We start from the raw sequence: 142,122 nt of genomic DNA, 5'->3' as shown, positions 1-142,122 counted from the left end.
GCAAAGCACGAAGGGGCGGGGAGAAGAGGGGAACCTGCCTGTTTCTGGAGAGCAGCTGTAACCAAGTTATTTACGTGAGCAGACAGATGCTGTCTGTTGCCAACGGCCCTAGGAGGAACGTAAATCGACAGGCGTTCTATCAGATGTGACAGAATGTGTCTGCGAATAATCTGGGGCAGAATTCTCTGCCTGCTATCAGCAAGTATGTTGGTGTATCTATCTCGACATCTCTGGAGATCTGTGGGAGATGCCCGAGAATATCCCACCCACCCGCACCCACCCCTTGTCTCCTTTCATTGACCCACCAGAACATCCCCATTCTCAAACGGGCCAAATGTTGAGCTGAGTGGCCAAGGGACAAGAAGAGGTCATCTTGACATGCAGGAATACCATGAGTGACACAGAGAGGCCAGAAAAGGAGTCTCGCATGATGTATGACTCCCTTGGGGATGGGCAAAGTAAATTCAAGGTGGCCCAGGGGGAAGGGGATCACTCAGATTTGACCATCTCATCTGAAAGAAGCTCTGTGAGGAAAGGCTGAGGGACTTGGGAATGTTCAGCCTGGAGAAGAAGAGGTTGAGAGGGGAGGTGATTCCTGTCTTTAAGTATGTGAAAGGTTGTCACTTTGAGGCAGTTGTGCCATTGGATCGCCAAGAGTCGTACTTGACTGAATGGCTGACATCATCATCATCCCTTGGATGAGGGACGGAAATGGTTTAAACCAGGGGTAGTCAACCTGTGGTCCTCCAGATGTTCATGGACTACAATTCCCATGAACCCCTGCTAGCAAATGCTGGCAGGGGCTCATGGGAATTGTAGTCCACGAACCTCTGGAGGACCACAGGTTGACTACCCCTGGTTTAAACTATGTGTATTGGCTGGGCATCAGGAAACTATTTGTTTGCGTGTATCACAGCTTGGAGACAAAGACAAAGATATCTAATTAAGGCTTTTGTGAATTACCTGTTTCTACCTGTGCTAAGGAAGCATATTGCAAATGCTGTATCAGAATGTGCAAAAGTATCCTTTTTACATTTGTTTCCTTTCATGCTTTCATGTGCTTTGCCCAAATCCAGTATTTTCCGAGTTTATTTGCTGCTTTGCCACCCATCATCAGATTTTGGAAGCTAAACCAAGTCAGCTGTGGTCCCAAAGCTATTCCCCAGTCAATAAGAAAAACAATTTCTCTGAACACAGAACTTGTGTTCTCCCCTGAATCTCCTCCCACTCCTTCCATCCTCACCTCTGAGTGCCAGTGTGGTGTCATGGTTAAGAGCGGCGGCCTTTGATCTGGAGAGCTGGGTTCGATTTCCCACTTGTCCTCCACATGCAGCCAGCTGGGTGACCTTAGGCTGGTTGCAATTCTCTTAGAGCTGTCCTCTCAGATCAGTTCTCTCAGAGCTCTCTCAGCCCCGCCTACCTCACAGGGCGTCTGTTTTGGGGAGAGGAGCGGGAAAGTGTTCATAAGTCATTTTGGAGCTCCGGGGAGTGAAAAGAGGGATATTAAAAAACAACAGCTCCGTTCTTCTCTAGGGCCATTTCAGCTGGTGGTTGGGAGGGAGATGCTTAAGTTCCATCTCCTTATATGCTCATGATCTGAATCAGATTCTGCACTTCTGGGAATTACATTTCAGCCACAGAACTCCCAGCTTACATCTGTTCAAAAGTTCTTGTAGTGGTAGGGGGTTGGATTAGATGGCCTGTATGGACCCTTCCAACCCAATTATTCTGTGATTCTATTGTATGGCCACATGGCAGGGGGTGGGGGAGACACAAGGAGTTGTGTGGCATCAGATGCCTGAGTTCTGATGAGAGAGGATCTGATAACCATCTTCAAGCATTTAAAAGGCTGCCATATGGAGAATGGAGCAGAATTGTTCTCTCTTGCCCCAGAGGGACAGACCAGAACCAATGGGATGAAATTAATTCAAAAGAAATTCCATCTAAACATCCGGAAGAAGTTCCTGACACAGCGGTTTCTCAGTGGAACAGGCTTCCTCGGGAGGTGGTGGGTTCTCCATCTTTGGAAATTTTTAAGCAGAGGCTGGATAGCCCTCTGACAGAGAGGCTGATTCTGTGAAGGCAAAGGGGTGGCAGGTTATAGTAGATGAGCGATTGGGATGTGAGTGCCCTGCATAGTGCAGGAGGTTGGGCTAGATGACCCATGAGGTCCCTTCCAACTCTATGATTCTAAAATTGTGTTCTTCACCTTTTAACTATTATAAAGAATTCTCTGGAGAGTACCGCTGGCATATGCCAGGAACGTCTTTGGAAGGGGAGAAGAAATGCATCAACTATTGTGGTTCAGAGTTCCAACACAATCTGGATTATACTTTCCCCAGAATTACTACAGTCACTTTATGCATCAGCTAACATTTTGCCTGACTTGAATTTTCAAATGGCACAGATGTTCTTTTGAAGCTGCACATTTCCCGGTCGAGTTGCGTATCCCTCAAAAGCCCTGCGCATACGAGTTACTCATACATTTTCTGGTCTAGTTGCTGCTTTTTTCCCTTTTTTTTTTTAAAGCCCTCCCTTTGCAGATGGGTTACTCGAGGCATGGCCTGGAGTGTGACCACTTGCTCTATCAATTGGCTGATTGCTGGAAGATTAAAGGCACAAGCTGGTCTGACGTTGCAGGCAGCTTGATGGATGCGACCCCTGGAGATCTGAGGAGGGTTAATTCCACTGTCAGCGCTGAATCTCAGGGGCAAAGGTTGAACTACTAGCAATTTCTCAGCCTTCCCTAACTCCCGAACGGCACGCTGCTCTGAGCTTCTTGGAGGGAAGACAGGATAAAATTGTGATAATAAATCAACAGGAAAGCTAATATTTCACTGAACTATCCTCCCCATTCCTGTCCCAAGGGCCTTGGGTTCTTCCTTGTCTAGTGTATTGCTGTCAGATCGCTTTGGCATGGGCATCAATCTGCCCCATTGCTCTGCAGAGCTCCCTCAACCATCCCCTCATTTAAAAGGGAAATGAGAAGCCCGCCTAAAGGGACACGTTACAGAGTTCCCAAGTTGGAAGGGGCCTTCGAAATCCAACCCAACCCCCCTGTTCAGTGCAGGAAACCCAGAGCAGCAGGATTCCCTCCGGACAGGACCTCGCTCTGCTTGAAGAATGGCAGCAAAGGGGTGCCCACCGCCCTCCCAAATGGTTGCTCCCATTTTCAGACTTCTCTCACCGTCAGGAACTTTCTCCAAATGTTTTAGTGACATCTACCCTCAAATTAAGGACGCCAGCCTCCAGGTGGGAACCTGGGGCCTAGTCTGCATACAATAGATAATGCACTTTCAATGCACTTTAGAAGTAGATTTTCCTGTTCTGCACAGGAAAATTCAGCTGCCAACGCACATTGAAAGTGCATTATCCTGTGTGTGCGGACTAGGCCAAGGGCTCTCCAGCTGAAAGAGATCAGTTCCCCTGAAGGAAATGGCAGCTTTGGAGGGTGGGCTCCATAGCATCAGACTCCACTGAGGTCCCTCCCAGCCCCAAATCCTACCCACTCTCAGCTCCACCCCAAAGTCCCCAGGCATTTCCCAACCCAGAGCTGGCCATCCTAGTTCCCCTGGAGAAAATGGCTGCTTTGGAGGGGGGACCCCATAGCTATATACTCCAATGAGGTCCCTCCCTGGCCCCAGTCCCACCCACTCCAGGCTCCACCCCCGTAATCTCCAGGTATTTCCCAACCCAAAGGGGACAACCCTACCTCAGACACATGAACACATGAATCTGCTTTCACGTATACTTCAGACCATTGGTCTATCAAGTTCTGTATACTCTGACAGGCAACAGTTCTCCATGGTCTCGAGTGTAGTGACAGCATAGTTAAGAGGTTAAGAGCAGGGGTCTCTAACCTGGAGAAGTGGGTTTGATTCCTCACTCCTCCTCCACATACAGCCAGCTGAGAGTTCTCTCAGAACTCTCTCAGTCCTATAACTCTCTACCACAGAAGCTGTCTGTTGTGGAGAGAAGAAGGGAAGGATGATTATAAGCCATTTTGAGACACATGAGGCCTGCTGGGTGACCTTGGGCCAATCACAGTTCTCTGAGAGCTCTGTCAGTCCTATCTACCTCACAAGGGGAATGTCATGGGGAAAGAAGAAGAAGAGCTGGTTGTATACCCTATTTTTCACTACTCAAAGGAGTCTCAAAACAGCTTACAATCACCTTCTCTTCCTCTCCCCACAACACACATCCTGTGAGGTAGGTGGGGCTGAGAAAGTTCTGAGAGAACTGCTCCATGAGAACAGGTCTACCCAACATCACCCAGCTGGCTTCATGTGGAGGAACGGGGAGTCAGCCAGTTTTCCGGATTAGAAGCTGCCATTCTTAACTGCTACACCATGCTGGATCTCCTTAATGTGGAGAAAAGCAGGGTATAAAAACCTACTCTTCTCCTTCAGACAGAGTGTCTTTTACCCCACACGATACTGGGGGGGGGGGGGTTAACCTGGAACCTTCTGGATACAAAATATGTGCTCTGCCACTGAGACATGACCACACCTTCCCAGTAACTTGATCCCATAAAATCAAATATCTGCCCTCATCCATCTGAAATCCCTTCAGGTAGCTGAGAAACTGCATTTATGTGTCATTGCTAAGGTGACCAGATTGTCCCACTTTTGGAGGGACATCTGGGGGTTACCTGGCAAATTGTACTTACGTTGCAATTAAAAATATATATTACAATACTATTTCTGCATTCTTTCCGTTCTATGGAACTTTTTGTTGCTCCATATAGACCAGATTTTTAATCAAGAACCCCCCACCCCACCCCTGTCAATGGTGTCCTGCTTTACCAATGTTAAAATCTGGTCACCTTAGTCATTGCACATGTATTTATTTATTCTGCTTAGTTATAACCCTCTTTTCCTGCACACATTGGAATAATGCATTTTCTTTTCTTCTGTTTTTTAAGTGCTGGCATTTCCAGCTTATATTAATTTTTATAGAATATCAGATAGAATAAAGAAGAAGAAGAAAAGTTAGAGTACTGAATACAAAAATACAAAGACATTGAACCCCCATATGTTCACAATTGACCCTTATTTAACTAGCATGCCGATTTACTGTCTGTCTTGACTTACTATCTGTGTAACAGTGCCATTGTTCTTTAAATTCTTCTGATGGTCTGCCATTGATCAGGCTGGTTAGCTTGGCCATCTTAGATAGTTCTCCAAATTTATCCAACCAGTTTGTTATCTTTGGTAGCTCCTGTTGTTTCCAGTGCTCAGCTATGAGTACTCTTGCTGCCATAGTTGCATGGAAGAAAAGATCTTCAGTCTTTCGAGGAATACCATCTGGCATCACACTTAACAACACATAATCAGGATACATAGGAAATTTAATATTCAACATTGTTTCTAAAATACTATGGATTTTTATCCAGAATTTCATATCTTTTTTACAACTCCACCACATATGATAAAAGGAACCAACTTTTTCCTTGCATCACCAACACTTCTCATCATATTCTTTGGGTAATGCATTTTCAATGCACTTTAGATGCAGGTTTTCCTGTTTTGCCCAGGAAAATCCAGCTCCAAAGCCATATTGAATGTGTATTATCCAACGTGTGTGGAACCAGACTTTCCTGTTTTAAACATTCAGTTTCCTCAACCTTTCCTCATAGGGCTTGCTTCCTGGAATCCCCCCCCCCCCAATCATCTTTTCAGTGTTCTTCTGAACTTCAGCCTACACTGCTGAGCCTTTGTGTTGCTGGAATCTAGGTCGCCTGAATCCACTTCACTGTTGGCCCTAAGATGGTAGGTAGACCCTCCAAAACAACAAGTCAACACCTGCAACATCAGGTAACCACTTCCTGCCCTGACAAGCTAGTTTGAGAACAGGCTCTGAAAACCCAGGCGTAGGAGGGACACGTACGGGCCCTGCTGTTTCCAATAATAGCAGGAAAAGGTGACGGGTTTGCCTCTATTCTGTATCATAACGAAACATGTGCTGTGGTAAAGGCTGCTCAAGAGAACGGGTTTCTCGAGCCAACGTGAAAGCCACATCCTGTTGTGATGTGAAGCGCACCCCCTCTCCCCTCACCCAACACGTTCTCTTAAAGGGCGAGTAACAAAGTGGGCGAAAGTCATGCATTGGCTTCTGTAGATGTTTGTCAAATGTCCTTTCCCCTCATCTCACAGCTCTCCTGATGCCTCCGAGCCCTGTCCATTTGCATTCCGAATTTGATATGCTGTTCTTCTCACGCAACTCAGAACTGTAACCAGTTGGATATTGGGTTATTCTTCTATTACAGTGATCATTTACAACTCGGGTTTCCCCCCCACCCCTGTGAGGCCAAGGCAATCCAGTTTTGAAGGATCCCCATAGCTCTTGAGTGCGATAGACAACTACAGGTGGCTGTGCCCTCTGAATGTTTTTCATCTCTCCTCAGATTTTGAGTCTGCCACTCTGGAGTCAACAGTCTTCCTCAGCACTTGAAATGCCATTGCTCTGGACTCCTGCGCTTTGGCAGGCCTGAACTGTGACATCTTATACAGAGATGGATGTCAGAAGCCATGAAAATTCTACACAACACAGCATGCCAGTGATCAAATACAGCCTGTTACTCTACTGTTCAGCCATGACAGCCATATTATGCAGCTTTTCTGTATAAAATATTCCCTGCAGACATGAGAAGACACATACTGGCTTCCTATGTGAAATCTGGGGAGGTATGATTCAACCGCATGAGCCCTCAGGCCCACCAGGCACAGGCTTAGCACTACAGTAGAATGAAGGCCTCAGGCCTATTCTATGCCTCCTTCTCAGACTGCAGAGAAGGCATGCATCATCGATGGATTGATTAGCTTATTAGTATAAATATTTATACCCTGTCTTTCCCATGTGACTCAATGTGGTTTATAGTTACACAGATTAAAGGGACTGTCTCACTTCAAATTATGGAGGGCAAATTAGGGATTTGGGGATTCCCTGGTTTTACAGCTCATTTCCAAGACCGTTTATGCACTGGGAACTTCACTGCCCATGCAGGAGCACAGATCGGGGGCAGATGAGGTGCACTGGGCCAAATGCTCCCCCATGTGAGAACACTGAGCCAAATGCTCCCCCATGTGGGTGCAGGAAGAGGTGACTAAAACTCCAGCCTGCAGCCTGGCATGAAACCTCCAGTGCATAAACAGTCCAACTGACAGACAACAGTTCCCCTGGAGAAAATGGCTGCTTTGTGGGGTAGACTCCATAGCATTATACTCCCTTGAGGTCCCTCCCTGCCTCAAATCCTACCCACCACAGAGCTGGCAACCCTAGTTCCCCTGCAGAAAATGGCTGCTTTGGAGGGTGGACAACATAGAAGAGTTGGAAGGGGCCTCAAAAGTCATCCAATCCAACCCCCTGCAGAATGCAGGAAATTCACAACTACCTGCCACCCACAGTGATCAGATGATGCCCTCCTAAACAAACCTCCAGAATCCTTGACAGATCCCACCTGGAAGCTAGCAACCCTGAATGATATTAACTTCGCTGGTCCTTGTATGAAGATCGATTCTGTTGCCATAGCTCTTACCCGTGGAGCATTTTCTTTCTATCTCTGACTCATTTTGGCAGGACTTGGCTGTGTGACTAGGGATGCCAGTGCCCAGGTGGGACCTGGGGATCCTCTGGAATTATGGCTCATCTCCATACTAAAGAATCAGATTTCTGGGAGAAAACGACTGCTTTGAAGGGTGGACTCCACAACATTAGACTCCACTAAGGTCCCTCCCTGCCCCAAATCCCACCCACTCCCACCTCCACCCCCAAAATCTCCAGGTATTTCCCAACCCAGTGGAAAAGGATTTTTTTTTAAGGTGGTAGGTTCTCCATCTTTGGACATTTTTAAATGGAGACTGGATAGCCATCTGACGGAGAGGCGGATTCTGTGAGGGCTCAAGGGGGTGGCAGGTTACAGTGGGTGAGCAATACGGTTGTGAGTGTCCTGCATTGTGCAGGGGGTTGGAGTAGATGACCCAGGAGTTCTCTTCCAACTCTATGATTCTATCATTCTATGATTGATTCTAAAAAGAAGAGTTGGATTTTATATCCTGTTCTCCACTGCCCAAGGAGTCTCAAAGCGGCTTATAATTGCCTTGCCTTCCTCTCACTACAACAGGCACCCTGGGAGGTAGGTGGGTCTGAGACAGCTCTGACAGGATTGCTTGGTCAGAACAGCACCATCAGGACTGTGACGAGCCCAAGGTCACCCAGCTAGCTCAAGTCCTGCATGGCATTTGCTACCTGAAACCCATTGACTGGAGATGCCAGAGACTGGCACCTAGCAACTTCTGCACATAAAGGATGATGGATAATGGAATAAACGTACAGGAACACCATAGTTTGCTTTTTAAAGTGAGCAAGAACAGAGTTTATTCAGAAAAAAAATGTACAACTCAATTAAGAAACACACAATCAAATGAGACAAGGCCTCCCCTCCCCACATCAAAGTGAATTTGTTGCCTTACATTATCTCAGGCCCATGGAGAAGATTTGAATTCTTGTGTGAGAATAATTTATAACAGGAGAAATTCTAGAAACTAAACAGCCTGTGACTTAATTTAAAAGAGAGCTTGGGGAGGGGGTTTTAACCTGCTTTTCTCTACCCGAAGGAGTCTCAAAGCAGCTTACAGTCACCTTCCTTTTCTCTCCCCACAACAGACACCCTGTGAGGTAGGTGGGGCTGAGAGAGCTCTGAGAGAAATGTGTCTGGCACAAGGTCACCCAGCTGATTGTATATGGAGGAGGAGTGTGGAATCAAACCCAGTTGTTTCAACTTTTCATTTCAGCCCCTTCGGTGTCTTCTTTTTAATACAGTCACAGACTCTTTTTAGTCAGTTTGACCTGTTTCCTTTTTTAACACTTTTTAAAATAGTACAGTCACTTTTAGCTTTTTTTTTTTTTTTTAGATTACTGGGCCCAATCCAGTCAAAGTGAAACACTTTAAAATTCTATTGACTTCAGTGCCATAAACTTAATAGCTCTTCCTCTGAAATCAATGGGATTCTAAGGGTGTTGATTTAAGCACACTTACTTTCAGTCAAAAATGGCGAAAAATGTACAAACAAAAGTGGTCAACTGGTGGTTGTGGGTTTTCCAAGCTGACATTTCGCCCAGTAACTGTAGCTGGCAGCTTCAGAGGTAGGTCACGGCAAGATGGAAATCCCTCTGAGCCAAAGTGCAAGACAGGAATATATATCTACCAGAGGGCGAGAGATTCCCATTTTGCTGTGATCTACCTCTGAAGATGCCGGTCGTAGTTACTAGCACAACAACCAGTCGACTCTGGCTGTGAAAGCCTTAGGCCAGGGATAGTCAAACTGCAGCCCTCCAGATGTCCATGGACTCCAATTCCCAGGAGCCCCTGCCAGCATTCGCTGGCAGGGGCTCCTGGGAATTGGAGTCCATGGACATCTGGAGGGCCGCAGTTTGACTACCCCTGTCTTAGGCCAAAATGGTCAGCATCTTTTTTACTCATACAGATCTGAAAAGCTTTAGACAGTGTCAAAACAAATATATTTTGAGAAAATTCAGAAATGCTGCACTGGATGTTAGGGCCAGAGCATTTACACCCCTTTCCCTGCAGTTCCAAGCAATTTACTCCCCCCTGCTTTATTTATTTCATTGATTTAGATGTATGTAACTATCTCTCCCAGATGACGTCTTGGGGCAGTTTACAACATAATAAATACGTTAAAAGTTTAATCATAAAACAAAGAGCTGTTAAATGTTTAAAACAATTGTTTAAAAAAAGCTGAGGATCCCAGTTCTCAGTATCATCAGCTTGGCAATGCTGTAGTTCTTCAGATGTTACTGATTCCAGCTTAGGGCTCTTCCGGGATCTTAAGGGAGGAGGCCAACAGATGTGATGCCTGTTTCCAGATAAAGGCCTTCTACTGAACTCTCTGTCATAGAAAAGAACCAGTTGTTGTTAGAAGTGGGCTAAAGGCATGGGTAAGAAAAGCTGAGCTTGCTGATATTCTCTCCTGTGCCCTATTATTGAAAGCACCAGAGAATCCCTTCCTTGCTTTACAGCCGGTCTTCCTTAGCGCTCCTCTGGAGGAAATAGTTTCTACATTGACCATTCAAACTAGTGCTTTTGCTTCGAACAGGTAACTCAGGTATGCAAGGGTGAATTTTTCTCGGGCGTAAACAGCTGCCCATAAAGTTGGGGATCAAGATGAAGAACCAGGGGGGAGGGAAACGGCCACTAGTAGACTCCCCCCCCCCCCTTTTGCAAGAGCTGGTTCACACCTTCCACTGCAAGTGATCAAACCCTGTGGAAGTAGGCCATGTATGTGTAGATCTGATTATAAGTAGGCTGTGCGAATTGGGTGAGCGCAAAGACAGCTGGAGAACGTATTAGCTCAGGGATGTCTCTGGCATATAACCATACTCTGAATGTGATTCTGAAAACATCCCCGGAGGATGGGGGAACCTGTGAACATCATGAGGGAAGGAAGGAAGGAAGGGAGGGAGGGAGGGAGGGAGGGAGAAGGAAGGAAGGAAGGAAGGAAGGAAGGAAGGCAGGAAGGAAGGAAGGAAGGAAGGAAGGAAGGAAGGAAGGAAGGAAGGAAGGAAGGAAGGAAGGAAGGAAGGAAGGAAGGAAGGCAGACTTCTCGGGAATTGTGACATGTAGGCAACCCAATCTATCCCAGTCCTTCCACTGCGTGTTTTCTACCTACAAGTTTTCAGCATGGAGTAGCATTCAGAATTGGTATTCGCTCCACACACACGCTCTGAAGTGAGATAACTCCCTGTATTTTCCTTGTTTTATTTTGTCAGGACCAAATGGGAAAACTGGCCACAGGGGAAAGAGTTCTGTGGTGGCTTTATTGGGTCACCACCACGTGCCCCCCCCACAGTGTCAAAATAATATTTTATTGATTGCTATTGTGTCCTTATTTTATTTTATTTATTTATTTATTTGATTTGTATGACCGCCGCTCTCGGAAACCGGCTCGCGGCGGTTCACAATGTTTTAATACAAATACAATATATTAACCATTAAAATTCCCCATTAAAACCCCATTAAAATAATGACTGAGTCACAATGATGGCGATTAAAAAACTATTCCCGTACAGGCCCACTGGATGAGCAGAAGTGAACGGATGGATAATTGGGCATAGGGTGGAACAATCTGGGGAACCAGGTCAGTCTAGTACTGGCCTCCCCCCTCTGGGGAGAGGGGTCCGATCTTAGCCCCGGGCCATCACCCGGCCTTAGACAAACGCCTGGCGGAAGAGCTCCGTTTTGCAGGCTCTGCGGAACTCAGAGAGCTCCGACAGGGCCCGCAGCTCTTCAGGGAGCTCGTTCCACCAGGTAGGGGCCAGGACCGAGAAGGCCCTGGCCCTTGTCGAGGCCAGGCGTGCCTCCCGGGGTCCTGGGATCATCAGCAAATTCTTACCCGCAGAGCGAAGTACCCTGCGGGGGGCATAAGGAGATAGGCGGTCCCTCAAGTATGCAGGACTCCCCCCCCCTCCTTTTGCAAGAGCTGGTTGCAAATAAAATTATTAATTAATAAAATTCCTACAAAATAGAAAGTTATCACAGCATTTGGGTTCTTCCGGTGGACACAGATCAGAACAGAACACTGGAACATGACGGAATCTCACACACACACAGGGGATTCCTTTTAGTGATCGGGGCAGGGGACGGGGTGGGAAGATTACTGCAAAGGGTATTTTAAAAAATTGGAATGGCACTTTACCTTTTTCCTCAGGAACAAGCCCATCACAAACGCCCCATACACGATGCTCTTCATAATGAGAAGAATGTATACAAAGCTTCCGATATAGCCATTGCTTTGATACGACACTACAAAAAAGAAACAAGATGGGAAAATACAATATCCAATTGCTGGATCCCCCTGGCCACCAGCAGGACCAAAAGATCACCAAGGAATGATTTAGGATGCTTAGGGCTGATCCTCCGTAGAGCAGGGGGTTGGACTAGATGGCCTGTATGGCCCCTTCCAACTCTATCATTCTATGAAGACACTTCTGTGTATTTATTTATTCATTTATGCCCCACCTTTCTACTTCAAAGGGGACCCAAAGTGGTTGATGTAATTCTGTCCTCCATTTTATCTTTACAACACCTCTGTCAGCTAGCTCAGGCTGAGATGCAGGAATGAAGCCGAGGGAGGGTCAGGATGGGTCCAAGGCAGGGTAGGAGTAGGGTTGCCATGGTGACTTGGGGGTGACTCTCCATCTAGGCCTTGGTTGGAATTCAGATCCATCTGTCCCCAGGTGCACTTCTCAGAGGCCGGAGATTGCCAAAAGGTTGGCACTAGAAGAGTGGAGCACTCTTTGGGGGCTCTTGGGCCTGGTTGGGGCAAGGCAGGTGAGGCAGTGCCAGGCACTTCTTACCTGTTCTCGGCTGAACAGCCTTTGTGTAATATCAGCACCTCCGAGGCCTGGCTCAGTTTTTAATTCAGTACCGGCAGACCTCCATGAAAGTGGCTCATCAATCATTTCCCCAATTAGTTAACAAGAGCTGGCTCTTGTTGTGTTGCCAAACTGGACTGTTGGTCAACCCAACTAGGGCTTATTTCTAACACAGGGCATTTGAGGGCCAAATGCCACCGGTCATACAAACAGGAGTCTTGATAGGGGTTGCAAGCTCACAAGTTGGGAAATGCCTGGATATTTGGGAGGTAGGGCCTGCAGAGGGCAGGGTTTGAGGAGAAGCTTCAATGTCACAGAGTTTACTTTCCGAGGTGACCATTTCCCCCCCCAGGTGAACTAATCTCTGACTCCTGGAAATCAGTTGTCATCCCAGAATATCTCCAGCCACCCCCTTAAGGTTGGCAATCCTATGCCCTGATGGTTCTTTTTGCAAAGAAGAAGAAGAGCTGGGATTTTGTACCCAACTTGTGACTACTCTAGGACAGTGGTCCCCAGCCTTTTTATCACTGGGGACCGCTCAATGCTTGACAATTTTACTGTGGCCCGGGGGGGGGGTAGTCTTTTGCCGAGGGATGTTGCCGCCACCTGAGCCCCTGCTCCACTTGCTTTCCTGCCAGACCCCCTGACTTTCCGCCGCCCACTGTGGGGCACTGCCAGCAGCAGCTGCACAGTGCCACACCGAGGGGGAGCCGCAGCCATGGCAGCCACTGGAGAGCACCAAAGGTGAGCCGGCAGCAGAGTGGCAGGGCAGCCCCCGAGGCAGCAGCCGGGGAGGAGGAGCCACAGCCCGGTACCGATTGATCTACGGACCAGTCTCGGTCCCCGGAATCAAACCTGGCTCGCCAGATTAGAAGTCCGCACTCCTAACCACTACACGAAACTGGCTCTCAGGCTATGGCATGAGGTGAGATGAAATGAAACACCTTATGTTGTTGTTTTTTAAGTATCTTTTCCATGAAGGGAGAGAAAAGGGCTTTCCAAGATGATGATCCCTCCCTGTTCAGTTTAAGCACTCTTGAACAAACCCACCCTGCTTTGAACTATCATGACTGAATGGTAGAAGGAACTTTGACACCCCTTTGTTGAGAGAGAAGGATGATTTGGACTTACCTTTTGCTGTGTCACAACCTGAAAGCAGAAGGGGAAAAATCCAAATTAGCTATTGCTGGGACTGATGGTACCAGGATGGGTTAGAGGTAAGGGGCATTGAGCCAGGGGTAGTCAGACTGCGGCCCTCCAGATGTCCATGGACTACAATTCCCATGAGCCCCTGCCAGCAAACATGGGAATTGTAGCCCATGGACATCTGGAGGGCCGCAGTTTGACTACCCCTGCATTGAGCAAATAATACCAGCCCAGCTTCAAAAGAGAGTGTTGCTTGGAACAGCAAGAATCCTGCAAAGATAATTCTGCAGTTCTCAAGGACTTGGCAAGATCATGAACTACAGACCAAAATAAGAATAATAATAATGGAAAAGTCAGAACATGACTTTGCTTGCACGCTGGTTTCAGAAAATTGAAGCGTTTAAAATTTTGTTCTTTAGATAAAACTGTTTAAAGAGATCCACAGGCAAGACTGTGTCCATTAATGATTCTACAGCGAGGTGTGAGCAGAAATCAGCTTCTTCTGTTTCACAGCTCTCGTTTTCGCTTCTTTAAAGCCAAGTTTCTAGCCCTCATGGGTGAAAATAGGGCTAAAGTGTAATGGGTAAAAGCTGGTGGAATCTCAGCAGCTATAAGCAGGGCTGTCCCTGGTTATGATTTTGATGGGAGACCTCCGTGGAATGTTAGGTCATGATGCAAATCCCTGCTTCCACATGACGGTGACGCCAGGCTGGCCCTCTCCCAAGCATGCTGTGCTTCAGGGCACCGTTGCCCTGTATTAAGGGAATGCGGCTATTTTCCATGATCCCTTAGCTGCCCCAGGGGCCTCCCCATCCATGGCATTCCAGCAGGGCTAAAATATGCCCCAGTCATCTCTGCAGCGCTTCATGGTGCTGTGGAGCATTTTTAAAATTTGCAAATAAAACCCCCTCGCTATCCCCCTGCAAAGTGGAACCTTTCTGCCCAGGCTGTGTCCGTCAGGATGCACAGATCCAGGGCGGATTGGATCCACCACCGAAATGTGTCCCCCGTGGGGACACAGAAAGCAGTGTAGCATGCAGCTCCACCACAATGCATCGGCGGCAGCCCTGAGGGGTGCCACTCGTGCGGAATCGCTCTCTGTGAGCAGGATCAGAGCTTTGCTAACAGAACTTACCCACGTCCCACTCACCTTCTCTACTGATGGTGCTTTCATAGATTTCAGTGGTGTCGTTCACATAGAATTTGACCTTACATTGGAACTGGTTTTGGGAATTCTCCCAGACGAGCTTGGAGACCCTCAAGCGGCTGGTCAAGGAGTAGCTCTTTGTCTTATTGTGATATTTGGAGAACTCCTCTGTCTTTACCCCTTCCGTTATCTCTGTGTCATGCAGGTGCCAGGTGATGCTGATGTGGTCTGGAATGAAATCCTTGGCCAAACACACAAGGGTGACAGCTTGCTTTTCCTCAGTCTCCTTCTGGGAGGGGGCAAAGATGGTCACCTGCGGGGGTGTGGGCTCTTGTCCGTTTTCTGGAAAACAAATTAAGGCATAGCAGCACTGAAGAGATCCTTCTCATCCATGGCACAGTAACTGGTGGTTCACTGAGGGTCTCTTTGTACATATAGCTTGGTCAAATGACACTGGTGAGACTATTATTATTATTATTATTATTATTATTATTATTATTATTATTATTATTATTATTATTATAAGATGAGTTTGTTTTTATACCCCTACTTTTCACTACCCAAAGGAGTCTCAAAGTGGCTGAGAGAGCTCTGAGGGAACTCTGACTGGGCCAAGTTCACCCAGTAGACCTAATGTCTCTCAGAGGGGCTTACAATCACCTTCCCTTCCCTTCCCTTCCTCTCCTCACATCAGAGACCCTCTGAGGCAGGTGGGGCTGAGAGAACTCTAAGAGAACTGGGATAGCCCAAGCTCACCCAGTAGGCTTCATGTGTCCCAGGGGGGCTTACATTAGCCTTCCGTTCCTCTCCTCACAAGAGACCTGTGAGGCAGGGGAGGCTGAGAGAGCTCTAAGAGAATTGGGAATAGCCCAAGCTCACCCAGTAGGCTTCATGTGTCTCAGAGGGGTTTACATTCGCCTTCCCTTTCCTCTCCCCACAACAGACACCCTGTGAGGTGGGTGAGGCTGAGAGAGCCCTGATATTACTGAAGAAGAAGAGTTGGTTCTTCTATGCCACTTTTCTCTACCCGAAGGAGTTTCAAAGCCGGTAACAATCACCTTCCCTTCCTCTCCTCACAACAGACACACTGTGAGGGAGGTGGGGCTGAGATAGCTCTGTGAGATCAGCTCTAAGAGAACTGTGACTAGCCCAAAGTTACTCAGCTGGTTGCATGTGGAACCCAGTTTGCCAGATTACAAGCTGCTGCTCTTAACCATTACACCAATAATAATTATTATATTTGTTACCTGCCATCTACCTCTACAGACTCGGCGTGGCTTACATCAGCAACATGACACTATAACAAAATATTAGTCTACAATAAGTAATTAAAATCTTAGCTCAAATAATTCTGCCCTTCGATGCCTGTTTCTAATCTTTCAGTGGCAGGAGGGGAAGTGGACAGAGTCATTTTTTAACAGCCTCAGATGGATGAACAGGCCTTGGACAGGGAGACCAGTTTTATTCATTGGTATTTATTGGGCCTCAACCATAGGCCTGGTGGAGCAGCTCCGTTTTCAAACCCTGAAGAACCGTTCGAGGTCCCACAGGGCTCTGGTCTCATTTGGGAGCCCATTCCACCCAGCCAGGGCCAGGGTCAAAATGGCCCTGGCTCTGCTTGAGGCGCATTTAATTTTCCTGGAACCAGGGAACCTAATCAGATTCTTCTGGCTTGATCTTAACACCCTTTGGGGATTATATGGGAGGAGGCAGACCTGCAGTTATGGTGGTCCCAGATCACTTAGGGACATTTATAGTTCCAACATTGCTGACAGAACTTTCCTCTCACTTTGGTATCACCTCAGACACAAAACTTGACAGGGTCCAAATGGTCATCCATGAGTGGGAGACTGAGGGAAATCTAGGCATGTGGAGATCAGTTCTTAACACAGTATGGTAGATCCTGTCTAGGATTGTCAGATTTCTCCTGACCACCAGCAAGGGAAATGGCCAAATTCAGTTTGGGAAACTCCGGAAGATTTGGGGATGGAGCCTGAGAAAGGCAAGGACCTCAGAGGGGTACAATAGGGTCCACCCTCCAAAGCAGCCATTGTCTCTAGGGGAAATGATCTTTGTTGTCTGGAGATGAGTTGTAATTCATCCCTAGTCAAGACAGTCTCACAGGTGGAGACACAAGGGCCAAGAAGGAAGTCACCAAGAGGTGGAAGAGGAGGCAAATGAGGATTTTCCTCTGTAATGCAATGTATCGATTTATCATGAATGCTAAGTTCAAAAAACCAAAAGTGAAATACAAAAGAGTTTACTGATGTGAGCTTCCTGAATTTTTTATGTTGACAGAAGGAGGGGAAAGTAATATGAAGTTGTTTTGCAAATGGGTCCTCGTAAGCATAGAAAATTTGGAAGTGGGTCTTCTTCAGGGAATTTAAGAACCTCTGGGGTGGGTCCCACCATCCTCCGAGAAGCCCTTCTCCAGCCCAAGGAGCCTTCCTGCAACGTACGTGACCCTTCTTCCAAGAGTAAAGCCTCTGGAATACCTCTGATCGGAGGAAGGTTTCCAAACTGAGGAAAGATAGGGCATGGCCATTTTAACAAATGAATCAATATATCAGCTTTGTCCAGTGGAGCAGGAAGATGGTGATAGGATTAAGGGTGCCAACCTCCAGGTGGACCTCCCCAGGCAACCACATTCCCCATCCCCCACAGGTGGCCGGAGTGGACCTTTCAACCCTTGTCACGACCCATGCTGGGGTTCAGACCACCATTTTGAGAACCTCAGCTCCTCTCCAAAGCAGGGATTCCCATCCAGGGGGTTCTGCAGCCTTTCCCAGAGGTTCAGGTGGCCACTGACATCACTAGACCTCACTGAAGCCCCCTTCCCCTGTTGCTTAAGGTGACCAGATTGTCCCAGTTTTGGAGGCACATCTGGGGGCAACTGGCAAATTGTACTTATGTTGAAAGTAAAATATATATATATTACAATACTATTTTTGCGTTCTATGCATTCTATGAAAAATTTTGTTGCTCCATATAGACTAAATTTTAATCAAGAGCCCCCCCACCCCAGGTCAATGATGTCCCGCTTTACCTTACCGTTGCTGTATAGGCCTAGGTGTAAACTGCATGGATCTTTTATTCCAGCCCCAGATCGATTCAGTCCCTGCCCTCTACACAGAATGCGATTTCCGTTTGGATTTTGGGTGATTTTAATTTTCCTTCTGCAGCAAGAAGGATTGATTCGGAGTGACTCTACCTTTATTGTGCCATATGGATCGATTGATTGTTTGGCTCCCACACCTATTTCTCTGAAAGGGCATGCCACCATTTCTGGGATTCTTCGAAGCCTGAACAATATTTCAGGGTTTCCTCCACAGTCTGCTCCAAAGACTTGTCTATACAAATATGCTTGTCTATACAAATATGTTTACACCTGGAAACACACACTCCAAAGAATATTGTTCGTCTAGAAGTCAAAGCACACATCACATGATTTGACACCTAATAAGGTTTTCTAAGGCTTGTCTCACATGTGGTGTTTTAGCAGGCCCTGGAGTTCTTTTTCATGCACGCCTAAAAATGTCATGTGAATGCTCCAAAGAGAGGTTTGTAAGTACTGTATCATGCCTTTTCAAGGGAACTCAGGTTGGCTTCAGCTCCCCTTTAAGAGTCCCTATTCACTGGAAACTCATAACCTCAGTCAAGCTCTTAATTCATACGGTTTTCATTGCAAGGGATGGCTCCACATGCTTGACTCCTCATTGTCAAGATTGAAAACTGCTTAGGGGGATTTCGATTGGATTGTGCCCTCCTCTGGATTGTTATCAGAGCTATTCCCTACACACAGACGCGCACACACACACATTTGGAAGAAATGGGGGGTGTGCAGGGATAAGATGTCCATCAGAAACATGTAGCAGACAAGGATACCATTTCCCGGGTAGGACCTGGGCATGTTCTCTGGAATCATAGCTCATCTCCAGACTAGAGAGACCAGTTCTCACGAAGAAAACAGCAGCTTTGGAGGGTGGGCCCTGCAGCATTATGCTCCACCGAGGTCTCTCCTTGCCCCAAATACTGCCCACTCGTAGCTGCAGCCCCAAAATCTCCAGGCATTTCTCAACTCAGAGCTAGCGACCCTAGTAACTATCCTTCCAAAGATTACCCTCCCAAGCTTAGAAAAACTGCAACTCGCCTATCAGGAGAGAAGCAGCCAAACTGTATCCCCTCTGAATTTCTGGCAAGGATCTTACCTAAGACCGTGAGCCTGGTTCCAGTTCCGAAGTGCAGTTCATAGCCACCGCACAGAGGAATATTGCAGTTCAAAAATTATTTTCTCTCTTTCTCTAATGCCCAGGGCAACAAATCAGGGCGGCTTGGGACAAGGGAACAAGCCTAGAGCAATCTGAGCCTACCCCATATCATTTTCTACTTGCCTAGAGCCAAGCAGCCACAGTGGCACGGACAGAGTCGCAGAGACCCACTGAGGCCACCACGATGACTATGCCAGCGTTCTTGAGGCTATCTGAGCTGAATAAACCCTGCAGGGCTGCTAGCCTTGCATGGGCCACTTGGATCGGAGTAGCAGCCTACTGGGAACTTCCCCCATAAGCTAAAGGGTCTGTCCATTTCTAGCAGCAAACTGTAGGTTTGTGTACATTTACTAGGCAAACTAACCAGACTCAGGAGTAGGAGCAGAATCAGGCAATGGCAATCCGCCTCTGAATGTCTCTTGCCCCTGAAAATCATAGTGCAGGGGTGGCCAAATGGTGGCTTTCCAGATGTTCATGGACTACAACTCCCATGAGCCCCTGGCTCATGGAAGTTGTAGCCCATGGACATCTGGAGAGCTGCCGTTTGGCCATCCCTGCCCAATGAGGTTGCCATAAGTCAGTGGGGTCCTGTTGGCACTTTCCATGGCATTACACAACCTTTGTTTGGGAAATTTTTTTTGTTGAAACCTGACTGTGTGTTTGATATTTAGCAACAGCTGCTCACTATGCAGTCCAACACAGCTGAGGACCGCGGTCAGTTCCAGCACACCGTTTAGCCTTAAAACAACTTTCCATCACAGCTGCCCAGAAACCAGGCTGAAAACCGTTCCAGAATTTCATCCTCAGGATTCAAACATCGGTGTCCCTGGGAGATATTAAACGGCGTAATCGCATATGCAGCTGTTCAGTTTTGAGGTGCAACCTCTGCCTCTTGAAATGTTCCAGTGAGGGATGCCAGCCTCCAGGTGGAACCTGGGGATCACACGGAATTACAGATCACCTCCAGACAACAGAGATCAGCTCCCCTGGAGAAAAATGGATGCTTTGGAAGGTGGACTCTACAGCACTGTAGGCTCCACTTCCTAATCTCCAGGAGTTTCCAGACCTGGATCTGGCAACCTCACCCGTCACATCCCCTGCTGGTGGCCAGTGGGGACCTAGCTACCCCACTTCCAGTAATAAATCCTTCATGCAAAGGGAAGAACCTCTTCACATCCCTCTCCCATCCCTCACCCCAGTTCTTCTGTGGTCTTCGGGCAAGCTCCCCTGGTTGTTCCTCTGCCCAATATTGCATCAATAGCACAAATACACTCCCCCCCTTCAAAGCCTCCTCCCCAAAAGGGTTTTCTGTGCCCCCTGTTGTTGCAAATCCTTACCTAGTACTGTGAGCCGCGTTCCTGGTCCAAAATAAAGCCTATCGGCTGAGCACATCAGGACGCACTTATAGGCAAACCTACTCTCGGGAGAGCAGAGGGCAGCGCGTCCTCCAAGCACAGCCCAATGGGAATTGGGGCACTTATGGTTTAATGATGCAGATCTTGCACTTAAGCCCCTTCCCCTTATTGCACATGTCGTATGCATTTACTTTAGGCCCAGGGCTTGCCCTGCATGGTGACTTCTGGAGCAGGTGCCAAAGCTGAAATCAGAAGTCAAGAGTTGGAGAAGAGCTGTGGGGTTTCCCACCCCAAGTTAGCCTAGTACTGGGGTGGCTGAACGGTGGCTCTCCAGATGCCCATGGACTACAATTACCATGAGCCCCTTGCAGTATGCCCAGATCAAATCTCCTATGTGCCAAGAATCCATTAGACCAGGGGCGGCCAAACAGTAGCTCTCCAGATGTCCATGGACTACATTTATCAGTGCTGGCAGGGCTCCTGGTAATTGTAGTCCATGGACATCTGGAGGACCACCCTTTGGCCACTCCTGCATTAGATGGACTTCAAGCTCACCCCCCATTTTCTCTCAGCATCAGCTCCCAGTTGCCAATAATAATAACAATGATAAAGCTATGCCAGCTTGCATAGGATCTGTCACCTAAAGGCTACGTGCCCCTCTGTCCTACAGGCATCCCATGGGCATCGTTTCTCACCTAGCACGGTCAGTCGTGTCCCTTGTCCGAAGTACAGCTTCTCGTTGCTTCACGGCGGGTCACCCCTGTCAGCAAACCTGCTCCCTGGAGAACTTTGACATTGCTAAGGAATCTTTGTTCTGCACCTCCACTTTATTACTAAAAATGGCACTTTTTAGCCTACAGAAGACCATAGTTTGGATCTCCTTCCAGAAGTAAGGGCAACACAGCTTCTGGCTCAAATTATTCCTCTCTGTTGCCATATTCTCGACATCACAACAGGGAGGTACTGGCAAAGAAGCTGCCAGAACATTTTACTTACCCCCATACCAATTTCCCCTCCAAGGGTCTCTGGGGAATTTTTAAAAATTCCTCACCACTACCCCAGGTTACAATGGATGAGCGATAGGGTTGTGAGTGTCCTGCATAGTGCAGGGGGTTGGACTAGATGACCCAAGAGGTCCCTTCCAATTCTATGATTCTATGTAGGTAGAGATGCCAGCCTCCAGGTGGGAACTGGGGGTCCCCCCAGAATTACAGCTCCTCTCCAGACTAGAGAGATCAGTTCCCCTGGAGACAATGGATGCTTGGGAGCGTGGACTCTTTGGCATTGCCCCCCACCGAGGTCCCTGTCCTTCCCAGGCTCCATTCCGAGATCTTCAGGAGTTTCCCAGCCTGGACATGACAACTCGATTCCCCCATCCCCTGCCGGTCACCAGGGGAAACCTGGCCACCCTACACTGCCTTGCAGCTGAGCCCCAATTCCACCCAGTTCTCCACATTCCAAAACCCACACACTGGTCTGCGACTCACCAGCGACTCTCAGGCATTTCCTTCTAAAATCCAACTTGTTAAAGTCAAGCCTATTGGTAAAAATCCCGCCGGAACATCCAGAATAACCGTAATTCCATCCTACCCTGTGTCGCCTCCCACTTACCTAGAACAGTCAGCCGAGTCCCTTGGCCAAAATGCAGAGGGTAATTGCTGGCACAGCATGAAGGTGTGCTCTCAAAAAGGGATGTCTCTCGTCAAGGTACTCCTGCGGCACGGGGACGGTATTCTACGCTGCTGAGGGCTTTCTCTTTAATGTTCTATATCTAACCATTTTGGATGCAAGAATACCGGACGACTTGTGCCTCCAATCTTATTCGTGACAAATCAACCTTCCTTCCAGGGATCTCAAGGAGGGAGCCGTAATTTTCTTCCCTGTTATCCTCACCATAAACCACAGTTTGGCAGACCAGGGGAAGGGTAGAGGGACAGGTTTACTTTCCCCCAGGGATTTTAAGAAACAGATTTCAGCCACTGGGGCGGTGATTTAAAGCAGCAGCTCGGCTCAGTTTTCACAGCCCCTGATATCAAGCAGAACATCCTTGGAGTCTGGAAATTCTAGAACCCAGACTCTGTGGTCTTATGCAGGTCCCCTCACCCCGTTACCCTTTAAATGATGACAATTATTTCAAATGCATATTTGAAAAGATTTTGCCCCTTCCAGCCCTGGGCCCATTCCGTACACTCATAGAATCATAGAATCATAGAATCATAGAGTTGGAAGGGGCCATACAGGCCATCTAGTCCAACCCCCTGCTCAACGCAGGATTAGCCCTAAGCATCCTAAAGCATCCAAGAAAAGTGTGTATCCAACCTTTGCTTGAAGACTTCCAGTGAGGGGGCGCTCACCACCTCCTTAGGCAGCCTATTCCACTGCTGAACTACTCTGACTGTGAAAAACTTTTTCCTGATATCTAGCCTATATCCTTGTACTTGAAGTTTAAACCCATTACTGCGTGTCCTCTCCTCTGCAGCCAGCAGAAACAGCATCCTGCCCTCCTCCAAGTGACAACCTTTCAAATACTTAAAGAGGGCTATCATGTCCCCTCTCAACCTCCTTTTCTCCAGGCTGAACATTCCCAGGTCCCTCAACCTACCTTCATAGGGCTTGGTCCCTTGGCCCCAGATCATCTTCGTTGCTCTCCTCTGTACCCTTTCAATTTTATCGATGTCCTTCTTGATAATGCTCTTTCAGTGCACTTTAGAAGTAGATTATCCTGTTCTGCACTGGAAAATCCAGCTGCAAAAGCGCATTGAAAGTGCATTATCCAATGTATGTAGAATGGGCCCAATGGTTCCTCCAGAGGCCGACCCTGGCCCCACCATTGATCGCATATAAGCGCTTTCTCCACTGACCCTCTCCAGGGAATGGAAGAACCGTACAATCTACAGGACCCTGCTTGGATCAAATCTCCTCTGTGCCATGAATCCACAGGCTAGGCTTCAAGGCGGCCATGATTCTCTCTCAGCATCAGCTCCCACTTTCATCCCAATAATTATAAACGGCTTGCTGCTTTGCAGGGCTGGATTTACCCCCACGTTTCTCACCTAGCACGGTCAGCCGTGTCCCTCGTCCAAAGTGCAGCTTCTCGCTGGTTCACAGCTTGTCACCGCTGTAAGCAAACCTGCTCACTTTGGCATTGCCAAACTGGAGGCTCCGATCCACCCTTTGGTTACTGATACATGCTGGTTTTGAGCCTACAAAGGAACAGCTTTGGATCTCCTTCTTGAAGCCATGGCGACACAGCGCTGGCTTATTCACCGTGTTCCCAGCATCGCTTCAGGGGAGTGCCAGGCAAGTAGTTGGTGGAATATTTCACTTTCCCTTGAATGAGTCCCTGGGGGTTGGGGGGAAGTGGAATCTTGTTTTAGCCAGCTTGGTGTAGAGGTTAAGAGCGGCAACTTCTAATCTGGCGAGCTGGGTTTGATTTCCCGCTCCTCCTCAACAGGCAGCCAGCCGGGTGACCTTGGGCCAGTCACAGTCCTGTCAGAACTGTTCTCATGGAGCAGTTCTGTCGGAGCTCTCCCAGCCCAACCTACCTCATAAGGTGTCTACTGTGGGGAGAGGAAAGGCAAGGCAATTGTAGGCTGGTTTTAGATTCCTATGGGCTGTAAAAAAAAACAGCTTTTCTTCTTCATCATCCTCTCATTTACCCTGGTCACTCAGATCAGCAATTCCATCTGGATTTAGAATCAAAGAATCATAGAATCATAGAGTTGAACGGGACCTCCAGTCTAAACCCCACACTCTTGACTAGCAGGTCTCGGGCATTTCCCTACTAAAATTCAACTTTGAAAGCCTAGCACATGGTAAAAATCTCCCCTGAACATCCAGAAGAACAACCCTTCCAACCCATCCCATATCACCCGCTGTTTACCTAGAACAGTCAGTCGAGTTCCTTGACCAAAGCTCAGGGGAGAGGTATTCCACAGCATGAAGCCATGCTATCAAAACGGATGTCACTTATCAAGGACTGGGGCAACTCTACCACACGAGAGGTGTAGTGGTTAAGAGTGGCGGCTTCTAATCTGAAGAGCCAGGTTTGATTCCTCACTCCCACCTAGTTCAGCAGTGGAATAGGCTACCTAAGGAGGTGGTCAGCTCCCCCTCACTGGCAGTCTTCAAGCAAAGAACTAGATGACCTGTATAGCCCCTTCCAACTCTGTGATTCTATTATTCTACCTCACAGGGAACAGGGACTTGCAATCCCCTACACTTCTTCTCCCCCACAACACACACCCTGTGAGGTAGGGGGGGCTGAGGGAGCTTTGAGAGAACTGTGACTGGCCAAAAGTCACTCAGCCACCTGCATGCAGAAGAGCAGGGAATGAAACCCCATTATCCAGATTAGAGGCCACTGCTCCGAACCACTACCCCATGCTGGCTCTCCAATGGGGAAAATTGGTATCTATAAATATCCAAACCATTGCAAAGTGGCTTTGTCCACACAGGAGAATCCAACTGCAAATGGCTGTTACAACACAATATTCAGTGAAGCATGGATGCAGCCTAAGGCTTGACTCAAGACGAGCCCAAATTGTAGAGCGAGCTTTAGGACTGAATGGGCAGCTGAACCCAGGTCTCTCAGCCCAGATCCCAAAATCTACCTTTGACACTCCACTGGCTCTGGTCACATTAGCATATATACTCACATGGCTAAATTGAATGTGGTCTGTAGACCAGATGGCCACAGGACCCTTCTCTCCTTCCAAAAATAGAAATACCTTTTCATTTGCAGACCCTGATTGCAGAATCTACTATAACTGCTTCACTTGTCTGAAAAAGACCTTCTCTGTTCTCACCATAAGTTAGGCTGATCAAGCTGAGGGTGGATCTACATGTTTCTCATCCCCCCCCTCCCCCAATTTTTAAAATGCAGCCATCGGTGCTGTGATTTAAAGCACAAGTCCACAAACTGACCATATTCACCCCTTTAGTTTATGACCCTTTCATCTACCCAGGCTGACATATTGTCTGCTTCTCCCTTTCTGCCATCTTGTATTTCCTAGGGGCTGTTTAAGATGTTCCACTTTTGCTCATTGTTTCCCTGATCAGTCTTGGTCTTTGAATGGGCTCTGGATGTCAGGGGATGATTTCTGGTCTTCCTGGGCTGATGGTAACCATAAAAATAACCCTCTTCCCTGGGTGCTACAGTTTTAGAGCCAAGTGCTAACCATTGATTATTCCACTGAGAAAGACCTAGCACAAGCATTTTAACGGCTATCGCATGCAGCACAGTATACCTAGATGAATTCACATAAAACACTGGAGCCAAAGAATCTTGGCTTTTCAAGCTGGAGTTACTTGAGAACGTAGATTTTCTTACCTAAAACAGTCAGCTTGGTCCCTGCTCCAAAGTATACCCTCTCACCGCTTGCACAGCCAACTGGCTGATGAATGAAACCTATAATAGCACGGCCTGCTTAGGAAGCTTATGTTTTGCTATACTACAGTTAGAAAGTTGTTCCATCAGAGATCTCCACCCACAATCAGTCCAGGGCTGGTAAGGAAGGAAAAGGAAAAAGACAGGAACATGTGCTTCCTCCTGGTTGGTGATAAGAACGTGATTTGGTGATGGGACCATGTTGAAATTATGTTTCCTCTGGATAGCAGTGTGGTGTGTGTTAACAAGAACTTGGGGTATTTGGTAAGCTAAATATGAGCAGACAGTGTGATGTGGTGATAAAGAAGGTAATGCAGTCTTGGGCTGTATCAACAGAGGCATCACATCAAAATTGTAAGATGTCAGTCCTGCTGTATGCTGCATTGTTTAGAGTACTGGAGTACTGTGTATAATTCTGGAGGTCTTATTTCAAAAAGATGTGGACAAAATTGAGAGCCTAGCAGGACTGTGACTAGCTCAAGGTCTCCGAGCTGGCTGCATGTGGAGGAGCAGGCGATCAAACCCAGCTCTCCAGATTAGAGGCTGCTACTCTTAACTTCTATACCAAGCTGGTTCTGGAGAGTGTTGGTGATAGAAAACAAAGGCATGGGATGTTTCCTTGCTGGATTTTTACCAGCTTTCCCACTCAATCTTGCTTGACTTCTCTCCATACTGCAGCCCTTGTCCCCCATGGCTTTCGCCCACATGGAACCTAACATCCCCAGGCCCAATGGTGTGGGTCCAACTAGCCTCCTAGGAGCCTAGGGAACCTTCTTCCAAGTTAAGAGCTTCTTCTTCCAATGGAAGACCCACTTAAGTTGGACAAAGAGCTTCTTTTGGCTGGATGCAGGGATCAAACTTTGTTCAGCGAACTGGTAGGATAGAGGCAGGACCGTTGTTTTCAGTGGTCAAAAGTGGCCCATCCTCACTGTTTTTCAAGCTGATAGGATCCAGCCTCTCCCTTCCCCCAATCCACCCACCTATGTTGCATTTGAAATCTCCTGCCATCCTCTCTGCTTACAGTGGATCACTATGACACCAAGCCCTCAACCACGAGCCATCCAGTGTGCAGCGATCCAATGCAGAGAAATCAAGATGTACTTAATAGACATGCAAATCAGCCCTGAAAGAATAAAAGGACTTCCTCAAGACACCCCTATATACTTTCTACTAATATGTCCTGACCCTCAAATGGTTAATCTGAGACTTGCTGTTGACCTGAAGTAAACATTTAGTAGTTTCTCCTCAGGCAAAACATCTGTGAAGGTCTGAAGGAAGGTCAGTTTATTTGGGGAGGAGGGTAGTCCATACATCAAAAAGCACCCCCCAGATTTTGCCTAAAACCACAGGCAGACAGAATGTGGAGATTCCTCCTCAGGCAAAATATCTGAGGACATTCAAGAGAAGCCAGGCTCTGCTCAGACTTAACAGCATTCCTCAAACTGAAGGTGGTTATAGCACATACTCCTAGTTCTTCATAGCTAATTACAGACAATTAAAGATGTATGCTAGAAGGTCCCTTAAGCCATGCTGACCTATCCCCATTAATCCACTCTAATTTGGGCTGGAGAAAAAAAAAATACATGTTGGATTTCTCTTACCGAGAACTGTGAGTTGAGTTCCCTTGCCAAAATGGAGCTCAGAATAGCTGCACAACGGCAAAATCGCCACCTAAAATGGACCCTCCCTCACCCAGTCTCTGTCTTCTTCCTCTAACCATACATCCTAACCTTAAAGACCACCACCGTGGGACGGTGGGCCAAATAGACCACCTCTACCAGCCCCCCAGTAGCTAAATTAAAAGCCAAAGAAGGAACCGTTGTTTGTGGGAAAGAAGAATTTGATGGGGAAGCCAGTTTGATGGATGGAGCTTTGGGCCCATGATCATCTCTCCCTCAACTAGGAATAATGTGAATTTATTACTTGTTGATGTTAGCCCCTTCGTGATGAAATGGTGATTCTGTTCATTGATTCAGCTCGTAAATCAAGGTACCTTTAGATTCCAAATCAGTGCTGTTTCTGACACACCTTAATTAAATCCTGTTCAATGTAGGGTTAAGGTCAGGGAACATATTTTTTTCATTTCAAGTGAATATTAGCAGCCCCCGGGGGAATTCTCTTGGACAAGGCCCAGGGATAGTTACATAAATATTTATTATGTATGGCCAAAGGCCTTTAGAAAGCCAATTTTAGACTGTAAAATACAGACATAAAATTGTATTTCTCCGGTTAGTACAGGAGAACAGTAAAGGTAAAACAATGGATCACTAGGATATGTAAAATTAATAGATCAAGATGGGGGCTTGTAAACACTTGTAAAAGTGTTTTAGCTCAAATCTTCCTGGCAGCCAGAGCAAAAAGTGCCGTCCAGTACGAAACATAGGAATCAGTATTTGATAACAAGTGAGTTTGCCAGAATCAGAAGTAAAGTGTATATTGGGTATTATCTTGGCAAGGAATTTGTCCCTAGATTCTGGATTCAAGGGAGAGGCCAAGACATAGGGGAAGGTCTTCCAGAGCTAAATTCCAACTTGTACAATGAAATGAAATTCCACAGGAGCAGGCTCCTGTTCATTTTAATAGAGCATGCACAGCAGGGTTGGTTTATCCATGTAGCACATGTAGGACATGCTACAGGCCCTGCGTTTCCAGGGGTCCTGCGCACTGCCTCTCCCCCCATGGAGCAGGGCTGTAGCTTCTCCCCCTCCCCCAATCTCCCTCTTTAAGGTCAGTCGGACTGATCCCCTTTTCCACTGTGGAAGGGCCCTTCTGCCCCCAGTCCGACTGTTCCCGCTGCAGCTGTACTCTGCTAGGGCCCCTCAAATCCTTAAACGGGTTCTGGTGCTACAGGCCCTGCAAATCCCTAAACCACTCCTGGTGCACCGGAAGCTTTCCTCTGTGGATTGTGCCCTCGACTAATAATAAATCAACCCATCAAAGGAAAACTTACCAAGCACTGTCAGTTTGGTTCCCAGGCCGAAGTACAGCGGTGTGTTTGACACAGTGTTAAAGAGAGAGACAAGAATAATTTTTCCCTGATGAAATTATCAGGGTCAGGCAAGGTGATTTAGGAGCTCAGAGATGGTTGCTGTGACCCTGGGTGAGATAAGCACACCTCCCTCCTCAAAGTTTTCAGAGAACATCAGAATGTCTTATCTGTCGATGGTCTGAGGCTATCACCAGTAGCTCATCAATTCAGGGATCACCTTCCATCCCCACCTCTGCTTTTCACCTCTGGAACCTCATAATTTAAACTTTCGATTGTTGGCTGTTTCAGTTGGATCTCCTGCAGTTTGCCCAAGATTACGGTGGTCAACGTGAAGGAGAGGTCAAGCAAACCGATACAGACCAAATTCCAGAGCTGCAGTTGTGCAGCTCCATTGGAGCCTGAAAAATCGGTGGCATCTTAAAGACAAATGAATGGATTGTGGCACAGATTTTTTAAGACTGTAGGCAATCTCATGAGAGGCTTGACATTTGATCTTCAGCTAACAAACATACATGGGGATAGATTTTTTTAAAAAGCCTTTGCAAATGGTGGGGCCAGAAGGTCATGCCAGAGTTAGGGTACCCACAGAACAAATTAATAGACATCAACTGTTTGGATATTCTTTGTTCTTTGCTCTAAAGATAGGTGGGTTGATAAGGCCATCAAAAGTGGCAAATCACTTACAGGATCACCTGGGAAAACCTGACAAATGGGAAGAGCACTTCATGCACCTGGACAAAATGGTCTCTAAGGCACAGAAGTTGACATTCTACCTAGACCCTTGGTTGTTTTGAATATTCGTATTTACTTTATATGAAACAAAATTAGTCAGTTGCATCAATTAAGTTTGCGCTCCTCTCCTTTTCTATTACCATCACATGGATTTTTGAGTCAAGTTGGGGGGAAGGGAAGCTGGAAAGAATATATATTCCTTTGGATGCATTTACCAGATCCTAAGTTGGAAAATCATCTTTATTTAAGCTCAGGAGGGATTTTGACAAAATCAAGGAACCCAAGAACGAAAGGAAGGGAAATAATTTTGTATTCACGATGCAAAAATAGAGGATTTGTTCAGGCTGAAAAGATATAATTTGTCCTACAGACTTCTACTGATTTTATAGTAGCTTAGCTGTCAAGGCTTCTCCCACACAATCCTGGCAATTGCATTTTGATGAAAAGTTCTGGTCTTTAACTTTCTTCAATGACCTACAATTTCTAGCAGAGGCAATTTTTAATCACACCAAGGCAATCTTGAGTTACTTACCGAGGACGGTGAGTCGGGTCCCATCTCCAAAGTGTAGAACTTGGCCAGTACACGGTGTTATTAGGATTAATAAAATGAACCTCCGCCTTCTCTAGAGGCCATTTTGAGAGCTGAGTTTCTGGAATTCCATTCCCTCAAAGTGGGTTCCAAAAGGGGAAGCAGTGAGTAGACTTCTAAGGGGAGATTGAAATGACTATCAACCACACAGGGGCCCATTAAAAACTTATCCTGTGAGAGCTGTAGCTGCACAGAGAGATCATTGCCTGAATCTGTCCTAAGCAAGCAGCTTAAATCGACAAAGAGGTCCCCTGGCTCTCTTCGTTCTCCCATAAGCAAAACGGAAGCCATTCTCCCATAAGAAGTCATAACAGAAAAGCCATTGAGTTGTCCAAGGGAGTTTTCTCTCAGGGTGTTTAATGGGTGGATCAAGAAATGCAGCTCAAGGGCAGGCTGACCACCTCCATAGAGTCACATTAGCAGTTTTTAGAAACAAAGATGGGGAAAACGTTTTAATGGAAGGGAGAAGGAGAGTGCTGAAGAAAGAGAAAATGGAAGGAAGAAGGACAGTGAAGAAAGTAGGAAAAAGACATCTCCAGTTGCTTCCAAGATATAAACCTTAGAACTCAAATATATGAAAATATATATATATATATATATATATATGATGAAGTATTTGAGGCGGCTCTCACATTGCAGAAAAAAAGTGAGTCTCCGGTCCTAAAAAAAGCTAAATGAGGATGTGTTTCCACAGAGCTCAGATCTACCCCAAGACCTTGCTGAAGGAGGGTTTTTGTAAAGGCCTCCTGAAGAAATGTATCACCGTGGCCCCCTGTCCCCACAATGATTGAGGCTCATACAGAAACGACTCCTCCTGTGCAGGCAGAAGGAGAGGCAGGCCTTCCACTGAGTCAGGGAAGAACAGGAGCAGCTGCGGTGGGAGCCATCAAAGCAACGGAGGCAGATGCAGAGGTGCCGAACGGGGGTGGTTCTGTGCTCCAGGAAGCCACAGGGGTCTGCGTTTCCTCACTGCTGTGCTAAAATTGGGAACTTTACGTCTAGGGAGGACTTTGATGGGTGGGAAACGGCACAAAGATGCCCGCCCATTCTCCCCCGACCGAAAAAGAAACAGAGCACTTCAATATTCAAAGAGATCTTTTACAATGACAGCTATAGTTTTAAAAGCATAGCTAGGATTTGCCAATATCCAGTTGGTGCACGGAGATCTAGAATTCTCCATATCTCTGGACAACGCAGATAGGAATGCCAGCCTCCAGGTGGGACCTGGGGATCCCCTGGAATTATATCTCATCTCAGACTAGAGACATCAGTTCCCCTGGAGGAAATAGCTGCTTTGGAGGGTGGATTCCATAGCTTTATATTCCATGGAGGTTTCTCCCCTCCCCAGATCCCACAACTCCCAGCTCTACCCCCAAAATTTCCCAACCCAGAGCTGGCCATCCTACAGATCAATTTCCCAGGAGGAAATGGCTGCTCTTGAGTGGACTGTATGACATTATACTCTGCGGAGGCCCCTCCCCAAAAACCACCCTCCGCAGGCTCCACCCACCCAATCGCTGGAAATTTTTCAACCCGGAGGTGGCACCCTTATATAGCTCAGAGAGGCTGTGTCATGTAGCAGCCAAGAGTCCCCAGTTCAAACACCATATGAGCCAAGAAATCATAGGGCAAATTGCTGCTCCCTCAGTCACAGCTCTTCTACAGCTAGGAGACGGGACTCCCGGACCACCCTGCAAGGTTGATGTAACTGAGATAACACAAGTGGAGCCACTGTGAACACTCCCCATGCATTGCACAACTATTTATTATCGTTAAACGTTCAAAGATGCCTGGAAGGGGAAGGGGGAATACTTATAATTCCATAGACATCTGGCCTTGATGATTTCTGAAAGCTTTTGCAGATGGTTGGCCCTAAGAGACCACTTGGATTTGAGAGGATGTTGCTTACTCCTAGGAAGTGAAGAAACTTACAACATGTCTCTTCCTAGAGGAGCAGTGTCCCCTCCTCACACATGGCACTACTCCCATAAAGAGACCAACTGTATGAGCAGCTATTTCCATATATGCTAAAGTATAAATTCACTCTGAGCCACACGAATTCTAAGGCGGATAGTTGAAGAGGAAAAACACTTCTGCATTGAATGACAGCTGTGGGTGTCGGGATATGCACAATCTACTGGGCATAAATACAGAAAGATGGCCCGAACACCCTGCAGGGGGCAGTAAAGGCTAGCTAGCACAGCAAGGTCAGAGACCTCCCCCTATTTTGAATTGTTCCCTTCCTAGAATCATGGAATCATAGCATTGGAAGGGTCGTCTAATCCAGCCGCATGCAGAATGCCTTTTGATTGGCTTGTTGAGGTTGTTTTTCAAAGAACACTTGCCTCTTTTTCTGTCCTCAGCTAGATTTAGGGATGCCAACCTCCAGGTGAGACCTGGGGATCCCCAGGAATTACAGTGAATCTCCAGACTACAGAGATCAGTTTAGGGTTTCCAGGTCCACCGGTGGGGAATTGGGGGGGGGGGTGTAGGGTGGTCATATCCAGACTGGAAAACTCTTAGAGATCTGAGGATGGATTCTGAGGAAGATACACCAGTGGGGTACAATGCCACAGAGTCCACCTTACAAAACATCCAGTTCTTCATGGGGAACTGAATTCTGTAGTCTGGAGATGAGCTGTAATTCCAGGAGATCTTCAGGTTCCTCTGGAGAAAATGCTTTGGAAACTGGACTCTAAGGCATGGTACCCACAGGTACTCCTGTCTTCCGCAGGCTCCACTCCCTAACCTAGATCTGGTATTGCTGCCCCCAGCCCCTGCCAGGGGCCAGGGGGAATTGGTACCCATACCTAGATCAGACAGACAGGCTTCGGTGTCTCTTTGCCCTTTCCTATAAAATTCATTCACTTCTTTAATAAACCAATTTATTCTTAAGCTGCTTGTGCTCCACTTTACTGCATATTTAGATTCTGCCAACACTCAGGAGACCTCTTAGAGTAAGCCTTAGTTGCTGAGGTAGTGTGCTTTTTTCACTACTGGATAATCTCCCTCTCTCTGCAGAGCCAACTTTGAATCCAGTGGCACTTTGATGACCGACAGCGTTTTATTCAAGGCATAAGGCAGCCTTTCTCAACTTCAGGCATCAAGAACCCCTGGAAATGGTGTGATCATGCAGAATATGGTTGGGAAGCATAGCCGTGTACATACCCACCTAGGGCCACTCCCCTTCCCACCCCCATTTTGGAAGGGGTAGGTGGGTTGACATCACCACATATGGTCACGTCACCCAATAAACGTTTAACACATTTTAAAAATATATAAAAAATTAATTAATTCCCACCCATTCGGGAAACCCTTCCAGGGCCTTCAAGAAACCCCAGGGTTTCACGAAACCCCGGGTGAGAAAGCCTGATGTAAACCTTCGTGTGCAAACACACTTCTGCAAATATGAAGGCTTCTACCTCGAATAAAACTCCGTGGGTCCTCAAGGTGCCAGTGGACTCAGACTTGGTTCTGCTACTTCAGAACAACTTGGTTGCCCACCCACCTGAATCCCTCTCTCTGTGTTTGTCTCTCATCTCTCTCCCACTCGGAGGAAGGGAGACCCACCAAAGAAACACAGACCGAGGGAGTCTGGCCAAAGCGTCTTGCTCTGTCAAAATCGAAGAATGTACAAGATGATCTGCTGGCAAAACCTGTGAAAGAAACATGTCAGAGGAGTTGTACTTCCTGTGCCCTCCCTTCTCAAACAGGCTGAGCGTAGCTCTGGTCTGGTTGACGGTAGATCCAAGACAGGCAAAGGGAAGTACTGCTTCACACATATGCCTGACTCCTAAAAACTCCTAAAAACAAATCCCTCTCCTAAAAGCAAAAACAAAAAACCACCCAATGAGTAAAAGAATTGGACCAAGGGGTCCAATTCTAGGGACACCCATAAAAGGGTACGCCATTTGAGTTGCATTATTTCCTATGAGAAAAAAATAGATTCTCTGGTCTGTTCTCACCACAGGAAATAACGTCAGATGGGGTGCCCTCTTTGGGTGCCCGTAGAATTGGACCCCCTGGTCCAATCTTTTTACAACTTTGGCGTTCTTTTGAGGAGGGGCTCCTGCAGCTTCACTGCAAGTTTGGTGCCTCTATCTTAAACTCCCAACCCGAGAGCCTGAAAACGATGGAAAGGGGAAATCCCTGTTGGACTATGCAATGTCTGGTGTACAAAGTTAACCAGGGCAGAGTCTGCACTTACTTTTTTTATTCCATTGTCAATTCTGTTGAATTCAGATCGCTTTGAACTCAAGTCTTCCTCTTCCCCCCTCCCCATTGAAACAGGAAAGTCTTCTGCACGTGGTTAGGGAGGCTCAGAAGAGGGGGGGTCAAATGGAGACTCTTTCTTTGTTTTCTTGAAGGGGGGAGAGGATCCAAGAAGTCAGAGGAGGGAGGAAAAAAATCTTTTATTTTCTTGGGGGGGGGGGACGAAGAAAGCACACAAAAAAATCCAAGGCCGACAGAAGTTGAGAGAACTTAGGGGCTTCTCCTTTGAGACAGGCTTGTCACATGACCACCTGTAGCCAGTCACGGGTCCTCTACCACGGAGGAGAGCCCAGATTCAAAACAATGTGATTTTCTGAATATATTCAGGGCCATTTCGCACGGCTTCAAAATAGCACAATGGTTGCTAATTGGAAACGCTACTAATTTGCCATAACCCACGACGTCGTAGACAATCTGCAACAATCCTGAAACCGACCCGCAAAAAGCGCTTCGTTGTAGCGCTTTCAGGGGAATCCAGAAAAGTGGATTCACCCTCCGGATAGCGATACACTCCTGCAACCAATCTGCAACACTAGCGCTAAAGACCTGTGCGTTACCATTGTTGCGGGTTCTTCAAAGTCCCTCCTCCTGAGCCTGTCCTCCAAACTTCCGGCGAAGCGATCGCCATTTTTTTTTCTCCGAGCGAGCGGGGATAAACGCACCAGCGAGCCTCTTTCTGTTTAGAGGCTTCCCTGGCTTCAGTCCTTCACCTTTAGTCACTAAGCACAAACCACATAAAAGCCCGTTTGCTGAAATAAAGTCCCTTTATTTTTTACACATTAATTCAGCCGAAAATCGGGCCCGTGAGAGGGGGGGGGTTTATCACTCGAGGCAGCGTGCCAACGATCATACAATCAAACGACAGCTCACATTAGGTAGCTGGATGGGTCTCTCCGTTGCAACGAATCTACCTAGATTCGTTGCTATGGGTCTGTTTTTTTTTTAAAAAACCTTTCTTAAAGGGAAAGGGGCTGTTTGGGAGCATGCTAACGGCTGCCCATTGGCTGCTTGACGGCCAGGGGCGGGACGAGCTTGGCAATAGCGCTTCCTTTCTAGTGATTTCTGCCGAGACCGGAAGCCTGTGGGAAACGCTAAAAAACGCAACTGATTCCACTACAAAGGCAGGTATGCATAACAACGAATTCCACTATTTTAAATGGCGATTTTTCATTCCGCAAACAATTTGCAACAAAGATCCCCGTGCGAAAAGGCCCTCAGGATTAAAAGCACTCCAAGATAAAGCACAATAAAGGTAGGGTGACTCCGGATCAATCCTTCTTGCTGCAGAAGGAAAATTAAAATTAAAATCGCCCCAAATCCAAACGGAAATCGCATTCTGTGTAGAGGGCAGGGACTGAATCGATCTGGGGTTGGAATAAAAGCCCCATGCAGTTTACACCCAGGAAGAGGAAGACCCTGATGGGGGCAGCAAGAAGGCTGTTAGATAGATCAGAGAGTTTCTCTCTTTTAAGTGTGCCTTTTGTCTGTCCCTAGATTGCTACTCTTTGGGCAATTTTCTCTTTTTTCCCCCCCGGAAGCTTCTCAGTCCGCCTTCCCTCTTGAGCCAGCTAGATGTAGGAGCTCTATCCTCTGCCTGATCTTTCCTATCCGGTATGTCCTTCCGTAAATAACACTTCCTTTTCTAAGCTAAAACAGCATCTGCATATCAATGAAACCACTCTGCTATGCTAATAATCCCCACAGGCTTGAATGTGGCTATTGGTTTCAATGGTGCTGAATCAATCCAGCCGTTTCCGAATCGATTTGACCAAATCAAAACTATACTACAGCTGATTCAGATTAATCAATTTGGCCCAAAACAGTTCAGACCAAATTGAAAACGGTCCAGATTTTCTCCTTGTACATTTCTTGTACAATACAGCCAGGAGAGGAAAGGACGGACACTTTAAGACTCCTTTGGGAAGGAGAAAGCAGCATATAAGAACTAACTCTCTCAGCCCCACCTGCTTCACAGGGTGTCTGTTGTGAGGAGAAGAAAAGGGAGGCAACTGTAAGCTGCTTTGAGACTCCTTCAGGTAGAGAAAAGTGGCATATAAGAACCAACTCTTCTTCTTCTTCAGTAATATCAGGGCTCTCTCAGCCTCACCCAATCCAAAGGGTGTCTGTTGTGGGGAGAGGAAAGGAAAGGCGCTTTGAGACTCCTTCGAGTAGAGAAAAGCAGCATATAAGAACCAAGGCTGCTGTTTCTTGTTCTTTCCCCTCCGGCGAAACAAAAGGGACTTTTACTATTGTAAATGCTGCCCTCTGCTGTGCAGCTGAAACCCTTCACTGTTTAGATGCCACCAACTGTGAGACTGAATCCACATCCTAACAATTTTTCCGTTGCTGCTAGGAACACAGAACATTTCCCACACTTTCCTTGCCTCAGCTTCTCGTGGCCACAGTAACAACCACCGGAGGCCTTTTTGTTTACACGAGTCACCGTCACATTTCCGTAGGTTGAAATTGGTAACGGGGTTATCACTACGGCTACATGCCTATAAAAGGTAAAGGTATTCCCTGTGCAAGCACCGGGTCACGTCTGACTCTTGGGGTGACGCCCTCTAGCGATTTCATGGCAGACTCAATACGGGGTGGTTTGCCATTCCCTTCCCCAGTTATTACTGTTTTACCCCCCAGCAAGCTGGGTACTCATTTTACCAACCTCGGAAGGATGGAAGGATGAGTCAACCTTGAGCCAGCTGCTGGGATTGAACTCCCAGCCGCATGGGCAGAGCTTCAGACAGCATGTCTGCTGCCTTACCACTGTGCATCACAAGAGGCTTGTTACATGCCTATAGGGAGCATCAAATACTGTTTTTAGCAAAAAATAAACAAACAAACCCTCAGTCCCCTTCATAGCAGGAGTGGGAATGGCAGCTACAGGGAACTGACAAAGGGGGAATGATGCTGATTTGGGCACGCCTTTTCCTTTCCCCATCCACATTGCGCACAAAGGTGCTTTGAAGGCAATCATTCTCAATTAGGGTTGTCAGACTCCAGTTAGGACCTGGGGATCCCCCAGTTTGGTGCCTTCCCCCCCCTACTTCAAGGGTTTAAGAAAAAAGGAGAACCTGCCCCCCAAGCGGAAAGAAGCCAGGGGGAAAAAAAGACATTTCTATGTTACACAGAAGCAGGGAACCAAGTCTTTAACTTTTCATCGATGGGCCACCTGTTCATGGGTATTCGGTAGGTTGCTTCACTGTATTCACTGTATTCCTTCCTAACAGCAAGTATATTGCAATTGGCCTCTTGTGCCGCTAAGGCTGTCATTTTCTCTGCTACACTACCAGAGGGCATTACAAAAAAACAAACAGCATCTGCTATTGTGCACTAACATTCTAGAGATCTATTCTCACGATCTCTGAATCCCAGCTTCCTCTCTTTTTAAAATAAAGTAACGTTCTAGTCCTTTTCATTGCAGAACAGAGAAACCTGAGCCAGGAAGCATAAAGATACCACCCACAGGCATCAACTTGGAAATCTCTGTACGAGTGTTTCTTTGGGGGAAGGGTGTGAAGACTCATCTACGTAAATACATGGTGATATCCACTGTGAAAACACAATTGGCCACTACTCTCCAAAGTTTAAAGGTGAACAAGAAGGGATGGCCAGACAGCACAAGCAATTCAAACCTGAGCCACCAGGTACAGTGTGACTGGAACAGAAGGGGACAGTGTGCAGTGCTGATTGTCCAGGATGAGTGTCATCACCAACCTACTCACTCCATTCCTTCTGGAGAAGTTTTTCAACATCTTAAAAATTACTTTTTTTTAAAGGAGGGATACTGTACAATGAAAGTGCCCCTGGACGCTTTGCTTAGATGTCTATGGAAGATCTTGCTTTGCTTTTCAGGAAAAAAAATAATTGCCAGTAGGGGGCAACCTCCAACTGTCTGTAATAGATTGGCGGGGCAGAGGGGAAGGAGAGAGAGAATTTTTGCAAGAGGTAGTTTGGAGACTCCATCCAAATCAAAGAGAATCTTTCTGGATCAACCCCATATTTATGATTTATTGCCTATGTGATCTTTGAAGATTCTCCTTGAAAACGACATGCTAAAATTAGGCTAACACCTATCACTGAGGATGTAACCACTGAAGAAAATGTTGGTTGTGAAAGTGGGCAATATACCTAGGAACTTATTTTGGTTACTCCAGTGTATGAAATGTATTCAAGAACTTTGATTACGAATCTAAAATTCTTTATTGTTCGGTCTGTGGATTCTTTTCATTTGCCTGGTTTTGGAAAGACCTGGAGATTTGGAGAGTGGAATGTGAGAAGGGTAGGATGTGAGTAGAGAGGACCCTTCAGCATATAACACCATAGAGGCATCCCTCTGAATCAGCCATTTTCTCCAAGGGAACTGATCTTGGACATCTGAAGACCAATCGTGATAGCGAGAGATCTCCAGGTCCCCCCTGTAGGTTGGTAGCCCTATTGCAGGAGTATGCCATTGTCCCATAGGACATTGGTGCTTCTCTTCTTTTGATGTGATGAGGATCTTGCTAGCACGTGTCCCGTGGACAAGAGAGTATCGGTCCCCTTTGATGTAGTGGTTAGGAGTGTGGACTTCTAATCTGGCATGCCAGGTTCAATTCTGCACTCCCCCACATGCAGCCAGCTGGGTGACCTTGGGCTCGCCACGGCACTGATAAACCTGTTCTGACCGGGCAGTGATATCAGGGCTCTCTCAGCCTCACCCACCCTACAGGGTGTCTGTTGTAGGGAGAGGAAGGGAAGGCAACTGTAAGCCGCTTTGAGCCTCCTTTGGGTAGGGAAAAGCGGCATATAAGAACCAACCTTCTTCTTCTTCTTCTTCTTCTTCACAAAGGAGTTAGAAAAACCATGAAAGTGAACACGCAAGAAGCTGCCTCATTCTGAATCAGACCCTTGGTCCATATAAGTCAGTATTGTCCTCACAGACTGAAAGCAGCTCTCCAGGGTCACAGGTGGGGGGTCTTTCCCTGCACATGCTTCCTGGTTCTCCACAAATGGAGATGCCAGGGATTGAACCAGGCACCTTCTGCACACACCTCTGCCACTGAGCCACAGCCCATCTTTAATCCAGGGAGTGCAACCAAGGACTTAAGAGTTTTGAAATTTGAAAAAGAAAAAAAAACACACACAATGTGACTCATTTGGTAATTAGCAGATGTTTATTTCCAGTGTCTGCCTGTGCACATTTTTAGATGAACTGAGCAACAAGAGAAAGACAGAAACATATGACAAGCAGGTGGCTGCTTTAGTTAGCGGCAATTGTTTCTTGGATCCAGTCAAGGTAGTTGCAGACTTTGGTGTAGACTCCAGGGTAACCAGTCAGAGCACATCCAATTCCCCAGGAAACAATACCGTGGAGCTCTCCGTCGCAGAGCACTGGACCACCAGAGTCACCCTGCGGGACAAAGGGGTTGGTGGGGAAAGAGAGCCGGGTCATTTGAGAAAGTTGGCCTGCACTTTTCCTTTGAATCTGTCCTCTCTTTTGCTGCCTTACTCACTTGGTGACCAAGTTACATCACTTCTCTCTCTGAAAACCCCATCAGTTCTTCTCCAATCCGTAGACAAAACTTACTCATCTCTGAGTTTAGCCAAGGGGACAGAAGGAACATACTTTTCTTTTCACAACGTTGTCCAGAAAGAAGTGATGTAACTTAGTAACAATGGCAATACTTATTAAGATTGTCACCAAATTCCCTCATTCATTCATTCATTCATTCATTCATTCATTCATTCATTCATTCATTCATTCATTCATTCATTCATATAACGCCACTCATGGCAATTGCTGTCCTGTGGCGGTTTACAATATAAAAGTAATAAAAATCACAATAAAACCCCATAATCCCGCAATAAAAATTATAAAACAATAAACAGAACAATAAAGGGTGGCATAACTACAAAATGAGAGTCTCTCAATCCCAGCTCTAGTATTCCAGCCTGCGGATCTAGGCATAACTATAAGAGTTATAGGTTATGAGTTATAAGACCGGGGTTCGGTCTCAATGCACAACAAGGGGGGACGCACAGCTGACAACACCAGTAATCCACCCGGCCTCAGCCAAACGCCTGCTGGAAGAACTTGATCTTGCAGGCCTTGCAGAACCTAGATAGTTCCATCTGGGACCTCAGCTCTTCCGAGAGTTTATTCCACCAGGTTGGGGCCAGGGCCAAAAAAGCGTTTCCTCAGATATGTAGGACCCAGGCCACGTATAGCCTTAAAGGTCAAAACCAAAATCCAGAAGCAAACTGGTAACTAGGTTGCCCTGGCCCACTCCAACTCTCTCAGCCTAACCTACCTTGCAGGGCTATTGTGAGGATGAAATGGAGGAGAGGAGAATGAGGTGTGCCCCTTTGGGTTCTCACTGGGGTGGAAAGTGTGGAATAAACGAAATTTAACAGTCCGCCAATTTGGAACCTGTCTTATCACTCCTGACTAAGCACTGTTCTCAAATTAAACTTCACCTTTAATTTTTTTTACAGTTAATGAAAAGCAAGTGCTCAGAATCTGTACCCTAGTAGTGGAGCTAAAAGTAGATAATCTCACCTGGCAGGAGTCTTTGCCCCCTTCCAAGTATCCAACACAGATCATATTATCGGTGATTTGTCCAGGATAAGCGTCTTCACACTCAGCATGACTTAGGATGGGAGCCACCAGGCACTGCAGAATGTCAGGGTAGTTAACTGGAAAGAAAGAGAGAAAATGCAGGATTTAACTGAAGAGGCCCTCTAGTGGTCGATTCGATATTGCATTGGTGCGTTTCCATTTTCAGCATATCTCCCTGTAAGTTAAAACTGCAGGTTTTATTCTGAATGCAAACCACTATAATAACAAATCAACCATTACAGGGAACACACAAACACAGAACAGGGAGAGAAAAAATGAAGAAACAGGAACCTCCAAATGAGACAAATCTAATGAAAACAAGTATTGAAGTCCAGTGGTAATTCTCTGTGACACAAGATCTAATTTCCAGGAATACTATCATATTTTTTTTAAGAACCTGGACTTCACTGATTGATTGATAGCATAACACATGCATAACTTAACCTTAATATACTAGAAAAGGCTGAAAGGCATCAATATGTTGAACAGCCAGCTTCAGTTTCTATTAGTGCTTTGGTATGGAACACATAAAACAAGGCTGCAAAATGTACCCCTCCTATGGCAGCAGCAGCAAATGCAGTGGGAGCAGGCAGGAGAGACGAATGCATATACCCGGTTCCAGTGACACTCGCTGCTACGGTTTCTACTGCCACCACCTTCCCTTCTGCCCCTGTCCCTTTCACTAAAATGAAGAAGGGATGACGATTCCAAAGGGCATGAGTATTCGGCCTATCCTATAAAAGGTTCAGGCAGGGGAAAGGGAAGAAGCCCTTTAATAGACTAAAATGGCAGGAATGGGATGGGATGGTGAACTGCCCAACACCATTTTGAAAGTGGAACTTAGCCCTGCCCTCTTTCCCCCATTACAGTGGAGGGGATGTCCACACATGTACTCCCCACCAGTCACTGCCAACATTTCTCTGTGAATCAGATTTTGAAGAGATCCTGCATTTCCCTGGCTCAAAGGGAAATGCTCCAAGAACTCCACAAACGGTGCACAGAATGACATCTCATGGATGTCCGCCTTTGATGAGGTTGGCAGATTCAGGTGGTATCTGCAGATGACCCAGAATTTCAAGTGATCTCTCTTCCCATCTACGGAAATCAGTTCCCATTGAGAAAAGGCTGCTTTGGAGGGGGGATTTATGACCTTGTACCCAATGAGGTCCTTCCACTCCTTAAACTCTGTTCTCCCAAGGCACTACTACCAAATCTCTTGGAATTTCCTATGTCAGAGTAGGCAACCGTGGCTGCATGCGTAGAATGAGTAGGGAATCAAATCCAGTTCTCCAGAGAGTCCACAGCTCTTAATCGCTATGCCATGCTGGCTCTCAGCCGGTTGGAGCGCCAAAGAGAAGAGTCGTCCGAGTCGTGTTCATGTACTTACCACCATTGCTGAGGGTGTTGCCCCACCCTGAGATCAGGCACTTGGTGCCAGGGGCTGCACAACCCAGAGGCAGGCGGGCAGGGGAGACCTGCAAGGAAATGTCGACGGGCTGCGACAGCTTGATGAGCATGATGTCGTTGTCCAGGAGCCAAGAGTTGTACTGGGGGTGGCGAATGATTTTTTCTGAGTTGATAAACTGCTCGCCTCCTTCTAATTCCTCAATGTTGTGTTCTCCGAGCCTCACTTGAATACGGCTGCAGAGGGGGGAAATCACACGTGCAACATGGATTTGAGAAAACTGCTTAGGGTTGCCAATCTGCAGGAAGTGTCTGGAAATCGCTCGTTATTACAACTGATCTCCAGATGGCAGAGATCAGTCCCCCTGTGAAATTGGCTGCTTTGGAGCAGGGGTGGACAAACGGTGGCTCTACAGCAGGGGTAGTCAAACTGCGGCCCTCCAGATGTCCATGGACTACAATTCTCAGGAGCCCCTGCCAGCGAATGCTGGCAGGGGCTCCTGGGAATTGTAGTCCATGGACATCTGGAGGGCCGCAGTTTGACTACCCCTGCTCTACAGATATATGTAAACTACAATAACCATGAGCCCCATGAGCCAGCAGGGGCTCATGGGAATTGTAGTCCTCAGATATCTGGAGAGCCATCATTTGGCCACCCCTGCTTTGGAGGCGGGACTTTATGGCTTTGTACCCCAATGGGGTCCTCTTTCCAAGCCCCACTTTCCCCGGGCTCCACTACTAATATCTCCAGGTATTTCTCAATCTAGAGCTGGCAAACCTAACCTGTTGTACACTAGATTTTCCTGGTTTAAATGTGACTATATCTTGGGAAATGTATAATGCTGTGACATCCTATTTTTCACGGATTTGGACTGATATTGAACTGTAAAGATACATTTTTGGTTTTTTTTTAAAGGACCTTTACAGTTATGCAAAACCCCCACATTTGCCTATGCAAAACTAAGCTTGTGATGGACGGTCCATGTTCTGTGAAAATTATCTGTGGCCGGATGTCTTCAAATGAGGTCTACCAAATATTTCTAAATCTGGTGGAAAGGGATTAGAAGCTGCGTGAAGTCTAGAACAAATTGAGAGTCCAGGGGCACTCTGAAGGCCAACAAAGTTTTATTCAAGGTATGAGCTTTCATGTGCAGGCCCACTTACTCAGAGACAATGTCATGGACTGAGAGCCATCAGCTCTGACTTATAGATGGATTCAAATGGGTAGCCGTGTCGGTCTGAAGTAGCACAATAAAATCAGAGACCAGTAGCACCTTTAAGACCAACAAAGATTTATTCAAGGCGTGAGCTTTTCCTCAGACTATGAACTTCCATCATGATGTGCTCACGCCTTGAATAAATCTTTGTTGGTCTTAAAGGTGCCACTGGACTCTGATTTTGTTTTGTTGTGCTGCTTCAGACCAACACAGCTACCAACTTGAATCTATGGATTCACAAAGTCCTTGCTTCCCTTCGAAATAGTTACAAACACATTTTGAACCACCTGTTTCTGTTTAAGGTGCCACAGTCAGGGAGATATTGAAGGATCTACCCTATTGGTGGCTGAACCAGTCAAGCATGGAGAAAGGAGCACCATTCACTCACGATTTGTAGCAGTGGGCAGCAGATAAAACCCATTGGTCACTGATGAGGGAGCCCCCGCAGAAGTGGTACCCGGAATTCAGCGACGCCTGGTAGGGGACAGAGTTCCTGGGACAGGCTTCGCCCCCCACAATCTTGTCATCATCATCCACAGGGAGAGCAACTGATGAATGCAAAATAAATAAATAAATAAATAAAAATGGCTTAAGACTTTTGCAAGCAGTCTGCAAAAAAGGAACCTTGAACGAGGCACCATTTCATAGGCTTACCTGGCACTCCCACCCTCCACCCCGCAGGCTGGATTGATGGATGAGCAAGAAGAAAAATGATAGGGATAATGGTCCAAATGATGTGGCATAACATCCAGATGAACACCTCGAAGTGACATCATGGCTTTGGGGAACTCTAGGGTGTAAACTGCACGGAGCTTTTATTCCACTCACAGGTCGATTCAGTCCCTCCCGTCTGCACTGAAATCGATTTCCAGTTTGATTTCCATCTGCAACCATCATGCCTCGACCTGCATTCACCGTACCTTTGCCTCGGAATATCAGGGAGCGCTTATTTTCCGGAATATCCACCAATCCGTGCCGGATGCACCAAAGGATCCACGTGTAGATGTCCTCAGCACTCGGATTAGCCGGCATTCCTCCCCCCATTCCCCCCCAATGGTGACGTTACGGAACTGTCTTTTGCTGATTGGTCAACCAACCCCCACGTTTCCAATGCTGACACTGCGTGGTTCTCTCTTGCTGATTGGTCGACAACCCCCCCCCCTTTCCAATGCTGACTGAACGTGTTTATCTCCTGCTGATTGGTTGACTCACAGAGTCGAAAGAAATGGGGAATAATTGTTTCACGGGTAAATACGCTGTTCAGCTCTGTTTTCAGAGCTTAGATTGTTTGAGACAGCACAGAAATGGAAAAGTGTACAAATACGGTAATAAAAAAAACATATCCAGGCGCACTCTGGTGGGAAGTACGTCAGAATGTCAGGGATCGATTTAAACTAACGTGATGCAGATGACGCAAGTATGTTAAAGCTGTTTCGTTTCGGAAATAATGTTTGTTGCAGATCACTCATAATGCCCGAGCCCGAAAATCAAGAGATGCAGAATAGGCCTAGGAATGAATTAGAATCTCAATGGTAAAAAATATCAAGCAGGGGTTTCCAAGGTGCTGCCCTGATGTCCATCAAGTGTCATTAGCAAGAGGGTGGGGCCAGATCAGAAATTGCCCAATAGGGCTTCTGAGTGGCCACCAGAGAGCTGATTGGCTGGGTAAATTACCTCTTTCCCATGCCCTTTGGCTTCCTCCATGTATGTGGCATCACCTCATACAGCACCCCTTTTGTTACTGGCTACATTTCCTGTGAAAGCCATGTTGTGGTTGCACCCATCATACCATGCCAGAATTCTAAAGGTGCCCGAAGGTTCTAAAAGTTTGGGGATCCCTACTATTGAGATTGGGGGTGGGGGGATTTCTAGAGGCTGTGATCAGCCAGAAGTGACTTGATGTGGCCCATGATGCTCCCCTCCCCAGGATCCAGTCTTGAAATGATCCCTGGGGGTTGCCGGAGGAAGGCTGGCAACATTAATGTTAATCCTTGCTACAGGTGGCAGCCCTATTTAAAAAGACGCTGTCCATGTGCAAAGTTGCACAAGCGCATTTTTGACCTTGCCATCATCACACCAAAGCCACTTATGTGTCCGAGGAAGGGGTAAAATTGTTGACAATCTGGTTTCCATAAATATTTTGGGTGAGTGCTAGAGTGTCACTCTGGTGTGATGTTGGCAATTACCGGTTATTCTGGGAGTAGGGGTGCCAGGTTCTACCAGGCAACCAGCAGAGGATGGTGGTGGGAAGGAGGCCCAGCCAACATGATGGCAATGAGCCTACATGACTTCTGACATGACCCAGAAATGACATCATCAAGCAGCAATGTCAAAGGGAGCACTGTGGCATTTGGGGGGAAACTCTATGATAAGTTTGCCTTCTATCATAGAGTTTTTGCCTAAATGCCAGATCATAACCTCGATGTGGCTGGCCTGATGATGTCACTTCCAGGTCATAGGGAAGTGATGTAGACAAGTCACTGTGATGTCGACTGGGCCTCGCTCTTTTTCCAGGTAAGTCCACTGCCCACGCCTAGTCGACAGAGGTAGGAGTGATGAAGCTTGGCCTCCAATGAGATGGACATGATGTCATTGTATAGTGGAGGTCACTGCCTCCTCCATTTGGCCTACCTGCTTCTGCCTAATGACCAGCTGAGCAGAAATAAGGATCAGGAGTTTGCACGTCTTTAGCAGGCACCTGGTAAGCTTATCTATGGAGCAAAACCTGGGCTTGAATGCTATCTTGCAATCTTTTCCTTGTAAAAAGTTCCTAACCAGTCTGATTCCTGCTGTGCTATTTTTGTTGTTGTTTTGATACCTGTTTTTGGCATTCAGGAGCATTAAAAGATATATGATCCATGCTAGCTGCCACAGTACAATCCATCCAGTTCAGTTTCACCACGCACTAGAATTAAGGGCTAGGTCTTAGAAGAATCTTATGGAGAACCAAACACATTTTTAGGAGAAATCTCACCTGCTGCGCCCAGAAATGCCAGAAGCCAGAGGAATGTCATGGTGTCTTTACTGGTGGACTTCTTGAATAGAAAGTTTTTTGGAAGATGCCTCCAATTTATACTTTCCCTGGGACCTTATCTCTCCGTTTGGAAAGCCCACCAGCTTCTTCCTTCCCAGGATCTTACATAAGCTTCGTCAAATATACTTTATCAAAACCATGTCCTGATATGGGTGATGCCCAGATGCTGCACCTCTGCAGTGAAAACAGCAAACAGGTGGCTGTACAGGTGGCAAAAAAAGCCCTGCAGGCACCTGTCTTTATCACCAGGGATGTGGAATGTATTCAGCCGGCCCAGGTCTCAAGCTGCTAGGCCCCATTGAGGAATTGATGATGATGACACTGGCCGTTGAATCGAGTTTGACTCTTGATGATCCTATGGCTCAGCTGTCTCCACGTCTTCCAATCTTGCACCACTTCTTTTAGTTGTATAATGCTCTGACCAGTGTCCATTTTGATTGTATCCAGCCACCACGTTCTATGTCTGCCTGGTGTCCTTTTTCCACTGACCAATCCTAGCATAATGACTTTCTTCATTGAGTTGGATCGCAAAGTGAGACAGAGTTTTGTGATTTTGCCTACTGGTGATAGATCAGGCTTTATGCGCTCTAGTATTTCCTTGTTTGTGACTTTTGCTGTCGATGTAATATGGACAGAAGCCTTTTCCCCCACCAGAATTCAAACGAATCATATCTGAATTTTTCATTGTCCAACTTTTACAGCCATAAGTGGCTATTGGAAATATGATTGAGCAAACTAATCTACATTTGGTAATCAGCCTTATGCTCTTGCTTCTCCATGTTTGGTTCATACTCGTCATTGCTGAGTGACCCAGAGCTATTTGATATTTCATTTCCATACTGCAATCACCAAGAGCCTCTTGTGGTGCAGAGTGGTAAGGCAGCAGACATGCAGTCTGAAGCTCTGCCCATGAGGCTGGGAGTTCAATCCCAGCAGCCGGCTCAAGGTTGACTCAGCCTTCCATCCTTCCGAGGTCGGTAAAATGAGTACCCACCTTGCTAAGGGGTAAACGGTAATGACTGGGGAAGGCACTGGCAAACCACCCCATATTGAGTCTGCCATGAAAATGCTAGAGGGCGTCACCCCAAGGGTCAGATATGACCCGGTGCTTGCACAGGGGATACCTTTACCTTTTACTGCAATCGCCACTCTGATCCGTTTGTGATCCAAGAAAAATGAATTCTCAAATGCCTTCGAGGAATTAAGAGACCGAAAACGGTTAAAGAAATACGAATATAAGTATAATCCATAAAAAACGAAAAAAAGGAAAGAACGTGAAAACACATGCGTTTATTTATTATAATAACAATTTTATTTATAACCTGCCCTTCCCCTGAGGCTCAGAGCACATAGCAACCCACATAATGAACAATAAAATAAGACAAAAATCATTATCATCGGAAACATTAAAATCATAATTTAATTTATATTCTGACTTCAGAGGAAAGGATGCACAGTAATGGGTTTAAACTACAAGTACAACGATATAGGCTAGATATCAGGGGGGAAAATGTCACAGTCAGAGTAGTTCAGCAGTGGAATAGGCTGCCTACGGAGGTGGTGAGCTCCCCCTCACTGGCAGTCTTCAAGCAAAGGTTGGATATACACTTTTCTTGGATGCTTTAGGATGCTTAGTGCTGATCCTGCATTGATCAGGGGGTTGGACTAGATGGCCTGCATGGCCCCTTCCAGCTCTATGATTCTATGATTCTATGATTCTATGATTCTATGATTCTATGATTCTATGATTCTATGATTCTATGATTCTATGATTCTATGATTCTATGATTCTATGATTCTATGATTCAAATGAGATTCCAAGGCTGCCTCCTCTGCTTTAGTGAGAAGGGTCTGGGGATTATTTGGCTGAAGTTTTGAGCAGGGTGGCCAGAATTTGGAATTGTTTTGCAGGCCCTCAGGAATGAGAGTTAAAAGCAGTACATGGCCCCAATAATATCATCAGCACAAAATTCTAAAATTCACAAGCACAGACCAAATGGCCAAATGCACATTGGCCCACAGTCTTCCTCAGTGGTCAGGCATACATAAATTGTAAAATACAGAGGCTCCAGCCATAACAGTGCATAGTATGCAATAATATAAAGGACACAGTAGACATTGTGGCTATGTACGCTATAGGTTTGAATTGCAGAGGACTCTTTCAAACCAGTTTGGTGTAGTGGTTAGGAGTGCGGACTTCTAATCTGACATGCTGGGTTCGATTCTGCACTCCCCCACATGCAGCCAGCTGGGTGACCTTGGGCTCGCCACGGCACTGATAAAACTGTTCTGACCAAGCAGTGAAATCAGGGCTCTCTCAGCCTCACCCACCCCACAGGGTGTCTGTTGTGGGGAGAGGAATGGGAAGGCGACTGTAAGCCGCTTTGAGCCTCCTTCGGGTAGGGAAAAGTGGCATATAAGAACTAACTCTTCTTCTTCTTCTTCTTCTGCTTCTTCTTCTTCTTCTTCTTCTTCATCTCAGTAGACCCTGTTTAGAGACAATTGTAATAAGATGATGACCTTATATGCATCTTCTCTGCAGTGTCCTGGTTGATCAAATATGATGTGTATTTAGGCATGCCAGAGGAATGTTAGCTTATCTCCAGACTGAAGAGATCAGTTCCCCTGGAGAAAATGCCAGCTTTGGAGGGGGGACTCCACAGCATTATACTCCACTGAGGTCCCTTGCTGCCCCAAATCCTGCCCACTCCCAGCTCCATCCCAAATGTCTCCAGGAAATCCCAACCCAGAGCTGGTAACCCTGTGTGTATTGTATGCAGAGGAATTCCCATCTCTCAGACAGATCCTGCACATGGTGTAGTTCTGCCAGTGTACGAATTCAGTCTTGATTCTCTGTCTGGAGAATTCTATGCAGTATGTGATTGATAGATCAGAGACTGATTTCTGCTTGGACCTATCTTCCAGTGGCACAAGGAATGGAAGACTCTTCTTACATCTTCTTCAGTTAGAATCCCAGACCCCTTCCCCATTAATGTAACCACAATATTCTGGCCAAGGACTGCCAGTGAAACTACTCTAAACTCCATATCACGTGAGCTTTTGGGTAGGGTGAAGGGGTTAGAGGGCAGAGACTGAGAGGGGGGGATGCAATGTTAATGATGCCACCACAGTAACTATCTCTGTATTATGCATTCATATGACCATAGCAGGTGTGCTAATGTCACAGATCCAGCTCAGAGCCAATTCAGAATAAGCAATCAGGGATCGCCTAGGTGAACATGATGATGTGAATTTGAGTTTGGCAGAAAGCTGACAAAACCAATTCAGAGTAAGGCTTCTTCATGGCTTCTTCAATGTACATTTTCGTCCCTTGTTTCAGCAATGTCCCGATGCGTTGCCCAAAAAATGCTGAAAAACATTCCCCCTTTCAGCTCAGTCCTACTTTAGGGGGTTAATGGATGATGTAGAAGAACCACAAGAGCCTCTTGTGGCGCAGAGTGGTAAGGCAGCGACATGCTGTCTGAATCTGTCTGCCCATGAGGCTGGGAGTTCAATCCCAGCAACCGGCTCAAGGCTGACTCAGCCTTCCATCCTTCCGAGGTCGGTAAAATGAGTACCCAGCTTGCTGGGGGGTAAACGGTCATGACTGGGGAAGGCACTGGCAAACCACCCTGTATTGAGTCTGCCATGAAAACGCTAGAGGGCGTCACCCCAAGGGTCAGACATGACCAAGTGCTTGCACAGGGGATACCTTCACCTTTACCTTTAGCAGAAATCTCAAAGAGGCAGAGCAGACGGTACCAACTGGGGCTGCATTTTAAAAAGATCATTTAACGCAACTGAGATGAAACATCCCCTGAATACAAGGTCCTTAGCCTTCATCTCTTGCTCCTCTGTTTTTTTCTTTTGCTAAGGGCAACAGAGATCTTGACCCCGTGCTAAGGTGACAGAAGGTTTCCAGGGACCAACCCTGAATTTCTTTGCCAACCTATATGTAAACTTCAAACTCTTGTCACTTCCAGATTTTCCATTCCCAGAGCTGTTTCCAATGAGGAGCATGTGAGTCAATACATGGAGCTATTCTAAACCATGAGTGTTGCCCATACCAGGAAACGGAAATCATATTGAGGGCTGCAAATTAGCCCAGCTGGGATTAGCCTTTAAGAAAGGAACTGGGCCAGGAGAAATTTAGTAGATGACACTTTCCACACCAAGGGGGCTCTCAGCTATGAAAAGCTTCATCGGCTAAATTTCTAAAGAATTACGGAAGAAGCAGACTCGCCTCCTGTTTCTTATTTCAAGGAGGGCAGCTGTGTTGGAGGGCCAGTTTGCTTGTGTCCCAGCTGACTTAAGGCTATGTTTCTGTGGGGAGCAATATGTGCAAAGGACTGATAGACGTAGTTGAAATGTAATTGCTTTGATCAGGTATTGGCAGTCTTGTCCTTGACAAGTTATGGCTTTTTGCAGGGACGGCAAAGAAAATTAGGGCAAGATTTATGACTTTACTGTGATTTTATTGTGAATTTTAAAGTCTTATGACCATGCTGGGATTTTTGTATGTATCGTGCATCTGTTTTGTAATGCTTTGCAATGGCCTAAGGCTATGAGCGATAAAACGGGTGATATTTCAAGGAATCGTCCCTTATTGTGCCCGCATGGCCAAAATGTAACTTGCTGGGATCACAATAATGAACAATAATGAATGTTAAGGCCTGGATGAACACTCCAGAAAGCAGGGTTGCCAGATCGCCCCTATCCCAGCCACTGTTGGGGGCGGGGGGTTGCCAGCTCCAAGTTGGGGAACTCCTGGAGATTTTATTAGCAGGGTGGATAAATCAGGGTGCTGTTTCCGCTGGCTGCAGAGGAAAGGACACGCAGTAATCGGTTTAAACTACAAGTACAACGATATATCAGGAAAAAAATTTTCACAGTCAGAGTAGTTAAGCAGTGGAATAGGCTGCCTAAGGAGGTGGTAAACTCCCCCTCACTGGCAGTCTTCAAGCAAAGGTTGGATACACACTTTTCTTGGATGCTTTAGGATGCTTAGGGCTGATCCTGTGTAGAGCAGGGGGTTGGACTAGATGGCCTGTATGGCCCCTTCCAACTCTATGATTCTATGATTCTGTGATTCTATGATTCTATCAAAATGTCCTGATTCCCTTCAGTTTGGGACTGCAGCATTCACCATAATCCTTAAGCCAGTGATCATGTCAGGACTCCTATCTTTATTTTCTGTTGAGTTATGCCTGCCACAGATGACCTTCGCTTCCATTACCAATAGCAGAAGGAGGTTCAGGATATCCCAGTTCCCTTCATTTTAGACTCTGCAATTCCCCTCATCGTTAGATGCGTGCATTCCATTTGGTTTAGCCGGGAGGGAAATACCAGTATTTTCCAAGTCAAATGCAGATTACAGATAGCTAACTCAAACAAAAGCCAAAATTTACCAATCAGAAGAAGAAAAAGAGTTGTTTTTTATACTCCTTTTTCACTACCGGAAGCAGTCTCGGTGGGACTTAGAATTGCCTTCACTTCCTGTGCTCACAGCAGAGAGCCTGTGAGGTAGGTAGGGCTGAGAGGTTTGAGAGAAACTGTGACTAACCCAAGGTCACCCAGCAGGCCTTGTGTGTCTCAAAAGGGGCTTATAATCACCTTCCCTTCCTTCCCCTCCAACAGACACCCTGGGAGGTAGGTGGGTTGAGAGAGTCCAGACATTACTGCCTTGGGAGAACAGCGCTATCAGGACAGTGACGAGCTCAAGGACACCCAGCTGGCTGCAGGTGGAGGAGTGGAAACTCAAACCCAGCTTGCTAAAATTAAAAGCTGTCACTCTTAGCCACTACACCGTTCAGGGAGAAGAGATGTACACTAGCTGTTAAAAAAAAGAGAGCCATTTAAATTTAATAGAAGGGCAGTATGCTCTAATAAATTTGGGTTGATAAACTGAAACAAATACTGTCTCCCCTTAACCTTAAGAGCTCATAAGACATTCTTTCTCTGAGGCTCTGAGGGGACAGCCCTAGTCAGACATAAGTGGGTGCAAGCAGTCAAGAAGAGAAGAGAAAGCTACAAAGGAAACAACAGCAAGATGGGATTTGATACTGAAAGTTCACCTGGGAGAACCTGGGTCATCTGTCTTATCCTGTCAAGTAGTCTCCTGTAAGTCCGATGCACATTGGTTAAGTGGTGGCAGCATCTTTAAATCATCCCGCAGCACAGGGCGCCACGGACTAAATAATTCAGTAAGGACTGTCGGGGAGGAGTTAGGGCGGGCCCTGTCCAGGATGCTGCCCATCCAGGGCCAGCAGCGAAGCGCGCCTCCCCATTGGCTGCTTTGCCCGGCCACCAACTCAGACCGTGCCGACAGTCCTTCAGCCGGCCTGCTCCTCCTCCTGCTCCTCCTGGCCGCTTCAGCGGCCGGGAGAAGCCACAGCCATCGACGCCAGTGAGTTGGGGCCCAATCCACCTTCCTCTGGCCGTGGGAGCGGCCTCCGCTCGCCCTCCCCTCGGAATGCGCCCCTGCCGCTGCCTCCCCCCGTCATCCCCGCATCGGCCACCACGGAACCCCACCGCCCGCTGCCTCCCCCCTCCTCGGCCTCCTCCTCGCCGCTCAGAGCCGCCTGCAGCTCTTCAGCCCCCCTGCTCTTGCCCCTCCCCGGCAGGCTTTGCTGCGTCCTCACCGCCATTGCGCCCTCCGGCCTGGAGCGGCCAGCCGCACCCATCGTTTGCTGCTGTCTCTTCCGGGAAGGGGAGGGGACAGTCAGCGGCCGACTGCGGCGAGGCCCAGAGGCACATGGTCCGGCCTCGGGTCAGGGCTTTCGCAGTTTCTACCAGCCGCAGGAGCTGCCTCGCTGCGTCCTGGATGCCGCGAGGCCGCTCCTGCACCCAGCAAAAGCCCCGTCCATGCTCCGGGGGGGGGGGGTCGGGCCCTCTCTGCCTTCTCCCGGCCGCTCCTGCGGCCCGGCCAAAGCGACACCAATGGTCCGCCCTCCGATGGCCGCTCTCCCCCCGCCCCTCCCCCCCGGGAAGCCTTCGCTCTGCAAAGGCTTCCCTGGGGCCGCCGGCCTAGTGCCCATTTTATTCTGATTTAAAATAGGCTTTAGTCCTAGTACATATAGAAAGTTACATATTATGTATATATACAGATATATATTAAAATGGCAGTACACACATGCAGCCACCATTTTACTTTATCTTTAATCTTATTTGCACTTATATTTATGCATAGAGTCGAGGAAAAGCCCATTGCTCCCGGGAATACAAAGGGCACTAGCACATACACCTGCATTGTGACCTTCCTGGGATCCGGCTCTCCCCCCGCCCCGCCCCCCTAGATCCAGTGTGGTGAAGGGATTAAAGAGTAGCAGACTCTAATCTCAAGAACTGGGTTTGATTCCTGATCCCTCCTCTCTACACAACCAGCTGGGTTGCCACCTTCCAGGTGGGGGCCTGAAAGAAAGACAGGATGAAAGAGACAGAAACAAATAAAGAAAAAGCGAAAGAAAGAGGGGGAGAGAATGGAGGAGGGAAGGAATGCATCAGTTCTCCTGCAGAAAACTGCTGCTTTGGAGGGGCACTGGCCCTCCTACCCCCAACCCATAAAACGGTATCTACATATGTCACCACTGTCCTCACCTTCCTATTCAACCCCGCATCTTCCAAAGACCAGACTGGGAAGGCCCCACATCTTCTAAAGGCCAGGCAGGCCACAGGCTGGGGTGGGCTACCACCCTACTTCCCCCCCCCATACCCAAACGCAGGTCCAGGTAGGAAAGGCTGCAGGGGGGCTGCCTCCTTCCTGCCTCTTTCTCCACATCTCCAAAGACCAGACTGGGTGGGAAGGCCATGGTGGTGGCTGCCTCTTTCCTAACCACCCCCGTATCTCCCAAAGGACAGGCTGCTTGGGGAAGACACTAGGTGATGGGCTGCCTGCTTTCCACCCATTGCCCTCTCCCAAAAGGCAGGCTAGGCAGAGAAGGTTGTGGGTGGCTACCTTCCACCACCACCACCTTATATCCCAAGGGCCAAGCTGGATGTGGAAGGCTGCTGGATCCCCCCAGCCTCTTTCAGGAGATCAAGGGTGGGGAAAAGCAAATAATACTCTGATGGCCAGCTACATGGCCATGAGGAGGTGTTATGAGCCTAGGTTCTTTTAGGGAGGACTCCTCAGAGGAAAAGCCTTGCCACATGCTCCCAGTTTCACCCCAGCCTCAGCTGAATGACAACTTAGCCCAGCTAGATGTTCAACAGGTGGAGAGCTCTGAGCAGCAGGAGAGAATGGAACTGCAGACAAACCGGGCTTAGATTCCAAAGTTGTTGCAGGAGCTATTCATTCCTCTGCCCAGCCTTCAGCTGCCTTGTCATCCCATTTGGCTCACCTGAGCCAATTAAGGACTATCAGCTATGTGCTGGAAGAGAGCTCCAGTCTAAAACTCAGCAGACCATGTTAGCAAGACATCACAGAGTGAAGCCTATATTGGCTATCAGAGTGAAGCTGATAGCCTATATTAGCTGGGAATGCCTGGGTTGTGCATCTGCTTCTTCTGCCGGTATCATTGGACTGCCTGAATGAACCCTGGATTCACTGGACTGAGTTAAGCCATTCATTGCATTCTGCCTGTCTGTTGGCATTCTCTTTTTGTAATACTGATTCTCTCTGCCTTCCTGGCAGTTTGTCTGTGCTTGCTTCCAGCAGAGAGTCAAAATCTGAGACCAACATAGGAGGCAAAGGAAACAGCTGGCTTCCCCACCCTTTCCTGGGGGAGATAGAGGATGGAATGGGGCAACTTACCAGGAGCAAGGCCTTCCAGAGAGTCTATCACCTCTTCCACCTGGCAAGCAGCAGGAAGAGGACAGATAAGCCCCACAATTGGCCCTCATTAGCAGCATGCCCTCTCCCTATTGGTGGCACACACCCCGGGAGAGCCAATCAGGTAGGGAGCATTGTCTCCACACAATTTGAACTGATTAGCCCTTATTGGCAGAGTGCTCTCTCCCTATTGATAGCACACAACCTGGGGGAGGGGGCAATCAGGTAAGGAATTAGTTGTCTGCATGCTATTTGAACTGATTGACCCTCAGTGGCAGAGTACTTTCTCCCTACTAGTGGCACACTCCTCAGTGAGGGCCAATCCTAAAGTGATGAAGTTTTCTCTTTCATGAAGTAGTCTCTGTCTTCTGTCTCTTTCTTTGGGGATGGTGGTATATTAATGTGAATGAATGAATGAATAAATAAATATCTTTCATCTTCTTGAGAATTTCCAATCCTCCGGCTGGAAGTTGGCAACCCAGCTGGCTGCATATGGAGGCAGAATCAGGACTCAAACCCAGCTCTTGAGATTAGAGTCTGCTACTCTAACCCCTTCACCATACTGGATCTCAAGATTGAACGGGGAGCAGGGCCAAACCCCAGGAAGGTCATAATACAGGCATATGTGCTAATGCCCATTGTATTCCTGGGTGCAACAGGCTTTTTCTTTAGTAGTGCCATAATATCACATGCAGAAGAGAGCCAGCTTGGTGTAGTGGTTAAGAGCAGCAGCCTCTCTTCTGATGTAGTGGTTAAGAGAGGTGGTCTCTATTATGGAGAACTGGGTTTAATTTCCCACTCCTCCATATGCAGCCAGCTGGGTGACCTTGGGTTACTCACAGTTCTCCCAGAACCTCACCTACTCATAGTGTCTGTTGGGGGGAGACGAAGGGGAGGCAATGATAAGACACATGAAACCTGCTGGGTGACCTTTGCTCACTCAAAGTTCTGTAAGAATTCTCTCAGCCTATTTCATTGGGTGTCTGTTGTGGGGAGAGGAAGGAATGGCGATCGTAAACCACTTTGAGACTCCTTCATGCAGTGAAAGACAGAGTATAAAAACCAACTCTTCTTCTTCAGTGTATCAAGAGAGCAGCCAATGATCTTGAGACTGCTAGAAAAATGTGTAATGTGTGCATGTAACATGTGCTGCTATATAGCACAAGAACCTTGGGACCTGTGCAATGAAAGATGTGCAGTCATAGATTCACCTACACCCTGTAGCAGGGGTCCCCAACGTGGTGGCCATGGGCACCATGGGAGTCCCTTCTCAATACCTTACCAGGTACCTCCCAGGTGTTTTCAGAAAGTGGGTGAAGCCAGGTAGAGCTTTCGTCCAGCATGGCTTCTGAAAGGACTGATTTGCTCTGCTGATTAAAATAAAATTGTTTTAGAGACAGCTGCCCTTATGTGGGTTTAACCCTCTCTCTCTCACATTGCTTTTTCCCAGAGTATTTTTTTTTAAATGCCCCTTCATCTCCACTGTACTTCAACTTCCTTGGGGGGATTATTCCCACCATCTTGGGTCAGAATTCCTGCAATGCCTATTGGCTCAAAAAGGTTGGAAGGCCTGCCATATAGCCATCTAGTTTGTCCTTTAAATTATTTACTTATCGTACGGTGAGCGTATGTAGTGTGCCCAAGAGATCTTATGATTGTAGGATTGTCTGGCGGCCAGGCAAGAGATGCTTGAAGGTGGTTTCCCATTGCCTGTCTCTGCATTATGACACCTGGTGTCCCTTGGACCATTTATGCACTGGAGGTTTCATGCTGTGCTGCAGGCTGGAGTTTTAGTCGTGGCAGGTTGCCCCACCTCATCCTGTACTCACATGGGAGAGCATTTGGCCCGGTGCACCTCATCCTCCCTTGATTTGTGCTCCTGCACAGGAGCTGGGGCAGTGAAGTTCCCAGTGCATAAACGGTCTTGGAGGGGTCTCCCCATCCAAATGCTTACCAAGGCCAACCCTGCTTAGCTTTTGAGATCTGATGAGATTGGGCATACCTGGGCTATCCAGGTCAGGGCTAGTCCTTCGAATAAAGGCCCAGAGCTTAGGGCCTAAGAGGGGTTGGCTACAGTCTGTACACAGACAAAAGACTTCCAAGGAAGAATGATACATAGGAAGGCAATGGCAAACCACCTCTGCTCGTTTCTTCCCCGGGAAGCCCCATGGATGGAGGGACACCATAAATTGGTTGAGACATTTTCTTCTTAAATAAGAGATACCAGAAATGTCCTCATTCTATTAGTATTCCATATAGACCCAGATGCACTACAGCCTGGAGGACCCCCTTCTATGCTTTGAAGCTAGAATCATTGAATAAAATCTAGGAAAGAGTTGAGAGGTAGTGTAATGGCTAGAGGACTGGACTAGGCCTGATGAGATGCTGAATCAATCCCTACTTGCCAAGGAAGAAGATCATGGTGCTGGAACAAGGAACTCATCATGTCTGGACATGGGAGGGGGGGGGGAGCTACATCACTGTCTTAAACAGGGAGCTGTCCCCTGATTCCTCATTCTCTCTTTCTCACTTTGTTCTCTCCCTCCCTTCACATGGCCTTCCATGTGGGTTACACATGTCCCTGCAAGTCTGTTCTGTCAATACAATGCCCTCATCATCCCATACACAGAACAAGCTGGCTATTTGTGATAGGGGACGTACTCTTTAGGTTGGTCTCCTTTCTCTTGTTTTGACTGCATCTGAATATGAACTGGATTTACTTGAATAAATGTAAGTTCACCTTTATAATATACTTCTGGAGAGATTTATCACCACCTTCAGTATCACGCTTCTATGACCGGCCAAATACCCCAATTCTTGGGCCTTCTTTGGCCTATTATGCACGGCCGCTGAAACGGTGGCATGGAGAATGCAGAGGAGGAAGAAGCGAAGTAAACCGCTTACGCACGGGATGAAACGCAACGTCGGCAAAACCCAGAGTATCCAATTATGCACGCGGCTACTCGGGAGCTGCTTCTGGTTGAGCCCTGGTCCCGGGAAGCTCCACTTTTTTCCGCATCTCGCTAATGCAGCTTTTTCAGCGGCATACATTGACTTTGCGCCCGGTTGCCGCCTGTAGCGTGCATAATTGGTGATTTTAGCCGCTGCCATTCCACCCCGAATGCGGACCTTCCACTCCGTGCATAATGGGCCTTTGGCTACCCCAGGGGTAGTCAAACTGCGGCCCTCCAGATGCCAATGGACTACAATTCCCATGAGCCCCTGCCATGGATATCTGGAGGGCCGCAGTTTGACTACACCTGGGGTAGCCTATCTCAGAGGGCGCTGCTGAGAGGATCTGTGTAAATAACACTCCCAACAGCAGGAGGCAGGATTTTTCAGACTGATCCAAGCAGGGCTGTGCATGCAGAAGACACTCCCGAAGCCTGCCTTGACTTAACAGATGCATAACTGTCGCAGCATATTGTGTTTTGCCATTGTTCAGTTAAAAATGAGACGCAAAATAAAAACATTTTTAAAACGTGTCGGGATTCAATAACCGGGGCAACACCAAATGGTACGTCACAGATGCCTTTATTTGTTTTATTCCATATCCCGTTTCCTGCTGCAACCGCACAGCCGCTTGGAAAAGGAAGCCGATATCAGCAGCACCTGGGCAGGCGACAGATCTTTTAGTTGGCTGCAATTGTCTCCCGGATCCAGTCAACGTAGTTGCAGACCTTGGTGTAGACCCCTGGGAAGCCATTCAGAGCACACCCTACCCCCCAGGACACGATGCCCTGGAGCTCCCCGTTGCACACCACGGGTCCACCAGAATCTCCCTGTTTGGGGAAAAATGGAGGCAAGCATTAGTAGGTATGAGGTCTTGGAATATTTGTGGACTGGAAGCTAAATAGAAGCAGAGGGTGTGATGTGGCAGTTTAAAAGTTCTGTATCAACAGAGGCAACACATTGAAATTGCCTGATGTCATAGTCACACTGTATATCGCTTTGGTCACCCACTAAGACCTTTTAGGAAGTAGGTGGGACCAGGTAATGCTTTAGCCCATAAAGCATCTGTCCAGCTGTTGCCTGAAGACTGCCAGTGAGGGGGAGGTCACCACCTCCTTAAGCAGCCGATTCCACCACTGAACTACTTGAACTGTGAATATTTTTTCCCTGGCATCTAGCCAGTACCTTTCTACATGTAGCTGAAACCCATTACTGCAGGTCCTGTCCTCTGCTGCCATCCTCTGCCCTCCTCCAAGAGACAACCTTTCAAGCTTCAGGGCTGAGTATATCACCCGAAGAGCACTTCACTCTGCCAGTTCCAACCTGTTGATGATCCCTGGCCCCAAATGTGATTGACCTTTGGGTGGACACTGGACTCCAACTTCTTCTCAACTTCTTCTCATGTCTGTTTGCTGACTCTTGTATTTGTATGCTTATTTACAGCAATTCAGAGATCTTGGCTATTATCACATAATCTCCATTATTATCTCTCATGCATTTGCACTCTAGCCAGCCATTACCTGTAAATCATTCATTCATTCATTCATTCGTTCGTTCGTTCGTTCGTTCGTTCGTTCGTTCATTCATTCATATTTCGACTTATAGACCGCCGCTCCCCGAAAGGGCTTACAGCGGTTTACATCACAACAATAAAAACATAATCCAATAAAACATACCCCATAAAACTTCCCAATTTATCAAACAACAGGCAGCAATAGGCACCCGTCTCATTCCATCTTGTTCAGCCTAGTGGGTAAGTTATTTTCCAGTTAAACCTCCCCACTCTCTCTCTACCTGTATGTAATGGCTGAGGATATTCTCTTTCACTTTTTCTGACAAAGTGTGCATGCACGTGACAGCATGTACCTTGAATAAATCTCATGTTCTGCATGAGAGCCTACTGGCAATGAACCCGTGCAGTACATTCCACCTAGGCGGAAGGAAGAGTGAGACAAAGCACCTCACCTGGCAGGAGTCTTTGCCACCTTCCAGGTACCCCACACACATCATGTTTGCTGTGATTTTCCCAGGAAGGGCAGCCTTGCACTCGGCATCGGTTAAAACTGGCGCATCCAGACACTGGAGGAGTTCTGGCAAGTCATCTGCCACAAGAGGAGAAAAAAGAGAATAAAAGAATGTCAGGATCATCTGGAAACTGGTGAGCAGGGGCAGCTTTTGAACCAATCTTGGCTATTATCACAGCATCTCAGTTATTGTCTCTCATGCATCATTAATATTGGTTGGTGGGACACAGTCTGCTTGGGACTGTACCGCTTTAGAGATTGTGTGTGTGTTTGTGTGTGTAAGGGGAGCAATCTCAGAAGCTAAGCAGGGCCAACCCTGGCAAGTATTTGGATGGGAGACCACCAAGGATTTGGGTGGTAGTTCCTCCAAGGAACCCTAGGGGTCATCATGACACAGAGGCAGGAAATGGTAAAAACACCTCTGAACATCCCTTGCCTGACTGCCAGACCATCCTCAGATCTCCTGTCTACAGTACACACGGGGCATGCGATAAATTGGAGGTGGGGGGCGTCATATGTTAATGTGCAAACGAACAAACTATCCCTCACTCTGCATTCTGGAAAATAGTATGTCAGTTTTAGCTAGACCTGTCAGATCTGCTACACTTCATCACAACAGAATATTTTATAGGAGGAAGTATCCAAACTGGATCCCCCTCCTTCAGCAGAGGCTGAAACGCTACAATCTAAATAATGTAGCGACATGTCATTTCTCTGTGCATACAGATATTGCCAGCACGTTGGGCAACTCCAACAAACCCAAATCTAGCACTGCAGAAGGACTACAAGGAAGGACGGAGAGGTGTGAGTGGAGAGCTGTGACAAGGAGCAGCGCCGGCACCCTTTCCCCCTGGCCTTACCTGCAAACCCAGATTTCCTATTCCATAGGTATGCCTTCATTCATACACTGCAGAAATGCAACTCTGGTAAGGGCATCATTTTGTCATTACAGGTGAAACAGAAGGGGGGAGGTTGCATTGTAATAAATTTTTAAAACTAAAAATGGTCAAATGGGGATAGGGTTAAGTTGCCTTCCCTAACCCCCCCCCCCCACGGTGATTGTTCCACTTCTAATCATAGAACAGTAGCCAAACCGTAGCTCTCCAGATGTCCATGGACTACAATGACCATGAGCTCCTGCCATCATTTGTAGTCCATGGACATGCTGGCTGGCAGTGGCTCATGGTAACTGCAGTCCATGGATATGCTAAAGAGCCACTCCATCATAGGATCTTTCAGCTGACCTTTGCATTTATGAAGCACACGTTCTGACACCAAATCTCAGCAGAAGGAAAAGCAGCTCTATGGCTTGAGAAGGAATCGCCTCTGAACTCACATCCATTGCTGAGGGTGTTCCCCCATCCTGTGATGAGGCACTCGGTCCCAGCTGTCACACACCGGGAAGGCAAGGAAATGGCTCGGATGCGGGAGTTCAAGGTGGCCGGGGTGGCCAGCTTGATGAGCATGATATCATTGTCCATGTTCCTCGGGGTGTAGCCAGGATGACGGATTTGTTTCTCGGCCTCAATGAACTCTTCCGAGCCTTCCAGCACGTCTATATTGTGCTCCCCGAGTCTTACCTGTACTTGGCCACTGTAGAAACAAGAGGTGAGACACAACACACTGTTAACTCCAAGTTTTTGCGTCGTCCTGATGTTCTCCTACCTGAACCTTCATCTAGAAGAAGAGGAACTTCCCGTGGACACCAGACCCTGTGTCTGTTGCAGGGGTTCCCAACGCTTTTTAGACCAGGGGTAGTCAAACTGCGGCCCTCCAGATGTCCATGGACTACAATTCCCACAAGCCCCTGCCAGCATTTGCTGGCAGGGGCTCCTGGGAATTGTAGTCCATGGTCATCTGGAGGGCCGCAGTTTGACTACCCCTGTTTTAGACTATGGGCCCCTTTGGAATTCTCATACAGGATGGTGGGCACAACCACTAAATGGCTGCCTTGGGAGGTGGAGCAAACCACAAAATGGCTACTGAAGAAGGTGGAGTTGCCTTCTGCCAGCGGATGTAGTGACAGCCACAGGAATAAACAGCTTTAAAAAGGGATTAGATGTATTTCTAGAGGAGCTGCCCCTCAGTGGCCGCTAGCCATAGTGATTAAAGGGAATCTCCACATTCAGAGGCACTAAGCCTCTGAATCCCAGAGCCAGGGGGCAACATCAGGGGAAGGCCTCGGCCTCCATACCCTGTTGCTGGTCCTCCAGAGGAACTCGGCCACTGTGTGAGACAGGATGGACCGTTGACCCAGCAGGGCTCTTGCTATGTCCTGAATTTATAACGTTGATGGCATAGCTGATTTCCCCACTTATCCCACCACAGCAAAATGACAATCCCATAAATAGGACAGAATTCAACAATGCTTCTTGCGCACTCACGATTGGTAGCAGTGAGCTGCCGAGAGGACCCACTGATCGTCGATGAGGGAGCCTCCGCAATAGTGGTACCCCACATTCAGAGACACCTGGTAGGGGATAGAGTGCTCCAGGCAGGTGTATCCCCCTACAATCTTGTCATCATCATCATCAAAAGGAAGAGCAGCTGTCAAAAGCAAAATCATAGTCAATTGGCTCAAAGAAGACCTTGAACATTTGCTTGAGGGAAGCTGTAAAAATCTGCCCCTTTAATATCAGCAGCATTCGGAAGTTTCATCCGCAGACCATAAATGCATTAATCGTCTGGATTAACCAGAAGGGGACAACCAGCAGTGTTAAATGCTTAAATTATGGGGTTCTTGAACATGTTAGCAGTATTCTCCAAAACCCCTCTTCTCTGTTTGGAACTGCCACTGTTAGCAACCCGGAAAACATGACATTAAGAAGAGGAAAAGCAAGGAAGGAAAATGCCTCTTATTAAAACCCAAAATGAGAAGGATGGTCTCATTCAAGGAAGCCATGACCTTCATTTTGCAAGCCCCAAGTGAGGCTGCTAATGGTAGGTTGTTCTGGAGGTCATGAATCTATAGGGTAGCCATAAATTGGAAGTGACCAGATGGCACATAACACACAACGCTTGTGGATGCAGCCAAGTATTTTGAAGTTCTTGACCCACTTAGCCTCATAACAGCTCTGATAAAGGTCTATATGGCTAAGGCAGGACTTTAACAAACAACACACAGAACTTCAGAGGCGAACAAGAAACTGAACTTGCATCTGCCATGATCCAAGTTATTCCCTGCCTGATAGGTCTTCACAACAGGGAAAAAAGAGATTGTGCTCAAACATCTCTATGTAATTCAAACATGAAACCTCTCTTGGCCAAATTATTAGAAAGGGGATACTAAAACAATATGAGCCAAGTCAGGAGAGAAAGTCAATTGTCTGCTCGGTGAAATGGTTCAGTTGGTAGAACATCAAGCCTAATGTTGGTAGAACATCAGACCATCCCAGGGTTCAAGTCTCCATCCAGCCATTTTTCTGTTTCAGAATAGCCCATGGCTTAGTGCCAAAGTATGTGTACAAGATTTCCTTGACATCTCCCTTTAGAAATAGCTCAACAATCAACAGTTTTGAAAGACCTCTTCAAGCTTGGGCAACCACTGTCAATTAAAACAATGGGCTTAAACAACATTCTGCCTCACCATACAAGAGTTTCATGCGGTGACCCATCTGTGCGGCAATGATATGCCCTCCAAACAAGGTCACAAATAACGTGGAGGGAATGGGTCACATTACCTCTAGTAGCACTTATGACAGACTGGCCAGTCAAGAAATGGGTTTAGCTGATCCCAAAACAAGAACAAAAGGAAATAGTATTACAGAACCCACCAGCTGCACCCAGGCAGGCAAGGAGCAGAAGGAACTTCATGGTTTCTCTGTCAGTGTTCACGTTCTCCACTTGAGGTAAGAGAAGATTGCTAGAACACCTCACACCCTAAATACCTGCCTGGAGGCCTTATCTTGTAGTTCCCAAGGCTGTGGCAGCTTTTCACTTCCCAGGACTTTGAGTCTGTTATCAGAGTTCGTATTTCCATGAATAAAGAGTGCAGAGTTGCCATGACCTTCAGCACTAACTGATCAACTCCCACCACATCTGTGTAAGGTTTTTGAGGGCTATCTTTGCATGGGGAGCCACATGGGTCCCAGATTATCAAGTGCTCAACACCTTGAATCGGAAAATGGATAACCAGTGATATTTTTTCAAAACCAGACTGAGAAGGTTGGATTGGCTTCCTCCAGCCAAAAGGCAGGCCACTGCTTTCCATACATATGGAAATGGGCCTCTCGTCTTCAAGGGCAGCCCCATTTAGAGCATGTTACAGTAGTCAAGTTTTGGAGCTAAAGCATCAGTGATCAGTGTTATCAAAAGTGCAAGCTGAAGTGGAACAGCCCAGACACAGGCTCCCCATGTGCCGTTCTGCTTGTGGGAACTGAGGTCGGGGGGCAGTGAAGGAAGAGCTTTGCAGGTGCAGCTGCTGCCACAAAGACTCAAGGATGGGAAACAACAGCTGGACTTGTGCAGAAAATCAGTAGAGGAGTGGGGAGAGGAAACCACTGTCCCCCTCCAACCCCTATAATATCCCTTGAAAATACAACTACCACAGCCCAGAAATTAGCATGACAAGAGAAGGCCCGGGTAGGAAACCCTTCATCTCTCTGGCCCACTCTGCTTCTGTAGCCACACACTACAGGACGATGCAAGCAGGTTTTTGCAGGAAGAGGCTATGACCTTGAAGCGCCGTGAATGGGCTGCTCGCACAGAGGTACACGGCCGAATCCTTGCTTCACAGGCGATATGATGAGGTTCAAGCTGTGGTCCTCAGGCTGCCTAGCCTCAAATCTCTCCGAAACGTTGCCTCTCTGTTGTTCTTGTTTGTTAAAGAAGGAATAGAGGAAGTCCGGGCCCTGCCCTGCCTTCTGCCGATACCAGTACATGGAGTTGTGCTGATTTCTTTGGTGGCATTCCAAGTGGGCATCATGGCCTTCCTGAAGAACCAGGCTCGGCGGTTGAGTGATCTCAGCATTTGCCTGCCCTGAAATGGAAAGGGGCGGGGGGGGGAGGAACATATTGGTGGTTAAAACTGAAATAGTAGAGCGATAGGGATGCCAGTTTCCAGGTGAGACTTGGGGATCCCCCGGAGTTGTGTCTCTTCTCCGGATTACAGAGATTGGTCCTCCCTGGAGAAAATGTATCCTTTGGAGGATGGGCTGGATGGCATTGTACCCGAGTGAGGCCCCTGTTCTTCCCAGGCTCCATCCCAAAATCTCCAGGTATTTTGCAACTTGGTGCTGTACCCCTGCCCTACCCCATCCCTCACCAGTGGCCAGAGGAGACCTAGTCACTCTGTAGAGCAACTTCTTTTTTTTGTTCCTTAAAATTTTTCATTAAGAATTGTATTCCATCTTCTCCTCTGTCTTCTAGTAATGCAATCCTTTAATGTGTTTATATTCCCATTCTCAAAGCCTTCAGTACGTCATTTTTTGTCCCTCTGTTGCAAAACTTCCAAGAGGCATTTTCAATCTTGTATGAAGAGTTTTCTTCCAGTAAGGCAGTCAACTTTGCCATCTCAGCAAGCTACCTTTATTTAGAAAGCCAGTTCTCTACCGCTGGCATTTGCGACTCTTTCCATTCCTTAGCAAAAACAATCCTTGCTGCTGTTATTGGGACAGGGTTCTGTGTTGCTTGCCCATTTCTTCTTCCATTAATCCTAGTAAGAAAGCTACTGGTTTAAACTGGAATTTTAGATTGTGAATGGTCTGGATTCCATCATATATCTGTTCCCTGAATCTTTTGCTTTAGAGCAGGGGTAGTCAACCTGTGGTCCTCCAGATGTCCATGGACTACAATTCCCATGAGCCCCTGCCAGCATTCGCTGGCAGGGGCTCATGGGAATTGTAGTCCATGGGCATCTGGAGGACCACAGGTTGACTACCCCTGCTTTAGAGCAACCTCTGTTGAGCCAAGGACTTACCTAGCTCCAGGATGCAAATGGCCACACACCATCCAGCCCACATCTCTTCTGGCAGACGGACCTCGTGCTCTGTAAAGCTTCAAGTGGTACTTCCTTCTCAGTCTCCAGGAAGTGGGCTGTTCTTAAGGCATGGCAATGGGTTGAAACTGGGCTTGTCTGGTGTGACTGGTCTAAATGTACAGAGAGAGCAAAGTTGGAGTCCCATAGCACCTTGGGCACCAGCAAAGTTTTGTTCAAGATAGGAGCTTTTGTGTGCAGGAACACTTGGTTGGATAGTGGCACCGGCAAAGTGTGCATACACACGAAAGCTGATACCTTGAATCAAGCTTTGTTGGTCTTAAAGGTGCCCCTGGAGTCAAAAGTTGTTCTGCTGCTTCAGGCCAACATGGTCTGAATTGAGAGAATTAAGCAGTCATGACTGAGCGTCAAAGCAGAAAATTGCTGGATATTTGGAGCAATTTGGGAAATTGCTGGATATTTGGAGCAATGTTGGGAAATTGCTGGATATTTGGAGACAGGGCCTGGGGGTAGAGCTCAATGAGAAGGCAACATCATACAGTGCTGCCATTTTGTTTTGTTTTTTCAGGGGTTCTAATCTCTGTGGTCTGGAAATCATTTGTGACACCACAAGAACTTCAGACAGATCCCGCCTGGAAGCTAGCAACCCTGAAAGATATTAACATAATTGGTCCTTGTATGAGGATTGATTCTGTATCCATATCTCTTACCTGTGGATCATTTTCTTTCTCTCACTCACTCATTTTGGCAGGACTTGGGTGTAAACTGCACGGAGCTTTTATTCCAATCCCAGGTTGATTCAGTCCCTGCCCTCTACACAGAATGCGATTTCCATTTGGATTTGGGGCGATTTAAATTTTCCTTCTGCAGCAAGAAGGATTGATCCAGAGAGACCCTATCTTTATTGTGCGATAGAGTTCTTTTAATCCTCAATATATTTTAAAATCCGGATTGAGAACCTCTGATAGGTCACACCTGGTCATGTGACAAGCTTGCCTTAAAGGAGAAGCCCCTGATTTCTCTCAACTTCTGTCGGTCTTGGATTTTTCCTCCCTCCTCTGCCTTTTTCAATCATCTCCCCCCTCCCCAAGACAAGGAAGAGGCTCCCTGCTTGGCTCCTTTCCCCCCACCCTTCAAGAAAAGAAATAAAGAGGCTTGTTCCCCCTCCCCTTCTGAACTACCCTAACCATGTGCAGAAGACTTTCCTGTTTCAATGGGGGGGGGGGAGAGGAAGACCCGAGTTCAAAGCAATCTGAATTCAACAGGATTGACAATGGAATAAAGAAAGTAAGTGCAGACTCTGCCTTGGCTGTGCTACTAGGGATGCCAGTACCTGTGGGACCTGGGGATCCTCTGGAATGATGGCTCATCTCCATAATAAAGAATCAGTTCCCTTGGAAAAAATGATTGCTTTGGAGGGTGGACCTCACAACATTAGACTCCACCCTGCCCCAAATCCCACCCACTCCCAGCTCCACTCCCAAAGTCTCCAGGGATTTCCCAACCCAGAGCTGGCAGAGCTGCCCCAGGATGAATTTATAGGTGTTTATGGGGAGAGTAGGAAAGAAGGTTTCTCTTCTGGCATGAGTTTCCAGCCTTACACTTCGCTCACACTGAGGTTTTTGTAGGAAGAAGCGGTGACTTTGAAATACTGTGTCTAGGCTGCTTGCACAAAGATACACAGATGAATCCTCTCGCTTCACAGACGAAATCTTGAGTTTAGGGATCCCTTCCCGGGGCCACTCAGCTTTGAAACGTGGATCAGTGTCGCCAACGGTTATTGGTTCCTTACTCCGGAACATAAAGAGAAGTTGCAGACCCTGCCCAGCCTCCTGCTGGTACCAGTACAAGTCGTTGTGTCCTTTTGCTGGGTGACACTCAAGCTGGGCAGATTGACCTTCTTGCAGGACCAGACTTGGTTGCTGAGTGACCTCTTCGCTGCTGCATCCTGAAGAAGAAGAGGGAAAGAAAACCTTGACAGTGACATCAGTTGATAACAGTGGCTCTGCTTTGGAAGTTGTGAGCGTTCTCTAAAGCAGCGGTCCGCAAGCTTTCGCCTGCTGCGGACCGCTGCGGCGTAGTGGGAGGAGAGGGCGGCCCGGGGGCCTGTGCACGCGCGGCAGCCCCAGCGCAAACGCGCATTCGCGGACTGCCACGCACATGTGTTTGCGCCGCCGCCATGTCGATTAGCTTGCGGCTCAGCAAGCTTCTCTTCCCTCCCCTCCTAAAATAAGAAGCTTGCCAGGCCGCGAGCTTCTAGCTTCGAGGGGGGGAGGGAAGAAGGAGCCGCGGCCCGGCGCCAAGGCCTTTGTGGCCCGGCACTGGGCCGCGGCCTGCGGGTTGGGGACCACTGCTCTAAAGAATAAGCTTTTGAACCTGGCAAAGTCTTACCGATTCCCAGGATGCAAAGGAGCACACCCCAGCCAATCCACATCTCTGCTCAAATGAGAGCAGGGTAAGCTTCTGATTCACCTTGGATGTGGTACTGTCTTCTCAGGCTCGAGGACTAAATTCATCATCACCTAGAGATCAGGGGGTGGAGCCTAGAGTGGGCAGGATTTCGGAAGGGGAAGGAACTTGATGGGTATAATGCAATACAGTGTATCCTCTACAGCAGGGGTAGTCAACCTGTGATCCTCCAGATGTCCATGGACTACAATTACCATGAGCCCCTACCAATTCACCATGCTGGCAGGGACTCATGGGAATCGTAGTCCATGGACATCTGGAGAGCCACAGTTTGGCCACCCTTGTGAGTCCATATTCCAAAGAAGCCCTTTTCTCCAGGAGAACTGATCTCTGTAGTAAAGGTAAAGATATCCCCTATGCAAGCACGGAGTCATGTCTGACCCTTGGGGTGACGCCCTCCAGCGTTTTCATGGCAGACTCAATACGGGGTGATTTGCCAGTGCCTTCCCCAGTCATTACTGTTTACCCCCCAGCAAGCTGGGTTCTCATTTTACCGACCTTGGAAGGATGGAAGGCTGAGTCAATCTTGAGCCGGCTGCTGGGATCGAACTCCCAGCCTCATGGGCAGACAGCTTCAGACAGCATTTCTGCTGCTGCCTTACCACTCTGCGCCACAAGAGGCTCTTCGATCTCTGTAGTATGGTGGGTCAACTGTAAGTCTGGGAGATCTCCAGGCCACACCGGAAGTTTAGAGATCCTAGATGAAGTCTTAATCCTGCATTTGAACTACCCATTGCATGGCAACTCATATGACCAAATAGTACTAAAAAAAACCTCCTAACACATAAAAACACCTGAAAACGAATGCCAGAGAAATGTCTCCTCACCTAGCATTCATTCTGTTATATCAGTTTTCCATTGGCAGTTTGTATGGGTTTATTTAAAAACGGAGAAATAGTCAAGCACATGAGCGCCTCCTTTCGGTATGAAGTAGTAGAGCCCAGATGGTATTATTATTATTAATTCAGTTTAGATGCCGCCCTTCCGGTTATGGGTGGTGGACAAAATTAAACAGCACAATAGTACAAGTCAAAAATTCGTAACATTTTAAAATCCTTAAAACCGTATCTACATTTTGCGACAGCATCAATTATAGTGTTATTTCTACCACGGTTCCTTTCCATAGCTCCAATTCCAGTCTGAGATGTTGTTGTGGGGGGTGTTTTTATACGGGGCCCGCATTAGAGTGGCTAACCATGTGACCTGCTGGACAAAGTTTGAGTCCCAGGGTACCTTTAAGTCCACCCAAATTTTATTCAAAGTATGTGATTTCATGTGCATACACACTTCTTCAGATCTTCTTCACTGGTCTTCAAGACGCTGCAGGAGTCAAACTGGTGCTTCAGTCCAACAGGCCTAGCCATCTGAAACTATCTTCATGTGACCTGCAATTTGTGGGAACTGAGGTTAGGCACAATACAGGAAAAATTCTGCAGGTGGAGCGGGTGTGACTACACAATGGCTTTAAATGACAGGGCTTATGTGGTCATGCTCATTTGTTTGGTGGCATTCGACGTGGGCCTCTTGGCCTTCCTGAAGAACCTCACTCGGCTGTGGGGGGATCTCAGCATTTGTAACCTCCTGGAATAGAAGCAAAGGAGGGGAAATACAATGCCAGTCATTTTGACTGAAAAATATTTTGAGTCAAGGGTCTACCTCATTCCAGGAGGCCACACACTAGCTGGTCCACATCTCTACTGAGAGAGTAAACTTGTGTGGTTTTGAGGTTTGATGTGTATTTCCTTCTCGGACACCCACAAGCACGGTTAGCTTATGGCACCACCATGGGTGGAATCGGTCAGCTGTAATTGCTGTAACAGAGTTGAGAGAGGTAAGACATTGGCTCCAAGCATGAACAGCCATAGGTTTACCTCCTGTGGGTTAGAAACTTCTCAGGTATTTGGGGGTGGAGCCTAGGAAAGATGGGATCTGGGGAGGGAACAGACCTCCGTGATATATAATGCCACAAGGTCCACCCTTCAAAGCAGCCATTTTCTCGAGGGGGACTCCTCTCTAGCCTGGAGACAGGCCGGTGCACAGGATTTTAAAAAGGGGCGGGGTTACAACACATTCCAGAATCTTTGTGCGACTTCTTAATTAGTTCTTTCCTTCTCACTTTTTCTAGAATGTTTAAACTCTTTTTCTATTCTTTTTCTATTTTGTAGCTTTGTTAGTAGGATTCCATTGATTCAATGAATAGCTTTTTGTATTGTTTCCTTTATTTAATTTTATTTTGTGGGTTAACCCCCCCCCACACACACACACGCACGCACAAACACAAAAGTTTTGGCTCAAAACGTTCTTTTGGTTTTCACTGCCCCACCCACCTCTTTGGTCATCATTGTCAAAGAACCCCGACTCCTCCCTCAGCCCAGGAATTGAATGGAAGTGTTCGTTTTCCAGTTCATGGATTTTTAAAATATGGAGGAAAATTTAAGCACAAGCTCCCCGTTTCAATGGGACATAGTATAGCCCACAGCTAACCATGTGACCTCCCCTTTGTGGGAACTGAGGGCCAGTGTGGTTAAGGACGCATTCTGCAGGTGTGGCTGGTACACAAGGATGGTGAATGAGACTCACACATGATCATCGGCCTATGTAGGAAAATGAATCAAGGGAGACAGGGAGAGGAAACCCTTGGTGGGTGAAGCCCCCCACTCCCACCCATCCCCATAATATCCTTCGCAAAGGCCACTGCCCCAGCCCATACATTAGCATGAAGGAAACCGTGTATTCCTCTTGGAGATGCTGTTTCTGCAGAGATACGCTCTGTAATGACATCAGCAAGTTTTTGCAGGAAGTGGCTGCAACTCTGAAGCACTGTGTCTTGGCTACTTGCACAGAAATACACAGCCGAATCCTCTCGCTTCACAGATGAAATGTTCAGGTCCAAGTGGTATTCCTTTGGTTGGTAAGCACTGAATCGAACCGATACGTTGCCTTTCTGTTGTTCGTAATTTTTAAAGAAGTAATAGAGGAAGTCCGGGCCCTGCCCTGCCTTCTGCTGGTACCAGTACATGTGGTCATGTTTATTTGTTTGGTTGCATTCCAAGTGGGCATGGTGGCCTTCCTGAAGAACCAGACTCGGCTGCTGAATGACCTCAGCATTTGCGCCTCCTGGAACAGAAAGAAAGAGGGGGGGAAGTCGGTAATTCTAATTGAAAGCTGTGCATTGACCTCTAAACGTATTTTGAGTCGAGGACCTACCTAGTTGCAGGAGGCAAAGGGCCACACACCAGCCGGTCCACATCTCCGTTGAGAGACTAAGCTTGTGTTGCATCAAGGTTTGATGTGCATTTCCTTCTCAGGTTCCAAGAAGCAGCTCCATGCGCTTATGGCACCACCCTGGAAGGAACCTGGGCCTGTCAGTTGTAATTGCTATGACTGAGCTAGGAGAATTAAGGGGCTGCTTCTCAGCAGAAACAGATCTAGGCCACAGGCTTACATAGATTGGCTGCCATGGTTGGGAGCCTTGAAGCACATTGGTTGTTTAGGGGGCAGCTAGAATCCTACCTGAGACCTCATGCTCAGCCCTGCACGGATTCACATACACAACAGAATATTTAAGTCCGAGCTCCCCCTTTCAATGGGACATTGTATAGCACAGTCACAGCTAACCATGTGACCTCCCGTTTGTGGGAACTGAGGGCCAGTGTGGTTAAGGACGCATTCTGCAGGTGTGGCTGGTACACAAGGATGGTGAATGAGACTCACACATGATCATCGCCCTCTGTAGGAAAATGAATCAAGGGAGACTGGGAGAGGAAACCCTTGGTGGGTGAAGTCCCCCACCCCCATCCCGATAATATCCTTCGCAAAGGCCGCTGCCCCAGCCCATACATTAGCATGAAGGAAACCGGGTATTCCTCTTGGAGATGCTGTTTCTGCAGAGATACGCTCTGTAATGACATCAGCAAGTTTTTGCAGGAAGTTGCCGTGACTCTGAAGCACTGTGTCTTGGCTACTTGCACAGAAATACACAGCCGAATCCTCTCGCTTTACAGATGAAATGTTCAGGTCCAAGTGGTATTCCTTCGGCTGGTAAGCACTGAATCGATCCGAAATGCTGCCTTTCTGTTGTTCGTTATTTTTAATGAAGTAATAGAGGAATTCCGGGCCCTGCCCTGCCTTCTGCTGGTACCAGTACATGTAGTCATGTTTATTTGTTTGGTTGCATTCCAAGTGGGCATGGTGGCCTTCCTGAAGAACCAGACTCGGCTGCTGAATGACCTCAGCATTTGCACCTCCTGGAACAGAAAGAAAGAGGGGGAGAAAAGTCGGTGATTCTAATTGAAAGCTGTGCATTGACCTCTAAACGTATTTTGAGTCGAGGACCTACCTAGTTGCAGGAGGCAAAGGGCCACACACCAGCCGGTCCACATCTCCGTTGGGAGACTAAGCTTGTGTTGCATCAAGGTTTGATGTGCATTTCCTTCTCAGGTTCCAAGAAGCAGCTCCATGCGCTTATGGCAACACCCTGGAAGGAACCTGGGCCTGTCAGTTGTAATTGCTGTGACTGAGCTAGGACAATTAAGGGGCTGCTTCTCAGCAGAAACAGATCTAGGCCACAGGCTTAAACAGATTGGCTGCCATGGTTGGGAGCCTTGAAGCACATTGGTTGTTTAGGGGGCAGCTAGAATCCTACCTGAGACCTCATGCTCAGCCCTGCTCGGATTCACATACACAACAGAATATTTAAGTACGAGCTCCCCCTTTCAATGGGACATTGTATAGCACAGTCACAATAACCATGTGACCTCCCGTTTGTGGGAACTGAGGGCCAGTGTGGTTAAGGACGCATTCTGCAGGTGTGGCTGGTACACAAGGATGGTGAATGAGACTCACACATGATCATCGCCCTCTGTAGGAAAATGAATCAAGGGAGACAGGGAGAGGAAACCCTTGGTGGGTGAAGCCCCCCACTCCCATCCCCATAATATCCTTTACAAAGGCCACTGCCCCAGCCCATACATTAGCATGAAGGAAACCGTGTATTCCTCTTGGAGATGCTGTTTCTGCAGAGATATGCTCTGTAATGACATCAGCAAGTTTTTGCAGGAAGTTGCTGTGACTCTGAAGCACTGTGTCTTGGCTACTTGCACAGAAATACACAGCCGAATCCTCTCGCTTCACAGATGAAATGTTCAGGTCCAAGCGGTATTGTTTCGGCTGGTAAGCACTGAATCGATCCGAAATGCTGCCTTTCTGTTGTTCGTTATTTTTAATGAAGTAATAGAGGAATTCCGGGCCCTGCCCTGCCTTCTGCTGGTACCAGTACATGTAGTCATGCTTATTTGTTTGGTTGCATTCCAAGTGGGCATGGTGGCCTTCCTGAAGAACCAGACTCGGCTGCTGAATGACCTCAGCATTTGCGCCTCCTGGAACAGAAAGAAAGAGGGGGGGAAAGTCTAATTGAAAGCTGTGCATTGACCTCTAAACGTATTTTGAGTCGAGGACCTACCTAGTTGCAGGAGGCAGAGAGCCACACACCAGCCGGTCCACATCTCCGTTGGGAGACTAAGCTTGTGTTGCATCAAGGTTTGATGTGCATTTCCTTCTCAGGCTCCAAGAAGCATCTCCATCTGCTTATGGCACCACCCTAGAAGGAACCTGGGCCTGTCAGTTTCAATTGCTTTAAGTGAGCTAGAAGAATTAAGGGGCTGCTTCTCAGCAGACACAGATCCAGGCCATAGGCTTACATAGATTGGCTGCCATGGTTGGGAGCCTTGAAGCACATTGGTTGTTTAGGGGGCAGCTAGAATCCTACCTGAGACCTCATGCTCAGCCCTGCACGGATCCACATACACAACAGAATATTTAAGTACGAGCTCCCCCTTTCAATGGGACATTGTATAGCACAGTCAAAATAACCATGTGACCTCCCGTTTGTGGGAACTGAGGGCCAGTGTGGTTAAGGACACATTCTGCAGGTGTGGCTGGTACACAAGGATGGTGAATGAGACTCACACATGATCATCGCCCTCTGTAGGAAAATGAATCAATGGAGACAGGGAGAGGAAACCCTTGGTGGGTGAAGCCCCCCACTCCCATCCCGATAATATCCTTCGCAAAGGCCGCTGCCCCAGCCCATACATTAGCATGAAGGAAACCGTGTATTCCTCTTGGAGATGCTGTTTCTGCAGAGATATGCTCTGTAATGACATCAGCAAGTTTTTGCAGGAAGTTGCCGTGACTCCGAAGCACTGTGTCTTGGCTACTTGCACAGAAATACACAGCCGAATCCTCTCGCTTCACAGATGAAATGTTCAGGTCCAAGCGGTATTCCTTCGGTTGGTAAGCACTGAATCGAACCGATATGTTGCCTTTCTGTTGTTCGGAATTTTCAATGAAGTAGTAGAGGAAGTCCGGGCCCTGCCCTGCCTTCTGCTGGTACCAGTACATGTAGTCATGCTTATTTGTTTGGTTGCATTCCAAGTGGGCATGGTGGCCTTCCTGAAGAACCAGACTCGGCTGCTGAATGACCTCAGCATTTGCGCCTCCTGGAACAGAAAGAAAGAGGGGGGAATCAGTAATATTAATTGAAAACTGTAGAAGAAGAAGAAGAAGAAGAAGAAGGAAGAAGGAAGAAGGAAGAAGGAAGAAGGAAGAAGGAAGAAGGAAGAAGGAAGAAGAAGAAGAAGAAGAAGAAGAAGAAGAAGAAGAAGAAGAAGAAGAAGAAGAAGAAGAAGGTTGGTTCTTATATGCCGCTTTCCCCTACCCGAAAGAGGCTCAAAGCGGCTTACAGTCGCCTTCCCATTCCTCTCCCCACAACATTGACCTCTAAATATATTCTTAGTAAAGGACCTACCTAGTTGCAGGAGGCAAAGGGCAACACACCAGCCGGTCCACATCTGTGTTGGGAGACTACGCTTGGGTTGCATTGAGGTTTGATGCGCATTTCCTTCTCAGGCTCCAAGAAGCAGCTCTGCTTATGGCACCACCCTGGATGGCATCTGGGCCCATCAGCCGTAATTGCTGTAACTGAGCTGGGAGAATTAAGGGACCACCTCTCAGCAGAAACAGATCCACCCCACAGACTTTCCATCTCCAAGTTGGGAAATTGCTGGAAATTTGGGGAGGAGCTTAGGGAGGGTGAGTTTTGAGGAGGGGTGAGATCTCTGCCCTATATAACGCCTCTGTGTCTACCCTCCAAAGCAGCTCCTTTCACCAGGGGAATTGATCTCCCTAGTCTGGAGTTAAGATGTAATTCCAGTAGATCTCCAGGTCCCACCTGGACTTTACAAAAAACAATCAAGCAGTTTGTTCAGTAGAAATGCAGAAATCACAAAGACATCCCGAACAGGGGCTCAACAAAATACAATAAATGTAACTAGTAAACCAATGGAAAAAAGATTATTCTTGTCTGCTTTTCTTTTTTCTAATCATTTTATACTCTTCACCAAAGCACCGTCTGGTAAGAACCACTTTCAAAATATTTTCCTCAGTGGCAAAGACATCACAAGAGGTCTACTAGATCCTGGAGCAAATTTCAAACAGTAAGCACAAATTGGCAGACCTCCCCCCCCCCCCATGCCATGTCAAACAGCATAATTCTCCTGTTAGGTGTTCCATGTACCTTCCATGAAGACCTTCCCCTTCTCTTCAGTTTTCAGACCCCATCCCACCTGCTGCTCTCTTCCCCCTCCCCCAGCTGATCCACCAGCCCATGCTAGTCCAGTCACCCTGGACGCCATCTCTCCCTCTCCAGCACGTTATACGTTGGGCTCTATGAGGGAGAGACAGTTATTCAAAGTAACGGCAGAAAACCACACCGGTTGAATTGGTTTTTCAGTTAACTTCCTCAGCTGCCAGTATCCAAAAGTGTGTGGCAGAATTTGCCAATTACAATAAACCACCGATACCAAACTTGTACAGTCTCTTCCTTCGATAAAAATATTCATTAGCAGAATCTGCCTGAAGAAAAGAAAACTGGAAAGGTGTCAAGCAAAATCTGCTAATAAATATTTTCATCGAAGGAAGAAACTGTACAAGCTTGTTATCGGTGGTTTATTATAATTAGCACATTCTGCCACACAGTATATTTCTTTGTTTCATTTCTACACTGTGTGTTCCTTCTTTTGGTATAATTAATTTCTGCTTGTTTTAGTGTGTAGGAAAATTCAAGGACACGACCAGGGACTGCAGTTCATCTCCTGATGACTGAAATCAGTTCCCCTGAAGAACATGGATGCTTTGGAGGATGGACTCTGTCTCCCCCAAGTCCCATCCCCAAATTTCCAAGAGTTTTTCAGCCTGGCAAGTGTATATTGCCCCCTGCAAATCTGAAGTGGTACAGCCCAGACACCAGCTAACCATGTGACCTGCTGTTTTGGGGAACTTAGGATAGACATGATAAACAGAGCATCTTGCAGGGGTGGTTGGTATTGATACACAAGAACTGTAATGATGATCCTTGCTGGTATAAAATCACAAGAACTCCCAGCCCCTGGTAACCTTGAAAGATACTATTCTCCATGAGCTTTGTTCTGTTTTCCTCCAGAAGGATCACTGTTTCTCTTACCGATAAAGCATTTTCTCTCTAACCCTCACTGTTTGAGGAATGAATAGGCCTGGCGTAGACCAGAGTTGGAACAGATTAGGGGAATGCATAGGAGAGAGCCAAAAGGAGAGTTAGCTTCACCTTTCCAGCCAATGTTTCTCTCCTTACACGCAGAGGCAGTTTATCCTAATAGGACCTATAGCACATGCTATGGGCCCTGTGGCTCCAGGGGATCTGTCATGCTGTACAGTTAGGGGGCCTTTGCCCAGTGATTCGTGTGTGAGGGGGGGTCTTTGTATTTACGCAGCTTGTGGACCACAAGAACAAGCAAACAAGAAGCTGTGAGTTGCTTCCAAAGTTCCATCTATTCCTGGCAAGGGGATTCCCTTCTGTCACAGGACAAGTAACTACACCACTTGTGCTCTGCTAAGGCCCCACAAATCGATAAACTGGCTTTGGGGCTATGAGCCCCACGACTCTTTAAACCAGGGCTGCTTACATGAGCTTCCAGGGAGCCTTACACATCACACACAGGGAGGTTTTTGCAGTCAGTGGTGGTGACTTTGAAGCGCTGTGTCTCGGCTGCTCGCACAGAGATACACAGACGAATCTCCTCGCTCCACAGACGAAACCTCCAGTTTACATCTCCCTCCCTCGGGCCACTCGGCTGTGAAACGTGGAAGTCGGTGGCCGAGGTCTATGCGCTGATTATTCTGGAATAGGAAGAGAAGCTGAGGACCCTGCCCTGCATCCTGCCGGTACCAGTACATGGCAATGTGTTGTTTTACTGGGTCGCACTCCAGCCGGGCAAGTTGCCCTTCCTGCAGGACCAGACTTGGTTGTTGAGTGATCTCTTCAGCGGAGCATCCTGGGACAGAGAGGGCAAAAGATGTGTGGGTTAGATCCGCTATTAAAAAGTGGTTCAGATGTGAAGCTTTTTGAGCAGCCTCTGGAGAGTAGCCTTTTGAGTCAAAAACTTACCGACTCCCAGGAGCCAAAGGAGCACACCCCAGCCGACCCACATCCCTACTCGGGTGACAGCAAGGCCAGCCGCTGACTTGCGCTTCCTTTGAGTTTGGTGGAGTACTTCCTTCTCAAGCTCTAGTAAATGGCTGCCATCCCTGAGTAGAGAAATTTCTGGAGATCTGGTGGGTGGATCCTGGGGGTGGGCGGGGTCCGTGGATGGATGGGAACTTGGTAGGATATAATGCTAAAATATGTCCATCTTTAAATAGAATATACGTAAGGTACTGCCATGTTAATCAGATCTACCCAGCTAAGGCTGCTGGCTACAGATTGGGAAATACGTGGAGAATTGGGGGTGGAGCCTGCAGAGGGTGGGGCTTGGGAAGGGAGGGATTTCAGTGGTATATAACGCCATGGAGTCCACCTTATGAAGCAGCCATTGTCTCCAGAGGGTCTGCCCGCTATCATCTGAAGACCAATTGTAATTCTGAGAGATTTCCGGGCCCCACCTCAAGGTAGGCTTGCTCCCCTAGTTCTTGCACCCAAACTACAGATTGTATGGAGGCTCATATGACTGAAAGGTACTACCTACCAAATAATTCTACATTAAAACAGATGCCAGCCTAAGGCTTTTCTGCATAGTTGCCCTACCCCACCCCCCATTCTAGCTCCATACTGTTTTGTTTCATCATCTGATATCCATGTACATTTTTGTCCCTTTAGTTGCTGCTTGGTTTGTTATTGCTGTTATCCTCAGGGGTGTTTTTACCTGGGTTTTTTTAATTCACTTTTACCCTGGCCTTTTTCTGGAAGCTGATCTTGAATCACCTTTAACCTCTCAAAATAAGCAAGTAAGGTAAGCGTTCTTTCGGTTTTCTTTGTCCCACCCATCTCCAGCCCAAAATACGATAACTGGATGGTCCCTATCACCAAACCAGTCCCTCCCCTGAAGATGAGTGTGGGTTTTAAATCATTGTCTCCAGGGGAACTAATTTTTGCAGGCTGGAAATCCGTTATAATTCTGAGACATTTCCAAACTTCACCGGGAGGCTGACAAGCCCAGATGAGGTCTTCATCCTTTACCTCACCGCAGCGAAAATGGAGGTTCACGTGACTGAATGGTACAGCAAACGAAAAGATTCAAAACATCCAAAAGCACATGCCAGGAGGAGGTCCTCTGACCTGACGTTCACATTCATTTTGCACACGCCGTTTGTGGATTTTTTAAAGTTGCAAAAGTATTCAAGCACGAGTGCCCCCTTTCAGTCTGATGTGGTATAGTCCAGGCACTCGCTAACCATGTGACCTCCTCTTTGTGTGAACTGAGGTCCTGTGTGGGGAAAGGAGCATTCTGCAGGTGCAGCTGGTACAAATAAGCAAGGACGCTAAACAATTGGACTTGTGGACTTGTAGCTGATTACTCTACGCCAGGAAAATCAATAGAACAGTGAGGAGGAAAGGAACCCCCCATTCCCACCTCAATAATATCCCATGCAAATAAGGTCACCCCAGCCCATATATTGGTAGGAAATCCTGTGTTTCTCTGGTCATTTTTTTTCAGCACACACATTCTATGTGGTGAGAAGGGCAAGTTTTGGTAGGATGTGACCCTGATGCTGAAGTGCTGGGTCTGGGTTGCCTGCACAGAGATACACAGCCAAATCCTCTTGCTTCATAGGCACAATGGCCAGGGTCAAGCAGTTCTTTATGCAAGGGCAGAACATCACTGTTCAGGTCCTTGCAGGGACCCCCGTGGAGGATCTATATTCAACCTGCCTTCCAGCAGCTCCACTGGCTGCTAGTTGAGTTCCAGATCTTTGAGGTCTTGGTATGGACCTTTTAGGCCCTACGTGGGCTGAGACCCGCATATCTGAGGAACCGCCATTCCCAATAAGTTCCCCAGAGAGCATTATGCTCAACAAATACCAACATGTTGGTGATCCCTGGCCCTAGAGACGTCCACCTGGCCTTTTCGGCCCTGGCTGCAGCTAGGTGGAATGAATTGCCAGTTGTGGTCCTGGTTCTGATGGAAGTGTTAGAATTCCACAGAGCTTGTAAAATGGCACTCTTCCACCAGGCCTACAGTTGACATCATGGCAGCCATGATATCTACCCCCCCCCTTTCCCTCCTCTCTCCTTTCTTCTTTTTCCTTCCATCCAGCACTCCCTTTCCCCCAACTAGATAACTCCACCAACAAAACAACGCTCCTGCAGTTGAGGGGAGATGGGAGGTGGGTAATTTATTGTTTAAATCTATGCTTTATTGTTTTTTATCAATGTTTTATTGACTGTTTCTATTTTATGTGGTAAGGTAAAGGTAAAGGTGAAGGTATCCCCTGTGCAAGCACTGGGTCATTTCTGACCCTTGGGGTGACGCCCTCTAGAGTTTTCATGGCAGACTCATTATGGGGTGGTTTGCCAGTACCTTCTCCAGTCATTACCATTTACCCCCCAGCAAGCTGCATTGAGCAGAGGGTTGGACTAGATGGCCTGTATGGCCCCTTCCGATTCTATGATTCTATGATTCTATGATTCTACTCATTTTACCAACCTCGGAAGGATGGACGGCTGAGTCAACCATGAGCCGGCTGCTGGGATTGAACTCCCAGCCTCATGGGCAGAGCTTCAGACTGCATGTCTGCTGCCTTACCACTCTGCGCCACAAGAGGCTATTTTATGTGGTAAACCGCCCCAAGTCCGACTAGGGGAGGGGCAGTATAGACACCTAATACTCACTCACCACCCTGGCTTACAGCTTCCCCGTGGTAGGGAGGGCTTAGTTATTTTCCCACCATCCATATTGTATTGTTGTGTGTAGGGTTTTTTTTTTTTAAGGATATGGGTTTTAAATAGGATTTTAATTGGGGATTTTAGTGTATTCGACAATTATGTAAACCACCACAAACTGGTGTGCTGAGAGTGGCGGGTAATAAATTAAATAATAAATAAAATAAAATAAATACAAATATAAATATAAATATAAATATAAATAAATACAGTGTGACTTTCCTGTTTTCTCCACCTCCCTTACAAGGCCAGGAGTTGATAGAAAGCACATGGATGAGGTCCTTAATTTTCTGGATGCAGTGAGGCTTTTATTGTTTGTTTTTAATAGGAGGGATGTTGAAGCCTGGGAGTCTCCTCTCCTTCCTTTCAGTTTGAAGTGGTACAGCCTGACACTGGCTAACCATGTGACTTGCTGTTTGATAGAACTGAGGCCGGAAGTCGCTTCAAAGGACACATTCTGCAGAGGCAACGGGTAGCGCCCCTTGGGGGATAATGATACTACATCCTACCTCTGCACCCATTTCTATGATGGGGCATGTCACCACTTCTGGAATTCCTCAGAGCCCGAAAAATATTTCAGGGGGTCCTCCATGGTCAGAAGGTTGAAAACAAATCTGACCTAAGGAGGCAAATGACCACACCCCAGGAGGCAAATGACCACACCCAAGCCAATCCACATCTCCACTGCTCTGGGAGGAGGGTCAAGACCTTATTAGAGTTCAGCGTTCACTTACTTCTCAGGATGCAATGTTCCAAGTCATTATCCCATGATGTTATATGCAAACCGCCCAGATCCGTATGGAATGGTGGTATAAAAATATGAATGAATGAATGAATGAATGAATGAATGGTGGGAGTGGAACTCACTCTGTTTCTGGAATGTCAATGAAAAAGAATGGAAAGGGGGGACTTCTGCAGGAAACCAGGGATTGGGCCAGTGAGAAGAAGCCTCTTACCCTACACTCTGATTGTCCCCTGATAGCCACCACCACCCCCGTCCACAATTTCACACAATGAGAGAATCCATTTGTTGGGGAGCTGTATTGCTCATATAACCGTTAATTCCCTCCCACGCAGACACACACCAGGTTTTTGTAGGCAAAGGAAGTCACTTTGAAATGCTGTGTCTAAGCTCGAGGCACAGAAATACACAGCTGAATCCTTTGGCTCCACAAGTGAAATCTCCAAGTCAGAGTGGTTGTTCTGGGGCTGTGCTGCTCCGAAACGCCGAGGAACGTCATCTTTGTGCTGTAGTAGTTTATTATAGAAAGCAAAGAGGAGCTGCAGACCCTGCCCCGAGTCCTGCCGGAACCAGTACATGCTGTTGTGCCCGTTTGTCTGTCCGCACTTTATCTGGGCAGTCCAGCCTTCCTGCAGGACCAGACTTGGCTGCTGAATGATCTCGGCATCGGAGTGTCCTTGGAGAGAAGGGGGAAAAGGCTTTTGCAGGTCATATGAATCAAAAACAATGGCTGCTTTTAACAGAAAACAAGCAAAGAGGCAGGGATTTCTGACCAAAGTTCCGGGAACCCTGGGGTTCCGTGCGAGCTCCCCAGGGGTTCCGCATCCTTTCCCAGACGTTTGGATGGCCACTGACTAGACGTCACCGGAGCCCCCTTCCCTTATCGCTCTACACACCTAGTCTCTTTCTCCACAATGGAAACGGTAAACAATCAATTGATTGATTGATTGGCTGGCTCCTGCATCCTACTTCTGCACCCAATTCTCTGAAGGGGCATGTCACCACTTCTGGAATTCTTCAAAGCCTGAAAAATATTTCAGGGGGTTCCTCCATGGTCTAAAGATTGAAGAAAAATCTGACCTAAGGACCTACCTGCTCCCAGGAGGCAAATGAGCACACCCAAACTGATCCACATCTCCGCCCCTCTGGGAGAAGGCTCACGTTTTTACAGACTTTATTAGAGTTCATGTGTTCACTTCCTTCTCAGGATCCAGCGAATGAGCTCCACCAGGCATCAAAACAGATGACAACCGAGGCCCTTGGCTTTGTTAGCTCTCATCAGTCCAGTACATATTTAGGTGATTAGTCAGTGCTGACTGCTTCTAGCTGTCAGTTTGGCGAACTAAGGTATTCTCTCTTAATATAACAACACCCTCCCCTTTTCTGTCATGAAAAGCAAATTCCACAGCATTGATGTGGGAAGCCTGAATCCCCAGCCTTAACAAGGATTTACGCGGCTAGTGCGACTGCTGAAAACCCACCAAACCAAGTATTTCATACGCATAACAGGGTTCACAAGAGATTCGATACACCCTAGAGTAACATGACCATCCATCTGGCAAATGGCAGGACCGCCCCGAGTTCCCCCCAAACGCCCTGCGTCCCAAGCAGTTGTCAGATTGTCCCATGGTGTCGAGGTGGTACGTCCCTCCTCCTTCTCTTCCCTGGCAGGGCGGCAGTTGGCGGCGCGTGCAGGAGTCGGCCTCACACCCTCCTTTTCCCGCCCGGGAGGGCCCACCTCAGCCACAGGGAAAAAGGGAAGGAGGGCAGGCTGGGCATGAACCCTGCGCATGGGGTGGGAGGATGCGCTGCGCGCAGAGCCTTCCACCACCCGGCGTGGCCGCAAAGGACAAGGTAGGAGGGAGGGAGGCTACTGCCACTGCCACCGCACCTCTGCTACCGCACCGCCACCGTATGCGCTGCCACGGCCCCAGAATTCTGGTCACTTTACCCTAGGTTTGCCAACCTCCAGCTGGGACCTGGAGTTTCCTCATGATCACAACAGATCTAGGTACGGAAGGTGGGTTTTATGGCATCACAACTCCCTTCCCTCCCCAAAGCTCAACCCCCAAATTTCCAGGAATTTTCCAACCTAGAGGTGGCAATGCTAGTATGTCTCCTACAGTAACTGCCTGCTGAGGCCCTCTTATGTTTTCAAAGCAGGCCGTGCTCCAGATGAGCTCTTCCAGTATCCAGGGAGTGTCCTATGCATACATTGGGGAAAGGCTGGCTCCTATAGGACACTCATAGAATTATAGATTTTCACTGGATACTGGAAGTGTTCTTCCGGACCAGGACCTGTTTTAGAAACATAAGAGGCCTCAAAGAGTTTTCTCTGGCTTTCTGGTCCATAGAATCATAGCTTAAAGTGCTTCGTGTCCTACATAGTGAACATGTAGAGTCTACTTCATCTGAGTCTATATTGCTGCCTCTGATGGACCAAGGATGTGATTCAGTAGAAGGCAGTTCCATGTGACTTGCACTATGTAACCTACCTTAAGTCTCAGTAAGAAAGGCATTCTGTCAAGGATGTAAATAAATAAATAAAATCTCAGAAGCACTAAGGGAAGCTGGGGTTGCGGGGCTTGGAGTCATATGTTTTCCAAGCAATTTCTGTTTCTGCACCTGTGTGGCCATATATATATATATACACACAGAGATGAATCAGATGAAAGGAGGTGGTTTTTGTAGGAAGAGGCGGTGGCTTTGAGTGGCTGTGTCATGGCTGCTTGCACAGAAATACACGGCCGAATCTTCCGGATTCACTCGCAAAATGTTCAGTTTGAAGTGGTCCTCCTGGGGCTGGTAAGCTCTGAAACGGTCCGGAATGCTGCCTTTGTCTTCTTCCTTTTGAAAATAGAAGTTAAAGAGGAACTCGAGAGCGTTCCCTGAGTCCTGACGATACCAGAACATGGCCCTGTGCCCTTTCTTTTGGTGGCACTCCAGCAGGGCGGTTTGGTTTTCCTGAAGGACCAGACTCCATGGTTGGATGATCTCAGCATCACAGCGAACTAGAAAGGAAGCACCGGGAGGGGGGGGGAAGAAACTTGTTAATTGCACGTGAAAACCACAGCTCAGAAAACTTTAGAGGAATATCTAAAAATAATGGTTTGAGCCACACCGAATTCCAGGAGACCGAGGAGCACAGCCCCACTGATCCACATCTCCATTGCTCTGAGAGAAGGTGGAGCTTCTCGGCTATCCTTTATTGACTTCTGGGTTCCTTATCAGGGTCCAACCAATGACTCCATGTATAGCGTCCCAAGAAGGAGAAACTCTGGCAGTCTGCTTCAATTGTTCTGGCTAATTCACTAACATTTTAGGCCAGCCTTTCTCAACTTTTTTACCACTGAGAAACCCCTGAAACATTCTTCAGGCTTCGAGAAACACCAGAAGTGGCACAACTGTGCAGCATAGCTATGGACACGCCCACCCAGAGCTCCTCCCCTTCCCACTCCTTCCAGCCCATCATTGGCCATTGGGGGGAGGGCGGGTCAACATGACCATATATGGTCATAAGGTAAAGGTAAAGGAATCCCCTGTGCAAGCACCGGGTCATGTCTGACCCTTGGGGTGACGCCCTCTAGCGTTTTCATGGCAGACTCAATACGGGGTGGTTTGCCAGTGCCTTCCCCAGTCATTACCGTTTACCCCCCAGCAAGCTGGGTACTCATTTTACCAACCTCGGAAGGATGGAAGGCTGAGTCAACCTTGAGCCAGCTGCTGGGATTGAACTCCCAGCCTCGTGGCAGAGGTTCAGACAACATATATGGTCATATCACCCAATAAATGTTTAACACATTTAAATAGATATATAAAAATTAATTAACTCCCACCCATTCGGGAAACTTTTCCAAGGCCATCAAGAAACCCCAGGGGTTTCACGAAACCATCGCTAAAAAAGCCTGCTTTACGTGATCAACCAAAATGGGCTGTTTTTTAATTGTGAAGTCAGAGAGATGAACCCAGTCAGAGCTGGGTCAGGATCGACCTCTTTTCCCCATGAAAATCACATTGTGCAGCCTTAGCATGGGAAGCCCAAGGCACAGCATAAACAGAAAGACAAGCACCTGTACAGCAAAGTACAACCAGAGGACATCCTGCCCAGCATGCCCAATGAGACCTCTTCTTTCTCTTCTCCATCTTCTCCCTCTTCCCCTTCCCCTTCCCCTCCTCCTCCTCCTCCTTCTCCTTCTTCTATTTGTATTTCTCCATTGTGTTGAAGAAGACAGCTCAGGACCAGCAGGATCAGACCTGTGCTTTTCTTAAATGTTTTTTGAGGCATGGATGGAAATATTCCCCTCTCCTTAATGAGGAGGTTCCCTTACTTCTCAGGTCAACCAGCGGATCTCCTTGATGACAGCCCAACGGGCAGAACTAGGGCTCTGGCCTTCAGTTACTCAGATTTTAGGAAATTAATTCACTAAACCTTTAGACGTTTTTTTTGTTTTTACGTTGTATGCTGAGACTCCAGAGATTCTCTCCCAACATAATCAGAACCGGGCAGAGGCCGACCTCTTTTTTCCATGAAATGCAAGCATTTTTGCAGGAAGTCCAAATCCCCAACCTAAGAATTAGTAGCATGGTGGAAGAACTGGCCCACCCATTCAAATATAGCCCATTCACTAGGCCAGGGAATCCCAACCTGACTTCTGGGGAACCCTGGGGGTCCGTGTGAGCTCCCCATGGGTTCTGCAGCCTTTCCCAGAAGTTTGGATGGCTGCTGACTTCAATAGACATCACTAGACTTCACTTCCCCTGTGTTATGCAAGAGCGCCCCATGGATGACGTGGCCTTTCCCAGAACTTTGGATGGCTGCTGACACCCCCTTCCCCTGTTGCTCTACAGGCCTAGTCACTTTTCCCACAAAGGAAATGGTCAATGAGCAATCGATTGATAGTTTGGCTCCCACGTCTTACTTCCACACCCATTTATCTGAAGGGGCATGCCACCACTTTGGGGTTCCTCAAAGCCTAGAAAATATTTCAGGGCTTCCTCCAGCCTCCAAAGGTGATCAGCCTCTTGTATGCTGGACAGTTCTTGCTCCAGTCATCAGTTCTTAGGCTCCTTGTGAAAATGCAAATAGATGTTGCCTTCTGGCATTTTTTCAAGCTAAAGGAGCCCGGTGTTGGATATTTTGCAGTGCCATGAAGACTCGTGCAGAGCCATCACAGAAGTTTCCTGCTCTCAGCCTGGTTGTCCTCACCATTCACACCTGACTTTACCAGAGTCTGCCTGATTACCGGTGACACCTCTTGCCATCAGGCAGGGATTGGCCAGGGCTAAGAGGATCTAACCCCCCCAAACAGTAGATTGTCCATGCTGCAAGTGCTCCCTCTGCTGGCAAGCAGAAGCCTCAGTAATGAGCCAACAACACATGCTTCAAAAAATACGCATATTCACCTCCCCTGACCATAAAGACCAAGGTTGTATTGTCCAACTGCCTGGGTGTATATCTGTAGATCTCTCTGCTGTACTCCTATTGAACCAGTGTGGTGTAGCAGTTAAAGACGGGCAGACTCTAATCTGGAGAACCAGGTTTGATTCCCCACTCTTCCACCTGCAGCCAGCTGGGTGATCTTGGGGTAGTCACAGTCCTCTCAGGGCTCTTCTCACAGTGCTGTTCTCTCAGAGCTCTCTCAGACCCACCTACCTCACAAGGTATCTGTTGGGAAGAGAGGAAGGGAAAGGTCATTGTGAGCCGCTTTGGGACACCTTCAAGTAGGGGGAAATGGGGTATTTTTTAATACCATTTTTTAAAAATGGCTCTTCTCTCTATTGAAGAAAGCATGCACTTCTTGCTCCATGGGCCCTGGTAATGTTGGCACAGGGGCAAGGAACATTACAGCCTACTGTATGATTTTTTTTTTTTGCTGCAAATGGACTCCATCTCCTTTGTGATCCATACAACAACGTTCTGTCTGCTGCTGTAAGTATGCTCCTTATATGTGATTTCAGCCTCACTCTATGTGTCCTGCTTATAAGCCTGTGACTCATTTCTGGGCCGTTTCCGCACTGCTTCCGATTTCTGCTTGTTCCCAGATTTCTGGAATCCAAAAAACGTTCCTCCCTGTTTGTCGGATATCCCGGCCTGTGGACAGTCTTTGACCTACACGATGTAACTTGCCTGGAGACACAGGAGGGCAAGAAATGATGTAAATAAATGAAATGCTAGCCATGCTAAAGAGGCAAAGAGAGAGAGATGAAAGGAGGTGTTTTTTGTTGGAAGAGTTGGTGGCTTCGAACAGCTGTGCCCGGGCTGCTGGCGCAGAAATACACGGCTGAATCTTCAGGCCTCGCTGGCGAAATGTTCATCTTCAAGAAGTCCTCCTTGGTCTGGTCGGCGCTGAAACGGTCCGAAATGTTGCTTTTCTCTGGTGGCTGTAGGTAATAGAAACGGAAGAGGAGCTGGAGACCCTGTCCCGCATCCTGCCGATACCAATACTTGACCTTGTGCTCCTCTGAGGAGGAGCACTCCAGCAGGGCAGCTTGGTTTTCCTGCAGGACCAGACTCTGTGGTTGAGTGATCTCAGTGCTGCAGTGACCTGGGAGAGAAAGACAAGGGAAAACACTTGTTAGTTTTACGACAGAAGCTCGGGGAAGAAGCTTTAGAGGAGTCTCAAGGACACACCGACTTCCAGGAGGCCAAGGAGAACAGCCCAACTGAGCCACATCTCCACTGCTCTGAGAACAGGTGGAGCTTCTGGGCTATCCTTTTTTGGCTTCTGCATTCCCTTCCTTCTCAGGGTCCAGCCAATTAGTTCTATGTATAGCGTCACAAGAAGGAGAAACTCTGGTAGTCTGCTGATTCACAAACTCTTTAAGCGATTGATCAAAGTGGGCTGATTTTTAACCGTGAAGACAGAGAGCTGATGGGTTCTCCTGGAATCCAGTCAGAGTTGCGTCAGGATCAACCTCTTTTCCCCATGAAAATCACATTGCACAGCTTTGGCCTGGGAAGCCCAAACCACAGCATAAACAGAAAGACGAGTATTGTGGAGCAAAGAGGACAACCTGCCCAGCAAGCCCAAATGTGGCTTCTATTTGAAAAGGCACCTCAGAACCTGCAGGATAACCTGTGCTTGTCTTGAGTTTTTTTTTGTTTGTTGTTTTGAGGCATGGGTGGGAGTATTCCCCTCACGTTCCTTTTCAGGTCAACCAGTGGGTTCCCCTGATGTCATCACACTGGGCAGCACTGGGGTTTTCAGCTACTCTTTACTGGCTTCTGTGTTCCCCTCCTTCTCAGGACCTGACAAACTGGTTCAGCGTATAGTATCAGGGTCCCCCTGGCCACCAGTAGGAAATTGGGGGGACAGGGTTGTGAGATCCAGGTTGGGAACGATATCATAGACCAGTGTCTGGGCTATACCACTTCAGACTGGAAGTGGGGGACAGCCTCAGGCAGTGTAATGCTCCTCCTTGTTTCTTTAAATACTATTTTTATTTAATCAATGTCAATGCACCCCCCAGACTACATGGGGACTCCTATGACCAATTGCTAATTTCTATGAAATCATTCCAGACACCAAAGTGATAGAGAATACACCTACTTGGTATGCACCCTGACATTTTAGCTGGTGGACCTCCAAATGGCACCTGAGTTTTGACTACTGTGTGGCACAGAGTGTTGGATTGGATGGGCCATTGGCCCAATCCAACATGGCTTCTCATATGTTCTTATGTCTCAGGCAGTGATGCTCTGTATTCTTGGTGCTTGGCGGGGCAACAGTGGGAGGGCTTTTGGAGTTCTAGCTCTCCTGGTAGATCTCCTTATGGCACCTGGGCTTTGGCCACTGTGTGGCACAGTGTGGAATTTGATAGGACATTGGCCTTCTCCAATATGGCTTCTCTTATGTCTGGGACAGTGGATGCTCTATATTCTTGGTGTTTGGTGAGCAACAGTGGGAGGGCTTTTGAAATTCTGGCCCTGCTGCTGGACCTTCTGATGGGACCAGGGTTTTGTCCACTGTGTGGCAGAGAGGGCCATTCCACACCAGGATCTATGTGGCAAATTGGTTGCAGGATGAAAAAATGCCATTTTAAATTGTGGAATTCGTCGTTATGCATACCTGGTTTTGTAGTGGATTCCAGTTGTGTTTCTATCGTTTCCCACAGATTTTCGGTCTCGGCAAAAATCGCTAGCCAGGAAGCAATATTGCCGAGCTCGTCCCACCCCTGGTCGTCAAGCAGCCAATAGGCGGCCGTTATCATGATCCCAAAAAGCCCCTTTCCCTTTAAGGAAGTTAAAAAAAAACACGTTGCAACAAATCTGCATTGATTTGTTGCAATGGAGAGACCCATCTAGCTAGCAGGTGGTGTTTGAGCTGCTGTGTCATCGTTGCCACGCTCCCCCTGAGTGAAAAAAAAAATTAACCCCCCCCCCCAGCACGGGCGCGATTTTCGGCCAAAAATACAGTGAAAAATAAAGGGAAAATAAACCAGCAAACGGGGCTGTGTGTTGTTTCGTGCTTGGTGACTTAAAACAGCTCTGCAGCCAGGGAAGCCTCGCTGGGTAAACAAAGGCTCGCCAGTGCATTGATCTCCACTCGCTCAGAGAAAAAAAAATGGCGATCGCTTTGCCGGAAGATCAGAGGAGAGAGCCAGGGGGAGGGACTTTGCAGAAACCGCAACAATGGTAACGCACAGAACTTTCCCGCTAGTGTTGCAGATTGGTTGCAAGAGTGTAGCGCTTTCCAGAGGGTGAATCCACTTTTTGGGATTTCCCTGAAAGCGCTACAACAATGTGCTTTTTGCGGATCGGTTTCAGGAGTATTGCAGATTGTCAACGACGTTGTGCATAACGGCAAAACAGTAGCGATTTCAATTTGTAACCATTGTGCTATTTTGAATGAGTGCGGAATGGCCCAGAGTGTTGGACTGATAAGTCATTGGCGTGATCCAACATGGCTTCTCTTATTTCTTGATACACACTTCAGTTTTTTTTTTAAGAAGGCCAATTTTTATAGATTTTGAATTGATTATTTTAGATATTAGATATGAAAGTTTTTTTGTGATGCAATAATTTTAAAGTTAGTAATTTTGTTATAAATTTGGATCAAATATTAAGTTTGGTAATTATATGGGACTTTGTCATCAAAAAAATGTAGAAGTTTTAATTTTATGTTTCTTTTATTCTTTCCTTTCCTTCCCTTTCTGTTGTTCTTCTTGATCTGTACTTTTATCTGTTTAATTTATTTTAAATAAAAATAGTATTTAAAGAAACAAGGAGGAAGATTCCGCAGCCTGAAGATGCCCCCCGCTTTCCGTCTGAAGTGGTATAGCCCAGACATCGGTTCATGATGCCGTTTGTGGGAACTGAGGTTGAGAACAGCTTCAAAGGAAGCCTTCTGCAGATGCACGGGGTCGAATGACTCAATGATCACAGGTGATGGGAGCAGAATATTTTCTCTCACTGTCTGGAAAATCAATCAAAACAAACCAGCAGTTCATAGGGAAGCTCTGGCCGGTGCAGAGGAACTGAAGTGACCTGCTACTTCCTTTCAATTTCTGTAGGATAATTACCCACCAGCAGGACACAAATTAGCATTATGAGAGAAGACGAGGGCTGCAAATTCCAGGCTACTCTTTATTGGCTAGGAACCAAAAGGTGAGGTGTTCACAAACTATAAATATGCACATTAAATTAACATTTATGGTGCACAACTAAAAAGTTAAAACCATAAAGAGAAGCCATAAGCCAGGAGTGGTCAAACTGTGGCTCTTCAGATGCCCATGGACTACAATTCCCATGAGTCCCTGCCATCAGGGGCTAGCAGGGGCTCATGGGAATGTAGTCCATGGACATCTGAGGAGCCCCAGTTTGGCCATCCCTGCAGCTAATCTTTGAAATCACAAAATATGCACCATAAACTGCTAGACCTACCATGATAGACCTAGAGCATTTCAACCCCAAAATGAGTCTTCCTCATAGGTCTAATCCAGAACACACGTGTGATATAGTGGAACCCGCAGCCAGTGAAATACAAAAACTTTGAATTTATTCGCTATGAATAACAAGCTCAATACAAATGGAACTGATAGAAGATGTCCATTTATCCAATGTATGTCTCCTCCACAGCTGTTCAAAAATTCTGGTGTGTGTCAGTAGCTTCTGTGCAGGTATGGCTTCCACATTCCCTTGGCGTCATTGTTCCCTTCCTTCTCAGAGACTGACCAATGGGCTCCATGTATAGCAACATAATGGGCAGAAATAGGATTGCCACCCTCTCCCCCGGTTGCCAGTGCGGGATGGGGGTGGGCTGGGAAATTCCTGGAGCTTTGGGGGTTCAGCCTGGGGAGGAGAGAGACCTCAGTGGGATACGCCATAGAGACCACCCTCCAAAGTGGCCATTTTCTCCAGGGGAATTGGTCTCTATAGTGTGGAGATGAGGTGTATTTTGCTATGTGGAAAAACACACACACATACACACACACTGAGGAAGTGAAGATGGACCACTGGTCTGATCCAGCAGGGCTCTTATATTCTTCTGTCCTGTTGTTGGCTCTTTTTATGTTCTTATGTCCTGTTCTTTGCCCTCCAGAGGAACTGATTGGCCACTACGTGAAGCAGGATGCTGAGCTAGATGGAGCATGTGACTTCATCCATCAGGGCTCTTCTGTTCCTATGCTTCCTCAGACACACCACTGCCGAATCCCCTCACTTCATAGATGAAAGCTTCATCGGCAAGTGATCTGAACACACACTTGGCCAGAACGATATATTTTTGACAACTAACTCTGATTTGCTATCAGATGATCCAGAAAAAATTTGGCCTTTATATAGTCTTCCTAAGAATCAAGGAGCACACTTTGCTTGGTTATGTTGAGTTAAATTAGATCGCAGATGAGCTCTGTGTACTTGAAATGATGCTTTTCACTGTGACTTTCTGGGCAAATTGTGGGTAGCCGTGTTGGTCTGAAGTAGCCCAATAAAATCAGAGTCCAGTCGCACCTTTAAGACCAACAAAGATTTATTCAAGGTGTGAGCTTTCGAAAGGGCATCCTTCTTTACACAGACATACTTCTTTGTACAGAGAGTGGTTAAAATGTGGAATTTGCTGCCAAATGCCACATTTGGCATGCCTTGAATAAATCTTTGTTGGTCTTAAAGGTGCGACTGGACTCTGATTTTTCTGGGCAAATTTATCTTTACCGTGGGCAACAGAACTAGCTGTATAGATCTGAGGAGGTTTTTGTAGGCAGAAGCAGTGACTTTGAAGTGCTGTGTTCGCTACTCGCACAGAAATACAGAGACGAATCCTCTCGCTGCAATGAAGAAATGTTCAGGTGACAGTGGCTGGTTCTGGGCCGCTCAGCTGTGAAACGTGGAGGAAGGCTGCCTCCCTCTTGTTCGGTTTTGAAAACGAAATAAGAGAGGAGCTGCAGAGCCTGCCCTGCGTCCTGCCGGTACCAAAACATGCGATCATGGTTGTCTGTCTGCGTGCATGCCAACTGAACGGTCTGGCCTTCCCACAGCACCCGACTCCCGGGCTGGCTGATGGCGGCATTCAAGAACCCTGGGAGACAAAGAGAGACATCGGAAATTGGAACACAGGGGAGAACTTTTCAACGCCCCTCTAAAGGAGGCAAACGGCCACATACCAGCTGTCCCACGTCCCTGCTTCTCTGAGATGGTGGCCTACTGAGTTTTTATCTGGCTTTGAAGCCCGCTTCCTAGAGTTGCCAGCCTTCAGTTTCTCCCAAAATTATAGCAATGATAGAGATCAGCTTCCCTTGAAAGATGGCCTCTACACCACCACATCCTTCCTAGGTCCCTCCCCTCCACAAACTCTGCCTTACCCAGCCTCCATCCCCAAATCTCCAGGAATATCCCAACCTGTTGGCTACCCTGTCCCTGGCTGGCCTCAAGAGGGTCACATTTGTGCAGATGCAGCAGAGCATGGGGGAGTGAACTGCACTGTGGCGTTGAAGGACACCTTGGGGCACTGTGCAGGGAAACCTTTGGCAGCGTTTCCCTTCTTTCTTCTCCTGCCAACGTATTGCACTGGGAGGGGAGGGCTGTTGTTGGTTTGTGGGCTTTTTGTGGCCTAGAACGACGAGTAGGATGCACGAAGATGTTTGTGCATGGCTGTGCAGCAGAGAGTTCACACTGTGCCTTTACTAGCTGCACAGAAATATCCTGCTGTGTCCGCCACCTGCACCGCAGCAATGGACAGGCGGGCCTTGTTCACGTTCAGTCTGTCGATAGCGAATTTGGTTTTATCCATCTCCATCACAGGGGAGTTCCCGTGTACAGAGTAGCCAATGAACTCCATCTGCCTCTCCGTGCTGCTGATTTTCTGCCGATACCACAGGATGCTGATGTAGGAAGAGTCATCTTGTTCACAGGGGATAGTAGCATTGGCCCCCACCTGGACAATCATGAACCATTCCTTCTGGGTCACTGTGACCCCACTGCAGAGACCTGGAATGACCAAAGAATTGAGGAAGCCCTAAGAGGTCAGCTTGGGTGACACTCATGTCAGTTCTGTCCAACTGGACGCCTTGGGTTGTGTGACCCTCTTGAACCGACTCTAGAGTATCACCAGGCCCTGTTCTTTACCGGAATCCTTTTTATGCCAATGGATTGCTTACACTTTAGTGGGAAGAAGCCTGGGAGACTGGTTGGGCAGAAGGAGAGTCTGAAGGGAAGAAACCAGCTTGGTGTAGCCTCTAATCTGGAGAGCCTGGTTTGATTCCCCACTCTTCCTTCACATGCAGCCAGCTGGGCGACCTTGGGCCAGTCACAGCCCTCTTAAGAGTTGTTCGCACAGAGCAACTCTCTCAGAGCTCTCTCAGCCCCACCTACCTCACAGCATGCCTGTTGTAAGGAAAGGAAGGGAAGGCAATTGTAAGGCACTTTGAGACACCTTCTAGTAGTGAAAAAGGGGTATACAAACCAACTCTTCTTCTTCTTCTTCAAGTTCCCTATCTCCATCTCTTTCTTTCTCATATCTCTTCGTCCGCCCCAATCCTTGCCATTTCTTAGGATATCTTCCATACATTCTTTTGCTTTTCCCCACAAGAATGAATAGAAGCCATTCTACACTCAAGTAAAACCGGGGAGGGACGTGTTTGGGGGCATAACCTGGGTGACCCCTTCTCTCGATATGAGTATAATTTCCATCTGGGAAATTATCCATCTCTTCTGTCCACACTGATCCTTTCCTAGACCTTTTCCTCACAACTCCTCCCCTTTAGCAAAGCCACCCTTTCCTCTCCTCCTTTGCAGTTTCCACTCCCTGCAGCATACAATCAGCATTTCCTGCCCCTTGGGATTTTTGTGCCCTCCTTCTGCTCACTTTGGAAGCCTTAGGTGGAATTGCCCTGCCTTGGAACGCCCAAACTCAGAGAGATCCTTACCTGCCAAGAGCTGCAGGCCCACAGAGACCCCCAACAGCACCTGCCTCCGCATGGCCTCTCTTCCAAGAGAAATGCGGGCCAGAAAATCTGTCATAGAGTTGCCTCCCCAGAGGTGGTGCTCTCGAGAACCATCTCAGTGGGAGGTCCTGAGTCTGATGTAGCTCAGCCAAGGAGGCAGAGAACATGGAGGTCAGCAGGGACAAGGGGGAGAAGGAGAGTCAAGGCTTCACAGTCACATCCTGAGGAGGTTCGTTCCTCAGCGGAAGCAAGTGGAGTTCATCAGTGAGTAAGCCACCTTGCTTTTATGGAGCCGGCTCTTGAACTCACTTTACAGCATCACAACTTGCAGGCCTGTTAGGCGGCTAGCCAGATGTCCCTCTCCCATTCCCCTTCTCAGTGCCCTCGAACCAGATAAACCTCACGTATTGTAAAACCTCCCCTCCTCGATTGTAGAATCTCCCCTCCTCGATTGTTCTCCTGAGCAAGACCTTTTTCTGCACTACAAAGTTCGAGCCCAAGGGCACCTTTAAGACCAGTGAAGCTTTATTCAAGTTCTGTATTTTCACGTGCATCCACAAAAGACCAACAAAGGCTTTTTACGCACTGTTTTTTCCCCTTCGCTTTTGTTGTGCATTCCCCTCGGATGCCTTTTTCACCTCTGCATGCCAGCTCAGTTTCACTTCACAGTCAGGTCGGGCTTTTGTTTCGCTTCACTCCATTCAGCTCAGTTCATTTCCATTTGCTGTATATCTGTTTCTTGTAAAAGTCCCAAGGTGAAGGAAATTCACAAGGAGAAGGACTCCATCGGATTCTCTCTCTGTGTGTCTCTTTCTCTCTCTCTCTCTCTCTCTCTCTCTCTCTCTCACACACACACACACACACACACACACACTTCCTCCCTTGACGTTGACCAACTTCGGGCAAGGGGTGCCATTTGCAATTCTAAGGAGAGATTCCAAATAGTTCTTTCACTTTTGTGTTGCCATCTTAATAACAATAACAATAATGACAACAACAATAACAACAACAATAATAATATGTGTATAATGCCCCTCTTGGACTTGCTGTCTCAGGGCAGCGAACCTCACAACATAGCAGTAGCAAATTGTTAAAATACAAAGCCGTCAAGGAATTTAAATTCTTAAATCCTTACAAATGCACTAAAATAGCTGTCGGCACCAATAGGTATATTATTTCATTTAATTTCTGGCGTTGTTATACAGCAAGGGTGCGAGGAGGGGGGGGAGACCCGGTTGATGATCCCAGTTAGCCTCAACCACGAGCCCAGCGGAAGAGGTCCATCTTGCAGACCCTGCGGAACTTAACTAGTTCCGACAGGGTGCTGAATCTCCCTGGGGAGCTCGTTCCACCAGGCAGGAGTCAAGGCTGAAAAGTTTTTCTCTGCCTTCATCTTGTCTCATCTCCAGAAAAGCTTTATTGGTCTCACCGGTGCCCCTGGACTCAAACTTTATTCTGCTGCTTCCTACCAAACCATCTCCCCACCTGAATCTTTTTCTATGAAATCATTTCTGGCACTCTAGCGCCCTCCAGTGCCAGCGGGCCTAGTCTCTCCCCTTTCCTTTCGTGATGTTCACACTGTGGGGCCACTTAGCTCTAAAGCACGGGTAGTCAACCTGTGGTCCTCCAGGTGTTCATGGACTACAATTCCTATGAGCCCCTGCCAGCGTTTGCTGGCAGGGGCTCATGGGAATTGTAGTCCATGAACATCTGGAGGACCACAGGTTGACTACCCGTGCTCTAAAGTTAGAATGGAGTTGCCCCTAAAATCAAAGTCTGGGGCCTCTTCTGTATAAATTAGGGTCCTGATCAGATACTTCACACCCCGTTGGAAGCAAGCAAGATTCCTGAATTCAGAAGCAAGCAAGATTCCCCCGCCGCTTCGTCCTTGAGTCTGCAATTTGAGGACTTCAAATTTTATTTCAAATCAAGAACATACAGTGTTGCCCAATACAAGTTTAGTTTTCTTTCTAAATCCTGCAGCACCCTTCACTGGGGATATTGACATGACCTAATTTTAAAGGGTGCGAGCTAATTAGAGCAAGGCAAATTTGCTGTGAAGCTCTGCACTCCACCACCCCCTCCTCCCTATTCCAAATTGCCTTCAATTAGAATGATGCTGCTGCTGGAATAAATGAGTTTTGGAGGCTGTTTTTCTAAAACGTTTCATGCTATGAACTTGGGTTGCTGGATCCGCAGCTGAGTTGCTGGATCCTTTGGGCTGCTTCTGTAGCCTGAGAGAAGAGATGCTTTTGCAGACAAATTTCTTGGCTTGGTGGATCACAAGCCGTGCTGGCCAGATGTAACCTGTCAGAGCCGGGGAATTTTGTGGGTAACCGCACCGCACGAGAGACTAGGATATCGGAAGAGAAATGTGAGCAACGTAGCAGGGGAGAAAGGCCATGCGGTTACAAAATGGATTGAAATGAGGGCTGAATTCTTAGGCTCCCTAAAGGATGGAGTTAAAAATAGAATAAATCCATTGAAAAGGAATGGGATCAAATATAGCAGAGAAGAGGGTTTTGGTTTCCTTTCTGTTTTATGGTCGGATCATTTTCATCTAAGCCAAAATATTCACGATTCTCATTGGATCTGTGGTTATGACATTTTTTTGTGGAAATATTCCCTGTATGTGACAGTTTCCACCACATAAGCAAACCCTTGGGTCTTTTTGGTGTAGGGTTTCCACACGGCTGGAAAATTCTGGACCTGGCCAATACTTGCGATTTTCTCTCTCTCTGATACACACACATGCACACGCTTCTAGAGCCCTATTTAAAAGTTACAGTGAACACTCATGCAGTGTACATTTAATTTTTATTTACGTCTGTTGTGTAATTTCCATGTTATATTCAACACACGTACAGCTGTACATGTGAGTGAAACCACACATTTATCAAGGTCAGGGGGGATCAAACGGTGGCTCTCCAGATGTCCATAGACTACAATTCCCATAAGCCCCTGCAGGGTGCTAGAATGCCTGCAGGGTCTCATGGGAACTGTAATCCATGGATATCTGGAGAGACTCAGTTTGGCCACCCCAATCCAGATACTAGTCTGCTGGCTTCATTTGCTTGCATGTCAGCTCTTTCTCACAGACTGAGGAAGAGGGCTTGCACTCGAAAGCTCACGTCTTGAATAAATCTTTGTTGGTCTTAAAGGTGCTACTGGACTCTGATGTCACAGACAGGTGTGTGCATGTCCATGCAGGGTGCACATGCATTCATTGTAGCATGTGCACAGAGCTTGGGGGCATTCTCCTTGCCTCCATTTTACCCTCACAACAACCCTGTGAGGTAGGTTACTCTGAGACAGTATGATTGGCCCAAGGGCACCCCACAAAATTCTTGTGGCAGACTGGGGATTTGATTCAGATATTAGTCTCTGGACTCGAAACACTACCCCATGCTGGTATGACAGTTCAAGAATTTGGGATCACTACCTCCCCCCTTGCCATAAAATCACAGCCGACATGGCAACCCTATAAAAAAAAAAAATCAGAGGTTGTTTGCCTTCGCCTGCCCCTGTGTCACAACACTGGACTTCCTAGGTGTTCTCCCTTCCAAATACTGACCAGGATTGTCCTTGCTTAGCTTCCAGGATCTGGTGAGATTGGGGTAGCCTCGCCCATCCAGGCAAGGGCAATTTACTCTATAGTAAGTGCTTATTATTTTAATTGACACCATGTGTTTAATTCACAGTTTCCAAGTTTCAGAAGATATTGTCTGAGCTGCACTCTTTGAATTCTGGCAGCCTTTGGTGAAGAAGAATCTGTTCTCCAGATCATAGAATCCTAGGGTTGGAAGGGACATCCCGGGTCATCTAGTCCAACCCCCTGCACAATGCAGGACACTCACAACCCTATCGCTCATCCACTGTAACCTGCCACCCCTTTCACAGAATCAGCCTCTCCGTCAGATGGCTATCCAGCCTCTGTTTAAAGATTTCCAAAGATGGAGAACCCACCACCTCCAGAGGAAGCCTGTTCCACTGAGAAACCGCTCTGTCAGGAACTTCTTCCGGATATTTAGACGGAATTTCTTTTGAATTAATTTCATCCCATTGGTTCTGGTTCATCCCTCCGGGGCAAGAGAGAACAACTCCGCTCCAGTGGTCTCCAAACTTTTTATCACTGGGGACTTTTAATCACTTTTTATCACGTTTGACAATTTTACTGAGGCCCAGGGGGGTAGTCTTTTGCTGAGGGACGTCACCTCCGCCTGAGCCCCTGTTCCACTTGCTTTCCCACTGGTGCCTCTAGGGGGCGCTGCCAGCAGCAGCTGTATAGTGCCACACCAAGGGGGAGCCCCAGCTATGGCAGCTGCCGGAGATCACCAAATGTGAGCTGGTGGCAGAGTGGCAGGGCAGCCCCCAAGGCAGCAGCTGGGGAAGAGGACAAGGAGGAGCCACAGCCTGGTACTGACTGATCCACGGACCGGTCCTGACTGATCCACGGACCGGTCCCGGTCCCTGGACCAGGGGTTGGGGACCACTGCCCTACACGACAACTATTAAAATACTTGAAGATGGGGGAGGCTTCATCACTTGCACGGGACTAAACACTTGTAGAACATTCCAAATAATTCCTTGTTTGCGAATCAGCAGAACCCACAATGAATAACCCCCTCCCAAAGTCAGGCCACCCCACCCCGCAACCGAAGTGGGTCCACCTGCCGATTGTCCCTTGCGAATTCTCCCTCCAGCCGCCACAGGAGTGGGAAACTGTATGCTCGCTCACACAGATGCACACCCACCCACACGCCAATTCAAGGCAGAGGAGGTTTCTGTAGGAAGAGGTGGTGACTTTGAAGTGCTGTGTCTTGGCTGCTGGCACAGAAATACAGCGACGAATCGTCCCGCTTCAGGCGCGAGATATTCAGCTCACAGTTTTTCGTCTGGAATTGCCGGCCCTCGAAACGTTCCAGATTGTTGCCTTTGTGCATTTGGATATTACCCTGGAATGTAAAGAGATGCTCCAGGGGCTGCCCCACCGCCTGCCGGTACCAATACATGGCATTGTGCCCCTTCGTTTGTACGCAATTCATGTGGGCAGCTTGGCCTTCCTGCAAGATCTGACTCCGTGGCTGGATAATATCCGGATCTGAGCGTCCTGCCAGGGGGAAAAAGAAAACAACAACAAAAGGGTTTTCTCCCCCCACTCCGGTGAGAACTTTTGGAGGGACTAGCGGGGGATTCTGAGCCAGTTTTCTTCACCTGCTTCCAGGAGGCAAATAGTTATGCACCATCTGATCCACATCTCTGCTCCTCTGCTGGCTGGTTGTTGAATCTGCTTTCTTCTCTGGCTCTCGCAGCCTCTGCTTGTGACGATGCTGCGGGGAAATCGGAACTGCAAGCATTTGTTGCCTCTCTTTGTGGGTTCGTCCACCGAATCTTTAGCTCAGCCTTTCTCAGCCAGGGTTTCGTGACCCCCTGGTTTCTCCTGACAGCCCTGGGAGGGTTTCCCGAACGGCCGGGATATAATTATTTTGTAATAATTTTTTAAAGTTTGTTATATGTTTATTGGGTGACATGACCATGTATGGCCATGTCAACCTGCCCAACCCTCCCCAAGTGGCCAATGATGGCCCTGGAGGGGGTGGGAAGGGGAGGGGCCCCAGGTGGGCATGGACACAGCTTCCAACCATATTCTGCCCGATCGCACCGCTTCTGGGGTTTCTCGAAGCCTGAAGAATGTTTTAGGGGCTTCTCAAAGTTGAGAAAGGCTGCTTTAGCTGCTACAATGGTATTGGATACTTTTAAATTGACAAGAGTGAGAATCAAGGGCTGGCTTATGTGTTTTTGGGGGAGGAATATTTTGGACATGCAGACCCATGAAGTTGCCTTCTACTGAGTCAGACCCTCCATGCATCAAGGTCAGTATTGTCTACTCAGATGGGCAGCAGCTCTTCATGGTCTCCAGCTGAGATCTTTCACGTCACCTCCTACTTGGGCCTTCGAACTGGAGATGGTGGAGATTGAATTGGGGACGTCCCATGTGCAGAGCTGAGGCTCCATCCCTGAGCCACAGCTCCTTCCCTCTGGGACATCTGGTAGGGAGGTGTAGTCAGAGCTGGACCAGGAGATCACCTTTGCATGGCAGCTAAACCATCCCAGAATGAGAGGTTTGCTACAACAACAACAACCACCACTTTATTTTCATAGCCCGCCCTTCCTGGTTGGCTCAGGGCAGGTAACAGCAGGAGTCATACAATTAAATTTACTTGACAGTTTGTTCAACATATTAATTAGATTATATTACTTAAATTATATTGACTGTAAGTAGTGAAACGCCATCTTAACCTTACTGAAGGAGCCTGCTTTTGTGAGGCAAGTGGGGGGAGGGGCTTGGGGGGGGTATTTTTTTGTTTTGTGGATAGGGAGTCTGGCGTTTTATAGGTGTTAATTTCCTGGCCTGGTGGAACAATTCTCGGGGTCAGATTCGATGAATATGTCCCTTATTGTAGGGGTCATCAACCCCTGGTCCGCAGCCCGGTACCACAGAGAGAAGGGAAGAGGCAGGTGCGGCCGCTGGCATGCCGGCGACGCAAACGCGCATGCGCGCAGTTGCAGTGCATGCACGTTGACGCCCCCTGGTGGCGAAGATGTGCATACACGGCAACTTGCGCAGGCGCATTCGCGCCACCTGGTGGAGAACACATGCATGCCCGGCAACTGCGCATGTTCGTTTGCGCGGCACCTGGGCCGTCAGCTCTCCCCTCACCCCCGGAGGCGGTCCCTGACCTCAGAAAGGTTGGGGACCGCTACCTTATTGGATCCAAGCATATATTTTTCTCACTGGCAATCTTTAAGCGGCGGCTGGACAGATACCCATTTTTTCCAGGGAAATTGATTTCTGTAGTCCGGAGATGAGCTGTGATTTCAGGGGATCCCCAGGTTCCCAGGCAGAACATTTCAATGCGGTATATCAATTACTGTTATTTTATGGTTTTTATCTATGTTGTTACCCACCGGTCAATGACACACTAAAAATAAATTTTTATTTTTTGTTGTTATTATAAACCAAATGTCATGAATCACCAGAGAAGCGCAGGTAGATAGGGGGAAAGACCTAAGCAAATACCTGCAAACAATAATCTAGAATAAAAAAAACTGATTTATGTCTCTAGCCTTCCCCCACATTTCCTTTGTAGCTTCCCTCTCGCTCCACACTCATACAATGATGAACAGAGGAGGTTTTTGTCGATAGAGGTGGTGACTTTGAAGTGCTGTGTCTTGGCTGCTGGCGCAGAGGTACACAGCCGAATCCTCTGGCTTTGCCAGCGAAATGTTCAGCTTGAAGTGGTCCTTCTGAGGCTGCTGAGCTCTGAAACGCTGGGAAAGGTTGTGGCTCCTCTCTCGTTCCTCTAGATTATAGAAATAATAGAGAAACTGCAGCCCTCGGCTTGGGCCCTGTCGGTACCAGTACATGTAGAGGTGGCCGTTGGTTTGCTGGCATGCCAACTGGACCGTTTGGCCATCCTGGAGGACCTGACTCCGTGGTTGGTTGATCGCAGCCCTTAAGAACCCTTGGGAGAGAAAGAGACCAACGTCATGGGATGTGATCTGTGAGGAGAAACTCCCAAAGAGCAGGAAGTGGGGGCTGAAACACAGCCCAAGACCCACCGGCATGGACCAGGCACATGGCCACGTGCCATCCGATCCACATCTCGGCCTCTCTGACATGCGGGGAGGCTCTCGCCTCAAGGTTTTATAGGGTTGCAGCATCCACTTCCTTTTCTAGCTTTGCTAGGCACACGGCAAAGCTTGTGTGTGCAGGAGACCAAAACTGACAGCTTTGATTGATAATGCTCACTGGATTTTCAGGCAGGTTGTCGTGTTGGTCTGAGGCAGCAGAACAAAGTTTGAGTGCAGGGGCACCTCTAAGGCCAACGAGGTTTTATTCAAGATGTACATTTCCATGTGCCAGCTGAAGAAGTGTGTGTGCGCATGAAAGCTTATGCCTCAAGTAGGACGTTGTGGTCCTAAGGGGGCCGTTGGACTCAAACTTTGCTTTGCTCGCTGGATTGTCTCGCTGCTAGAACTTAATATGGCTCTATATCCCTCTTATGATCCTGCCAAGCTAAAATGGGCAGAGTATCATTCATTCATTCATTCATTCATTCATTCATTCACTCATTCATTCATTCATCTACTTTAAAAACTATGTGGACAAAATGGAGAGGCTACAGAGGACAGCGACGAGGATGATCCAGGGCCTGGGGACCAGGTCCTATGAGGAATCGATGAGGGACCTAGGAATCGATGAGGGACCTAGGAATCGATTCTGTGATTTTATGAATGTTCAGCCTGGAGAATATGAGGTTCTAGGGTTCTAGTCCCACTGGCAGGCCTCCTGATGGCACCCGGGTTTCTGGCCATTATGTGACTCAGAGTGTTGGAATGGATGGGCCATTTTCTTAATCCAATGGGCCTTCTCTTATGGTCTTAAAGAAGGGGGAACTCACCTGAACCAATTTAATACAATCGTACATGGATGAGCTAATTCATCAGTTAAAAGCAAGGCTTACTAGTCAATATGGCAGCAGCCCTGGTGGTGGAAAGGGCTGTCAATGGACAGCCAACCCATGGTGACCAAGTTCCAAGACAAGAGATGTTCAGAGGCAGTTTGCAATCACCTGCCTCTGCATAGCAGCCTTGAACTTCCTTGGTGGTCTCCCATCCAAGCACTGACCAGAGTCTACCCTGCTTAGAAGAAGAAGAAAAAGAAGAAGAGTTGGTTCTTATATGCCGCTTTTCCCTACCTGAAGGAGTCCCAAAGCGGCTTACAGTCGCCTTCCCATTCCTCTCCCCACAACAGACAACCTGTGGGGTGGGTGAGGCTGAGAGAGCACTGATATCACTGCCCGGTCAGAACAGCTTTATCAGTGTCGTGGTGAGCCCAAGGTCACCCAGCTGGCTGCATGTGGGGGAGCACAGAATCGAACCTGGCATGCCAAATTAGAAGTCCGCACTCCTAACCACTACACCAAACTGGTGTAGAAATCTGACTTCTTTGGTCAGATGAGTTTGGCCTGGCTTCCATCCAGCTCATAGTATAGCAGCCTAACTGTTCTGATAATTTCAGCTCTTTCATTAGATAAGTAAAACTTATTCTTCTGCTCCTCCTGCATTTTCACTGTGCAGCTGATTTCCTGAAGTTCAGAGAGGCTTTCTGCTTTGCTGTCCTTCAAAATATATTATGAATCCCTGGAACAATTATTGATCAGAGACACAGAGACAGAGAGAGAGAGACAGAGATCTTTCTGTGGATCGTTATTGTTGGTGCTCTATCATCCTCCAGTGGCAATGAGATTAAAGAGAACCTGTTTATATTATCCCAAGACACCCTATTGGCTGGATGTTGTTATCCAACATCTCCAGCATAACCGGTAGCATTTCCGCACATTGAAAAAAATAGCGCTATGCTAGCAAAATGGCGTAGCGCTAAAAATAATCGCTCCTCTGGTCATTCCTCACCTTCTGGCTCTCTCGCTTTCATCTACTGCCTTCTCATGGTGCTTATATTCCACACGCCTGCTTGAAATGGTAGAAGAGAGCAACGCACTTTACATGTGATTCTCTACGTCCTCTCAATCAAGCTAGGCAGCCAATCCCATTTTGCAATGTTTTAAAAGAGCCACGATGCATGTTAATTTTTTTTTAAGTAAAACTTCTCCATGGAAACACCTATGCATCTAATCATAGATGCATAGTGCTTTTTATAATGCCACTAGTTTGGTGTAGTGGTTAGGAGTGCGGACTTCTAATCTGGCATGCCGGGTTTGATTCTACACTCCCCCACATGCAACCAGCTGGGTGACCTTGGGCTCGCCACAGCACTGATAAAACTGACCGAGCAGTAATATCAGGGTTCTCTCAGCCTTACCGACTTCACAGGGTGTCTGTTGTGGGGAGAGGAAAGGGAAGGCGACTGTAAGCCGCTGTAAGACTCCTTCAGGTAGAGAAAAGCGGCAAATAAGAACCAACTCTTCTTCTGGAATCTGGAATCTTTAAAATATTTTAAAAAGTAATCACATTCCTGATTTTTTTTGGGGGGGGGGGCTTTAGAGAGGTATGATTTCTTTTTGACATTGCCTACATGACTGAATGTCTATTTCTTGCTCCAGGCAGTTTGCTCTCTCTCCCCGGGAGAAGGGAGAGGGAGCCGGGTGCAAGGGCAGGATCTTGGAGGCAGAGATAGCACTTCTTCGCCTCCACGCATTTCTTTAGCATGTGGCTTGTTGGTTGCTCTCTTTTATCTCATGCTACATAGGTTGGGGGATCCACTTTATGCGATTCCCCAACTACCGCTATAAAATGGCAAATATTGCTTGAGGTTTGCTGGATGGACACAGGAGGTTGGTGACATTGTGCAAAATGCCAAAAACATGGCATCTTCATAAGGTGAGCATTTCACTATATTTATCGGGTGCGGAATGGCCCTGGGTTTCAAACAGAGGTGGTTTGCCACTGCCGTTCTCTGCACAGAGACCCTGTTCTTGCTGGTCTCCCTTCTAAATACTGAGGGCAGACCCTGCTTAGCTTCTGAGATCTCTTGGGCTAGTCTGGGCTATTGAAGTCAGGGCTGCAGCAAGTGACACTGACTCTGAGAGAAGGCTGTTTTACCACCCAAGGCCTAAATGCAAGATATAATACCCAGGACCAGCATCCTTATTGGATACTGAGTGGGGAGTAAACAAGGAAGTGTTAAAAATAGTCAGGCATATGGAACACAGTTATCATTCACTCTAGTGACATTTTCTGTGTTTGCATTTTATGATTAATGCAAGGTTGACCCTCTGTTTCTTGTCCACCTGCTGTTGGTGGAGGCCCAAGTATGGATTTTCCAACATTCCCTTGTGTATTTTTCCATTTGAAGAAGACCTTGAGATAGAGATTAAGCCTGTTCAGGGGAATAAATACCTTGCAAACCCTTCCGGTTTCCTAGCTGAGGAGAAATAACCATGAAATTCATTTTGTTCATTGCCTTTTTGGGAGCGGCGGGTAAGTTTTCCTTGTAGAGCCTTTTAGGAAATGAGGAGTGGACTCAAATCCTCCCAGCTCTTGATTAGGCCATGTCCCAAGACAGAGGAGGCTCTTTCTGTTGGCTTCCAAACTCCAGGTTGAGATGGAGATTGTTTTATCTAATGTTTTAGCAGGCATACATTTTCCTTAAGCCAGTATGGCAGGGGTGGCCAAATTGTGTCTCTCCAGAGATCCATGGACTACAGTTCCCAGAAGCCCCTCCCAGTGCATGTTGGCAGGGGCTCATGGAGATTGTAGTCCATGGACATCTGGAGAGCCACAGTTTGGCCACCCCTGGGTAGGGATCAGACTGTCATGCAAAGGTCTGGGGATCCCAGGTTCAAATCTCTGCTCAGCCATGGAAAGGGGGGCATCATCTGGGCATGGAGTTGGGGGTCACTGTGGGTGGGCAGGTAGTTGTGCATTTCCTGCATTCTGCGGGGGGTTGATGACCCTTGAGCTCCCTTCCATGATTCTATGATTCAAAAGTAGCTTTGAGCCAATCCCACATGCTCAGTCTAGCCTAATTCGCAGGGTTGTTGTGAGGATAAAATGGAGGAGCAGAGAATGATTTAACCTGCTTTAGTTGCCCCCCTGGGGAGACAAGTGGGATAGACACTTGGTGGATTCCCAGGTCTGTATGTGTGCCAAATGGCATTAACACAGTAGAGGAGTACATAGCAGTGTGCAGGGCCCTGGTGAGTATTTGGATGGGAGACCACCAAGGAACACCCGGGCTGCTACAGAGAGGCAGGCAATGGTAAATCACATCTAAATGTGTCCTGCCTTGAAAACACCACTAGGGGTCACTATAAGCCAGTTAGGAATTGATGGAACTTTACATATACACAATGATGAGGGGGGGGCACTTAAGCTTTCATACAGGTGTGATTTCCCATTACAAGTGTTACCTATGTGACACATCAAGGTGAAAGCAATGGAGGTTGTAGCAAGCCGAGCTTCAACCAGTGTCCTGCCTGTACAGCTTTGCAGCTCTTCTGCAGTGACTTGGGAGGTTCAGAAGGACCTAATCCTGATCCATGCCTGAATACCTCATCTAGTTTGAGACTTAGTGTTAGATTATCTTGAGAATGTCCCAAATTCATTCCCTAGCCTCTTGGTCATGTAGAAACTTGACTTGACTGGCATGTTTTTATTGACCTGTTTTGGCCTGCTTATTCTGCTGGCTTGGCTTGTTTCATTTACTCATTTTATTGCACGATTTGTTCTATTGGTTTGGTTTGTTTTCTCAGTTTTCTTGAGTCTCCTGTTAACCTCCAGGGAAGGCAGAACACAGATCCCCTAAATAAACAAGCAAAGAAAGGTAGTTGAAATTGTCATCAAGTCACTGCAAATTTATGGCATCCCTGTGGGGCAGGGGTGGACAAACTGCGGCCCTCCAGATGTCCATGGAGTACAATTCCCATGAGCCCCTGCTTGACAGACACAGTTTGCCCACTGCTTTCAAGGCAGGAGACAAAAGGAGGGGGTTTCCCAATGCCTGCCTGCCTCTATGTAGCAAATAACCCTGGATTTCCTTGGAGGCCTCCCATCCAAATGTTAACCACAGGACTGATTCTGCTTACCTTTAGTGGTCTGACACAATTGGGCTAGCCCGGAGCCATCTAGGTCAAGGCAAGCAAAGAGGAGGTGACAAGAAAGACCTGGGCCCTTAGTCCCAGGAGAGTTTCTGCCGGTAAGCATAGCAAAACAACACAAAGGGAAATCACACAGGATGGTGCAGTAACCCAAAAAGACAACAGTGTGGCTCAGCCATTGTATGTAGGCCAATAAAGTTGATTTCAGCCATCACAGTCTGTCATTTAATCTGGACAAAACAGTACATCTTCACAGCATTGGGCAGAGTAAGAGAACCATCACTCCAGGTATTAGGTAGTTTCGTAAGTCTTCTTCAGCTCATTCATCAGTTACCCCCCCCCCCCACATACACACACACACAAATTCCTTTGAAGCAGTTTTTATTTTAAGAGGATACATAGAAAAGAAAATACCATATATTATTATATACTGGAAACCTACTATTTAGAAAAGAAATATTCATAGAGCTTACATCTAACAATACATATCTAAATCTTATACATTATCTTGAGGTTACAAACCACATACTGCATTATCTCCACAGTTAACATATACAGTTTGAAATTCACTCCCCCCCCTTCTTTTCCTAAATGTTACTGTTCAATATAGTCATATTGGCCTCCGTTTGCTTCTGAAATCCAATGTTGATTTGTTACGTATCAAATTTGCAAGTTTTGCTATTTTCCTTTCAGTTAGCCAACCCATAATATTTGGTGCTGATTCTTTTTTCCGTATTGATGCATAAAGGATCCAGGCAGCTGTTACCATATATTTTAGAAGCCCATTATACATTTTAATATTATTCAGTACCATATTTAATAACACACTTTGGGTCCAACACATATAACTTTCAGTATCTTTTGCACCTCCTCATGTATCATAACCCAATATTTCCTGGCTTTCTAGCAGGTCCACCACATATGGTAAAATGATGTGTTTATATTTTGACATTTCCACCATTTATCGATACAGCTCGACACCACAAAATTAAACTGAGCACATAGTCTCTTAGACAGCAAAGAAGGTAGATTAAATGACAGACGGAAATACATTTAGTGCGGTTGAAGTCAGCTTTAATGGCATATATATATAATTGCTGAGCCATACGGCTTCCTTTTTTATTACTCCCAGTAAAAGTAGGTTATACTGACCTGGATTAATCAAGATAAATCAGTGTAGCTGTCAACCACAGCTGCCTCCGTACAGTTTTAGATATTTCACCGTAGTTGCTCCATAGCAAGCATTCACTCTCTGCATTGTTTCATCCATGCTGGGAAACCCACCAGTGAATGCCTGCTGTAGCACAAGGATATCACAATATCCAGCAAGGTGTGGATTCATCCCTAGGGTCTCCTGAGCTGGGGATCCCTGAAGCCATCCTCAATGTTCAACTTCCTGGGCTGGCACCCTGGATATGATGTGCTTCATCTTTTCCCCAGTGGCCTTCCCCATCGATGATGACGATGATGACAAAATTGTGGGAGGCTACACCTGCCAGAAGCATTCTGCCCCCTACCAAGTGTCCCTGAATTCTGGGTACCACTTCTGCGGCGGATCCCTCATCAACAGTCAGTGGGTTGTGTCAGCTGCTCACTGCTACAAATCGTAAGTTACAAACAACAATTCGGTGGTTCTGTCCCTTCTAGGCCTCATGCTCTGGAATGAGCCCCTGTCAAGTTCCCAGTCGACTTCTCAAGCACAGGTGCTTGGCACGTTCCGTGAAAGTGATTTCTTGAAAAGAATCAAACCAAGCTCATAATTTTCTTTTTTGTTAAAACCGATTGGCAGCACACATAGAGATCAATCGATTCTCCACAGGCTCCACCTTCAAATCATGTCATGCCATCCCACTGTGGAAGGTAACCTTCCCACTTTCCCAGACACATTCATAACACCCAGGTTGTCAGAATCCCAGATTTGCAAGACAAGGAAACTACTATAGAAGTTAAGTTTCTTTATTCAAGCTGAATCATCTGAAGCTCAAAGACAGTTCTGGCTTTGCCAGGTCAAGCAATACATTATAAAACACATATAGTCTCCCCCCACCCCGGAGTAGTTGGAAACAGGACTTCAAGGCTAGACATAACAAGAGGCATTCCAGGTGCAAGTCCAGGAACTCAGCCAGCACAGAGAATAGATAGCAGTCCCAGCCTGGGAAGGACTTTGCAGAATTCCATAGCGACTAACTTCTAGAAGCAAGCAGGAAAATGGTTACAAGCAAATGGTTACACAAAATGGTTGCAGAGATGCCAATGTGAAACAAAGCAGATTAATAATAAACACAACTCCAGACATCAATCATGGCAGAACCATCAGGATTCTGACAAGGTGTGAAGCCCAACCATCAGACTCTAGGCCCCCAAGGATATTGTTATGCAGATAACCTCCTCTCCTCTCCTCTCCTCTCCTCTCCTCTCCTCTCCTCTCCTCTCCTCTCCTCTCCTCTCCTCTCCTCTCCTCTCCTCTCCTCTCCTCTCCTCTCCTCTCCTCTCCTCTCCTCTCCTCTCCTCTCCTCTCCTCCCCTCCCCTCCCCTCCCCTCTCCTCTCCTCTCCCGTCGCCATTACAGAAGTGAAACTAAACAATTCCTTACATCAAAGCAATCCCAAGCTCACCAAATGCTCACTCCATCCCAATCCTACCCAGAAATTCAAGCACGCATACAGTATAAACATGGCAGGATGCAGAAGCCAACATGAATCTTGACAGCCCCATATTAGTAGCGGCCACTCGGTGGGTGTGGGTGGGTGGTTACCAGGTGCCAGGGAAGTTGGAGGAAGGCCCTCTCATCCCTCCTCTCGATCCAGGCGCATCCAAGTGAGACTTGGGGAGCACAGCCTGAGCTACAACGATGGCTCGGAGCAGTACATCAACTCGGCCAAAGTCATCCGTCACCCGAGCTACAACTCGCAGTCGCTGAACAACGACATCATGCTCATCAAGCTATCCACGCCGGCTACCCTCAACTCCCGCGTCGCTGCAGTTTCTCTACCTAGTAGCTGCGTAAGCACCGGGACACAATGCTTGATCTCTGGCTGGGGCAACACCCTCAGCAATGGCGGTAAGTTCTAGGTGCTGTTTCTCCAGATGTGTACGATGACATGCCGGGAGGGCCACTGTGAAACTGAGGGAAGGGAAGTGATAGGAAGGAGGAGACTGTGAGGGCAAACTTGACCCATCTGACTACCTTCTCCGGCTTCTTTTCTATCCCTTCAAATAATCCCGTTTACCTCCAAAGTCCTGGAGAAATGTTGTAACTTCTAAATTACTCTCCACTTCAGTAAACGTTGCAGCTTGTAAGTAGACATTAAGTAAATGTTCGATTTAATTTTAATATTTCATTTATATTCTGCCCTTCCCTCCGTGGCTCAAGCTGGGGAGAATGGCTTGCAACGTTAGAGCCACAAAAGGTGGAACATTCTCTGATCATCTCGTTTTAAAGAGAGGCCATAGCACAGAAGAGAGGCTATTTTTCCTACGTTAACTTTGTGGCTGGGATTTTTTTAAGGCATGGTTTTAAGTTATCACTTTTAATGGGTGTGTTTGATTATTTTTTAAGCTGCGTCTCAATTTAATATGATATTTAAAATATAAGCCAATCAAACGTACAATATAAATACAAAAGAAAGTTATAATTTAAGCTTTAAAAAACTATTGGCTACCTCCTCCTTGCAGCAGTTGTAATTGGCCAAGTTGAACTCAGCCAGGGGGTTTATATAACATTCTGGAGGGTTTACTTAGCCAGTGGGTGAATGGTTGCTATTAAATAGTGCTTCAATGAAGACTCAAAATGCTCTTTCTCCAAAACAAAGCTCTTTTACTAAAACCCAACAACTGAACGCAGAAACAAACAACATGAACTTATATACATTTGGAGGTTCCCGCTAAAGCCAGTGATTGGCCCTAAGTGGAGGCCTCCTATAGGTCCGTTAAAGTGTCCAATGGCAGGCCAGATCCTGCATGTCAGCAAATGTTCTTTAAGAGTCCTTGATACCAGGTCCAGGCTCACAGTCTCTGGAAGTCTGCATACACAATATACACAACAGTTGCAGTTTTCATGTAAATCTCTCCTTATAAGTGAGTGAAGAACTCTTTCTTTGTTTCCTCTGGTGTTCCTTCAGTGATCCTTCCTACTTCCCCTGTATTTTAATGGTTATTTTACCTTTTTGTGTACATGTGGTTTTAGTTATTTTCATTATGGGTGGAGGGGTTGTTTGTGTTAAGGCAGTTTTTGTGTTAGGTCTAATTTTAATTCTGGGTAGCCTGGATGAGGGAAGGAAAGCAGGACAAAATTTTGCAAATAAATAAATTAAATAATCTCCCCACATCTTAGAATCCCCAAATGAGCAACCCAAAGTATTTTGGCAAGTGAGGAAAAACCAGTGGCTGTGTTTAATTGTCCTGCTGAAGGACATTCGGAATAGCTCACAGTGGATTTCCCGTTGATCCCGTGTCCAGCTTATGATCAGATACATACTTCCTTGGTTTCAACGCTACATTCCTTCCCCCCCCCCCAGTCTGAGGACATTACGGATGCCCAGAATTCTTTTCTTGATGCGGCCACCTGGCCCCATCTTGATCTAGTCCCAGAATCATTTAGGGAGGTGGCTACCTTGCCCACTGAGTTAAAAATCCAATCCCAATGCCATGCTCATTTAATTTGTTGAAGTGGGTGGGGGAGAACGGATGGATGGGCCAACACAGGATGAAAACAACATTCAATTCTTTTGGGTTTGCTTTGTTTCCTGCTTCTTTCAGTTAGTAACCCTGATGCGCTCCAGTGCCTGAACGCTCCCGTGCTTTCCACCAGTCAGTGTAGTAGCGCTTATCCAGGACAGATCACCAGCAACATGATGTGTGTGGGATACCTGGAAGGTGGCAAAGACTCATGCCAGGTAAAGGATTCCTCACTCCAGTGTGAACGTGCAAAGCTACCTTCTAAAGATAAAGGTAAAGGTATCCCCTGTGCAAGCACCGGGTCATGTCTGACCCTTGGGGTGACGCCCTCTAGTGTTTTCATGGCAGACTCAATACAGGGTGGTTTGCCAGTGCCTTCTCCAGTCATTACCGTTTACTCCCCCCAGCAAGCTGAGTACTCATTTTACCGACCTCGGAAGGATGGAAGGCTGAGTCAACCTTGAGCCGGCTGCTGGGATTGAACCCAACCTCATGGACAGACAGCTTCAGACAGCATTTCTGCCACTCTGCGCCACAAGAGGCTCTAAGCTACCTTCTGCTGAGGGCCAAACTACAAAATGTGTTTGGGTGGGGGAGTCAGGTCAGGGACCCATCTGGCTTTTCCCACAATCACATGGCAACTGATTTAGCTTGGGACTTCAGCAGGGGGGAGGGGCTTCTTGGCAAACTGATGGTCTGATTTGGTTTAGCACAGAGAGCCAGTTTGGTGTAGTGGTTAAAAGAGGCAGCCTCTAATGTGGAGGACTGGGTTCGATTCCCCACTCCTCCTCCACATGCAGCCCGCTGGGTGGCCTTGAACCAGTCTCAATTCTCTCAGAACTCTCTCGGTCCCACATAACTCACAGGGTGTCTGTTGTGGGGAAAGGAAGGGAAGTACACCATTTTGACCAATTATGTATGGCAGCGGCCCTGCCGGGCTGCTGCTGGGTCCTTGTGGCAGGGTGGCATGCCCCACCGCTTCCTGAGTACACACGGAGGATGGAATTCCCCAGGGCATGTGGACTGCTCTGATGTAGCCCAGCATGCTGCATGGCAGTGCCAACAGTAGGGGGGAGAGTGGAGGCATGGGGGCTCCAACATACAATGGCGGGAGAGGGAGAAAGACCCGTCCAGCTCTGCAGCTGACAGGGGCATTTGGTGTCCCTGCACAGACACAGTAGGTCTGGGGAGGAGCCGGGCCCAAAGGCCTGTTATACACAGGGCTGATCTGTATCCATGCTCACTTACTGCGGGCCAGCCAGAGCACTGAGTCGGACCAGGGCTGGGAGGCAGCTGGGATGGCGTTGTCGTTGTGCAAAATCGGGATTAGTCCCGCTGACCTGCCACTGCCAGTGCAGCATTTCTACCCTGTGCATAATCGGTCTTTGAGACACATGAGACCTACAGGGTGACTTTGGCCCAGACACATTACTCTCAGAGTTCTCTCAGCCCCACCTACTCCACAAGGTGTCTGTTGTCAGGAGTGGAAAGGTAGGTGATTGTCAACTCCTTTGAGACTCCTTCAGCTCATAAAAAGCAGGGTACAAAAAACCCCAGCTCTCATCTTCTGCCTTCTCCATGCCATTTCTTGAGCCTAAAGGGCTACAACCAGGGGGTATGTACCTAACTTTGGAGTAGAACTCAAGGCAGACACAACGAGTTACAGTAAAAATAGTAACAATCTTTATTAGAAGGAAAGTAATAAAATAGGCAAAAATATATCTGGCACACTTGTAATCAGTCATGTAGAGAAAAATAGACTGGGAAAAGAGGTTTCAATATAATGACTGGTCATGAAGAGTAGGGAGGCGGAGAGCAGCAACATGAACCAGAGTGGAGAGTGTTTCTAATGTATCTGAATTAGAAAAGCATGAGGTGGCCTTGTAAAGCCACTGTTTATATATGTTTTTGTAACCCAGGTGAGCACATGATGGAATTTTCTATGGGTCTGAATGTTGGGCAATGCCCTGGCCAGGTCCAGAGATGTGTGTTGATGGGCTTATACCAAGGAGTTAATAGGTCTAAGAAAGGGAGCCATCAAGTCTCAATAGGTCTAGCTGCTAAGTTTGGGGGAGAGGTTTCCCCTTGCAGAGTGGCCAAGCATGAGTCATATTTGTGAGACAAAGGAGTTCACCTGGGCAAACAGGTCTTGCATCAACAATGCAATGGAGGTGGGGAGAAGGAATAGAGCATTCCCTGAATCAGATGGTACCTGTGATTCCCAATCTATAGTGAAGGACAAGCTGAAGAGAGAGGTCCAGGATGGAGTTAGTCCTAGCAGTATCTTGTTGGGTTTTTACAGGGGCTGGCTTTGGCACAAGCCTAGACTATTGAGCAGTACTACTGGTTGTGGGAAGACAGTGTGACAGCCTGAGAAGCAGGGGTCCTGCCATATATAACAGTCAACACTCACTGCCTGCATTGTCACCCGTTCTGTTGCAGGGTGACTCTGGAGGCCCTGTGGTCTGCAATGGGAGGCTCCAGGGGATTGTCTCCTGGGGCATTGGGTGCGCTCAGAGAGGCTACCCTGGAGTCTACACCAAAGTCTGCAACTACGTCTCCTGGATTCAAAATACCATCAGCTCCAACTGAGCCTGGATTGAAGTTCCCTGGGAAAGATCTTCTCTCACCACTCTGAGATCAGGCGATCCGAACTGTCCGAAACTTAAGGGACAGAATATACAGGAATAAAAAAAAACACGGTGTTTAATGCTGCAGTCTTTTCTGGGGTATTTCTTTCTTCTTTTTTAAAGGGTGTGAGAAAGGCGGAAAGGAAGCCGGATCAGGAACACGTCTGGTGATTGACACTTCAGTCGACTAATCGGTAGCGTTGGCAGCTCTGGGTTGGGAAATACTTGAGGATTTTTTGGGTGGAGCATAGGGAGGGTGGGGTTCTACCCTTGAGAAACCCCTGAAACATTCTTCAGGCTTCAAGAAACCCCAGAAGTGGCATGAGGTATAAACTCACCTGGGGCCCCTCCCCTTCCCATCGCCTCCAGGCCCATCTTTGACCATTTGGGGGAGGAAAACACGTCAACATGACCTTATATGGTCGTATCACCTGGTAAATGTTTAATGGATTTAAGAAATATTAAAAATTAATGAACTCCCACCCATTCGGAAAACCCTTCCAGGGTCGTCAACAAACCCCACGTTTTCACAAAACTCTGGTTGAAAAAGCCTGCCATAGAGTCTATCCCCAAAAGCAGCCATTTTCTTCAGGGGAAATGAAATGACAAAGGTCAGTTGGTAATTCTGGGCCCCAAAGATATCCATTTGGCCCCAACTAGGGCCAGGGCCTTTTCAGCTCTGGCCCCAGCCTGGTGGAATGAGTTGCCGTCTGAGGTAAGAGCCCTGACAAAGCTAACACAGTTCCACAGGAACCATAAAATGGTTCCCTCCTGCCAGGTCTATGTCTGAGGCCAGGGCAGGTTCACATCAGATGGACTTTCCTCCTCTTCTCTCAGGTTCCCTCCCCCCCCCCCTTTTTTTTTCTTGGCTGGATGTTTGTTCCTGGCTGGTAGCCAATCTGCAGGCTAGACTGAAGTAGCTGCGGTGGAGTGTCTGGGCAGGGGGGCTGGAGTGGGGAGTTTTAGTTTTGGAATGTTTTAAAAATCTGACGGTGAATGTTTTCATTAATGCTATAAACTGCCTCAAGCCCATTTACAGGCTACAAATCTGATAACAACAAGCCAGCCTGGAGTTTGGCAGCCCTGCTTATGGAAGGCAATGGCCCTGCCTGTGTGTGAAGACAAGCTTTTTCCTTCTCAGAATTTATGCATTTAGAGCAATCAACTGTTAACGCTCTGTGTTTAAATATTGCTTCTCCATTCTGTTGGCTGCGCGTCTCTTGTTCCAGAAGCAACGTCAGGCATGGCGCCAAGTATGTCAACGTTTTCCTGCAGCACAGTATTGCGTTTTACCTTCCATCTCGCAGCTTAAGCAGCTGAAGAGAGATTTACATGCAGGGCAGACCGGGCTGTTCATAGCTATTCACAGATGCATCTGTTAGGGATCAGACCCCTCCTTGTTTTGCATGGAAGTTTTCCCACAAACACCTGTCTTCAATATTACCTGTGCCCCCCTCCATTATATTTTATTTATTTATTTAGATTTGCTCTGTATTAGCATTGCAGTGTCAAAAATGTACAAATATGTATTTGGCAATGTCTGCACCTAAACGGAAAGTAGGGGAGGGTATTCTCCAGACAGATGCTGTGCCCTCCAGGAGCTGTCTGAATTCCTCAGGTGACATCATGGCCAGCTGCAGAGGTACTCAGCTGCTTGCTTTTCTTCTCCCTCCATAGAAGAAGAAGAGTTGGTTTTTATACCCCACTTTTCACTAGCAGAAGGAGTCTCAAAGCGACTTCTATTAGGCTTGTGCACTAAGGGTTTGATCCAGCCAATTTGGCTTTGGCACCCATTAAAGTCAATGGTGCCATTGACTATAGTAATTTCAGCTTTTCCATCTTTTCCAGGGCCTGGGGGTTGGGGGTTTAAGTTACAGCCTCCAAACTTTCATGGTAGCTCTGGGAGGCTCTTCCCTGTCTTGCCTTCAATTTTCAAAATGATTTATCCAAGGGGTCCACTTCTAGGGACTTCCGAAGAGGATGCGCCCATCCACTTGATGATATCCTATGGGACAGACTCGACATTGAATATAATAGAGGGATAGGGGTACCCTCTTCAGGAACTACGGCAATGATGGAAAGTATGCCTACCTACACTGCAAGGGTCACTTGTCTCAAAGCTGTCCTAACACCCTAGTCCGACACTAACCATGATACTGCACTGGCTCTCCTAGTGAATTATGCATTAAAATGTGTTAGACAGATTCATGAAGCCAGAGGTCTATTAAGAGCCATATCATGGGGCCATATCTATTTGAATACCTGATAAGATCAGAAAAAGACCATCACATTTGTTTCCTGCTTGTATGCTTCTTGGACAATGGTAGCTATTCGCTATAGAAAACAGAATGCAGGATTAACTGGACGCTTGGCCTGATCCAAAAACACACTTACATAGCATGATCTTTAGAGCAGAGCACCCCAACATGATGTCCATTGTCCCCATGTCATTGCCCAACACTTTGCTTGGTGCCCACCAAGTGCTTCCAAGGAGTGGGTGCAGCTTTTGCCTAGCAGGAGATCCAGCATGATCTAGTGGTTAATAATGGTGGCCTCTTATCTGGAGAATTGGGTTTGCTTTAGGATGCTTCGGGCTGATTCTGCATTGAGCAGGGGGTTGGACTAGATGGCCTATATGGCCCCTTCCAATTCTATGATTCTATGATTCTGGATGTATTTATTTATTTATTTATTTATTTAATTTATGTACTGCTCCTTCTGGGCCAGCCGGCTCAAGGCGGTTCACAATAAAACATCACAGTAAAAATACAAAATACCCTAAAAATATCAATACATATTCCATAATGCTAGCACAATATCCTCCCAACACTGCATCACAGACAGCCGGAACCATTCTCATCTCTGATAAAAACCCTGGACACCTCAACACTGCCGTTCCCAGGTAAGAATTTGCTCATATCGCTGGGCGATGTTAGCCCAAGGGGCGATGTTCGGTCCCCGGGGGGATGGGGATACTGATGATACAAGGACAGGGTGAGAGATGGTGTGAGTTCATTGGGAACCCATCATCATTTGACTTTCAGCTCCTGTCACAAGGTCTCGAAAAGTGGAATTCTCAGTGTGGGAAGAAATGGATCCACTCTAGTGTGCAAATGGAGAAAAAGAAGACCAGCTCCGGATCCCAACCCCCCTTTTGTGAAAGGGCAGGTTAAAAAGTTGTTGTCGAATTTCTAAAGCGTCCTCCCGAGACCGGCTCAGGGTGTACATACATAGATTATAAATAACAGCAAATTACAGCAATTAAAACAACAATAAAGCATTAATACAATCCATCAGTTAAAATCCTGTTAACAATTTAGCATTATTTATGGTATACGTCATTATGTTTTGTAATCCCCTTTCCCTTTCGGTATCCCCTTATGCCATCAGTTTGTTTTCTAAAATAAAATATATGAGGGGAAGGGGAGAGGGAAAAAAAAACAGAAAATATTTTTCTCCTCAGGCAGCAGAAAGCCTTGAGGGAGTCTTCTGTAGGACTTGTGTATTGTACCCTCGCTTGTGCCCATTAGGAGTTTTGAGTGTGGTTTCCTCGTTGGTTGTCTCACTGTGTAGTCTTGCTTCCCACAGTAATAAGTGCCAGTATCTTCAGGCTTGGCTTTTGCCACAGAGATAGATAACGAATTCCCCTTTGTTCTGGTGCTCACAAAATGGCTTCGGAATGACTCCTCAACAGCTCCTCCAGAACCTTCTATCGAATAAACCACCAGCTGAAGGAGGGTGTCCTTCTTGAGTTCTTGCTTGTACCAGTACATGTTGACATAATTGGTATTATTCTGGGAACAGCTCAGGGTCACCGGCTGCCCCTGCATGACCACCAAATGTGGAGACTGAAGAACAGCACTACCTGTGGGGATTAAACAAGGTACAAAAAGAAGTGGGTGAGGATGGAGTCAGATGGATACGAAACAAAAACGAGCTCTTGCAACTTCCAGTGCAAGGTCATGCCTAGAAAAGGGTCTGCTACAACCGTATTAACAGGTGTTATTTCTATTACAAGATTGTGGCAAAATACGCAGAAGGGGGCTGAACTGAGGTGATCATAAATCTTCGTTCCCTGTGTGAAATTTTTAATCTATAACGCAAACATCTGAAACCTCAACTCGGTTTTGGTGGGAATGCTGGCCCTTCTCGTCTGCAAATGGGCAGTGTCGTGACCTGAGGAGGTCATACAGATGTCATCAATGAGAGAAAGAGATAAATTCAGGTGGGTCACCCTGTTGGCCTGAGGTAACAGAACCAAGATAGAGGCTAGTAGCACCTTTAAGACTAATGAAGCTTTATTGTGTGTATGTACACTTCTTCAGATATAATTAAATGGGAATTTTACAGTCCACACATATATAGGCAGAAGATGAGTAATAAATCAATAAATGGATACAGGTTCACTGTTAAATACTCTGTGTTCTTCAACTGGGAACACATCTATTCATTCATCTCCAATTGTGATATAGTTATTTGAATAAAACATTGTTGGTCAGGAAGAGGCAGAGCAAACTGCCCTGTGGCATACAACCGGTGGCAACCCGGCATGGCACTGCCACTGCAGAAAAGGTCAGAGAGAGAGAAAAAGAGAGATTAATTAGCTAGAGATAGAGACAGACAATATTGTATGCACAGTTTTTCAGGAACCCGCCTGACCCGAGTACATATAAAAGTACTGGGCATCACAAAATGTATGCTAAAAGGTTCAGTCAATTACATTGTTTAACCTGTCTACCTGCTCTGTGAAGGTCAACGCAGTATATATCGGTTGTCCACTAACTGTTTTATTCTTGCAACAATTTAGGTTAAGCTGCGAGTGACTAGTCCAGATCATCCAGTTGGTTTCATGCCCAAGGACACTAACAGAGCATTCCTTCGTCTTTAAGTCTGTGTCACAGGCACACACTGTCCTAGTCTGAATCAAGGCCATGGAGGGAACCAAGTGAGGGTTTAATCCTATGACCACACATCAATTAGCACTTCCAAGAGAAAAGATGTGGGAAAATCATGTGTCTTTTCTATTTATTTCCAGTTGCTCCACAAAAGGAGGACATTTTAATAAGTGACTACATGGAGCTTAAAGAGTTAAACCTGGTATCTCCCACAACCCTTCCCTGAAATGTACATTTTCAAAAGAAATCTGTGATCTTTCTCCTGTCTGCCTTGACCCTGAGTGGAGATTTACACCCAGGTCTCAAGCGTTGTAGTCTAAGATGCTAAGCCTGGCTGTCAACATCATGTTGACTTGCTTGGGTCCTATTCTTCAAGTTTGGGGTAGAAGTAAGCCCTGGTCTGAAAAGGTTGAAGTTCACATGGAGAATAACTTACCTGAGGAGAAGAGGAACATTACAAACAAGTGGGAACTCATTGGAGCAATGTGACACCTAAGCAGAGGTTCTCGTGACTGGAGGGCTGTGGTCCTTGACACCCATCCGGTGGTGAATGCAAGAGAATTCAGCTGTGTGAACACAAAACAGTGTGGGCAGAAGGGAGGAAATGGAGAAACAACACAAACCCGGCTGGCTTGGAGCTAAGAGGAAGTGTGCAGCAGAGGAAAATTCTGTGTTACTGTATTTACTCAAAAGGAAGGCATCCTTTATATATAATTTTAATATATAGAGTAGAAAAGAAGTAAATTTACATTTCTTAAGATATACAAAATATCTCTCAGCCCAACTGATATTTCTCTTATAACTTGTTACAACAAATATTCATATCTACTGTATAGGAAAGATATAACTGATACAACAAACATAAAATATATTCTATTTATTTTGAAATTCGAAAAGAAGAAGAAGAAGAAGAAGAAGAAGAAGAAGAAGAAGAAGAAGAAGAAGAATTGGTTCTTATATGCTGCTTTTTTCTACCTGAAGGAGTCTCAAAGTGGATTACATTCACCTTCCCTTTCCTCTCCCCACAACAGACACCCTGTGAGGTGGGTGAGGCTGAGAGAGCCCTGATATTACTGAAGAAGAAGAGTTGGTTCTTATATGCTGCTTTTCTCTACCCGAAGGAGTCTCAAAGCGGCTGAGAGAGGTCTGATATTACTGCTCATGCAGAACAGCTTCATCAGTGCTGTGGCGAGCCCAAGGCTTATATTTGCCTTCCCTTTCCTCTCCCCACAATAGACACCCTGTGAGGGAGGTGAGGCTGAGAGAGCCCTGATATTACTGCTCGGACAAAACAGCTTCATCAGTGCTGTGGGGAGCCCAAGGTCACCCATCTGGCTGCATGCGGAGAAGGAGCGGGGAATCAAACCCAGCTCGCCAGATTAGAAGTCCACACTCCTAACCACTACACCAAGCCATTCCAGTGATTATAAAATTCTTCCAAAGTTCTTCTATTTAGCAAGTTTGTCAGTTTTCACATTGTGACAAGTTCTCCAGTGTTATCGATTCCAGGCAGTTTCTGTGGTTTCCATCTTTGCGCCACCATAAGAGACAGAGACGAAAGGAGAAAACTTTCCTATAGAATCCCCGAGGGTCGGACACGACTGAACGGATAACGTCGTCATCATTGTAAATTCTGTTGGGAAGAGATAGCTTTCCCAAGGCCTCCGAGGGAGCTTCATGACCCGGCAAAGATTTGAACACAGCTTCACCAAATTTAAACCGATTCTTCCCACCAAAATCTACGGCAATAAAGTGCCATGGGATACTGGATACTGATCACAAACTTTACCCTTATTGTGTTCTCCACCCACATCAGTCCAAGAAACACACCCATGTTGATTCAGGAAAAAAGTAAAGTCATAGAATTTCTGACAGGTTCCTCGATCTTTTTTGTCACTGTGGGTCTTGCTGCAGGTGCAGAAAACAGTCTGGGACTCAGTCACTTTCTTCACTTCCAAAAGAAGCTCCTCGTCCTTAACACGTGTGATTGAATAGGAGGATGCTTGCCAACTTGCACTGGACTTGTCACCTTGTTGCCCAGTCGTCGCCAAAAAGTGGATTTGCCCATGGAGGTCCTGCACATACCAGCTCATCCAGGGGTATGAGGAATCTTTCAGGGTGCAAGTCACATTAGGCATGGCATCCTCTCTCATAATTGCATATTTGGGGGACTGCTGCACCAGCTCATCTCCTTCACCTGAAACACAGAAGAAGCCACAATAAAAGACCAGGAAGCCATCTCCCTAGACTAGAGGTTGCCCCAAGCTGCGGAATTAGTCAGTCACCTGAGAGAGTACCAGGCAGTAGGGAGGTGAAAACACAAAGGACCACAAGCATTTTTGCCACAGAGCAGAATGTTCAAGAGCCACAATGAATTTGTTTGAAGGAACGTTCATCATCTCTGTTTCAGGAAGGGGTGGGCCAGAGATCAATGTTACAGTTTTGGTTTTAAGAAGAAGAGTTGGTTCTTATATGCTGCTTTCTCTACCCAAGGGAGTCTCAAAGTGGTTTACAGTCACCTTCCCTTTCCTCTCCCCACCACAGACACCCTGTGAGGTGGGTGAGGCTGAGAGAGCCCTGCTATTACTGAAGAAGAGAATTGGTTCTTGTTGGAGTATGCAATGTCTGGCGTACAAAGTTAACCAGGAAGAGGAAGACCCTGATGGGGGCAGCAAGAAGGCTGTTAGATAGATCAGAGAGTTCAGGACCTTTCTATCTTTTAAGTGTGCCTTTTGTCTGTCCCTAGATTGCTACTCTTAGGGCAATTTCCTCTTTCTTCCTGGATGCTTCTCAGTCTGCCTTCTTCTCTTGAGCCAGCTAGATGTAGGAGCTCTATCCTCCGCCTCACCTTTCCTATCCGGAATGTCCTTCCATAAATAAAACTTTCCTTTCTAAGCTAAACAGCGTCTGCATATCAATGCTGCTTTTCTCTACCCGAAGGAGTCTCAAAGCGGCTGAGAGCTTAGTCAGAACAGCTTCATCAATGCTGTGGTGAGCCCAAGGTCAACCAGCTGGCTGCCTGTGGGGGAGCGCGGAATCAAACCCGGCTCGCCAGATTAGAAGTCACTCCTAACCACTACACCAAGCTGGCTTACTTGTTTAGACTAGCTGGGAGAAGAAGCCCGTCTACTCAAGGATATCAGCCCAAAGCTTTCACCATAAATATCTATGATGAGTCTTCTAAAATTTGCTTCTCCCCCAGGGATTTCCCCCAGGGATTTCCAACCAATGAGAGTTCCCCCGGGGGTTACGCAGCCTTTCCCTGTGGTTTGGACAGTTTCTGACATCACTAGAGTCACTGGAGCCCACTTCTCTTGCTGTATAGGCCTAGTCTCTTTCTCCCCTGTGGAAATGGTAAATGTTCACTTGATTGATTAGCTGATTCCCTCATCTTATTTCCACAGCCATTTCTCTGAAGGGGCCTACAAAATATTCCAGGGGATCCTCCATGGTTAAATGGTTGGAAAAGGTTGATCTTATACTGTGCAAAGTTGCCACCAGCAACCACCTTTGCCCACCAGAGCCGGTTGCCCCCCTCTTACTCCCTCAGGCCCCTTTCAATACAAGATGGCAGGTGCACATGCAGCTCTAAGGAAGGGGCTTCTGGAATACATGCAAGGAAGGAATCTGGCAGGAATTGCAACATGGATTCATAGAATAATAGAATCATAGAGAAGGGACCTCCTGGGTCATCTAGTACAACCCCCTGCACCATGCAGGGCACCCACGACCCTATCGCTGACACCGTAACCTGCCACCCCCTTGAATCTTCACAGAATCAGCCATATAAGAGCCAGTTTGGTGTAGTGGTTGGGAGTGCGGCCTTCCAATCTGGCACGCCAGGTTCGATTCTGCACTCCCCCACATGCAACCAGCTGGGTGACCTTGGGCTCGCCACAGCACTGATAAAACTGTTCTGACCGAGCAGTGATATCAGGGCTCTCTCAGCCTCACCCACCCCACAGGGTGTCTGTTGTGGGGAGAGGAATGGGAAGGCGACTGTAAGCCGCTTTGAGCCGCCTTCGGGTAGGGAAAAGCGGCATATGAGAACCAACTCTTCTTCTTCTTCTATAAGCTATATAAGTAATATAAACTTATATATTACAGAGTGTATCAAACAGAAAATTATCTCCCCAACATCCCCTTCATTATAATTTTTAAGACATTATATATAAACTACAATGGTCCTTACTTCTGTTGGGGTACTTTGGAATCAACGTTTTAAATGTCAGATTCCATAACTGATCTGTCTTGTAGCTACGTTATTAATTTTGCCGTCTCCACATACTTTGATAATAGGCCATCATATATTTCACAGAAAATGGAAACAACAGGTCTGAAACAGGCACAGTTGTACCCCCTTCTCCCACAACCAACACAATTCTAGCAGGTACCAATGGTGCCTGGGCACTGAGGGTTTTAACGGGGAACTGAAGCAGCACTTTCAATGTGCATTCTGAGCTTGACAGCAATTTTGGGGGGTTTTTTGCAAGTAGATGTTACAATTTCACGCAACAAAATCCATAGGCCAAGGACATGGAAAGCGCACAATTCAGCATGTACCATCCCTGTCGCCCCTTCTGTTCTCATCAAAATGATAGGCATCACTAGATATTAGAATTAAAAGTGGAATTCATGTTTCCAGCTGGGATTAAAGGTGAGTCCTTTAATCTGAAAAAGGTTGAAAATCACTGGTTTAGCTTTGCAGAGAGTCACTTTCCAAAGGAGAGAAGCAAAATACTGCATACCCTATAAAGGGCTTCCTGTTCTCCCAAGAAGAAGTTTTATGAGAAATGTGGGGCCTGCTACGCTGTGGTTAAAGCGTGAAACAAGGAAGGTTAGCAAGTGAGAGAAGGTGAGGGTGACAGAGAAAACTCAGCCTCAGGCTGTTGAGCTAGCAAGAAACAACTTCACGCTCCCTAAACTTGTACACCACTGACCCCTAGTGAAAAAGAATCAGTAGAGTGTCCTATTTAAAAACTTGCATCAAAAAATATTCCACCCATGTTGGATCATTCACTTTCAATGCACTTTAGAAGTAGATTTTCCTGTTCTGCACAGGAAAAACCAGCTGCAAAAACACATTGAAAGTGCATTATCCAACTTGTGCGGAATGGGCGGTAGAAAGTCACGTCCAAGACAAGAGACATTCAGTGGTAGTTGGCCATTGCTTGCCTCCGTGCCAGGACCCTGGGCTTTCTTGGAGGTTTCCCATCCACTTACTAGACATGGTCAACCCTGCTTAGCTTCTGAGAACTGACAAGATCAGGTTAGCCTGGGCTAGCCAGGTCGGGACAAAGATGCTATAACTATCATTTTGAAATATTTACACATATACTACCTCCCAGGCAGGGCTGTTTTATCCATGTAGCAGAGGTAGCACATGCTACAGACCCCAGTGCCTTCCTCCCATGGAGAGAACTGTGACTGACCCATGGTCACCCAGCTGTCTGGAAGTAGAGGAAGAGTGGGGAATCAAACCCAGTTCTCCAGACTAGAGGCTGCTGCTCTTCACTACAACACTACAACACCATCCTGTGGAAGGATTCCAGTATCATAGTGCAGGGGTAGTTAAACTGCGGCCCTCCAGATGTCCATGGACTTCGCTGGCAGGGGCTCATGGGAATTGTAGTCCATGGACATCTGGAGGCCCGCAGTTTGACTACCCCTGTCATAGTGGTTCTGGGCTCTAGAAATGCTGAAGACAACTCTGGAGGGGATAACTGAAGATATGGAAGGAGAGAAGACAGGACTGCAAAGGAATGAGGAGAATTCATGGCAAACATTGAAACCACTGGTGTTCCACCAGGACACAGCTCATCCATCTGAGACAGGGCTACGTGTGGGTAAATTTTCATTGCTCCTCAAGGTGGTTGAGTGAAAGGGAGTTCCAAGTTGTGGCAGATGGTAGCTCAGTGGCAGAGCCTCTGTTTGGCATGCAGAAGGTCCTGCGTTCAATCCCTGGCATCTCCAGTTTAATTGACCTGGTAGCGGATAACGTGAAAGACCCCTTCCGGAGACCCCCAAAGAGCCACTGCCAGCCTAAGAAGACAATACTGACCTTGAGAGGCTGATGGTCCAATTCAATGTCAGCTGGCTTCATGCGTGTGTGAAATTCTCCTGGGAAGTTCTCCTTCACACGCTTCAGTGATATGAATGGAAGCTGGGTGAGCTGAGATCCCAGAGAGCGACGACCTGGTCTAGAAAGGTCAGATTGCCAAATGTGGGTTGAGAAATTCCTGGAGATGTGAGGATAGAGGCTGGAGAGGGCAAGGAAGAGGATGGGCCTCAGTAGGGAGAGTCCATCCTCCAAATCAGCCATTTTCTCCAGAAGAACTAATCTCTGTTGTCTGGAGATCAGTTGTAATTCTGAGAGATCTCCGGGACCTAAGAAGGGACCTGCTTGGGTTGCTAGCTGTTGGTTGGGAAATACCTGGAAACTTTGGGGGTGGAGCCAGGAGTGGGTGGGATTTGGGACAGGGAGGGACCTCAGTAGAGTAGAATGCTATGGAGTCCACCCTCCAAAGCAGCCATTTTCTCCAGGGGAACTGATCTCTTTTAGTCTGGTGTTGAGCTATAATTCGAGGGGGTTGTCAGGTCCTACCAGGGGACTGGCATTCCTAGGGCCAACGGGCAGACTCAATGATTGGGAGCGGCTTGTTAAGGTCATAAGGCCATGAATGTCATGTGGTTCTTGTGCAAAACCTGTTTATTGCAGCAAGCGTGGGCAAACTTCCCAGAATGTTGTGCACGGAAGAAGAAACCACATCTGTTCGTATCTTCTGGCAGCAGCAGCAGATCTTGGGCTAGTCTTCTACATCAGCTGTCGTATCTTGTACCCTGCCTTGTGCCTGTAAGGAGTTTTGTGTGTGGTTTCTTTACCCGTTGCCTCACTGTGTGATCTTGCTTTGCACAGTAATAAGTGCCAGTATCTTCCAGCTGGGCGTTTGCCACAGATATAGATAATTTATAATTCTTTGTTCCGTCGCTCACAAAGTGACCCTGGAATGGCTTCTCAACTTGTCCTTTGGAGTCTTCTACGGAATAGATCACCAGCTGCAGCTTGGCTTCCTTCTTCCTCTCTTGCTTGAACCAGTACATGTATAGATAGTTGGTGGCATGTTGAGAACAGTCAAGGGACACTGGCTGGCCCTTCGTGACCACCAAATGTGGAGTCTGAATAACAGCGCTACCTGGGGGGGGGGGTAGAAGGGTAAATAAATCAAGCAGCTGAAAATCACATCTTATGAATTACAATTAAAAGGTGGGGAGGATAAGTTTATTTGAGCATTGAGGCAAGGGATGATCTTGCCCCTTATAATAAAGGCAGGATAGATTTCTTAAAGGTGAGCTTAATCCGCTGCATTTTGCAAGCCTTCCGGCTCATCGTTTTGATTACAAGATAGAAATGCAGAAGAATGCTGTTTTCCTAGGATTCCGGAGAACTTAAGTTCATTCCTGTCTTGTTCTCTTAATACGCAGCACACCTGAAGTCTGGTTGCTATGTTCCAATGTCCACGTGTCCAACACAACTACGTCTTGTCTCCTATCAAGCAGTTGTGAACCAGAACAAAATCCCCTGGTTCAGACTGAGACCCTGTTGTGGGCGGAGAGGGCTTAAGCTATCCCCTCCGCTCTATTTTCCTGAGACGTGAAAGTTCTAGTGAACCACTGTTTGCCTTGCTGGATAGCCTTCCATGGACTACAGCTATTTCAGGCAGGAAATATCTGATGGGAAGAAGGCTTCATCCTCCTCACCCCATGCAGAAGAATTCCAGTCCATGCCCTGTGAAATATGGCGGTGAAAAGGGCCACCTTTCATGTCGCGACTGACTTAGGCTGAACCTGTTGAGGTTTCAAGGCAAGAAACGAGCAGCGGAGGTTTGCCATTGTCTGGCTGTACATAGCTCTTGAAGTCCTTGGTCTCCCATCCAAGAACTCACCAGCGCCGACCCTGCTTAGCTCCGAGATCTGATGATCTGGGACATCTAGGGCTAATTCCAATTAAATCCCAGATACAGCTTTACCAGTTTAGAATCTGGGCCCATTTTGCACACATTAGATCATACATTTAGAAGTAGATTTTCCTGTTCCACACAGGAACATCTAGTTGCCAAAGCACATTGAAAGTGCATTGTCCAATGAGTGCAGAATGGGCCCAGGAGAAACAAAGAACACAAAGGCGGGTAGAAAAAGAGAGGAGTGGGAGGGAGAAGAAGGGAGGTGGAATACAGGTATCAGACAAATACGGATATTGGCTGGAGAGAGAATATTTTTTTCTGGGAAAACTGAAGGGACAGGTCTGTTAGCCATCATGATCCATCATGTGCCCACTTTCCCTATGGCCATCCCAGTTTCACTTACCTGAAGAAAGGAGAAGAATAACCAGCCACTGATAATTCATTGGTGCTGATGTTTGTCTGACTGGGAGGACCACAGTCATAGCAAGACACTTGACGTCCTTGAAGACCTGTCAGCAGGAAATCGTGTGGGCAAGAAAGAGGAGATAAAGAAGAACCCACAAACCAGGAAGGGAGACGCAACAGCAGGTGCGAGGGGAACTTGGAGTATCATGGAGCAAAACTGTGCTTTAAAGAGTAGCCTGTCAGCTTCAGGATGGGAATCACCTGGAGACTTTAAAGAGTAGCCTGTCAGCTTCAGGATGGGAATCACCTGGAGACTTAGGGGGTGGAGCCTGAGGAACGCAGGGTTTCAGGAGGGGAGGGACTTCAATGGGGTAGAATGCTGTAGAGTCCGCCTTCCAAAGCAGCCATTTTATCCAGGGGAACTATTGGTGTCACCTGGAGATCCGTTGTAATCCCAGGAGATTTCCAGCCACCACCTGGACCATTTCAACATGGAGGCAGCCAAGGTGCGCTGCCTGCTGGTTATAGATCTGTGTACACTCATCACATGGTTTCCGTCTTCCTGACAGGAGTCTCCTTTCACTTTATCCCTTAGTCTTGTCCTGGGTTTTTGCTTCCTGACGAGTCAGATGGTTGGGTGGAAGTCATGACAACCCACTCCCCCCCCCCGTTTTGTCTTGTCAATCACTGTGATGTGGTGTTAGCCACCAATCACCTTTCAGCAACGTATTCTCGCATCCTAGCAACTCCCCAAACATAGAAAAATAATTTTTAACTAAAAAAAATCAAGACCTGTGTAGCAACGCAGAGCCACGACAACATAATGATTTAAAGTTAACCAAGTCATGTCCTTCCCCACCGTCCTCCTCTGCAGGGGATCTCAGTGAGCAGCACAGTGACACAAAGGAGAAAGCGGCCGCTTTTCCTCAACCCTGCAGTATGGCTCCAGAGCAGCCCAGCGGTGCAAAGGAGAAAGCAACAAGGCAACCCGCCTCTCTGCCTTGGCTCCCTCCCACATGGTTTGGCTACAGTCTCTTAAAAAAAAAAAAGGAAGAAAAAAAGAATGCATCTCTCCCCCTTGGCTCCAGTCACCCCTCCACCTAAGCACGATTTGAGCCATAAGTGGACTGGGTGTGAATTTTAAAAGTATTTTAAACTATATTGCCTCTGCAGTGCAGCTCCAGGGAGACGACTCCCTTGCTGGCCGTGCAGAAGCAGGCTTTGAAAACAATTACTTGAATAAAAAGGCAGGGGAGGAGGACAGAAATGCCTCTTGGAGGTGGGTGGGGAGTTGGGAGGGTGGAGAAAGGGATAGCCCAAATTTTCCCTTCCTGACGTCCCTGGTGCAACTTGCTGCTCATTGTCTCCCATGATAAGAAAGGGACTGTGGATTTATCTGCATTCCCTTATTGAGTGGCATTGGACAGGAAGAGTCATGCTAGCCCCAGGATAGCCTCAGGATTCAGGTGACGTCATGTGGAAGGGCTCTAAAACCTGCCACCAACCAGAGGCTGTCCAGGGGCAAATTCCTCATGCGGAAATGGTCCCGAAGAGAGCTGTTGCATTTCAAAGACAGAACAACTCTAACTAAGCAGAGTGTCACTAAACATCAAACATGGCAAAACACCTTACATGATTTTGACATTCTTAAAAATAGAAATAGCTCTTGGGTTTTGATAATCATATGCATACTGTTTTGATCTCATGCTACCTCACAAACAAGGACAGTGCCTCAGGGGCACAGGGGTAGATGCAGCTTCACTCTGCTCTGAGAGCTAGGGAGCAAGAAGGATTTTTCGCAGCATTCAGAAGTCAAATGTCGTTTCATCAAATTTGCTTTTGTAAATCAGTCCAGGTTGGTCTGTCTTCTAAAATACATGTAGGTGGGAAGACTGGGGCCAAGATTTTGGGGACCATAACCTATCATCCCAGATTTCAAGCTATAAAGTGCTGAGGCTAAGAGCAGGATCCTCTAATCTGGATAACTGGGTTTGATTTCCCTCACCTCTGCATGCAGCAAACTGGGTGACCTTGTGCTGTACTCACAGAGCAGTTTTCTTAGAGCTCCCTCAGTCCATCCTACATCATGGTGTATCTGTTGTGGAGAGACAAAGGGAAAGGTGTTTGTACGGGTAGTGAAAAGTAGAGTATAAAAACAGCTCTTTTTCTCTCCTCTAAATTGCCACCAGAATTGTTCCTGACCAATATCTTCATATATTTCTTCCTCAAATAGAAGGCAAAATTAATTATCTGAGGTAACCCCCCACAAAAAATAAAAAGTATCTTGTCCTATGGAACAAGCATACTACCTTTATACACCATTTTGACGTACCTGGGAGAAAGTACCCTGTGATCATTTCTAGGACACATTATTGCTATGAAAAATAAGAAAGAACGGCTGCTATGGAGACTATTTTCCCCTCAATAACAAGAACAATGTTTACATGGCCAAATCTTTCCACCGGACTTCTGTATTTCGGGAAGTTGCTTCAAGTGCTGGAGTGCTAACTTCCTAATGAATGTAGAATACACACCCAAGAGTCACATTTGCAAGCGATGCTGAGGGATCTCACACAGTTTTCATGAAATAACTCCAAGGTCATACGTCCTTCAGCATGAACATCATGGAAATGTGCACCAGAGAGCCATTTTCTGCAGAATTTCCCAATCTGGAGGATGCCTCCACACTGGCCTTCCATCCCATCTGAGGCACTGCTGGAAGTCCTTGTGTTTAAAGGCAGGCCTTTATTGATGACTATTTTTGTTTGTGCCATAAGCTGACTTGCGGGCCATTGGCGAGGCAGAACATAAATGCATAAGTAGTTCAAGTCAAACATGTGAGGAAGACCCTTATCTATTTTTAGTTGGGCCATCTGGCTGCCTCATGAATATAGATCACTCAGTTACTTTACCGTTGAAGGCTTTTAGCTGAAGCTCTAAACTAGTTGTGGTGGAATGTCTTCAGAGATCCATAAAGGGTGATCAGGAAGAAGCATCCCAACTGAGTGTTTAAGAGTGGCTTGAAACTTCCCTAATAGAACTTCAAGAGGAAGATCCAGAATCAGCCAGAGATGATGTGAAGGAATAGCCTGAATAGCCTCAGGAAATTCAGAGCAATAAGACAGTGGACAGTGGAGTTTGGGGATTACATAGGAGGTTGGGTTGGAAGGTAAGGAAAAGTGGTCATGCAAGATGGATAAACATTTGCTCAAGCATTGTCTATACTTGGGCATGCTTTTTGTGCATTATGCTAGAAATGTTGTTGCCTTGCACTGAGAGCTCACATTGTGTATGAGAAACATCCACAAATTAACCTTTCGAATAAGTACAAGTGGCTACCCACAAGAATCTCAGGGAGGTAGAAATCTGACCTTCTCTACCCCACTCCCTCGCCCAGCACCCAGGTGCTTTCCTGGTAGCATGACTGGTGCACACGATGGATGCTTTTCCCAAAGAAAACCACTGTCTGGGAAAATAAAATCCTAGAAAAGATGCCTTTGGACACTACAGATGGTGCAGTGGAGACTAACGACCTTTTCTAAGTACACCAGTGTGGAAAACGGCATGTTACAAAAATATAGTTTGCCTGTTGTTCTTACATTTGACCTGGAAATGCGTTTTCGTTCATGATTAACCCCCATAGAACTACTTCAACTGGGGAGACTACTTCAGATCTGTATTGGATTTTCTCCACTTTGCTTTCCTAGGGTTGGCAAGTCCAGGTTGGCAAATTCATGGAGATTTTGAGGATGGAATCTGGGGAGGGCAGGGTCTGGAGAAGGGAGGGATTTTCTGGAGTTTAAGTAGGGTTGCCAGCTCTAAATTGGGAAATACCTGGAGACTTTGGGGGTGAAGCCAGGAGTGGGTGGAATTTCAAGCAGGGAGGGACTTCATTGAAATATAAAGCTATGGAATCCACCCTGTAGAGCAACCATTTTCTCCAGGGTAACTGATCTCTGTTACCAAGAAATGAGCTATAATCCCAGGGTATCCCCAGGAACCACCCTATACCATGTAAAGCCATAGTCCCCCTTCCAAAGCAGCCATATTCTCCAGGAAACTGAAATCCCAGGAAATCTCTAACTACCACTAGGAGATTGGCAACCCTTTTGATGGCAGATGCTTCTGATGCCTACAGTGCTTTCTGCTATTTCCGCTTGTTGGAGCTGATGGCTGATAATCAGTATAGGATGTTCTTACCCATCTATGATCTGTAATAACACAGCCCCAAGATTGGAACTTGATACATCCGTCTGCAACATGAAAGGCTTACTAAAATCCAGGTTGTATAATACCAGCTGATGTGTCAGGGTTTTTTTTCCTGAGAATATCAAAGACGGTTTGTCATTCTGTCTACCTTATGTTCTTTGGTTGTGACTTCTGCAGATTGTCCATCCAGGGACTAGCGATGGTCGCATAGGTATGAATCAGCTGAAGTGGCCTACTAAACCAAAGGCTCTCCATAGTTGTCATTTTGTCTCAGGGTAACTGTTTTTCCTACAAGAAATCCCAGATAACACATCTCCTGAAATTTCACATGACTGTTTTTTGGGCTTCCTTGATGTAAAGCATGAAGGAATCTCTTACATGTCAGAGATGGAAAGGCCAGTCTGGAATGTACATAACAATGTCTTCAAAATATGCTAATGTAAATCCCAACATTGTGCTAATCCACCAACCTCTGAAACATGACTATTGCCCTATAGAGTCCAAAAGGCATCATCCTGGACTGAAAAGAGGGGAAGTGAATTCTGTGGGGCTTTACGCACCGGGATCTTTGTTGCAAATTGGTCACTGAATGAAAAATCACCATTTAAAGTAGTGGAATTCATCGTTATGCATACCTGTCTTTGTAGTGGAATCCAGTTGATTTTGTAGCGTTTCCCACAGGCTTCCGGTCTCGGCAGAAATCGCTAGAAAGGATGCGCTATTGCCAAGCTCGTCCCGCCCCTGGCCGTCAAGCAGCCAATGGGCAGCCGTTAGCATGCTCCCAAACAGCCCCTTTCCCTTTAAGAAAGGTTTTTTTTAAAAAAAAAACCAGACCCATAGCAACGAATCTGGGTAGATTCGTTGCAACGGAGAGACCCATCCAGCTGCCTGGTGTGTTTGAGCTGTCGTTTGATCGTTTGATCGTTGCCACGCTTCCTCCGAGTGAAACCCCCCCCCCCACGTGCCCGATTTTCGGCTGAATGAATGTGTAAAAAATAAAGGGAAAATACTTCAGCAAACGTGCTTTTCTGTGGTTTGTGCTTAGTGACTAAAGGGGAGGGACTGAAGCCAGGGAAGCCTCTAAACAGAAAGAGGCTCGCTGGTGCGTTTATCCCCGCTCGCTCGGAGAAAAAAAAATGGCAATCGCTTCGCCGGAAGATCAGAGAAGAGAGCCAGGGGGAGGGACTTTGTAGAAACCGCAACAATGTTAACGCACAGGTCTTTTTCGCTAGTGTTGCAGATTGGTTGCAGGACTGTATCGCTTTCCGGAGGGTGAATCCACTTTTTGGGATTTCCCTGAAAGCGCTACAAGGAAGCGCTTTTTGCAGATTGGTTTCAGGTGTGTGGCAGATTGTCGACGACGTTGTGCAAAACAGCAAATCAGTAGCGTTTTCAATTGGCAACCATTGTGCTATTTTGAAGGCGTGCAAAAAGCCCCTGTCTTTTCTTGATCTGCCAGATTCACAGGGACCTACCAATATCCCTTTGTTAAATCCAACACTTCTGGTGGTACTGAGTTGATCGAACAGAACATCTGCCTGAGGGATAGGATAAGCTCTGATTTATCAATGGATGAATCATTCATCAGAAAGAGAGACACCTTTAAATAAGTAAGCCTGGAAGTTTCGAGTGTTAATTCACATGTCCTGCCCTAAAGTCTCAAGTTAATACCCATTGTTCACTGACTAACCTCAGTATACCACCCACAAACTTATTCCAGGGGCGCAAACCCAGTGGAGGTTTGAGGGGTCTCTCTAATACTGAACAACAGAGGATCAATGTACAGATTCCAGGTGGTAGGATGGTCATGCATCAACTTTTTAAGAATAGCTCTCCTTCTACCAACTGTGATTTACTCCTGAAGAGGAGGTAAGCTGGTTGGTCCCATCCTCCTTTCCTTTGGCATCCTTGGGTGGGGTTGGGAGATCACTCTGTGGGGCCCAAGAGTCCAGTTTCCATCTTGAGAGGTAAGCCAAGCCATTGGACAGCACTGCCAACTGCCTTATTCTGCTGCCCCAAGCAACTGCTAGTATGGTTTGCTCAGGGAATCCACCCAAATCCTTGAGATCCACCAGGATAATGGGTCTTTCAGAAACACCCAGAAAGTCTACACCATCTCGTGGATTCATTCCAACCTCTTTCTTCCCATTGACCTCAATTTCATTTGCTGCCTTCATAGGCAATGAACCAACTAAAGTCCCCATCATTCTCTACCTCTGGATCTTCTCCGCTTGCATTAGCGCATGTGTTTCCTGCTCCTTAATCTCATGGATTCTCAATACTTCCATTGTCACAGATGAGGACTTGAGTTTCCATGTTTTTTGCTCTGCACCATGTTCTCTGGCAGATCTTAAGCGTTCTGTAAGTTCTCTTTTATTACTTATCTCCATGGATATCTCTTAATCTCTCCTTGCTGTCACTTAGATGTGTTCCTCTTCCTGGAGATCTCAGATGCCACTGACACCCACACAGAGACGTTTTTGCCAAGGTCTCCTCCTCCTTGAAAAAACCCTATATAGTTCTTATCGCTTCTTAAACCATTGCTGCCTATAATCCTTTCATAGTCTTCCTTTCCTACTCTGTGTCAATAGGACCCCCAGATCAAATGTTTGTTTTCATTTTTAGAAAGGATTTTCTGTACCTCACTGCAGAGATGAAGGGGGTTGTATAAAATTCGTTCAAATACTAAGAGCCCTACAGATTCGTTAGAACAGGGGTGATTCTTTCTTTTTTCTTTTGACTTTGCTAGTCATTTGTGAGAATCTATGCTGAGATAATCTTTGCAATGTTCTCTGTTCCTTCATACCAAATCCTCCCATTGAATGTATGCATTTTGTGTATGTGTAAAATGGTGTCAAAGGAATACACTATTTGAGAGTGCCAGCAATGAAAATGGAACAACAAGGTTCACCATGAAAACATATTACTTTCCCTCAACAAAGGTTGAACTTTCGAGGAATTCATAATGGCATGTATGACAAAAAGGGTATTTCATTGGTTCAGTTACCAGGACCCCCATAAACCCGAGGGCTCCCCTTCTCACATTTTTTTCTGTCTGCAGCCACCATCAAATGCGCCAAGACTGGTGTACATGATTCTTCCTCCTCTGGTTTCCCCTCACAACAACCACGTAAGATAGCTAGGGTGAAGAGCACATGGTTGGGCCCAGATCAGCCAAGGTGCTTCTTAGCAATTTGAATCCGGGTCTCCCTGGAAATATCAGTCCAGGATTCAGACCATTACACTGCATTGCAGAGTCCTTCAGAGGATAAGTTGTGCAGACTGTCAATCAAGGAGATTTCATCGCTGATGAAGTACATGATGACATGGCCAGACAACCCCTTTTCAATGGACGTACACAACACATGAGGCGGAACAGATGATTAATCCCCCAAATAAATGCCCTTTTATAGAAAGGGTGTCGCAAAGTCAGAGCTGCAGCTGGGGATTCCACTCGCTGGGAAACAGCAGCAACACTGAGGTATGGAGAAGGTCCAGGTCGCACCTGGACGGTGGCTACCCTACCACACTCACACATGCCCTTTTCTCCTCACGACCACCACTTGTGGGCAGAAGTAGTGCCATTTTCATTTCCTCCAACCCCTCTGCGGAGCTGATGTGGGCTTTGTGGCAAAAAAGACATGCAGCCAGCCATGTAAATAACATGATTTCTCAGAGGAGCCAAGAGCATCTCCATGGAGTGGGTTGAGGAAACAAAAGCAGGAGGGGTGCAGTTGTCAGCTCCCAGTTGCAAAACACTTGGCAATTTTGGGGGTGGAGCCTGAGGAGGGCAGGGTCTGGGGAGAGGAGGGACTTTGGGGGGGGGGTACAATTCCTGGGAGTCCACCTTCCAAAGCAGCCATTTTCTCCAGCGGAATCAATCACCATCACCTGGAGATCAGCTGTACTCCCTTGAGATCTCCAGCCACTAGCTGGGGGTTGGCCAGTCCAGTTGGGAAGTGAAGGCTGATTTCCACTTCTACTAGGCCAGACTCTGTGAATCATGAGGAGAAAGGGGCATGATTAAGTCCGGGATGCACAAAAGTCCAGTTGCACCACTGGTACAAAGTCCTCTCATCCTCCCCAAAACACAAGGACTTTGCAACTAGTGAAGTTGGGCAACTCCTCTGACAACTTAGCCTTCATGGAGCTTTTGGGCAAAAACAAACCCCTATAATATGCACGACCTAGAGACAAGGGGCAATCTCTGCTGCTGTTTGGGAAGGAAGCCACTTGATTATGTAAAAGGACACTAATATCCCACTCTTAATCTGACACACAGAACCAAAGGCACTGCTCCTCCCTTCTGGCACTGGTCCCAGTTTTGCTAATCTTTCATATAAGCTGAGTCTCCTCACTGCTCGGTAACTAGCTCACTTGGGAGGGGACCTCAATCAAAGAGAGAGAGAGATCAAGTAAGAGAGAAAGGGGGCTTCCTTGGCTTTTAAGATGACGAGCCACCCATGTATGAAAAGCCTTCTCTTTCTCCTGTCTACCTTGTGCCTTTGTTCCAGCCATTCCTTGTCTCGTCCGTTGCGTTTCTCCGCCTACCTGGACCCCATGCAGCAGTTCCACCTGCAATGGGATCATGATTCCAAAGAGATGATTACCTTTGAGCTTCAAGTCCAGTCAACTGGTTGGGTGGCGTTTGGCTTTACCACTCATGGACAGCTGCCTGGAGGAGACGTTGTGATCGGCGGAGTCTTCCCTGATGGCAGCATGTATTTCTCAGTGAGTCACAAACATGATTCACCTTTCCCATGCTGGGCAGAAAGAGGGAAATATTCCCTGTCCAACCGCAGTGGCTAATTATTGTTTTGCTCTGCCCAGTTGTAATGAGACCAGGGCTTCCACTGTTAGCTTCCTTCTCTATTGTGTTTACCCCTACCACATGTGACATGACATACCAGATTGTCCAGGGATAGACATCTGCTGTCTTCAATCACTGTCTCCCATCAAGTGAAGACTGTTTTCTTGGGTTGGGTGTTTCCTTGCTGATCCCTCCTTCCTAACTTACTCTTCAATTTATTGTATGTCTGCATTTTGGATTGTGACTCTCTTCTCACCTTCAGGAAGACTGGAGTTTTTAGTTTGAATAGTTGCCACCTTGTGGTGGATGAAAGGCACAATCTTCAGGAAGGGAAGTGGTGTACATGTTCATCCACATACTTTGGTTATTCATACTTTAATCAAGACCAGCTACCATACTGTTTCTATAGTATTATGGTACCGTGCTATTGGAGATTTTTTTCCATGCAAGAATGAATTCCCTTCCAGTTGCATGGATGATTTACAGGCCAAGAAAGAGAATTCGGAGTTTCTATCTATGATAGGTCTTCTGTAGAAACCGGTGAACATTTGTTTTCTTTTTGTGTATGTAATTTATTCAGATTTGATAAGAAAATGCTCAGATGCTCATCTGAATAAGAAGCCTGCTTGCTCTTCTAACTATCATTTAATGACTCCGTTAGCAGACCTGGATTTTACTATAACATTAGATGTGTGCAAATATAGAGTTCCCGTCATTAATCATCATATGATTGTAATAATAATATCTAACAGCAATAATTATATGCTATATTGTTGGCTTTTCTGGTCAAACAGCCGGCTTTAAGACCTAGATGAGATACAGTATGTATTTTTAAGCTTTGTTTTATAACTGTTTTAATTGTTAGCTGTCCTAAAGTCTCTGATTAGGCCAATGCATAGAATATGAAATGATGTAAATAAATAAACTTGGCTTACTTCAGTCACGGTCATAAAATTCCCCTCTAGTTACACAAAATCATCCAATGTGTTTGTATCACAAGGGAATTGTAAGGGGACAGCAGGGTGGTATCCTACAAAACCTTTGACTCTACTGCTATCTCAGTCGTCTTTTCCCCTCCCTCCCTCCCTCTCATCCTTGAAGCAAGTAGTCCCCACTGCTTGGATATAGGAGACATGAAAGGGTCCTAGAATTTGTCCCACCCCTTCCAAAAGTAGTCAACCTTAGAGTAATTTACTCAGAAAGCTACTCAGCAAAGAAGTTGAGATCAAGACCATCAAGTTGATGAGATATGAACCCAGATCTTCTATGACTTAAAAGTCTCATTCTATGCAGTTCTCACTTTCTGTTATTTCTGAGTAGCTTCTCGTTATCTCCCTTAGGACTGGCACATTGTGGATGAGGAAACCATTCTAGAGGATGAAAGCCAAGACTATGAATTGCTGTCAATGACCCAAGATGAGACTTCCACCACCATGACATTCCGGCGCTATTTCCAGACATGTGATCCTCATGATCAGCCTATCACGGTAAAACAATGCTCAGGACATAAACAAGGGACACTGTCCAACCAAAGTTAAGGGTCATGATCAAATTGGTGGCCAAGTGAATCACCCATAAACAGTTTGAATTATCCTATGCTTCTCTGTTGGATCGTCGCCAGATTTTTTTCTTAAAACCCCATTGCCTCCGCAGCATTCACAAAGCTTCCCTGGGACTGTTGAAAAAAAGATTTAACATTTATTGGTTGGGTATATTTTCATTCTGATTTACAGCCAATTAATCTCTCATGTTGAATGGTCAAAGAACGATCATGTGCTCTCTTCCCAATCATGCATCTTCCTCTCCCACCTACCATCTTGACTTCATACTCTATTAGCCCGTTTCTCCAACCCTCCTGGTGACATGAATTCCTCTCTTCCTATCCTATGAGCCTTGAGCTCTGATCCCTTACTCATGCTCCCTGTCACATGCTTTCATCCTGCCCTTCCCAGTATGCACACTTTCCTCAGAACTTTATAGCATCCCAGATTCAGCAGAACATGGTTGAGGCCTTGACAGTTCCACACTTGTGGAATTTTCAGTCTGCAAAAGCGGTGTCCACCATCTTCTCTTTGATATGTGATGGATGGGAGGCAGTAAAATATGGAAAACGTTTCTTAATGTCATCCCGCTATGTTAAAGAGTGGAAAGTCTTTGTTGCAAAAGCTTAACCTAGCTGGAATGATTCAACACAATTGACCCTCGGGAATGATTCAACAAAACTGGGAACTACAACCCAACTAAATGCATTTTCTGGAGTGACATGTTGTGTCATAAGGAACAAGCCCAAATCTCAGTGGTCATAAGTATCATGCAGAGTATGGGGCTCAGCAGCTCCCATACTCTGTATTGTCTCAAAGGACAAGGTCATTTATCTGCCTAAAGCAATCAGAGACACCCAGAAGACAGTCAAATTGAAGTCCAGTCTCATCTTCATCTGATGCAGCATTAGCTCTCAAAAGCTTACACCCAAAAACTCTTATTTGTCTCTATTATACTACTGGACTCTAATCTACTTGCTCTGTCACAGATCGCGTTGCCAATTCTAGGATGGACGATGCCTGGAGACTTTGGGGGTGGAGCCGGGAGTGGACAGGATTAGGGGCAATTTATATACAATCATGAACACATTGATCAGTTTCGGTTTAATTTCCGTGAAAGAACCCTTGCATAATGTTATGGCTGGGGGTCACCACAACATGAGGAACGGTATTAAGGGGTCGCGGCATTAGGAAGGATGAGAAGCACTGCTCTAAGAGGAATTGGACTTTTGCTCAAATGTTTTGAGAGAAAGCATATATGATCAAGGCATTGTAGCCTAAATGGAAGCATAGGAAAACACTGCGGAAGGATATGTACAAGAGAGTCCACTGACTGTAGAAGGCAGGGCTGTGGCTGATCTGAAAAAGGGAACCTTAGCAGCCAACCCAGAAACACCACTGAAGTGTGCAGGTCTGTGAGGCAAGATGCAGCTCCCTCTCCCTCTGCTGCCTGCTTTCTTAAAGCTGTGGTCCACCTGTCACCCACATGCCACGATCCCTCTGGCCTCCCCCACTGCCTTCCCATGGCATAAGGGAGAATGGCTGGAGACATGGGAAGCAGCCAAGCTCTGCCAGAGTTCTTTGGCAGGGATGGGCATGGAGCACCCTGCTACACCAATCCCGGCCGTCCCTCAAATGCCTCTCACTTCTCTTTGCTGTTTTGTTTATTGTGGCGACAGCCCAGGTGGAGAAGTTTGGTGGGGAGGGGGTCTGCCTTACTCCCCCCCCCCCCACACACACACACACTGTATCTCTCTCACACATGTTATGCAGCGGGGAAATTCTTTGAAGTTGTCACATAATCCAGGGGTAGTCAACCTGTGGTCCTCCAGATGTTCATGGACTACAATTCCCATGAGCCCCTGCTGGCAGGGGCTCATGGGAATTGTAGTCCGTGAACATCTGGAGGACCACAGGTTGACTACCCCTGGCATAATCCTCATGTGAGAATCTGATTCACACTACATTTTAATGAATGCCAAAATGTGAAAAATATCTGGTGACCAACTTCTGAGTTGCCCCTTTACCTACTTATTTAAGTACAGGTGACAATATTTTAGCTCAAGAGAGATTAATTTTTTTGTCATCTCTCTGTACAGGGTGATACACTACGAGTGATTTCCGGGTTTGGCCCAGACGACACAATTGATTTCTTCAAAGGAAAGCTGATCAAAAAATCTCTGTACTTCATGCTGTATTATCATGAAGACGAGTTAAATTCACCCAGTGTCTACCATGTCTATGATCTCAAGCTAGATGATGTAAGTATTTGAACTTGAATGACACAACTGAGATGTGCCATCAGAGTCTGTTTGGCTTTCAGTTTGGCTTATTCATTTCTAAAAAGCAGCTTGTTTTGGTTCTTGAAAAGCATTCTGTCGCTTTTCAGATTTTGCTCCATTTAAACCCCATTTCTCTCCCCAATGGGGATCCAGTGTATCTGACCATATTCTCCCTTTTTCCATTTTATCCAGAGAACAATCTTATGAGGACTCAAAGCTCTCCAACAACACGTTAGGTGAAATGGTCGATGACTGGGATAACTGGATGTCGGCTGCCATTGATGAGATTGCTCCCCAATATCCTCATCCCACCCGCTGTAGGCCAGGCCTCTGGTACACAGAGGAGCTGTGTGCAAAGAACCACCTCCCTTGCATCTGCTGGCTCATGTCCGGCACAATTGCTTAGGGTAATTTGGTCCCTGACTACCCTACAGCAGGGGTAGTCAACCTGTGGTCCTCCAGATGTCCATGGACTACAATTCCCATGAGCCCCTGCCAGCGTTTGCTGGCAGGGGCTCATGGGAATTGTAGTCCATGGACATCTGGAGGACCACAGGTTGACTACCCCTGCCCTACAGGAAGGGCACACACAGCGTAGCCAATTGACTGTTTTGCCAAATGACCGCTTTGACCACTTCCTACGTCTTGCACAGGTTGATGTAGACAGGTTGCAAGTAACAATGAGGCCAATCAATTGTTCTCTAGACCTCTGCCCCCTGTGGGTGGTGAAAGGGTGCCCCATTCTTCGCCCTACCAGAGTTCCAAGGCAAAATGTGTGCACAGTCTATTCCCTCCCCTTTGTCTGTTAGCTGGCAATTTGAGAGTCTTCAGTATGTGCTTTGCTTTTGTTCTCTAGTTCCCCGTTCCAGAGGATGACACGACATACGCCTGCACATTCATCCCACTGCCCAGAGTCAAGACAAAACATCACATCTACAAGGTACGTAGCTTGACAGTGAGAGGGAAACTGAGAGCCTTGTGCTTTACCTCTCAAGATTGCCCAGACATAAGAGTGATCATTCTGCAAAG

The 142,122-nt window shown here is 47.0% G+C and overlaps 6 protein-coding genes and 1 gene segment (V, D, J or C); 2 read left to right on the top strand and 5 right to left on the bottom strand.

Moving 5' to 3' along the window:
* Nucleotides 1–8,345: 8,345 nt before the first annotated feature.
* Nucleotides 8,346–21,813, bottom strand: LOC143841939 (T cell receptor beta chain MC.7.G5-like). The segment is given in 6 exon segments: nt 8,346–9,908; nt 11,715–11,821; nt 13,525–13,542; nt 14,690–15,028; nt 21,005–21,051; nt 21,797–21,813. Coding segments are annotated over 6 exon segments (540 nt in total).
* A 17,609-nt stretch (nt 21,814–39,422) lies between these two features.
* Nucleotides 39,423–46,532, bottom strand: LOC143841427 (anionic trypsin-like). Its single transcript, XM_077345716.1, has 5 exons — nt 46,477–46,532; nt 43,891–44,050; nt 42,269–42,522; nt 40,822–40,958; nt 39,423–39,672 (listed from the first exon to the last, which is right to left on the bottom strand). The coding sequence occupies exons 1-5, from the start codon at nt 46,514–46,516 to the stop codon at nt 39,523–39,525; spliced, it is 741 nt and encodes a 246-aa protein (XP_077201831.1). The 5' UTR covers nt 46,517–46,532; the 3' UTR covers nt 39,423–39,522.
* Nucleotides 46,533–58,833: 12,301 nt separating this feature from the next.
* Nucleotides 58,834–64,176, bottom strand: LOC143841425 (cationic trypsin-3-like). Its single transcript, XM_077345712.1, has 5 exons — nt 64,056–64,176; nt 62,667–62,829; nt 61,619–61,875; nt 60,224–60,360; nt 58,834–59,088 (listed from the first exon to the last, which is right to left on the bottom strand). Exons 1-5 carry the CDS (start codon nt 64,093–64,095, stop codon nt 58,939–58,941), a joined length of 747 nt encoding a protein of 248 aa, XP_077201827.1. The 5' UTR covers nt 64,096–64,176; the 3' UTR covers nt 58,834–58,938.
* Nucleotides 64,177–71,513: 7,337 nt separating this feature from the next.
* On the top strand, nt 71,514–115,060 carry LOC143841426 (trypsin I-P38-like). Of its 2 annotated transcripts, none has more exons than XM_077345714.1 (5): nt 71,514–71,597; nt 109,125–109,290; nt 110,491–110,744; nt 112,442–112,578; nt 114,803–115,060. In XM_077345714.1, exons 1-5 carry the CDS (start codon nt 71,561–71,563, stop codon nt 114,950–114,952), a joined length of 744 nt encoding a protein of 247 aa, XP_077201829.1. In that variant the 5' UTR covers nt 71,514–71,560; the 3' UTR covers nt 114,953–115,060. The 2 variants fall into 2 exon arrangements, with proteins under 2 accessions (XP_077201829.1, XP_077201828.1); XM_077345713.1 differs by lacking the exon at nt 71,514–71,597 and adding an exon at nt 105,994–106,065.
* LOC143841428 (uncharacterized) lies at nt 71,682–75,640 on the bottom strand. The gene is made up of 5 exons (XM_077345717.1): nt 75,495–75,640; nt 74,780–75,186; nt 73,026–74,064; nt 71,894–72,933; nt 71,682–71,803 (listed from the first exon to the last, which is right to left on the bottom strand). The coding sequence occupies exons 1-3, from the start codon at nt 75,565–75,567 to the stop codon at nt 73,831–73,833; spliced, it is 714 nt and encodes a 237-aa protein (XP_077201832.1). The 5' UTR covers nt 75,568–75,640; the 3' UTR covers nt 71,682–71,803; nt 71,894–72,933; nt 73,026–73,830.
* LOC143841694 (uncharacterized) lies at nt 93,786–95,386 on the bottom strand. Its single transcript, XM_077346374.1, has 2 exons — nt 95,044–95,386; nt 93,786–94,105 (listed from the first exon to the last, which is right to left on the bottom strand). The coding sequence occupies exons 1-2, from the start codon at nt 95,135–95,137 to the stop codon at nt 93,786–93,788; spliced, it is 414 nt and encodes a 137-aa protein (XP_077202489.1). The 5' UTR covers nt 95,138–95,386.
* Nucleotides 115,061–136,849: 21,789 nt separating the features above from the next.
* The window catches only part of LOC143841872 (putative DBH-like monooxygenase protein 2), a 20,489-nt gene continuing 15,216 nt past the window's right edge, over nt 136,850–142,122 (top strand). The window contains exons 1-4 of the mRNA XM_077346446.1: nt 136,850–137,191; nt 138,611–138,757; nt 140,911–141,072; nt 141,950–142,033. Coding sequence (XP_077202561.1) covers nt 136,910–137,191; nt 138,611–138,757; nt 140,911–141,072; nt 141,950–142,033 — 675 coding nt within the window. The 5' untranslated portion in view covers nt 136,850–136,909. The remainder of the gene's footprint in view (nt 137,192–138,610; nt 138,758–140,910; nt 141,073–141,949; nt 142,034–142,122) is intronic.

The sequence above is a fragment of the Paroedura picta genome, chromosome 7, assembly GCF_049243985.1.
Source record: "Paroedura picta isolate Pp20150507F chromosome 7, Ppicta_v3.0, whole genome shotgun sequence".
In the NCBI taxonomy this organism is placed as follows: domain Eukaryota; kingdom Metazoa; phylum Chordata; class Lepidosauria; order Squamata; family Gekkonidae; genus Paroedura; species Paroedura picta.
Note: the sequence above shows the minus strand (reverse complement) of the source record. Positions and strands in the feature narration are given on the sequence as shown.

Excerpts from the sequence above, each read along its gene's own strand:
- LOC143841427 (XM_077345716.1), bottom strand. The coding sequence starts at position 46,516 with ATGACATTCCTCTGGCTTCTGGCATTTCTGGGCGCAGCAG. Across the intron at positions 42,523-43,890 it reads GCTGCCCACTGCTACAAATC|CCGTATTCAAGTGAGGCTCG; the intron begins GTGAGTGAATGG and ends CCCCCTCTGCAG. Across the intron at positions 40,959-42,268 it reads CAACACCCTCAGCAATGGTG|TTAACTACCCTGACATTCTG; the intron begins GTAAGTACATGA and ends CTTTCTTTCCAG.
- LOC143841425 (XM_077345712.1), bottom strand. The coding sequence starts at position 64,095 with ATGAAGTTCCTTCTGCTCCTTGCCTGCCTGGGTGCAGCTG. Across the intron at positions 62,830-64,055 it reads TGCCTGCCTGGGTGCAGCTG|CTGCTCTTCCTTTTGATGAT; the intron begins GTGGGTTCTGTA and ends TGCTTTTGACAG. Across the intron at positions 59,089-60,223 it reads GTGGCAAAGACTCCTGCCAG|GGAGATTCTGGTGGACCCGT; the intron begins GTGAGGTGCTTT and ends TTCCCCAAACAG.
- LOC143841428 (XM_077345717.1), bottom strand. The coding sequence starts at position 75,567 with ATGCAACCCAAGCGTAGTCTCCCAACACAGATGTGGACCGGCTGGTGT. Across the intron at positions 75,187-75,494 it reads CCTTTGCCTCCTGCAACTAG|GAGGCGCAAATGCTGAGGTC; the intron begins GTAGGTCCTTTA and ends TTTCTGTTCCAG. Across the intron at positions 74,065-74,779 it reads ACGGTTTCCTTCATGCTAAT|GAGGCGCAAATGCTGAGGTC; the intron begins GTATGGGCTGGG and ends TTTCTGTTCCAG.
- LOC143841694 (XM_077346374.1), bottom strand. The coding sequence starts at position 95,137 with ATGACAGATTTTCTGGCCCGCATTTCTCTTGGAAGAGAGGCCATGCGG. Across the intron at positions 94,106-95,043 it reads GGGCCTGCAGCTCTTGGCAG|GTCTCTGCAGTGGGGTCACA; the intron begins GTAAGGATCTCT and ends TGGTCATTCCAG.
- LOC143841426 (XM_077345713.1), top strand. The coding sequence starts at position 106,026 with ATGAAATTCATTTTGTTCATTGCCTTTTTGGGAGCGGCGG. Across the intron at positions 106,066-109,124 it reads TGCCTTTTTGGGAGCGGCGG|TGGCCTTCCCCATCGATGAT; the intron begins GTAAGTTTTCCT and ends TCTTTTCCCCAG. Across the intron at positions 109,291-110,490 it reads GCTGCTCACTGCTACAAATC|GCGCATCCAAGTGAGACTTG; the intron begins GTAAGTTACAAA and ends CTCTCGATCCAG.